The following is a 144,179-nucleotide window of genomic DNA, read 5'->3' on the forward strand; positions in this document are numbered from 1 at the left end:
AACAATAGCAAAGATCAATAAAACTAAAAGCTGTTCATTGACAAGATGAACAACATTGATAAACCATTAGCCAGACTCATCAAGAAAAAGAGGGAGAGGACTCAAATCAATAAAATCAGAAATGAAAAAGGAGAAATTACAACAGACACTGCAGAAATACAAAGGATCATGAGCGATTACTGCAAGCAACTCTATGCCAATAAAATGGACAACCACAAAGAAATGGACAAATTCTTAGAAAGGTATAACCTTCCAAGACTGAACCAGGAAGAAATAGAAAATATGAACAGACCAATCACAAGCACTGAAATTGAAACTGTGATTAAAAATCTTCCCACAAACAAAAGTCCAGAACCAGATGGCTTCACAGGCGAATTCTATCAAACATTTAGAGAAGAGCTAACACCCATCCTTCTCAAACTCTTCCAAAAACTTGCAGAGGAAGGAACACTCCCAAACTCATTCTATGAGACCACCATCACCCTGATACCAGAACCAGACAAAGATACTACAAAAAAATAAAATTACAGACCAATATCACTGATGAATATAGATGTAAAAATCCTCAATGAAATACTGGCAAACAGAATCCAACAGCACAATAAAAGGCTCATACACCATGATCAAGTGGGATTTATCCCAGGGATGCAAGGATTCTTCAGTATATGCAAATCAATCAATGTGATACACCATATTAACAAATTGAAGAACAAAAACAATATGATCATCTCAATAGATGCAGAAAAAGCTTTTGACAAAATTCAACACCCGTTTATGATAAAAACTCTCCAGAAAGTGGGCATAGAGGGAACCTACCTCAACATAATAAAGGCCATATACGACAAACCCAGCAAACATCATCCTCAGTGGTGAAAAACTGAAAGCATTTCCTCTAAGATCAGGAATAAGGCAAAGATGTCCACTCTCACCACTATTATTCAACATAGTTTTGCAAGTCCTAGCCACGGCAATCAGAGAAGAAAAAGAAATAAAAGGAATACAAATTGGAAAAGAAGAAGTAAAACTGTCACTGTTTGCAGATGACATGATACTATACATAGAGAATCCTAAAGATGCCACCAGAAAACTACTAGAGCTAATAGATGAATTTGGTGAAGTTGCAGGATACAAAATTAATGCACAGAAATCCCTTGCATTCCTATACACTAATGATGAAAAATCTGAAAGAGAAATTAAGGAAACACTCCCATGTACCACTGCAACAAAAAGAAGAAAATACCTAGAGATAAACCTACCTACGGAGACAAAAGACCTGTATGCAGAAAACTATAAGACACTGATGAAAGAAATTAAAGATGATAGCAACAGATGGAGAGATATACCATGTTCTTGGATTGGAAGAATCAATATTGTGAAAATGACTATACTACCCAAAGCAATCTACAGATTCAATGCAATCCCTATCAAATTACCAATGGCATTTTTTACAGAACTAGAGCAAAAAATCTTAAAATTTGTATGAAGACACAAAAGACCCCGAATATCAAAAGTGGTCTTGAGGGAAAAAAATGGAGCTAGAGGAATCAGACTCCCTGACTTCAGACTATACTACAAAGCTACAGTAATCAAGACAATATGGTACTGGCACAAAAACAGAAACATAGATCAATGGAACAAGATAGAAAGCCCAGAGATAAACCCAGGCACCTATGGTCAACTAATCTATGACAAAGGAGGCAAGGATATACAATGGAGAAAAGACAATCTCTTCAGTAAGTGGTGCTGGAAAAACTGAACAGCTACATGTAAAAGAATGAAATTAGAACACTCCCTAACACCATACACAAAAATAAACTCAAAATGGATTCGAGACCTAAATGTAAGACTGGATACTATAAAACTCTTACAGGAAAACATTGGAAGAACACTCTTTGACATAAATCACAGCAATATCTTTTTTGATCCACCTCCTAGAGTAATGGAAATAAAAACAAAAATAAACAAATGGGACCTAATGAAACTTAAAAACTTTTGCACAGCAAAGGAAACCATAAACAAGACGAAAAGACAACCCTCAAAATGGAAGAAAATATTTGCAAATGAATCATCGGACAAAGGATTAATCTCCAAAATATGTAATTAGCTCATGCAGCTCAATATTAAAGAAACAAACAACCCAATCCAAAAATGGGCAGAAGACCTAAATAGACATTTCTCCAAAGAAGACATACAGATGGCCAAGAAGAAGCACATGAAAAGCTGCTCAACATCACTAATTATTAGAGAAATGCAAATCAAAACTACAATGAGGTATCACCTCACACCAGTTAGAATGGGCATCATCAAAAAATCTACAAACAGTAAAAGTCTGCCTACTGAATGGGAGAAGATATTTGCAAATGATATATCCAATAAGGGGTTAATATCCAAAATATATAAAGAACTCATACAACTCAATAGCCAAAAACCAAACAATCCAATTTTAAAAGTAGACAGAGGACCTGAATAGACATTTTTTCCAAAGAAGACATAGAGATGGTGGACAGACACATGAAAAGATGTTCAACATCAATAATCACCAGGAAAATGCAAATCAAAACCATCATGAGGTATTACCTCACACTTGTCAGAATGGCTATTATCAAAAAGAACACAAATAACAAATGTTGGTGAGAGTGTGGAAAAAAGGGAACCCTCTTGCACTGTTGGTGGGAATGTAAATTGATGCAGCCACTATGGAGAACAGTATGGAGGTTCCTTAAAAAACTAAAAATAGAATTACCATATGACCCAGCAATCCCACTACTGGGCATATACCCAGAGAAAACCATAATTCAAAAAGACATATGCACCCCAATGTTCATTGCAGCACTATTTACAATAGCCAGGTCATGGAAGCAACCTAAATGCCCATCGACAGACGAATGGATAAAGAAGTTGTGGTACATATATACAATGGAATATTACTCAGCCATAAAAAGAAATGAAATTGAGTTATTTGTAGAGACGTGGATGGATCTAGAGACTGTCATACAGAGTGAAGTAAGTCAGAAAGAGAAAAACAAATATCGTATATTAACACATATGTGGAACCTAGAAAAATGGTACAGATGAACTGGTTTACAGGGCAGAAATTGAGACACAAATGTAGAGAATAAACGTATGGACACCAAGGGGGGAAAGCGTTGGGGGCGGGGTGGTGATGTGATGAATTGGGAGATCGGGATTGACATGTATACACTGTTGTGTATAAAATGGTTGACGAATAAGAACCTGCTGTCCAAAAAAATAAATTAAATTAAAAATGAAAAAAAAATGTCAGTTCAAGGTTTGGATGGAAACATACCTAAAGTATATTTTAGAAGAATTGATATTATAAAAAAGTTATTAAAAATATTGTATTGGAAAAAAAAATGACAAGTGACCTCTCATCTGAAACCATGCAATCTGGAAGGCAATGGAACAACTATATTAAAGTGCTAAAGGAGAAAACCTGTCAAGTCAGAATTCTATACTCACGGAAAATATCCTTATTTTATTTTTTAGAGCAGCTCTAGATTCACAGCAGAATTGAGCAGGAGGTACAGAGATTTCAAAATACTTTTTCAGACAAACAACAGCTGTAAGAATCTGTCACTTGCCAACCTGTCCTCCAAGGAATCTAAAAGTGGTTCTTCAGGCTGAAGCTGTGGTCGTCCCTTGATGCAGGGTGTGATTTCTCCATGTTGCTGCCACCACTTCCCACCTGGCTGGATTTATTCAGTTATGGCAGCGTTTGGGCCTCTGGCAGCATTTGTGTTTACAGCCCAGTCTAGTCTCATGATTTCTCCCTTGGTTTGCTACAACTGTTTCCTAACTAATCTCTCAGCCAGAGTTTTGTCCTCATCTAGACAAAAGTCTGGTGCCTTGATTACCTTTATAAAGTGACAATCAGTATATGTCACTCCCCTGGCACTCCCTCACACCTCCCAGCCTGAAGGGTAAAACCTGAGTATGAGTTTCCTGAGCATGAAAAGCAAGACCTTTTATGAACTGGACCCCACATACCACCCCCCACTGCCGCCCCACACTCTTCTATTGCCAGGTCTCCTTCATAACGTAAGCATCTTGCCCTCTAGACACACCCTGACCTCTGACCCTTTGTCTGCATGTCCTCCTCTCTCTGCAATGCTCTTCCTCCAATCTTTGCCTTGCTAACTCCTGTCCATCCTTCAGCTCTTGACTCAGGAGCCACTGCTTCCAGGAAGGCCTCCTTCACTTCCCCTGAGAGAAGACAGTGCCCTTCACCCCTCCCCCAAGCATCCTTTGTTCACCTGATTCACAACACTTAGCCACACCTGCATTTTAAGTGGAGTTTTATATTTCTGGTTCCTTTATTAATTGTACCAAAGGTAACAGCTAAATCTGCAGGCCAACTTTGTCCCAGGTGATATTCTAAGGATTTCATGTGCTATATCTCATTTAATTCTTACAACAATCCAAACGAAGAGCTAAACTTATCACCCTCATTTTACAGTCTATATGGAAAACTCGTTTCCCCAAACAACACAGAAAGTAAGTGTAGGGTGGCATCCAGAACCGGACCTATGCCTCCTTTATTCTGAATCCCTAGAACCAAAGCCAGCATCTGCACAAACTATACCTACTTATTGAGGTGGTGTGGGGTGGAAAAATGGGTAAGAGACACCCAGGAGATGAGGAATAGGAGTCTGCCTCCTAATGTCACCCATCACCCAAATTTCCTTATGGAATTCATAAAATAATACCTAGGTCTGGATATATGCAAATAAGTAAGGCAAGCCTCTTCTCGTCTCTGGATTAATTTCCTCATCTGTGAAATGAGAGCTGGAATGAGAGTTTATCAAATGATCTCCAAGGTCTCACATGCCTGGTGAACCCTCACTCGGACACTGACTAGGATAATATTTCATTTTTACCCTGTCATCAGGGGAAACAGTAAAGTTTTATTACTAACATTTGCATGTATGGTGCTCCTAAATATAGAAGGTGCGGCTGAAAAACATGCAAATTCAATTTTCCTCCCCAGCATTCCAGGTTTCTGGAGTTTGGCTGTGCTGATCAATAGAATGGGTAAATAATAGACTCTTCTATGGGACTTCCCTGGTGGCACAGTGGTTAAGAATCTGCCTGCCAATGCAGGGGACACAGGTTAGACCCCTGGTCTGGGAAGATCCCACATGCTACAGAGCAACTAAGCCTGTGTGCCACAACTACTGAGCCTATGCTCTAGAGCCCACAAGCCACAACTACTGAGCCCGTGTGCCACAACTACTGAAGCCCACATGCCTAGAGCCCATGCTCTGCGACAAGAGAAACCACTGCAATGAGAAGACACGCACCGCAACGAAGAGTAGCCCCCGCTCACCGCAACTAGAGAAAGCCGGCACACAGCAACAAAGACCCAACGCAGCCAATAATAATAATAATAATAATAATAATAATAATAGACTCTTCTAAAGCCCAGGACTTAATTTAGCTACGTAATAAAGAAGATGGCCAAAGCTGGGAGGAGACATAAACAGATGAGCCAATGCTGATGAGAATTTGGTACAGAGTTTAGGAAGGAGTAAATAGAGATGTCTTGATAGGTTATATTCGGGGGGCATAATTGGATGGACATAAACCTTAGCATTTTTCAATGTATTGTGCGATGGAATTCCTCCTTGTCCTACTTTGAGGGACTTTAACCAAGATTTACATTCCTTCAAAATGTCTCTTTTGTACCCCTTTTGTATCTGAGTGGGAGCTGGCCAGTCTTAAAACTTACCACAAGTCAAGGAAAAATGATATATTATAGTAGGAGTTGGCAAACTATGGCCCATGAGCTTGTTGCCTGTGTTTAAATAAAACTTTATTAAAAACACAGTCATACCCACTCATTCACACATTGTCTATGGCCACTTTCTAGCTATGATTGCAGAGTTGATTACCTGTGGCAGAGACTGTATGGCCCAGGAAACCTAAAATATTTACTCTCTGGCCTTTTAAGAAAAAAAAAAAAAAATCTGCCTATCCCTGTATTTTAGTCCTACAACTCTCTAAAAACAAAATTTAAAAAAGAAGGTGGTAAATATGTGTATTTATAAATGCAATGTTACAGAAATGTGCCTCAGTGCTCTTTTCCCCTTCTGTAATCTGGTCTTGGAAATGGTATATTTAGTATACTGATTGTCAGGAGACAATTCCCCATGAGTCTCTCACGTTCCTGCACATCTTGTGAATGAGACACTAACTGTCCCGATAGCTTAGGACCTAAAATTACAGTTGAATGTTAAGTGCTTCCTTGACATCTGGTGAAATTGAGAGGTCGTGAGTGGCCTAACCATGAATTCTCCTCCCTACTCAGCTCCCACAGATAAGGCCCTTTAGCCAAACAACCTCCTTATCTAGGGCCTGGGCACAGTTCCTGCTTATCCCTAAGGAGTGGATTTCAGTTCCCTGCCAGCCAGCAGAACTATTCAAACAAGCCAATCTCATCCTCCTGCAGGAACCAGGGAGCACCACCCCCTCTTGATACTACACAGCTCCTTCCACAGCCCCTGGTTGTTCACTGTGTTCCTGAGTGCAACCCCCGTGTGGCCCTGCATGGCAGGATATTTGTGTGGCAAACAACCATGGAAGGTAGATAAGCAGGGGGCAGAGGGCAGGCAAGCTTACTGCCCCTTGAAAGATTTAAACCCCTTGAGAGGTCAGTGTTTCTCTCCTGGAAGGCAACCCGCTGTGTGTGCTGACATCCATGTGAGCTCACCTGTGCCACCCCTGAAGGACTTGGGGGCAAAGGGAACCTAGACAAGCATGCTGCTGTTTACACTGCTTGCTATGTGATGAGTAATAAGGTCCTTTATCTCTGAACCAGGAGTCTCCTGTCCTTGGCCAGCAGCCATGAAGCTATTCGCTTGCAAGTGGGGTAAACTCTCAGCCCTTCTGAGTTCTCAACACTGATGAACCAGATAAGATTAAATATAAAAATCCCAACAATGTTTGTCTTTAGAATAGATGTTCCCTACTTTTAGGTTCAATCAACCTCACTGTACCACATATATATGTGAGTACGTATGGCTTTGCCTAATTTAATCTGTTTGCTAACCCCAAAATGTCCGGCTCAGGGCAATGTCAAGAGCTGAGAAGAACAATTAAGAAATACCTTTAAAATAATACTATTTATCTTTCTGTAACTAACTATAATGTGTCTGCTCGGACCTTTAAATGGGTGACTGTTTGATACCTGCCAGTACATTCCTGTGCTGGGATTTGCCAGGTATGTGTCTCTGCTTAGCTGAAGTTTCCTGTCGGGCTCACGAGCACTGAATATTTCCACAAGCTGTCTCTGCCCACACTCACAAATAAACGCAAGAGAGTTTTCTTAAGCTAACAATACCCTTCCCTACAACCCTACGAATAGGATCTGAAGCCACAACTTGGCTTCAAGAGTTGGTTCCTGGTCTGGTCCTTAGTTCAACATGTTCTGAATAGAAGCCTATTGTTGTGTTGGCAATTATCTAGAAACAACAATAATCTCCAAGTACACGGAAGGGCTCACAGATCCAATTAAGGTGCTTGAGCCACAGGGTTTAGTAAATCTATCTCCAACACGTGGTGAAAAGTGAGGGTCAGAAGTGGCAGGTTTGCACTCTGCATGGGGTGCAAGTGGGTGGAAGGACCACACACCTGGATCCTGGGTCATGAGATGCTCATGTGTCCTGTTGCTCTCTCGGCCTTTCCATCAATGCATGGTGACAAGGACCAGAACTGGGGTTTGAGCAGGGGCCAGGACATGGGCAGTGCGAGCACACACTCAGGCTTTATTGGGGAGACTCGGGGAAAGCAGCGCTGGCCCAGCTGCAGCTCACAGTGACCCACAGGACAGCCATGCTGTTAGCCTGGGTCTGGGGTGACATGTGGAGCCTGAATTGGGCCATGACCAGGGTCACCAATGGGGGCCTGATTAAGGATGACGGAGCGGTCAGGCTGGAGATGGGCAGTCTGCTTCCTACGGATCCTCCATCCTGTCTCACCTGAGATAACATTCTGCCTGTTCCATCCTCTTTGTCACTAACACGTCCTACAGGTGACCCACTCACTCCCTGTCTTCCCTTAACATACAGTATGAATGTCCCCTATGTCTCATAGTCTCCGGGTTTGCTCACTGTCTGCATTTGACACATTCTCAGTCTCATGTATTCCTTTTGTTTTCTTACCACCTAGAGCAGAAGTGACTAGTCTCAACAACAAACAGCTGCGACCCCTGCCCTTTGGTAATTTGCACTTATTAGGGTTCCTTGGTTGCAAGTAAGAGACACCAGCTGTTATGGGCTAAAATGTCTCCTCCAAATTCATATATGGAAGTCCTATTCTCCAGGACCTCATAATGTGACCTTATTTGGAGATGAAGTCTCTAAAAGTAATTAAGTTAAAATGAAGCCAGTAGGGTGGGCCTTACTCCAATATGACTGGTGTCCTTCTAAGAAGAGGAGATTAGGACACGGACACAGACACACACAGAGAACACGGAGAAGACGGCCATCTATACACCAAGGAGAGAGGCCTCGGGAGAAATCAGCCCTGCCCACACCTCAATCTTGGACTTCCAGCCTCTAGAACTGAGAGAATAAATGTCTGTTGTTTAAGCCGTCGGTCTGACCAGGATACCAGCACAAGCTGATGAAGAAAGGGGAAGGGGTGTCCCATGGCTTCAGGTGTCACTGGGACACCAGGGTGACAGCACTGCCAGCCTCGGGGTCGGGACTCGCTCCCTCTCCCTTGGGCCCCTCTCTGCACATCCACCTGTCCTTGCCTGGTCCCTCAGGCCGCGTGGGGAGCTGTGCTCACTTGGGCTCCTCTGTTACGCATTTGTTACCCATTCCGTGTCCACTCCAGGGCTGACACAGACGTGACTCCCTTCCACACCAGTTGTCCGTCAGAAGACCCCTGACTTCCCCCCAAAATACGAACCTCTCCCAGGAGAAACTTCCTGAACTTTTGTCTGAAGCTCTTCAAGGACATGGAAAGTTCTAGAAAAATTCCCGTGTTGGTGGTTTCCAGGCTGGAGGGAAAGGGCGGTACGCAGGGTGTCAGACAGCCGTGTTGACTGGCCAGTTAGCCTTGTAGCTCCACATGTGTGAAAACCAAGAAAACTCTAAACTGACACATCCCTCTGTTGTGTCGTTCTGAAGTTGAAGGCCTGTCTCTAAAAACAAAGATAGAAAACATAAAACTTTCCACTAACAAGCTACGTATTCAGATGTAGAAAGTATAAGGGTGGCTTGCCCTCTCCTGGCAGAAATCCACTGGTTTTGAGGTGCAAGAGAGCTCACCCCCAAAGAGACTCCCTCAGCCTGGTTTCCAAGGTTGGGGGGAGGGAGCGGTGTGGGCCCTTTAAGAGCTGTGTGTATGTGTGACTGCGTGTGTGTGTGTGTGCGTGTGTGCATGCGTGTGACATGGTCCCCGAACTGTTAAAGGCTCCTTGTGCCTTATCAGCAGAGCTGTTCTTACTGAGGCACTTTATCACACAGCCTGCCTTTTTCCCACCACCTTCTGGATGCTTCAAGGCCTCTGCATTGGCCATGACAAGGCGCCCTTTGCTCCTAAGCCCTGCCATCTGTTCTACTCCCCTGGCCATGCACTCCTGGCTGTAGTGAAGCGCGGGGCGGGGAGGTGGTCCAGGCTCCTGGGAAGCCCAGATTTCCCTCCCCAGGAGGGGTCACCAACCAATCGCCTTCATGGGGGCACGTGACGGGGAGGGGCAGGTGATGCGGAGGCGGCCATGGGGCAGGTCTGCCCCCGTGGGTGGTGGTGATTTCTTAACAGTCCTGTTCTGTCCCCCACCCGCTCCCATCCTGGCTCTGAACACGGGAAGGACGCGACACCCCAGCTCCCACCTCTCTCCCTCCACAGCCTCACTGAGCGCTGGGACCCACTGGGATGTCCTGGGCGGCTGAGGCCAGACAGCACGGGCGGGCACGGGCTTGACTGCCCTCTGAGGCCACCCGGTTTCCCAGTGCATTTCCACCGGTGTCTGTTCTGACAGGTCCCCCCACACGCTGCCTGGGCGCCTCCCTCTCTGCCCTCAGTCGCCTCCACTGTCGGAATTCCTAGGGATTTTGTGATTCTCAGGAAGCAGAGTGTGGCAGAGAGCAAGTCAAATCCCTTTCCCACCCGTGCGGGGTGCTGGACGGGGCGCCCCTGCAGGAGCCCCCCGTGTTCTCGTAGCCGTGCGGGTGAGCCTGAGAGGCCTGGTGTCCAGACGGTGGAGCCGTGGGATCACGCATCCACGCGGGTAAACACCAGAGGAGGTGGCCGAGCCATCGTGGACCACAGATTTCTTTCCATGTAACGTGGTGGGGGGTGGTTTGAAGCCGTTGGCCCTCCATCCATTCACTCCCTCAGTGGGCAGGAATCCAGAGAAACAGAAGGAAGGCAGGGGACCCACCTGGCCTCCTGTCACCTGGCCTCCGCCCCATGGTCTGATGCCTGTCAGCCACAGGAGTACTTAGGGTCAAGAAACCCCAATCTGTGCATCACAGCTCCATGAAAAGTGGCATAGCCTGCATGGTCTCTGCCCAGGAAAAGGGGGAGAATGCCCAGTTCAGCTCACTGCTGCAGGAACCCCCAGGAGACCAAGTTCACCTCTCAGAGCCAGGGGGTACGTGTGACACAAAGGGGCAGCGTGGGTATGGCCCTCGTGTCCCAGATCCCATTCTTGGCTTTCTCTTGATTGCATCCTTGAAATTATTAGTAAACTTTGATTCTAGAGGCTCTCTGGTTCAGGAGAGTCTGGTCTGATCTGTGTGTCTGCTCAATTGGGCGAGTTACTAAACATTTCTTGGCTTACCAAACGGGGATGAAGATAAGGATAAGATAACATTTGTAATGGAGTTTGTTTCAAAAACCTAAAGAATTGCCTTTTAATTCTCCCCACACGCACCTCTCTTTGCCCCTGATCACTCCTGATTCTGAGCCCAAAATTCCTCCTGAGAGCCTGAATTGGGTGGATGGCTCTGTGAGAAGTTAGTGAAACACTAGGTGTGGTAGAGGGGACAGATTGCCCACTGTCCTTTAACAGATGAAGGGCCCAGCCTGGAGGACTCACCCTGAGGACGTTTACTTTGGGTGAGAGCTTGTCCCTGCCCGTGGTAGCTGGGATGTGGACTCACCCCTCTAAGATACAGGGAAGATACAGGCCTTGGTAAAGTCTTGGAAGATACAGAAAACTCAACCAGCAGAGGTTTAACCCATAAGGATATTTGGGTTTACTTAACATGAAGTCTGGAGGTGGGTGATGCTGGGGAAAATCAGCAGCTGAGGGATATCAAGGCTCTAGTTCTCTGGCTTTTCCTCATTATCACAGAATGGCTGCCTGAAGCACCACATCACACCCTCACACCACACAACATCCAAAGGCAGGCTGCAAGGGCCATCCAGGACAGCTAGAGGGAGCTCTCCTCTTACCAAGCAGTAAAAGCCTTTCCCCAGAGCCTTCAAGTAGATGCCTGCTTCCGCCTCATGGGCCAGAGTGGAGTCCTACCTCTAATTGAAAGAGAGGTTGGGAAAGTGAGTACTTTCTCCATTCTTTATAGAGTGGAAGTCAGGGAAGAAAGAAGGGAAGGAATGAATGTCGGGAACTGGGAAACGGACCTGCTATGTCATGGGGGAAAGCCCTCCTCTCTGGCACTGGGGAACGTGGGGAGAAGGCACAGGGGACGTGACAAGCTGGACTCCAGAAAAAACTCCAGCCGAGACCCCCAGACAGGCCAGTGGCAACCCAAAGGGCATGACGTAGACCCAAGGACTCCCTAGCTCCACAGCCGTGGGGGCTTGGTCCCCTCTGTCCACCTAGCTCTAAGGAGGGGCAGGAAAGTGGGAGAGGGAGGGTTCAGAGACTGGCGACTACTACCTGCAGAAGCTGCACGAAGTACCGTCACACACTGCATTTCCAGAGGGGCCGGAGTAAACACACATAGTTTATTTTTACCTCTCACTAACAGGTGAAGATTGTGAGAAAGATCAGATACGCTTCGGATTAAAAAAAGAGAACCCAAAATTTCTCTGCACGTTCTCCCGTGAAGGTCACGGCACACGCATGACACATATACTATTGCACACACACGTATGCTGCTGTGTGCGTGTGCTGGGGTCCCCATCCTGACGCTTCCGCACGTGCAGTGTATCTCCTGGCCCCCGGGGCCTCTGTACTTACTCGTCCTGGCGGCCAAGGGTTGCGGGTGGGTGATGGATCTGCCGGAAAATTGGGAAAAAACTGGTCGCGCAGAGGGCAGTACCTCCTTCTGGGGACCAGCTGGCTGGGGAGGGCGGGAAGGCGGGGCTCCTGCGACCCCAGAGACAGGCCCTGGGAGGAGGCGTCCAGGAGCACGGCTGGCTGAGCTGAGCTCTCTGGAGCAGGGCTGGCTGCCCCGGGGGCCCTTGAGGCTGCTCAGCCCAGCACTGCCCGCCAGGGTGAGGCATCTGCCCAGGTCCAGGCAGGTCCGACTGGCTCCCTTCCGTCCTGCCTGTGTCAGTGATAAGGGTGCACCGTGGCCTCCGTATCTCCCACCCCACCCCCCATTTTGTTCTATTTTCCAGTTTGGAGCTCAAAAGTGGGGAGCCAGGCGGTTGGGTGTTTCCTCAAGACGTCAACCCGCGCCGTCCTCTGCAATTGTTTTTATTATTAACACTTGCAGACGCTTTGCGATGGATTTGATCTCCTAAGTCAGTTTCCATCCGGGGGAAGTGAAGAAGTTGCCAGGCAATTTTTATTACCACCATGAATACGTAAAGAATGTGAGTAAAGTTTGGTGCCTGTTTTCATGATTTGACAAGGATGTGGCCCCGAATTGCTTCTGACACTTTGCAACCCAGTGGCCTTGTGCACGGACGCTGACGGCTGATATCCATCGAGAGAGCCTAACGCAATTACAAGTCACGCTCTCATCTGGCCCAAGATAGCCTGAGTTAATGTGTAATCCACGATGAGAACCCAGAGGTGCAAATATCGCATTTCTCTCTCAAAGGGAACATCGTTTCTATTTTTTAAAAGAAGTACCAGCACAGAGTAACATTTATCTCTTTTAATTTTCAGGCTAATTTTGAGTACGAGGAATCAGAGCAGTCAATCCAGGCAGTGAGTTCAGACTCAGAGGACCCCGAAACATCCGGCCAGAGATGGAGCTAAGACCCCGGCGCCGGGCTGATGCCATCCCTACCGGAAAAGCATCTAAAACTGACACTCCCCTGCAAAGGTGAAGGGTGGGGAAGATGAGATGCGTTAGCAAGAATAAGTATTTTCTCTCACTTTTAAATAATTACAGATAATTTGCTTAAAAGCATCACTGGGAACATTCTTTAGAAAACAAAGATTGTCTTTATATTTTGTCATTCTTTCCACTCCCCACCCCCAAGCAAGCGATGAAGTGTTACCAAGGACAATTCTTCACAGATCTGTGGTTAGAGATGTGAAGAAAAGCCAGGAAAAAAATAGGGTGCCTCACCCAATGGGTCTTTCGCCCCTGTGTTTCCATCCCCCAGCCCTGGATTCAGACTGATTTAGGCAAAACCACTTCTTTCTAGTCACCCCTTGGCCATTACTCTGGGCAAAAACACAGCTGGCAATTCAGAGCAGGGTCCCGTGGTCCCATGTGGTTTTTTTTTCTCACTAATTCTGCATCTTCAGACCCCATGGTGTTGTCATGGCCTTACCTTCTGAAGGTTCATCAATGGCCACAGGATGGAAGCACCAGGGGACTCCAAAAATGTTGCTATCAAAGCAGCAGCCTTTATCTTTGCACTCCGTAGGTGTGATACCGGGTTCACCACAATTTACCCTTTGATGGGGTCCCATCTGACACGTCTCTGAAAGTATATGGGCCAAGAGGTGAAGGTAAGTCGTGGACTGAATCCCTCCCTGTTATTACCCGCACTCCAGCTCGCTTCCTTTCCCCAATTAAATCAGCAGCCAGCGGAGCAGTTGATGCAGACCCAGGGCTCCCCATACAAGAGGAGACCCTGTCCTCATTTCCTGATGCGAAAACACTGAAACTCTGGGAAAATGCAAGGTGCCTGGGATTTGTAAACTTTGCACCTACCTAGATAACCTACTCATTTGCTCATTAATTTCAACAATTATTAAACTTTATTCACTCAATCAATAAATATCTGTGGAGCACCGCTTGTGGGTGCTAGAAACCGGAGCCAGCACAGCAGAAATAAACAGGGATCTATTTATCCCCTCAGGGATGAAGTTCATGCCAGGCCCTGTGCAGGATGATAGGGACCCAGAAATTAAAAATAGAGACGTTGTTGTTAAGAAGCTAACAGTCTGACAGAGACGGAAGCTGAGTAAAGGTACAAAACGGCACAGTGCAACCAGCCGTGGGCAAGCCCAAGAGGGGAGAGTGACAACAGGCTAAACAAAGCAAGGAGGGCTTCCTGTAGGAGGAGGCTGACCAGGTGAGGACGAGGCAATGGGTGTTCCAAGCAGAGGGAGTAGCGTGTTCAAAGGTGGTGGAGAGAGAGAGAGCAAAGTGTGTTCAAGGTAAGATGGGGAGTCAGGGTGGGGTGGTTTGGAAAAGCCAGGCTGAGGGCTGGAGTGGACGACTTCAGCCCAAGACCAAAGGGAGCCACTCGGAAGCTTTAAGCAGAGGAGTGACGACATTGACCCAAAGTGGAGAACACTCGCGGGCGGCTAACGGCTCCCACGTGTTCTAGATGCAAGATCTGTAGGGTCTGAACTCAGGGCCAGAGTGTAGGGCTCTGAGAAGGCATACTGCTCGGACCGGGTGGTGGGCGGGTTGAGGCAGGTAGCAGAAGAGGAATCCGGAACCCCTACCCTGTCTTGCGGGGGAGGGGGGATGCTTCGAAGGTTAAGGGCTCTGCTCCGCACGTGGGCTCGGCGTGCTCGTGGGTGAACGCCACCAGCTGGGCTCCGGAGAGAGGCCTGGCCACGCAGCCGCTGCATCGACTCCCGGACCAGACTGTGTCCCCGGGGGAAAGGGACGAGCAGCAAGGCCTTGGGAGTGCGGGTGGTAAAGAGACAGGGAGGGAAGGAGCTGGAACAGAACAAGGAGGACCGAGGTTCAGGGCACACGTGGTCACGAGCTGGCCTTGACCTGGAGCATCTCGCTCTCAGAAGAAGGCAGTCCAACCAAAGACAGCTAGATGCCCGGCCTCTCCTAGACTGAGAGGCGGGATGCTCGCATTTGGTCCCTTGTGAAGTCCAGCTGAGCATCCTAAAGCGGAGCCCATCACTCGAGCTGGTCTTTTTTGTATTGGCATCTGAGGATCGCCTCCAGCTTTCTTTGAAGAAAAGGTTCTGTGGCTTTGCAAAAAGATGTGCGTCCATCTCCCACTGGCGGTGCAGCCTCTTGGGGACATCAAATCCCCCCAGGGTCTGGCCTCCCCAACGTAGAGAGAAGGTGGTCATTGCCCACTCCACCGGGCAGGGTGGTGGGAAAGGTCAAGACAGGCTGTGTGTGCAGAGCTTGGACCACAGTTCTTTTGTCCTTTCTCTCCCTGCAGGGTGTGATGCAGCAGCCAGGGGGGCGGGGCAGGGGCCTGTTTTGCTGGGTAACCTGACCCCCTCCCAACTGCCAACCTAAAAGGGAACTGAAGATTTCCAAGGGTTCTGTCCTCAACAGGAGTCCATCTTGCCCACTGTTTTCTGTTACATAACAGGACTAAATGGAAATGATTTCCAGCCAGGGCTACACTTGTAATTGGATGGAGTTTCCTAGTTTTCTGTTGTCACAGGATCGCTGACCCTGTGAGAACCGTAGAGAAAGGTTGAGCCTTGGGCCACAGGGCAGGGGCCAGTGGGTGGCCAGCAGCTGGTGTGGAGAGTGGGGACCAGCGCTAGGCTGCCCAGCCTCCCGGAAGCGGACAGTGCAGTGGGCAGAGCTGGGGACTGGGGTGGCAGGGAAGATGCAGACAGACCGGGGGGCGGCCGGGTGCAGACCACCCTCCTCCATCCCCACAGGAGGTCATACCTCCTTTCAGGTCCAAGCCCCCTCCCTCCTCCTTGCCTTAGGCTGTGGGGCCTTCCTCCCCCCATCCCCTCTTCACATGCCTGGTCCTCTGTTCCTGACATGTGAGGTCCTTGGAACATGTCCAGAGATACATGGGAACCATCCTTTTACCTCCCTTCAAACCTCTATTGGAATCCTCATTTTGAAACCTTTGGAAAATCCTTCTCCAGCCCTCTCCCTTTAAAAGTGTATCTACCAATAATAAACAACGTTTATTTAGCACTTTGTAGCTTTTCCCAAACATTGTCACACGTGATTTTGTTGACAGCCCTCTAAAGCTGAAGATTGACCCTGTTCTGCAGATAAAGGATTTGAGACACAAACACGTTCAAAGGAAGCGATAGTGCCCTCCCCCCTTAATTCTCTCATTTGGTGACACCCACGGACTAGGCACTGATGGAACACATGCACCAATGGGACAGGTGGTCTGGGTTCCATGGAACAGGGGGCCCAGGAGAGCCCACAGAACCTGCCAGCGGGGTTCCCAGGGGACGCCCGTCCTCAGAAGAGGCTCTTAGAGGTCTGTGTGGACCTTGAATGGGTCCAGCCCCAGGGGTTTGGCTTGGGCATTTGGAAGAGCTATTCTTATTCCCAACATCAAAGATAGCTCTTTGAAATGTGATACTTAAGAGCCCCAGAATATTCTAGCATCAATACTGAAGAGAGATGTCAACCGAGGCCACTACTTTCTCACCGCAGTTCCCAAAGCTTTCACGGGCCCCTCCACCCTGCTGCTATCTTCCCCTGTTCTGCCTTCCAGAATCTTTCCAGGGTCTAGAACAGCCCCTGGCACAAAACAGCGCTTGGCTCAAAAGTACGTTGTGAAACCATGACTCCCAGAGGCGGACCCCTGCCCCGCGTGCCCACCACAGAGCAGGAAGGGGGGTGTCTTACCGGCCTCGCCCTGAGCCAGGCTGCTGAGGGCCAGAGCAAAGACCATGACCAGGACGCAGGTCACCTTGGGCTCCATGGTGGCTGTGAACTTCCTCCTCTGTCCAAAGGAGACCACGGTCAAGGATGAGTGCATCCTGGCCCTCGATCTTATACCACAGGCTCTGTTTGCTTTTTAAAGAGGGTCAGATAACGTTTGCCTAAGGAGGGCCCCGACACCCTTCATTCCAAGTGATCCCCACTGATTAAAAGGTGTTTCGTAAACGCAGCCAAGCCAAACTGACAAGTTTGCTGATAGAGAAAAATGCTATATTGCATGGTCGTCTTGGTTGAGGGAGTTGAGATTCAGAAAGTCCCTCTCTTATCCTGTGGCAGTCTCCTCGGTCACGACCTGGTCCAGCGCCTGAGCTTTTCCGAGACCCTCCTGCTAAGTCAACAGTACACTCACTGGAGAGTGAGTCATAGGCGAGATGCCCATGCCAGGCACAGCGTGTCAACAATGGCTCACCGGTCCCCCATGGCGATTCAGGGACGGACAGGCAGACAGGGGCAAGTGGGGCCCAGTGGCCCAGCCTGGTCCTTTCCAACTGGGCATGCAACTATTTCCAATGGTTTTAAGGATCCATGTGCCTGGGCAAAATGACCTGGAAATACCAGGAACTGGACTTCAAACTTCTTCTTTTCTCCACTCGTTTGTCTTGTCAGACTTTTCCATGGCAAATTGGTACACGAGCAAAGCACCCTGAGGTTCTCCAGCACCCTGGCCCTGTCCAGAGAGCCATGCCCTTCCGGTTGGCATGGGCATTGAAAACTCACAAATGTTCAACATCCCACTTAAAGGAATTGTGGGAGCATTTTTACTTATTTACCTAAATTAATTAATTAAAATTTTTTTTTTTGCTTTGCTTTTCCCTTTCCCAGTGGAGTCCTTTTCACAGTGAGGTTGTGTGTATGAGAGCTGACGTGACACTGATGAAGTAGCGGGCTCTCCCTCTAGCAGGGGCCCTGCATCGGGGGGGGTCCCTCTCTCAGGTCCTCGGGGTGCAGCCTCCCTGACCCTGTACCTAAAGGGCCACCTCCAACCGCAGCGTCCCAGGTCCCTCCCCTGCTCTGCAGCTCTCACTACCTTCTAAGGGACACAGTGATTTGCTTACGCTCTGTGCTTGTTATTTATTGACACCCTCGCCCCCCCAGTAGAATGGAAGGTCCAAAATGCAGGGAGCTTTGTCTATTTTGTGCGTTCAGGTGGCCCCAGCACCTACGACAGTGCCTTATTCAACAAATATCTGTTGAAGAATGAATGAATGAATGAATGAATGAATGTAAGAGAAATTCTTTTCTTCAGTGAAAGATTAGGTTCGGAGGAAAATGAGTCTGGCTTTGGAGGGAGAATAACTTCTCTTGGGTGACCTGGTAAGTGTGTCCTGGCAGCCCCTCTGGGAGGGGAGCAGGGTTAGAACTGGGGCCACCACATTCTTAGTCAGGCTCACACCCAGCCCACCACCCTGGCTCCAGCTGCCGATCCTGAGCCAGGGTCTTCAGGAGAGGCCCAACGTGCAGGATTCACGGTTGTTTGTTACATCCTTCCCTGTGTGTGTCGGACTTTGCCCTTCCGAGTGGGTGGGAGGGGTGGGCGGGGGCCCACGTCACTCTCCAGACCGCCTCTCAGACTTGCAGTGGTGATTCCAAGACTCCTGGCGGTCAACACTAACACAAGATCACACGATGGTCCTGTTTTTAAAAAATGACCATTTGGTGAAGAAGACAATGCACTGAGTTGAGTATTGGTCCACTAACGAGCTGGGTCACCTTGTACAAATATTGTAAGTCCTCTTGGGTTTCACTTTTCTTGATGGAAAATAATGTGGCCGGACCCTGAGGCAGCTGAAGCCTGACCTAATTTGCAGTCCTCTCGTGCTAGGGTTCCAAATGTGTGCCCCTGGTTTTGCATGCCCAGCAGACCTTCCTGCTTTGGGGCTAAAGTTTTCCATCTCCAGGCCCCCTCCCCACGCCCACTCCCGCTGCCTGCCCCCCGCCGACCTCCACCTCACAGTCACCCTGGTTCTGCTCAGGGGTGCGTGTCTGAGTGGGGTGAGTGGGGGTCCCCTGTCTGCCCATCCTGATCAGCTCTCTGAGACCCTGGAGGTGGTGCTGCCTCGGCTGTGTCTCCAGCCCTCACATCCCCTGGCTTTTGGCCACTGTGGTGGCACCAGCATGACATGGGTACTCGGGAGAAAGTGAACCCAGTGGGGGTAGGTTGCCTCCTGGTCCCTCCTGGCCGTGTCGCCCTGGACAGGCTGTGCTTCCATGTCCACCCACAGCCCCGTGGGCAGCCCTCTCCACACAGCAGTCTTCTCTGGCTCACCAAATCTCACCCCTCTCTTCACGCCTCAGGCTGAGGGGCTCACTAGCCCCAAAGAAAGGTCAACACTCTCTCCATCTAACTTTCCTTGAATTACCCAGATTTGGAGTGACAGGCCTGCTTCTTGCAGGACCTCTGATTGACACAGAAATTGCTACCAGCAGTGACCCTGTTAACTGACCCCGGAAATGAGACCCAAGGTTGGCTCCCAGGGCATGTCTCCTGGTTGGAGAGGTGGAAAAAGGTCCGAAACCTACCAGAGGTGACGTGGAGTGAAGTGTCAGGTAAGGTACCTGGGAGCATGCGTGTGAGGTAAGGTACCTGGGAGCATGAGTGTGAGGTAAGGTACCTGGGGGCATCTCGTTTCCATGGTAACAGTCACGTGATAAAGATGGGGGTCAGCTGGCTTCTTCTGAGAGCTACACAACATTCAAGAAGGAAAGAAGGAATGGAGGAGTGAGAGTGTCCCTCTGGGAATGGGACAATGGAGAGGCTTTCCCAGCTAAGCGCCCACTGTTGCGAGGCAGTGAGGGCTGGGCTCAGGCTGGGCCGGGCTGCTGGATTTGCAGCACCGATTAGATGTCCATCACGTCCCACTTCCTTACACCAAGGTCTTGGCCTTGGAGAGGAAAGAGTTAAACTCTGAGACATGGGGTTGGGAAGTTTGGGCAGAAAGGTGAGGCCGAGAATTTGGGATCCTGAGCAAATACCCTGACCCTTCTCCCCCAGCAGAGATGACCCCTCCACCCCCATCTGAGGCCAAGCATCTCTCCTCTCCATAAATGCTTCCACTGGCCATTGACCACCCAAGGGCTCACACAGGATGTGGACGCAGGATGGGGCCATCTCCACATCCCGCATCGCTTCCAGGTGCATGAGGGTGAGACGCCTCATGGCCCAGACACAAGCACTGGCCTGCCAGGGTGGACAGCCTGTGCCCAGGAGAGTTGCAGAGCTGCATTGGCAGGATTCTGGGGAGGACTGAGGGTAGATTTGGGGGTGTCAGACCACAGAGGATGAGGTGCCATGCTCAGAGGACTGACATCATCACACTCTCCAGGATTCGGGGCGGATGTGCTGGCCAAGCGCACAGGAGGCTATGACCGTCCTGCGAGTTGGTAACCAAGCCCTGGGCTTGAAGGTGGCCAAGAGTTCATGCAGTGGAAATGCCGGAGACCCACATTCCACCTCCAAAACGTGGCAACCTCACTACTCAAGGTGGCCCTGGGTTAGCAGCAACCCACCCCTGGGATCTCGGCAGACACGCTCCCTCCCAGGCTTCATGAAGTCAAATCTGCATTCTAGAAAGTTCCCAGGTACTTCACAGGCACATTAGCTGTGGGAAGTTCAGTGATGCTGCCGGTGAGGGAGTCCCGGGCTCAGGGAGGCTTCAGTGTTGGATGGACCTATGATGTGCACCTTTCTCGGCTACCCTAGGGTCCAACATCCCTCGACTCCACCCTCAACCATCCTCCCCAGGCTCCTGCCAATGCAGTCCTGCAACTCTTCTGGGTTCTCCCATCACTCAGATGTTCAAAAATGCCCTGGTGAGGGGCCACCAGCATCTTTCACAATCCCCTCTGGGCTTCTCGAGTCTTTGTAGCCCGGAGTTGATGTGGGACCCAGAGTCCTTCACCAAGAATGGAGGCCAGGTCCCCTTGAGGAAGAGCCTTACAGCAAAGCCACAGATACAAGTGATGAGCCTTCCCCCAAGCCTTCCCCAGAGTGATCTGAGCCATTCACTAGTACTCGTTTGCTAGGGTTGAATTGAATTCCCCAAAAGATGTTGCAGTCCTAACCCCCGGTATCCGTAAATGTGACCTTATTTGGAAATAGGATCTTTGCAGATACTCAAGTTGAGATGAGGTCATTAGGGTGGGCCCTACTCCATTATGACTGTATCCTTATAAAAAGAGGATATTTAGATACAGACATACACGGAGGGAATATGATGTAAAGACACACAGAGAGAACACCATCTATAGCCAAGGGAATGCCTGAGGCTGTTAGAAGCTAGGAGAGAGTCACCCTCAGAAAGAACCAACCCTGGTGACACCTTGATCTCAGACTTCTAGTCTCTAGAACTGAGACACAGTAAGTTTCTGTTGTAAATTCAGCTTGTGGTACTTTATGATACAGTCCTAGAAACTAATACAACCAGGGTGACTACTACTGCAGAAAGAAAAATATCTAGGCTTTCTGAAGGTCATTAAATATTAGCTCTGAACTGACACTAATCCTCAGAGCCCAAATCTCTGGTTCACCAAAGATGGAGCCTGTGGATTTCAGGTGCTGGTTGAAGTCTTGGTCCAAGACTTGGTCTCATTTTGGGTCCAGTGAGGTGACACACACATCCCTTGGGGACCTCCTAAGGCCCAGAACAGATACACTCAGTAGCTACATTTCTTCTCTGATTTTTGGAGAGGCATATTATAGCGGAAGTCTCTCTCACCAAGACAGGGAAGAAAAACCACGATCACCGTCCAGGAAGGAATTGCAGAAATCCATGTCACTATCAAGGATGTGAAAGATTCAGGAGTGGTCACTGCGCATGCCCTTTGAGCTCGCATGTTTGGCCAGTGCTCAGGCCAGGTGAGTTACAGAGAATGACTACAGAGCACACGTTCTCTGTAAAGGGCCAGGTAGTAAATATTTTAGGCTTGGTGGAACACATTTGGCCTCTATTACATGTTCTTCTCTGTTTTATTTTTGTAACCCTTAAAACATGTAGAAACCATTCTTAGTTTAAAGGTTGTATTAAAACAGGCCACATGCAAGATTTGGCCCACAGACTGACATTTGTCAAGTCCTTGATATAGAGTATCATAAATTTAACCAAGTGGTGATGACAATTGTTGCTGAGGTTCTGGATGTAATATCATTACTGGAGCAAATTCCCTGGCACCTGATATGCAGCTACTGACCTAGAAAATGTTTGGTTTTCCCCCATTCCTTCAGAAAAAATCATCAGAAGTACTTTGCCTTCGCATGGCAAGGGCAGCAATATACCTCTACTGTGTGAGTTATATTGGGTTACACCAAGTCCCCTGCTCTCTGATATAACACATTCAGAGGGACCTTGAACATTATGCTACACATCCCGCTGGCCCATTACACTGATGACAGGATGCCATGTTGATTGCATTTGGAAAACAGGAAGTAAGATGCCTTAGCAAAACACACATGTGTCAGAGATTGGAACTGCAAAAATTCAGGGACCTGGCCTATGAGTGAGGTGTTAGGAGACCCAGTGCACTGGAAATATCCTCTTGAAAGAGAAAGATAACTTTCTGCAGCTTGTGCCACTCACCCCCAAAATACTCATGGGATTTTGAGATAACATACACGACATTTGGACATACTGTTCTGGCTTATTTACCAAGCCACCAGTAAGTTTGCAATTTTGAGTAGAGTTAAGAATCATAGACTGCTCGGCAGCAGCTTGTCCAGGCTGTAATACAAGATGCCCTGCCACTGAGCCCAGAAGTTTCTATGGCTTGTGAAATATTCATGGCAGACATATAGAGTGTACAGTACCTTTGGGAAGTCCTAATAAGTGAAACAGCACAGATCTGTCTTACTTCTCTGTTGCCATGTGCCAAATGACCCCAAGACTTAGTGGGTTAAAGCAACAAACATTTACCGTCTTCTAGTTTCTGAGCGTTACATGTGCCACCACAGCTTTCCTGGGGCCTCTGGCTCAGGCTCTCTCACTGGCTGCAGTAGGTGTCATCCAGGGATGAATGCATAGCTCATGAATGCAAACACATCAATTTTCTTTTCCCTGCCCGTATACAACTGGCCCATGTAAAAAGTGGCAATGGTGGCATATAGGATCAATCCCATGAGTTTCTGCTCACTGTGGCTGATCTGAGTTATACCACTGAGTTCCCATCAGAGGCTGGCACGTGAACCTGGATATAGCATCATTACCCAGGAGCAGCGGCCGGCAATCTGGCAGCAAGTTAATTTGATAGGATTCCTTCCATTACAGAGGGCCAGGGGCACATAGTTTGGGTCTGGACATGCTTTCCCTCTGAGCCTGCAGCCCCTGGCAGCACCAGCACTTGTGAATTTACAGCAAGTGTAATCCAATGCACAGAATACATCACAACACATTTTAGGTCAAAGAAATAGAACAATGTCCCAGCTATTCGCTGGTCTTTCCATATGCCCACCACCCAGGAGCAGCTAGCTTCATAGAATGATGGACCTATCTGCTTGGCAGCCAGCAGTATATGCCTCAAACAGCAGCAAAATATGGGACCATCTCAAGCCAACTGTGCTTGTCCAGAAACCAAGCAGTAGGAGTGGCTTTTCTGATGACTAAAGGATGTAAGAAATTTTGCTTCCCATCCCCATGACCATGGCCTGAGTGGGTTGGAGTGCTGTTGCCCAAGAGAGGCTGGCTTCCACTTAGAAACACACTCTTGGTTCCACTGAACTGGCAGTGGAGATTGTACCCTTGACCTCTTCAGGCCCCTGAACAAGCTGGCAGAGAATTATCAACTAGAAGGATTGGTCCTAATTCCCGAAGGAAACTGTGTAACTGCTGCCCCGTGGGAACCAGGAGGACAATGCTTGTAGCCCAAGGGGGTCACTGGTAGTGCTTTCTCACTCAGGGGTCCTGGTCGATGGAAAACCAAAGCAACCCAGTAAATATAAGACCACTTAAGAACTCATATCCTACGGATGTCAAGATTTGGGTCAGCCTACCAGGGAGATAACCACATCCAGCTGGAATGACTGCAGATGATAACAAGACATGAAATGGGAAGGAAGCAATGACAACCTACTTTGACCTCTTGACCAACAACCAAAGCAGGTGCTGTTGCAGCTATGTTTAATGTAAATTAAAGAAAATGACAGTAAATACTTAACAAATTTCTGGAAGGTTTAGGGATTTCTAACCCTTGTAAAAATGAGAGAAATCATCTAAATGTACATAAATACGTAGGTAGAGAGCAAATTTGACCGTGTAAAATATCTTGAACTTTGGATATAAAAAAATTTTTAACTGTGCAAAGTTTATAGTATATACAATGGACAAAGGTTTAAAAAACTTTAAGATGTAAAGATCTCACACAAAATGATTTTTAAAACCCTGGAATTCCAATAATTAAAGAAGCAAAGAACATGAACACAAAATTCTTAGAAAACAATATGCAAATGCTTAAAAATTACAGGAAAAGTGAGAAGAATGATTAGCAATCAAAGAAATAATTTAAAACAACGATAACAATATTCAAACCGATCAAATCGTCAGATTTTGATTTTTTTTATCAGAAGATTCAATGCTGTTGAATGAAGCTCGGTGAAATGAACACCTACATCCATAGTAAGTGGAAATCGGCATCACCTCTGTGGAAATCAACATGGTATTTTGTACCAAGAATCTGAGAAAGAGCACACTCTCTGACCCAGTAAATCTACTTTGGAGATGTCCTAACGAAAGAATCCCAAGCACAGAAAAATCACTTTTTTCCCCAAGAAAAATCATTTTGCATGAAGATGTTCATCAAAGGAAATCTTAGTAATAGTGAAAAATTATAAGCAACCCAAATTACCAGTAGTAGAGAAATCACTAACACATCTTGGTTACAGCTACATAGTGAAATATGCAACCATCACTAGTGTATTTCTATGCAATTTGTAATCACGTGGAGAATTTTCATCCTGCAGTGTTAACTCAGAAAGAACAAGACAACAAAGCTTTACAAACAACTCAGTAGAAAAAAGGAGAAAAAAGAAGATACACCAGTGGGTGTCACTGTGAAAGGGTGAGTTCCATCCCTTCCCTTGGATTCTGCTTTCCTGGTCATTGAAATGTTTCTTTTTTTTTTTTTTTAATCTATGTATTTTATTTATTAATTTATTAATTATGTATTAATCTATGTATTTTTGGCTATGTTGGGTCTTCGTTGCTGTGTGCAGGCTTTTCTCTAGTTGTGGCGAGCAGGGGTTACTCTTCATTGCGGTGCACGGGCTTCCCATTGTGGTGTGCGGGCTTCCCATTGTGATGTCTTCTCTTGTTGTGGAGCACGGGCTCTAGGTGCGCGGGGTTCAGTAGTTGTGGCACGTAGGCTCAGTATTGTGGCTCACGGGCTTAGTTGCTCCGCAGCATGTGGGATCCTCCCAGACCAGGGATTGAACCCGTGTCCCCTGCATTGGCAGATGGATTCTTAATCACTGTGCCACCAGGGAAGTCCCTGAAATGTTTCTATAAGGCACATAATAAACTTTTATAATTGAAAAATACTGTATTTTAAAAAATGAAGGGTAATGGCTTTGCTCTCCCCAAAAAGAGAAAAAGAGGGGAGTTTCCCTGCCACCTCCCCTCCATGGGTGAGTCCGTGAGTCAGTCCTGGAGCAGGTATTTGACCTTGGAGGGGTTCCCCACTGGCCACACCCCACTGACCTGCTTCCCCAAGACCTGCTTGCTCACACCTTCCCTAAACCTTCCCTAAAGTTAAACACAGGTCTGGGGTTGGTGTGAGCTGCCCATAATCTCTTAGATTTCAGCAGTCTCACTGAGCAAAGCCACACATTCCTGCCCACTGAGTCCTCGACCCACACAGAGGCCATGCCAGTGAGGTGCAGGCTCACCCAGGTCTCTCCACACATTCCTCCCTGCTGAGCACAGCAATAGCCTTCACCACCCTTCTCTGTTCAGAGAGGCAATGCCAAAGCCCAGCAATCCCTTCCACTGACCAAGGCTCCAAAAACCCACCAAGTCCTAACCATGGCCTCCAAGGAATTTAAAACTAGGAGTGAGAGACAAGGAGCCTAATACCTGATTCCTCACCCCCAAGCCATCCCTGCCAGCCTCCCTGACTCTGCCAAACTGCAGCTAAACATCCTACACTCAGCTCGGCACCAGCCAGGGGTGTTCTGCCCAGCAAGTGAGCCTGGAATTCATCTGCTGATTCCTTGCCTAGGTTCCAGGAACCTGGGGTAAGTGCGGACACTGTACATTCTCCCATTGATCTGCACCTCAGTCCCCATGGTGAGGACTGGACCAGCCCCCTCCCAGTGACACTAACTGTGTCACTTCCTCCCACCTGCTGTCCCTGGCTGGAGTCTTACCTCCTTGGGCCTTGGTGCTGCACCTCTCCTGACCATGAGACCAAATTTCAATCCATGTCTACCCCAGACAGAGGTGTGTGGGTACATTTGTTATTTCAGGCATGAGGACTTTCCATCTGGCCGGGACTGGTGGTGAACTGTCTCCACTCCAGCAGAGGAAAGAATAAGAAGAATTACACGTAAACTACCCTTAAGTGGGGCTGCCCAAGGATGGCAGTTACTAGCCCCTGCTTTGCTCTGAGACTGTTTCTGTGATACTGTTTCATAAGCCCCAGATTATCCTGTGGTTTAGTGATCAGTCATGATTGACCAGTAGGGAGAGTTTCATTTACTGGACAAAGGGCCTGGATTTGATCATCTCTGAAGAGCCTCACTAAACTTTATTTCAATTTTATACCTTTTGTTCATGTCTTCCCTCTACTTTTTCTAAATAGAGTTCCCGAGGTCTGGGCCCTAGAATTCAGGCAAATCTGATTGCACTTCCACTGGATGGAGTATGGTGTATAAAGGATTATGATTCTTGGGCCAAGTCTTATCTCACTGGTTGTGTCCTAAACTGGTTCTCTTGTCCCTGCTGTGCAACACCTTCTGCAGGGCAGAGGCTCTGACAGCAGGTGTGGCACTGGTCAGAGGGCTGTGGAATAGGCCACCTCCCAGAGTTAGTTATTAGCATTCCAGCTTCGATGCAAACTTCACCCTGATGGAGACGAAACCACTTTTACCATTTGAGTTGCTACAAAAGTTTATGCAAAAACAAATGACAGAAAGACTTCCCTGTACCAAGGATCCTGCTTTCTCTTCCTAACAGCCCTAACATTTAGCCAAGGCCGGTTATAAAGGACGACTCGGGGACCTGGGGGTGAGGTTAAGAGAATGTCCTGAGCCCTGTGGTTCTTCAGTGGTGGGTAAGACCTAGACCAGGTGCCCTGACCCCACCTCTCACCCACCGCCCTCCAGGATGGCACTGCCTAGCTTCTTGGTGAAAACCAGAGGCATCTCACCAAAGCAGCCTAACGGATCAGGTGCTGCTCACGTGCCCAAGACGTTACCACATAAAATACGAGCTGGCTTGTGCCGTTCAGCATCTTCTTTATGGTGTCACCAGCAATGTTAAAATGAGTGACTTTGGTTCTGAGCCCCATGTCAGGCTTCCAAACCTGGAGGTCCGGCAACAGGAGGAAGAATTCCTAGAGAATCAGACTTTGAAGCCTAGTGGGATTTAATAGCAGGATTTCGACAGGACTGGGGGAAACAGAGACTCCACTCTTGGAGGGCACACACAAAGTAGTGTGCACATCGGGACCCAGGGGAAGGAGCAGTGACCCTGGGGGAGACTGAACCAGACCTACATGCTAGTGTTGGAGGGTCTCCTACAGAGGTTGGGGTGGCTGTGGCTCACCACGGGGACAAGGACACTGGCAGCAGAAGTTCTGGGAAGTACTCCTTGGCGTGAGCCTTCCCAGAGTCTATCATTAGCCCCACCAAAGAGCCCAGGTGGGCTCCAGTGTTGGGTTGCCTCGGGACAAACAACCAACGGGGGAGGGAACCCAGCCCCACTCATCAACAGTCAAGTGGATTAAAGTTTTACTGAGTTCTGCTCACCAGAGCAACAGTCAGCTCTACCCACCACCAGTCCCTCCCATCAGGAAACTTACACAAGCCTCTTAGATAGCCTCATCCACCAGAGGGCAGACAGCAGAAGCAAGAAGAACTACAATCCTGCAGCCTGTGGAACTAAAAACTCATTCACAGGAAGAGAGACGAGATGAAAAGGCAGAGAGCTACGTACCAGATGAAGGAACAAGATAAAACCCCAGAAAAACAACTAAATGAAGTGGAGATAGGCAACCTTCCAGAAAAAGAATTCAGAATAATGATAGTGAAGATGATCCAGGACCTCGGAAAAAGAATGGAGGCAAAGATCGAGAAGATGCAAGAAATGTTTAACAAAGACCTAGAAGAATTAAAGAACAAACAAACAGAGATGAACGATACAATAACTGAAATGAAAACTACATTAGAAGGAATCAATAGCAGAATAACTGAGGCAGAAGAACGGATAAGTGACCTGGAAGACAGAATGGTGGAATTCACTGCTGCAGAACAGAATAAAGAAAAAAGAATGAAAAGAAATGAAGACAGCCTAAGAGACCTCTGGGACAACATTAAACGCAACAACATTCACATTATAGGGGTCCCAGAAGGAGAAAAAGAGAGAAAATATTTGAAGACATTATAGTCGAAAACTTCCCTAACATGGGAAAGGAAATAGCCACTCAAGTCCAGGAAGCGCAGTGAGTCCCATAGAGGGTAAACCCAAGGAGAAACATGCCGAGACACATAGTAATCAAATAGGCAAAAATTAAAGACAAAGAAAAATTATTTAAAGCAGAAAGGGAAAAATGAAAAATAACATACAGGGAACTCCCATAAGGTTAACAGCTGATTTCTCAGCAGAAACTCTACAAGCCAGAAGGGAGTGGCATGATATACTTAAAGTGATGAAAGGGAAGAACCTACAACCAAGATTACTCTACCCGACAAGGATCTCATTCAGATTCAATGGAGAAATCAAAAGCTTTACAGACAAGCAAAAGCTAAGAGAATTCAGCACCACCAGATCAGCTCTACAGCAAATGTGAAAGGAACTTCTCTAAGTGGGAAACACAAGAGAAGAAAAGGACCTACAAAAACAAGCCCAAAACAATTAAGAAAATGGTCATAGGAACATACATATCGATAATTAACTTAAACGTGAATGGATTAAATGCTCCAACCAAAAGACACAGGCTTGCTGAATGGATACAAAAACAAGACCCATATATATGCTGTCTACAAGAGACCCACTTCAGACCTAGGGACACATACAGACTGAAAGTGAGGGGATGGAGAAAGATACTCCATGCAAATGGAAATCAAAAGAAAGCTGGAGTACCAATTCTCATATCAGACAGAATAAACTTTAAAATAAAGAATGTTACAAGAGACAAGAAAGGACACTACATAATGATCAAAGGATGAATCCAAGAAGAAGATATAACAATTATAAATATATATGCACCCAACATAGGGGCACCTCAATACAAAAGGCAACTGCTAACAGCTATAAAAGAGGAAATCGACAGTAACACAATAATAATGGGGAACTTTAAAACCTCATTTACACCAATGGCCAGATCAGCCAAAATGAAAATAAATAAGGAAACAGAAGCTTTACATGGCACAATAGACCAGATGGATTTAATTGATATTTATAGGACATTCCATCCAAAGACAGCAGATTACACTTTCTTCTCAAGTGTGCATGGAACATTCTCCAGGATAGATCACATCTTCCATCACAAATCAAGCCTCAGTAAATTTAAGAAATATGAAATCATATCAAGAATCTTTTCTGACCACAACGCTATGAGGTTAGAAATGAATTACAGGGAAAAAAACGTAAAAAACACAAACACATGGACGCTAAACAATATGTTACTAAATAACCAAGAGCTCACTGAAGAAATCAAAGAGGAAATCAAAAAATACCTAGAGACAAATGACAATGAAATCAAGACGACCCAAAGCCTATGGGATGCAGCAAAAGCAGTTCTAAGGGGGAAGTTTATAGCTATACAAGCCTACCTCAAGAAACAAGAAAAATCTCAAATAAACAATCTAACCTTACACCTAAAGGAACTAGAGAAAGAAGAACAAACAAAACCCAAAGTTAGCAGAAGGAAAGAAATCATAAAGATCTGAGCAGAAATAAATGAAATAGAAACAAAGAAAACAATAGCAAAGATCAATAAAACTAAAAGCTGGTTCTTTGAGAAGATAAACAAAATTGACAAACCATTAGCCAGACTCATCAAGAAAAAGAGGGAGAGGACTCAAATCAATAAAAGTAGAAATGAAAAAGAAGAAGTTACAACAGACACGGCAGAAATACAAAGCATCCTAAGAGATTACTAAAAGCAACTCTATAACAATAAAATGGACAACCTGGAAGAAATGGACAAATTCCTAGAAAGGTATAACCTTCCAAGACTGAACCAGGAAGAAGTAGGAAATATGAACAGACCAATCACAAGCACTGAAATTGAAACTGTGATTGAAAATCTTCCAACAAGCAAAAGTCCAGGAGCAAGTGGCTTCACAGGTGAACTCTCTCAAACGTTTAGAGAAGAACTTAAACCCATCCTTCTCAAACTCTTCCAAAAAATTACAGAGGAAGGAACACTCCCAAACTCATTCTATGAGGCCACCGTCACCGTGATATCAAAACCAGACAAAGATACTACAAAAAAAGAAAATAAAGCAGAATAAAGAAAAAAGAAGGAAAAGAATTGAGGACAATCTCAGAGACCTCTGGGACAACATTAAATGCACCAACATTTGAATTATAGGGGTCCCAGAAGACGAAGAGAAAAAGAAAGGGACTGAGAAGATATTTGAAGAGATTATATTTGAAAACTTCCCTAATATGGGAAAGGAAATAGTCAATCAAGTCCAGGAAGTGCAGAGAGTTCCATACAGGATAAATCCAAGGAGAAACATGCCAAGACACATATTAATCAAACTATCAAAAATTAAATGTGAGAGGAAGGAGATACGGGGATATATGTATATGTATAGCTGATTCACTTTGTTATACAGCAGAAACTAACACACCATGGTAAAGCAATTATACTCCAATAAAGATGTTAAAAAATGCAAAGAAAAAAATTAAATACAAAGAAAAAATATTAAAAGCAGCAAGGGAAAAACAACAAATAACATACAAGGGAATCCCCGTAAGGTTAACAGCTGATCTTTCAGCAGAAACTCTGCAAGCCAGAAGGGAGTGGCAGGACATATTTAAAGTGATGAAAGGGAACAACCTACAACCAAGATTACTCTATCCAGCAAGGATCTCATTCAGATTTGACAAAGACATTAAAGCCTTTACAAACAAGCAAAAGCTGAGAGAATTCAGCACCACAAAACCAGCTTTACAACAAATGCTAAAGGAACTTCTCTAGGCAGGAAACACAAGAGAAGGAAAAGACCTACAATAACAAACCCAAAACAATTAAGAAAATGGTAATAGGAACATACACATCGATAATTACCTTAAATGTAAACAGATCGAATGCTCCCACCAAAAGACATAGACTGGCTGAATGAATACAAAAACAAGACCTGTATATATGCTGTCTACAAGAGACCCACTTCAGACCTAGGTACACATACAGACTGAAAGTGAGGGGATGGAAAAAGATATTCCATGCAGATAGAAATCAAAAGAAAGCTGTAGTAACAATACTCAGACAAAATAGACTTTAGAATAAAGACTATTATAAGAGACAAGGAAGGACACTATATAATGATCCAGTGATCAATCCAAGAAGAATATATAACAACTGTGAATATCTACGCACTCAACATAGGAGCACCTCAATACATATGGAAAATGCTAACAGCCATAAAAGGGGAAATCGACAGTAACACAATCATAGTAGGGGACTTTAACACCCCACTTTCACCAATGGGCAGATCATCCAAAATGAAAATAAATAAGGAAACACAAGCTTTAAATGATACATTAAACAAGATGGACTTAATTGATATTCGTAGGACATTCCAACCAAAAACAACAGAATACACTTTCTTCTCAAGTGCTCATGGAACATTCTCCAGGATAGATCATATCTTGGGTCACAAATCAAGTTTTGGTAAATTTAAGAAAATTGAAATCATATCAAGTATCTTTTCTGACCACAATGCTATGAGACTACATATCAATTACAGGAAAAAATAGGTAAAGAATGCAAACACATGGAGGCTAAACAATACACTACTAAATAACCAAGATATCACTGAAGAAATCAAAGAGGAAATCAAAAAATACCTAGAGACAAATGACAATGAAAACAAGACGACCCAAAGCCTATGGGATGCAGCAAAAGCAGTTCTAAGGGGGAAGTTTATAGCTATACAAGCCTACCTCAAGAAACAAGAAAAATCTCAAATAAACAATCTAACCTTACACCTAAAGGAACTAGAGAAAGAAGAACAAACAAAACCCAAAGTTAGCAGAAGGAAAGAAATCATAAAGATCTGAGCAGAAATAAATGAAATAGAAACAAAGAAAACAATAGCAAAGATCAATAAAACTAAAAGCTGGTTCTTTGAGAAGATAAACAAAATTGACAAACCATTAGCCAGACTCATCAAGAAAAAAAAGGGAAAAGACTCAAATCAATAATATTAGAAATGAAAAAGAAGAAGTAACAATTGACCCTGCAGAAAGACAAAGGATCATGAGAGATTACTACAAACAATGATATGCCAATAAAATGGACAACCTGGAAGAAATGGACAAATTCTTGGAAAACCACAACCTTCCGAGACTGAACCAGGAAGAAATAGAAAATATAAACAGACCAATCACAAGCACTGAAATTGAGACTGTGATTAAAAATCTTCCAATAAACAAAAGCCCAGGACCAGATGGCTTCACAGGTGAATTCTATCAAACATTTAGAGAAGAGCTAACACCCGTCCTTCTCAAACTCTTCCAAAATATAGCAGAGGGAGGAACACTCCCAAACTCATTCTACGAGGCCACCAGCACCCTGATACCAAAACCAGACAAAGATGTCACAAAGAAAGAAAGCTACAGGCCAATATCACTGATGAACATAGATGCAAAAATCCTCAACAAAATACTAGCAAACAGAATCCAACAGCACAGTAAAAGGATCATACACCATGATCAAGTGGGGCTTATCCCAGGAATGCAAGGATTTTTCAATACATGTAAATCAATCAATGTGAAGATAAACCATATTAACAAATTGAAGGAGAAAAACCATATAATCATCTCAATAGATGCAGAAAAAGCTTTTAACAAAATTCAACACGCATTTATTATAAAAACCCTCCAGAAAATAGGCATAGAGGGAACTTACCTCAACATAATAAAGGCCATATATGACAAACCCACAGCCAACATCGTTCTCAGTGATGAAAAGCTGCAACCATTTCCTCTAAGATCAGGAAAAAGACAAGGTTGTCCACTCTCACCACTGTTATTCAACATAGTTTTGGAAGTTTTAGCCACAGCAATCAGAGAAGTAAAGGAAATAAAAGGAATCCAAATTGGAAAAGAAGAAGTAAAGCTGTCACTGTTTGCAGATGACAATATACTCTACATAGAGAATCGTAAAGATACTACCAGAAACTCCTAGAGCTAATCAATGAATTTAGTAAAGTTGCAGGATACAAAATTAATGCACAGAAATCTCTTGCATTCCTATACACTAAGGATGAAAAATCTGAAGAGAAATTAAGGAAACACTCCCATTTACCATTGCAACAAAAAGAATAAAATACCTAGGAATAAACCTGCCTAGGGAGACAAAAGACCTGTATGCAGAAAACTATAAGACACTGATGAAAGAAATTAAAGATGATACCAACAGATGGAGAGATATACCATGTTCTTGGATTGGAAGAATCAACATTGCAAAAATGACTATACTACCCAAAGCAATCTACAGACTCAATGCAATCCCTATCAAACTACTAGTGGCATTTTTCACAGAACTAGAACAAAAAAATTTCACAACTGGTATGGAAACACAAAAGACCCTGAATAGCCAAAACAATCTTGAGAAAGAAAAATGGAGCTGGAGGAATCAGACTCCCTGACTTCAGACTATACTACAAAGCTACAGTAATCAAGACAGTATGGTACTGGCACAAAAACAGAAATATAGACCAACGGAGCAGGATAGAAAACCCAGAGATAAACCCACGCACATATGGTCACCTTAGGTTTGATAAAGCAGGCAAGAATGTACAATGGAGAAAAGACAGCCTCTTCAATAAGTGGTGCTGGGAAAACTGGACAGCTACATGTAAAAGAATGATATTAGAACACTCCCTAACACCATACACAAAAATAAACTCAAAATGGATTAAAGACCTAAATGTAAGGCCAGACACTATCAAACTCTTAGAGGAAAACATAGGCAGAACACTCTATGACATAAATCACAGCAAGATCCTTTTTGACCCACCTCCTAGAGAAATGGAAATAAAAACAAAAATAAACAAGTGGGACCTAATGAAACTTAAAAGCTTTTGCACAGCAAAGGAAACCATAAACAAGATGAAAAGACAACCCTCACAATGGGAGAAAATATTTGCAAAAGAAGCAACTGACAAAGGATTAATCTCCAAAATTTACAAGCAGCTCATACAGCTCAATATCAAAAAAACAAACAACTCAATCCAAAAATGGGAAGAAGACCTACATAGACATTTCTCCAAAGAAGATATACAGGTTGCCAACAAACACATGAAAGGATGCTCAACATCACTAATCATTAGAGAAATGCAAATCAAAACTACAATGAGGTATCACCTCACACCAGTCAGAATGGCCATCATCAAAAAATCTACAAACAGTAAATGCTGGAGAGTGTGTGGAGAAAAAGGAACCCTCTTGCACTGTTGGTGGGAATGTAAATTGATACAGCCGCTATGGTGAACAGTATGGAGGTTCCTTAAAAATCTAAAAATAGAAATACCATATGACCCAGCAATCCCACTAATGGACATATACCCCAAGAAAACCATAATTCAAAAAGAATCATGTACCAAAATGTTCACTGCAGCTCTATATACAATAGCCAGGACATGGAAGCAACCTAAGTGTCCATTGACAGAGGAATGGATAAAGAAGATGTGGCACATGTATACAATGGAATATTACTCAGCCATAAAAAAGAAATGAAATTGAGTTATTTGTAGTGAGGTGGATGGACCTAGAGTCTGTCATACAGAGTGAAGTAAGTCAGAAAGAGAAAAACAAATACCGTATGCTAACAGATATATATGGAATCTAAAAAAAAAAAAATGGTTCTGAAGAACCTAGGGACAGGACAGGAATAAAGACACAGATGTAGACAATGGACTTGAGGACACGGGGAAGGGGAAGGGTAAGCTGGGATGAAGTGAGAGAGTGGCATGGACATATACACACTACCAAATGTAAAATAGATAGCTAGTGGGAAGCAGCCGCATAGCACAGGGAGATCAGCTTGGTGCTTTGTGACCACCTAGAGGGATGGGATAGGAAGGGTGGGAGGGAGACGCAAGAGGGAGGAGATATGGGGATATATGTATATGTATAGCTGATTCACTTTGTTATACAGCAGAAACTAACACACTGTTGTAAAGCAGTTATACTCCAATAAAGATGTTAAAAAACATATATATTAGCCCGATAAGAATGTTCCTGAAATCATAGTTCTTTGGGCTCCATAAACCAAACATAACTTTAAAAAATCATTTTCATGGTTCCTTTTCTCAGCAGCCCTCTGTGTGGTTGGTGATGGGAAAGCGGTTAAACGGAAACCCCAGCCCCCCGCCCCTCCCGGACGTGACTGCACCCAGAAGATAACAGCACCCCCCCTACAAAGGCCCATGGAGGCACTCTGGCCTCAGCCTCAGGGAAGCTGGGGACTGCAGGGGTGTCCTCACAATTTCACAGCTGAAGGCCTGACTCCTGCTCTGGTTGAAATGGGTACAGACTCTGGAATCTCGCCCTGGGCCCTGCCGCCCATCTGGCATCCGTCCTGCCCTGTGGCCATCACTGAGTCACAGTGGGCACCCCGGGGCTGGGGACAGGAGCAAGCTCTGGCTCTGGCCTGGCAGCAGGCAGCCCTCTCACAAGCCAGGAGGAAGGTGAGCTGTGGCCCCAACGTCACAGGCCCAGCAGACAGCTGTCCGTCCGGGACCTGGGAGAGAATCTGGAATTTTCCAGTGACCAGGCGGAAGGGGTGGGAGTGGATGCCCTCCCCAGAGCCCCCCCTGGTGGCCAGGCCTGCGAAGCTCCTAGGTTTCCCCTGAAGTTCTCTGAGGGCGGGTGTGATAAACAAGCAGCTGTCTGGACCCAGGGACGGTCCCCCGCTCCATCCCTTCCCTTTCATTGCCTTGTCCTCCGGGGTCTGCAGGAAATGAGCACTGAGTTTTAATACTGTGCTGGGAACCAGTGATATTATACACATTTTAATGTACCAACCTGGGAGCCTCCTGCCTGGGGCCGGGCCTCCCCCCCACCCCCGAGGCCTGAGGAGAGAATACAGGGAATCGTGCAGATGTGGCAGCTGCATCCCCACACCAGCCGCTCCTGGAGAGGAGGGATGTCGGCAAGAGGCCAAGGCACGTGTGGGGCAGACAGTAGACCCCAGCTCTTCCTGCAAACCTCCCTCGCCGCTCTGACCCCAGCAAAGAAGCTTCCACTAGAAGTGGAAGCTTCTAGTTTGTACCTAAGATGAAAAGGAAAGAAAGGGGAAAACAGTAAAAGAAAAAAGCAAAAAAAAACCTTGATATAAAAATTATGTCTTAAGAGTCCATTTCCCCAACTCTGAAAATATGATATCAGTGCTTAGTGGATGGATTTTAAAGGCCATCTCTATTGTTCTCTTTTCATTCTTAAAATAAATTCTCTCTTTTGCCATTTCTCACCCCTTAGTGATATCACTTTGACCATTTTTCTGTGAACTAGACTCTGAGTCATAATTTTTTACAGAATTTTGATCACTCTACGGCAGACCAGAATACAGTGTAGACATGTAGCAGGATTTGGTTTTCACACATCAGGCAGTTATTTTGTACTTTTAAGGGGAGAAATATGGATGTTTTTTTAAAATACGTCATAATTTTAAATTATAAATGTTATCGTTAGGTTGATTTCCACCTACTTCCATACATAATATGTGCTGGTTTATGAAACAATGGCATTCAGGTATAGTCCATGGAGGTGGTGCATTTATTTCATAGTCATCATTCGGTCACTCCACTCGTGTCCATGAGCAGCTTCTGGGTCCTGGGCTGGATGTTGGGATGTGCAGGTGAATAAAACACAGCCCATCCTCGGGAGCCTCAGCCTACATGAGACACAGGTTCAGAAACAAGTGAGTTTGTTGCCATATAAGTGTGCTACCATCTCTGTGTACACACACACACACACACACACACACACACACACAGATACCCCAAGTGCTACAGGAGCCCAACAAATGACCTTTCTCTACAGGTCCATACAGACCATTTAGGAACCCAGAAGAGGCACATGAACCAGAAGGCAGCCAGTCTCCAGAAGTTGCTCCCAAGCAGGTGGGACAGGCCACAGTTCTTGGTGCGGAGCTGGGCCAGACACAGAGGACGTTGTGTCGCAAGTCACTGAGACTCAACAAGCCAGCCAGGCTTTTTCACACTGTGGGGAAAACGTGGCCCAGTGAGTAAATAGTCTAAATTAATTGATTGGAAGCCAGTGTTGTTTACGATTCTGCAGCAGAAACTGGATTCTTCTTGGTCACCACTGGCACGTCCCTTTGCCACCCCGGTGCTGGTGGCCAGGCCATCGGAAAATGCACCTGCTCGTTAGATCAGGGCTTGGCTCCTCCACAAGTATCCCAGCCCCACTGTTGCTGTTGGGAAATTCTCACAGAGAAGCCTTTGGACATTGAGACCAGTACAGCTGCACCCACACCTGGAACGTCTTCCACGAGCAGTGGCTCCCAGGCTGGGCTGTGGGACAGGGTGACAGGGCAGGGGATCCGCAGCCAGACCTCCCTGGCATCTTCCTGCACAGCCCAGGTGGTCTCTCCAGGTGAGAAGTGGAGGAGACAGACTTCAGCAGATTCCTCAGCTCCCGGCCAGAAGCCCTCCTATTAGAAGAGGGAGGCAACTGACAGATTTTGTGGCCAATTACAGTATTCAAGTTGTTGACCAATTTTTATTTTTTTAATAAATTTATTTATTTTATTTATTTATTTTTGGCTGTGTTGGGTCTTCGCTGCTGCACGTGGGCTTCCTCTAGTTGCGGCGAGCGTGGGCTACTCTTTGTTGCAGTGCGCGGGCTTCTCATTGCGGTGGCTTCTCTTGTTGTGGAGCACGGGCTCTAGGCGCATGGGCTTCAGTACTTGTGGTGCACGGGCTTAGTTGCTCCGCGGTATGTGGGATTTTCCTAGACCAGGGATCGAACCTGTGTCCCCTGCATTGGCAGGTGGATTCTTAACCACTGCGCCACCAGGGAAGCCCCGGACCAATTTTTAATACTCTGTTTCCAAGCTTTCTATAATATTGTTAGGTCTTCTGCAATTCTTATAAACATATTTAAATACAGCCATATCAAATACTAAAGTACCAGAAGGAGAGGGAGAGAGAAAGAGACAGAGAAAGAGAGAGAGAGGGAGAGGAGCTACTTCCCAGACACTGTCCTGGACGTCTGGGCGCAGGTGGGGCTCCCTCATTTACTACCTCGGCACACGGATGCCCCACAGCTGCTTCTTCAGGTCTGAGCCGTCAGGGGAGGCAGCCCACGTCATCTATGGTGTGTTCCTCCGGCTGTGGCTGGGCTGCAGGTTAGGGGTGCTCCAGCCATGGCCTTCTCTCCCGGCTCCTGCTCTGGCTTGGCTGCCAGGTGTGAGGTAGGTGTCAAGTTGTTGTACCCACAGGAGAAAAGGAACAAGATGGCAAACCGCTTTACTCGAGAACCTTAAGCCAGCAAACGTCTCCATGGGAACCAAACATTTCTAGAGGACAAAGTCGATCACGACTTTGAATCACTACTACATCTCAAATGGGTTCAAACTGGTGGCACAAAGTCCCTTTGGACTCAAATGTGAAAGAATGTAGCTTTGCAATTAGTTAATTGCTTTAATTCCTGCTGGTATGCTGTGCCCCACTGGCCCGATGTGTGGTCTTGGGAAAATCTCGTCATTTTCACAAGTCGGTTTCCTCATCTGCCACTGGGACTAGTGGTAAACCCTGTGTCATAGGGGTGCTGTAACGATGAAGCAAGTAAGCGTAGGGAACAGGTTTAGAACAGGGTCAGGACCCGGCACACACCGAGTAACTCCCCACCATTAGCATTACCCAGGACCTTTTGAAAGATGTAAGACAGCAAGTCTTTCCCAACAAAATAGCAGAAGGAAACCACAACAGGCTAAAGCGCATTTCCGGTGACCCCAAAGTCAAGTTTTCAAAACTGAGATTATCACATATGAAATCTTTCAACTTTTCACAACTTGGATCTTCAGTACCTGAGTTACAACTACTTTCTTTTTTTTTTTAAGTTGGAGTATTATTTTATGTATAACAGGGTAAATTTAGTGAAGTTATACAGGTTTATTTAAACTAACAAATGATTATGTGCCATGATACCATTATAGACTGAAATCTGAAGAACTGGATGATTTCTCATTCTTTTTTCCTACAGAACATTTTTTTTTTTTATTGAAGTATAGCAGAGGTACAATATTATGTTAGTTTCAGGTGTACAACAGAGTGATTCGACATTTAAATATATTATGAAACAATCACTGGGATAGGTCTAGTTACCATCTGTTCCCATACAAACTTATTACTGTATTATTGACTATATTTGTGCTGTATGTTACATCCCCATGCCTTATTTATTTTACAACTGGAAGTTTGTACACGTTAATCTCCTTCACCCATTTCACCCAACCCTCACCCCCCTCCCCTCTGGCAACCACCCATGTGTTCTCTGTATTTATGAGTCTTTTTCTGTTTTGTTATATTTGCTCATTTGTTTTGTTTTTTAGATTCCACATATAAGTGAAATATTTCTTTCATTTTTTGTGTTTGTCTTTCTCTGTCTGACTTATTTTACTTAGCATAATATCCTCAAGGTCCATCCATGTTGTCACAAATGGCAAGATTCCATTCTTTTTTATGGCTGAATAATATTCCATTGTATATATACACATCTTCTTTACCCATTCATCTGTTGATGGACACATAAGTTGCTTCCATATCTTGGCTATTGTAAACAATGCTGCAATGAACACAGGAGTGCATATAATTTTTCCAATTAGTGTTTTTGTTTTCTTTGGGTAAATACCCAGAAGCAGAATTGCTGGATCAAATGGTAGTTCTATTTTTAATTTTTTGAGGAACCTCCACACTGTTTTCCATAGTGGCTGCACCAATTTACATTCCCACCAACAGTGCACAAGGGTTCCCTTTTCTCCACACCTTCACCAACATTTGTTATTTGTGTTCTTTTTGATAATAGCCATTCTGACAGGTGTGAGGTAATACCTCATGATGGTTTTGATTTGCATTTTCCTGGTGATTATTGATGTTGAACATCTTTTCATGTGTCGTCCACCATCTCTATGTCTTCTTTGGAAAAAATGTCTATTCAGGTCCTCTGCCCACTTTTAAAATTGGATTGTTTGGTTTTTGGCTATTGAGTTGTATGAGTTCTTTATATATTTTGGATATTAACCCCTTATTGGATATATCATTTGCAAATATCTTCTCCCATTCAGTAGGCAGACTTTTCATTTTGTTGATGGTTTCGTTCACTGTGCAAAATGTTTTTTAGTATGATATAGTCCTATTTGTTTATTTTTGCTTTTCTTGCCCTTGCCTGAGGAGACAGATGCGAAAAATAATACTAATACCAATGTCAAAGAGTTTACTGCCTATGTTTTCTTCTACAAATTTTGTGGTTTCAGGTCTTAATTTAAGTCTTTAATCCATGTTGAGTTTATTTTTGTGTATGGTGTAGCAAAGTAGGCCAGTTTCATTCTTTTGCATGTAGCTGAAGAGGTTGTCTTTTCCTCCATTGTATATTCTTGCCTCCTTTGGTGTAGATTAATTGCCTATATAAGTGTGGGTTTATTTCTGGGCTCCCTATCCTGTTCCATTAATCTGTGTGTCTGTTTTTGTGCCAGTACCATACTGTTTTGATGACTGAAATTTTGTAGGATAGTTTGATATCAGGAAAGTGATACCTCCAAGCTTTGTTCCTCTTTCTCAAGATGCTTTGGTGAGCTACCACTGCTTTCAAAGAGAGCTGGGCAGAAACACTTAAAATAAAAATGGTCTTGTCCCTTTCTGACATGTACAGAGATCTGTGCAGTGACTATGATACAGTGAGGTGCATCCAAATAAAGTTTGCCCTTAGCTCTCCCTCCCTATCTTCCCCATCCCCTTCTCACACATGGAGGCTCCCTGGAGCTGGCCCTTCCCCAGGTACCTGGACCCATCTCTGATCCCTTTGAAACTCACCCATCTTTCCCACTGTTACCTCAAGGCAAAGCAACGGATTCATATTCTGATGAAGTCGTTTGTGATAAAGCACCACTGGACAGTGATTACTTACCAAGTAACCTTCCTCTGTTATGAGTGTGTTATGCGGACTGCAGAAGGTGTGTGGGTACCAGGAGGGGTCTCTAATCCTGCAGCTACGTGGGAGATTAATGGGCCCATACGGAGAGGTAGGGAAGCCTCTGGCCTCTTGATGACTTGAGACTGTCTAGTCTGCCTCAGTACCATTGTGTGAGGTTTAGGTGGTCTTGACTTAGTACTTTCTTTTCTTACTCTGCTTCTGAGTGCTGTGATGTAATAGCAGATAATTCTGATCTGCCAAGAAACCTGTTCCAACAGAAAATACAAAACCCACGATGGATATAGAAGAGATCAAATTAATTGAGCCTCTTGAATTAAGCTTATACGAGCAGTCAGGATTCATTCAGACAAGCTCGGAGTGATGAATGCGCTAAGAAAGGGTACGTCCTCTGGAAGCAAGGGACAATGATACATCAAGCACCAAAGCCTACAAAAAATACTAGAAATAAACCTCAAACTATAATCTTAAGTTCCCACATGTCAAAGGAGATCCTGGTAGAAAATTGGTTAGGTTCTGGTGCCCGGATAGAAAGGTGCAGACAGATGCATCTACACTGACCGCACTCCTGCAGGTCCAGGCTGCCGTGTCTTTGTTGAGGGGCTAAGGTGTAGATTGCTTTGCAGGGGAGGAAACCAGATGGACAAGGAAAATGTAGCACTTCGGAGGCATTCCTGCTTCTGTTCTTAGTGAAGATCAGAAAGGAGGTTTGGGGTCCTTTTAGTCCAATGCCCCTCTGGCTTGTTAGAGGTGATAGAAGAAAATTGCTCTAGATGTAGAGGAACGAAAAGATGCTCCTTCTTTTGGCTCTGCTGTTAGAATCCATGGAAGGACAGGGATGTCTCCATCCTGGCAGGAACTCAAGGTGGTAACCTGCCTCTTTCTCTTCAAGTTTTCAGGTCCCTCTAGAAATGGAAACATAGGCATTATCTTTTTCAGCGCTTCAAGCCATCTCTCCAATATTAAGATGGAGTGAGCACCTGATTTTACCCTGAGTGGAGCTTCAGCAGTTCACGATTGATGGGGACAAAGTTGGCCTCTGCTCCATGTGGATCCCAGGTAAGTGTGAAATAACTCCCCTTCCCTGTGCCACACCTCCAACCTGCCACACCCACCCCCATCTCCGTCATCAACCTGAGACCTTTCCATCGTTTCCAGCTCTTAGTATCAGTGTTCCTGTGTCTCTCTTTGAGTTGCAACAATTTTGTTTTAAGCTCCCAGCAGAGAGAGAAAACTACTGGATGAAAATGAAGGTGATGCAGCAAACTTTAGCATCAGCTAAAAAATGGGGTGATTCCCCTCGAGATGTGAGAGCTATTGGAAGGCCCTCACATCAATGTTCAAAAGAAACAACTAAAAATGCAGGCCCGCTGGAAAACTCTCATGGGAAGGAAGCCTCTTCTGGGTCGTCCTGGAGACATTTGAAGAGAGGCATGACTCACACAGGCCTTCAGATGCCAGAGGCTGCCGTGGCTGAGATGCTCTCCCGGGCCTCAGGTGAGCCGTCCACCTATCCAGAAGAGCCTGCTTCTCGAGCTCTGGGAGGAGGAGGAGCCCTTTCTAAAATCCTCCCACGTCCTCAGAGTGTGCCCTGGAGACTCCTGCATCGGAATTGCCAGGGCGTCCGATCAGACCCTCTGGACCCTCAACGGTAGCGAGCAGCCAGGGGGAGTGTCTGCACCCCGGCTTGGAGATCCATCACTGGGCTTTGCAGGGTGCGGGGCTGGGCTCACGGAGCTGGTTGGACTCACGCTCTGCTTTCATTAGCCTCGGCAGGGGGCTTATGTGTGTCCCCTCACCTCTGATATGGGGATGGTCCTAGGACCCAACAGCCAGGGCGGTGCTGGGGGGAAATGGGCTGAGATGTCAGAACTCCTCTGTCAGAACCTCCCAGACTGATTTGGGAACCTGGTCCTGCCCAACAGCTCAGGACTGGGCCGGGCTTCTTCAACCTACCCCTGCAGCAAGCCTGGTCACATGGACCCTCTGACCCTGCGAGCAGCGTCGTGGAGCTGCACCTCCGAGGCTCCCTGGGCGAGTGCGGAGGGTCCTGCACTCCCTGTGCCCACGTGATACCCCCCACCCCGGCCCACATGACCCTCACCCCTCTCAGTCCTGCTCACGGGCTGTCTGCAGCCACTGCGGCATGGAGGCTGCTCTTTCAAGCGTCTGTTTTCTGAGGGGGTGAGGGATTTGGGCTGAATTTTGTGCTGAAGAGCATTGCACAGCCCTCAGCGCTGGGCCAGGCGGTCAGCTAACAGCAAAATGGGCCCCAGCAGAAGTCCCCGGCAGGCCTATCTCCTAGCCTTGCCCTGCAATGGGCTGGCACTCTGTACCTGCAGAGGACACACAGCTATACGACAGCAGGGCTGGAATTCCAGCCAGGCCCAGTGCCAGTCTTGGGGCCTCAGCCCTGCTCGTAGCTCCTGATTTAAGGCAAATATTCAAGGAGGAAAAAGTGGAAATTAACACCAAGGCACTTGAGGAGTTTGGTCCTTCTTAGCCAATTGCTTTAAATTAAAAGGAGCATTTTAAAGGTCTTGATCTACCAGGACAGAAAGCAGATTACTGGTCCCTGGAGGCCGGGGGACAGGGAACAGGGAGTGACTGCTTAATGAAGTCTTATTTCCAGGAAATGAAAATATTCTGAAACTAGGTAGAGACGGCAGCAGCCCAACATCGTGAATGAGCTAAATGCCCCCAGATTTTCACTTTAGAATGGTCAGTTTCACTCTGTGTAAATTTTGCCTCAAAAAAACCCAACAAAAACAACAGCAACAAAATACACCAAAAAAAAAAAAAAGTTCTTTGAAATTGGTCCAAGGCCTGACATGGGACTCAGAGCCCGTGATCAGGTCCGCAAACATTTGCTGCGCGCCCATGGGGTGGAAGGCCGGGCTGTCCAGGCTCCTGCTCCCTAGGTGGGTGTCTCCCCCTGTCCTCCAAGCCATTGCGCTGGGGCCTGGAGTAGGCTGGGGCATTCCTTGTCCCTGGGGGTCCCATTCTTCCTCCCGCCATCACCAGGGCTCCCCCTGCCCACCCTGGTCCTGCCAAGCCAGCCTCACTGACCCTTCTCCCTCCTCCAGCACCACCCCCGACCGCCCACAGGGAGGCCCCCGCAAGGCACAGAACCGCCCAGACCCCTCCTGATTGGAGACTCTCCATCCCACCCTGGCTCCTGGCAAGGTCCAAACTCCCCAGTGGGCATTGGGGGCCTCCAGTCCAGACCATCCCCCACCTGTCTCCACACCCACACGTGCCCACCTGACTGGTTCCCATCCCCCAGGGCTCTTCCTCGGCTGCCCCTCCTCCTTTCCCCAGTTGGTGGAAGCACGTTTCCTTCACGTCCAGGCAACACTCGCCCTGTGTGTGCCCACCCGCCATGCCCACCCCGCCAGGGCCTTGTCTGTGGGATTAGCCATGCTCAGCCTGACACCCAGGAGCACAGAGTCACTGCTTGACAAATCGATAACTAATCGGTCACTTCCTGGCTCCGGACAGCAGGACTGGGGTCCCACGGAAGGGAGGCTAGAGGTGGAGTGACTGACGGGCACCAGCACGAGCCTCCAGGGCAGGGGGAGCGCTGCACCCACCTCCATCTGCTCGTGAATCCAGTCCAGGAAGGAGGTGATGCGGGTGTAGACTCCGGGCTTGTTCACCTCGGCGCAGCCAATGCCAAAGCTCGTGGCTCCCACCAACTTCCACACCCTCCTCTCTTGACACACCAGGGGCCCCCCGCTGTCTCCCTAGATGACAAGGAAAGAGCAAAGAGCACACAACAGGCACTGCCATGGTGTGTCCCTTGTCCTGGTGGCAGGATCACCCCCTTCACTGTAGCACAAAATACAGCACGAAGATGGCTCTGCATTCACCCCCCAGCCCTTCTGGAACTGACGTGCACTCCTAATAGTGGGGTCCTTATCCTTTGGGGACGGTCCCCCTCCAGCCGTCTCCCTGCCACATCTCGGGACCCTGAACCCACGAAGGTCAAGGCAGCTGGGGGAGCAGAGGGAGGGTCTGCCCGGCCAGGGGCTTTGGCTGGACCAGGCGGTGCTGGAGTCTCGCCCACTGTAGCTTTGCAGACTGGATGCACTGGTTCCCACCTGCCCTCTGCCCCTCTGTTCCCTTTGCAAACTCCGAGACCCCTCCCACTGCCCAGCACCCAGGCAGAGGGGAGCGCTGGGTAAACGCTGATATCCTGAGCAAACTTCTTCCCACGCCCTGTAAATTTGCTTTCCAGTCAGTCACAGGGACGTGCTGGTGGTGGCCTCTCCCGCAGGCTGGGTCGCCACAGCAGAACCTCGCCTTGTCCGCAGCGTGGCCCCCAGAGGTCACCGGGGGCCCCTACCTGGCAGCTGTCCACACCGCCTTTCAGGTAGCCTGCACAGAGCATGGAGGGGGAGATGATGCCACCGTACACGTCCCTGTGGTTGCAGATCTTGTTGGAGATCAGAGGCACAGCCGCATGGTTGAGGACCGGGGAGGCATCGCCTGGGTCAGAGCAGGGGGTGGACCGTGTGGTGCGGGGGGTCCCCACCGGGAACTCAGGGGGCCTGCGTGGGGGCGGGGAAGCCTGGAGGTGGACGGCCTTAGAGCTCTGCCCCCTGGGGATTGGGCTGGGGGACCCCGCTGCTTCATGTTAGGGCCACTCACTTCCCTAAGGTCACCAATGTGGGAGGAGGGGGGCAACTGTAGCCAACAGGGACCCCCCCCGCCCCGCCAGAGCCTGTCCTGGGCCAAGCACTTGACCCACACCAGTCTGTTTAGTTCCCAAAATAACCCAGGTGACAGCAGGGAAACTGAGGCACGCGAAGGTCCCACTCACAGCTTTGGGGTGGAACCTGGGGGTGGTCAGCAGAAACTTGTACTCCCAAAGGCATCTACATCCCAACCCCTGGAACCAGGGACCGTGTCACCTCCCAAAAGGGACTTTGCAGATGTGATAAGACCTTGAGATGGGGACACGATGTCGGGCTCTCTGGGTGGACCTTAAGTGTAATCACAAGGGTCCTTCAAAGGGTCAGAAAAGGAGATGTGATGATAGAAGAAGCAGAGGTCAGAGGGGAGAGAGATTGGAAGATGCTGTGCTGCTGGCGTGAAGGCGGAGGTGAGGGCAGAAGCACGAGATGCAGGGGCCCTGGAGGCTGGAACACATGGGAACGGATCCTCCCCCAGAGCCTCCGGGAGGATGGCAGCCCCGCTGACACACTGATTTATGACTTCCGACCCCCGTAACTGTAGGGTAATACACGTGCGTTGCTTTAAGCCACTAAATTTGGGGTCATTTGTTACAGCAGCGACAAGAAACTAACACATCTGCGGCGGGTCAGCCTCGCCCCCCACCCGAACGGATCGACACCCTCTAACTTCACCTGCTTGTAAACTGTGACCTTCATGTCTTACAGGCTCACCACAGGGCACACCCGCCTCCCATTCCTCTCATGTCTCAGTGGCCGGCTGGGGGTCTGCGCTACACCCCGACCGGGACACGTGGGCGGGGACATTGCACTGGGACCCTGGGGAGCAGGCCCACAGCCCTTTCGGTTCTAGGCACCCTGGACTCAGAATCTTGATTTCAGAACACTGACCTCCATCCTCTGTGGCCCCCCAGCCTGACGTCCAGCATATTTTCCCATCAGGAAAGTGCTCTTCGGAGTTGGGCAGACAGACTGGCTGGATCATGTCTGGAGAGGAAACAAGAGCTTTCAAGCCCGTGGCAGCTGTGGTCTGAGAAAACCGTCTTCTCAATGCCTACCGCTCCGGCAGCTCAAGCCGGCTCCCAGAGAAAGGCCAGGTCCCTGGTCGTTTGGAAGCTATTTGCTCAGAGCAGGGACCCCTCGCCCACCAGAGCCCTGAAACTTTAAAACAACCCTAGACCGTGGCAACATGAGGGAGTCTAGACCAGGGGTCAGCATATTTTCTATAAAAGGCCAAACAGTTTATATTTTAGGCTTGGCAGGCCACGTGGTCTCTGTTTCAACCCTCACCTCTGCCACAGTGGCATGAAAGCAGCCACGGGCAGTGGTGAACAAATGGGCCAGGCCGTGGGCCAATAAAACTTTATTTACAAAAGTAGGCAAAGGGTCCGAGTCAGCCTATGGGCCATAGTCTGCCTGCTCTTGTTCTAGACCATGGGCACGCTGCTTTATGGATCAACACCGCGTGAATGTTCCCACCCCTCCTGACACATCTGGAGGCGACGAGCCTGCCTGCCCATGTGGGCTGTGTCACGTAAGCCCTCCACCAAAGACTGTCACGGGGCCTTCACGTGACTGCATTCTGAGACATGCTAAGCTTTTGGGGTAGGACAATAATGGAAAGGTAGAGAAGGGATAAAGGCACTCATTTTAATTTTTGTCCAAGTGCAAGTGTTAGCACCTCCTTTTTTATAACCAAGGGTCATTAATCATAATTAACAAACAAACACCACCTTTACAATTTCTCTTTGTTTCTCTAGAAATATTTGTTTCCAGGTGTGATGTGTAGAGAATTCTGTGTGCTGTGTGATAAACACCCTCTTGATTCTGCCAGGTCCAACCTGCTGCTGGTCCTGAGCCAGGATTCTGCTCCAACAAGGGGCCTTGTTTATTATACTCTGCTGCTCTCTGAGCTGCTCTAATCCTTGGGAAGCAGAAGGGGGCTTTTACTTATTTAGCAGTAGGCTCATATGCTTTGTTGCATCTGCAACATCTTGGAAAGTTCTGTCCTGTGTGGCTTTTCTGGTGTTTTTGAAACCTCCGGGAGTCAGGACTTGACATTTCTGTGGAGAAACAGAGCCTCTGAACTCAGCAGCTGGCTGGGAGAGAACGTTTCTGAGTATTTCCAGGAGCTGGAGATTCCCAGTGTCTTCTAACTTGTAAAGAAAGGCCTGCAGGGAAGATTCCACCACAACCAGCTGGCTGGCCTGGGAGGCCCTCTCTTTCTCAGCCAAGGTAGAGACACCAGGCAGGTAGGTGGGGACCTCACCACAATAAGCACGAAACAAGAAAAAGCTCTTTGTTCCCATGGGCCTGAGACCCCCTTCTACCACCCACAGGCACCAGGTGGTCTGGCCTGGGGAAGTCCCTTTAATCTCCAGGTGGCACCAGCAGAAAGAAAGTAGCACAAGTGAGGGCCCCAGTGGCCCCAGCCAAACCAAGTTGACCAAAGTAGAACCACAAAGGCTCTGAAATCAAATAATCATCAGAACCACAGCCCACAAAAGCAGGCCAGGACCTGCATAGTGAACCTGAACAGGGTGACCGTCTGCTAAAATTGAAGATGTATGTCTCCTAACACGATGGCCCAAATGTCCAGAATGTGATTGAAAATTTCTTATCATACCAAGAACCAGGAAAATCACAACTTTAATGCAAAGAGACGGTCAACTGAGGCCAACACGGAAATTAATCACATATTGGAATTATCTGGCAGAGATTGTAAGGCAGCCTTCATCAACATGCTTCAACAAGCAATTCAAATTCTCTTGAAACAAAGGATAGCAACAAAATGACAGAGACCCAGACGTACCGTTGAAAGTGACAGGCCTGGCCAGCTTCATGAGGGCGATGTCATTGCCCAACCTCTTTGGCTTGTATTTGCTGTGGTAGATGATTTTTTCCACCAGATGGGAAGGGGCTGGACTGTCCAGCAGGGAAACGAGGCCCACCTGGATGGTCCATGACTTGGGGAGGTAGAGACTAAAATGAGAAAGCCCCAAGCACGTTAACCCACAGACCCCTCAGATGTCCCGAGAGCCAGTGCCAAGGAGATGCCAGCAGACGTCCCCCCCCACCAAGCCCTGCAGAAGCACAGACCACCCTATGCATTTCCTAGACAGGCCTTGCTCTTTGCACCTCTGGGCATTTGAGAAGTGAGCTGAACTTTGCTCCCTGTGAGGGTCCATCAGGGTCTGTTCTCCACCAGAAACCGAAATAGAAGGAGGTGGAAATAACGGGGACAATTGCCACTGTGTTTGGAAGTATTTTCTGTGGTTTTCTTCCACGCCACACCCCTTGAGAGAGACTCAAGGGGGGGTGGCTCTGGGGAGACCCCTGCCTACCCTGCACCATCCCTCTCCCTCTCGGCCACAGCATGGTCCACTGTGATGAGCTATGGGGAGGCCTAGGGCCTTTACATTGCTGGGTTCCCTCCTGCGAGAGCTTCCTTCCTCTTCTTTCTCTCTCTTTTTTTTTTTTTTTTTTAATTAATTAATTTATTTTTGGCTGTGTTGGTTCTTCGCTTCTGTGCGAGGGCTTACTCCAGTTGCTGCGAGCCGGGGCCCCTCTTCATCGCGGTGCACGGGCCTCTCATTATCGTGGCCTCTCTTGTTGCGGAGCACAGGCTCCAGACGCGCAGGCTCAGCAATTGTGGCTCACGGGCCCAGTTGCTCCGCGGCACGTGGGATCCTCCCAGACCAGGGCTCGAACCCATGTTCCCTGCATTAGCAGGCAGGATGTAAACCACTGTGCCACCAGGGAAGCCCCTCTTCTTTCTCTCTTTTCTGTAAGAGCTGCAGGCCAGAGGTCCTTAAAATGAGCCCGGGATCACCAGTGTCACCCAGCTGATGGAGCTGGATCCACAGCGAAGAAGGAAGGTGTCCCGCCACGTGGACATTACTTTGTGACCATCCGGTCTGTTTTCCTGCTTTCTGGACCTGCCCTGCTGTAGACCACCCAAATTAGCCCTGTCCCAACATGGCCCGGACTGGGATGGGGGTCTGCAGAAGATGAGGACCCCCCGCAAGGAGGTCAGGAGAACTCACTCATAAACACAGTGGGCAGCAGTGACGACCCACACGGGGGTGATGACGGACCCTCCGCACAGGTGGTAGCCCTGGAACTGCAGGCTGGCCTGCCAGGGCCACTGCGCCAGCAAGGACACGTTGCCACCCACGATGCGCGGGCTGGAGCCCGTCCTCAGACCGCAGACTGCAGAGGGAGAGGGAAGGTCAGGGGCGGGAGCTTTGGTGGGAGCACAGGGTGAGGGATGGGGGGGCAGGTCACCTGCGGCGTGGGACAAGCAGGGTGCGGTAGGGGTGCAGTGGGAAAAGCCCGTCAGGACACAGAGCCAGGTATGGCAACCCCTTGCCTGGGTGTCTGCCCAGGCTGGGGGCAGGCCCTAAGCAGCCCAGGCACACTTTTCTGGCAGGAGGGGCGGGGAAGAGAAGGTGACAGAGAGTCAGGCTATTGGAGCCACCACGGAAGGACAGGACACCGTGCGCCGTGGTCCTGTCTGCTGCTGAGAAGTCGCCCAGGGCTCTCTTCACCCACCTGGCAGATGGGGGTCACAGAGTTCCCACCTGGCCCCTGGGAGGAAGGGGCTGCCAGCAGAGCGGTCCGAGGAGCGGGGAGGGGGGACAGGAGGCTGTGAGCCAGGGCTTCCTTCCAATTCTCTCTGCGCTTCTGTAACTCTCACCTGAGCACTTCAAGGTAACCACGTGACCCGAGGCGCATCCCTCCCTAAAGTGGAAAAAGAGTGCGCTTAATGATAAATACCCGAGGCCTGTGAACTGAACACTTTTTTTTTTTAACTTAAATCTTGGGGTAAAAGAAAAATAAACTTTACTCCCCTGCTCTTGAATACAGATTACAATTTTAGTTTATAAAGAAAAAACACCACGAGAGTGAGGTCACACAAGTCATTATAAAACACGTGACTACAGTGAGGTATGGTGTGTGTGAGCAGGTGTTGAGTATTTCTAGGCTTTGTACAGCTAATGATAAGAGATGCATAATGAGCTATATTATATAAATATACACTTGTGTCATTTGCATGCCAGTTTTACCCCGATGTTCTTCACCGGCCCCTGCTGGACACAGTGTCCATCGGATGGCGTGGCAGGCTCTCCTGCCACAAAGTCCTTTCAGCCTGGGACACACACATGTCCAAGAAGACTTCTCCCCCACCTCCAGAGCTGAGATGTGATTGCCTGGGAAATGACACACACCCTCCCCTGCGTGGGTGGGTGCTCATGTACAATCCACCCTGGGATCCCTTTGTAACTTTCCTGCCTTTAGAGCCCCAGTCCTGTCACATGATCATGCAAGAAAAAGCTAGTGTCACCAGACTGAGGTTTTAGGGCCCAAGAGAGGGGCCGTCCCTGCAGATTGCATGTGGGTTAGGAGCGATTGTCAGTTACACAATAAGCAGACAGGCAGTTGTTTCCTGGAGCAGAGAGAGCACTCCTGTTGGGGTTTGGTCCAAGGAGTCAGGAAGAGCATATCGAACATGGGTTCAGAAAGCCTGACGTACCTCCGTGCACCAGACAGGTGACCCCTGTAAGCTTCAGGTACCTGACTGTCACTTAAGGGTACCTCGTTTTACCTTCCTTATGACTTCTTTGGGGAAACATGTAATACAAATGGTGAACATTAAAGTACTTTGTAAGTAAAGAAGGATACGTTTCTTTCTTAATTTCTTTCCTTCTAATATTTTTTCTCCTCCCTCCCTCCCTTCCTTTCTCCAAACACATCAGCAGCGCCCACTGTGTGCAGTGTGCAATGTTGCATTTACGACACACGCATCACGGGACCCCTTTACCGTCCTTCCTCCCTCTCTCTGTTGGGCTGTATTTGCCTGGTTCGGGATTAAGTCCTTGTACCCCAGCCTGGTGCGTCCACCCATCTAACCAAAGTGGCCAAACCCGCACCTTGCCCTTGGAGAACACAACCTCATGCACAAGTCCGGCGGATGACTGGACATAAGTGGACACAGCACCACCTGGCCGCTTACCTCACGTACACCGAGTGGTGTAAAGCGGTCACTTTGTCATCTGGCAAGAGGTGATTGATGGAAACGAAGTCCTCTCGGAACTGCTCCTCGAGTGAATCCACTCTGAGCGTGTCCGAACTCACATAGCTGCAAACACAATGGAAACGCAGACCCGATGTGTGGAATTCACTCTGCAGCAAATCTACCTGGGCTCAAGTCACAATGATACAGGTATCATACTGGGAGGGGAGTCATTTTAAGCCCCCAAACCATCAATGGCTTCCTTCTGCCAACTTAGCAAGGTATTCCAGACCTGGAATAGTCTGGGGCGGCCCTCTCCCCACAGCCCATCCACCCACCGTGGGCTCCAGCCACATGAGAGGGAGAACCACTTCCTGACGTAGATGGGTGGACACTCCTTGATGCATTCAGCTGAACTGAACTTTGCTTGGCCTGAAGCAAGCCTCAGAGGGAACAGAACACAGAATTGGGTGGAGTGTTTTCAGGTGAGCACCAAAGTGGGGGTGCTGAGTGCCCCAGGTACGATAGGCTGGGGGTGGGGGGGATGAAGGACTTTCCCAGGCTGCCCAGAGCTGGCAGGGCTCCTTTTACAGAGACATGAGCACCTAGATGGAGAGATTCAGGGGCACCAGGACAAGCCAGTGTTTAAAGGGTCAGGAGACAGGTCTGGAGAATGATGGAAAAGAGGGCAAAATATTTTTCAAATCAGGCATTCAAAGAGTTATGAGATGGGAGGTCGTGGAATGAACAAAAGACAGTCGCTGGCTTGCTTCACTGGCGAACTCACCAGCTTATCAAGCGTGATTTCATCAGGTGATTGTAAACGCTGGGGGGCGGCGCGGGCAGTCTACGTGGTATACAAAGTCCAGCCAGGTTTGACTTTTGAGAAAAATGTAATCCAGGCAGCAGCAATGACCCTCCCAGCCTCCCCAGGTATTGCTCAACCTACTGATACGTCAGGCACCAGATGAAAGAGCCAGCTGATACCGAGACGGAGATCCTGATACAGGTGGGTTGGGCTACCAGTGGGGCGGTGGGGGTGATGCAAAGGGACCCCGAAGGCTGCACCTGGAGCCCCATAAGTTGTCAAAGCCTCAGTGGTAACAGCAACCAGGACCACAGACTCTTCTAGGGCGTCCCTGTGGTCCAGGCTGGCTTCGAAGCCCCAAGATCACTTGAACCTCACAGCGACCCTTTAAAGCTGGTGCTATTATTCGCCTTATTTTTGAGGCCTCGGTCATGTGACGGGGCTGTACGTGTGCTGGGATTTGGACCCAGGCAATCTGAGTTGCCAGTCTATCTTTTTTTCTTTATCACAGACCTCTGACACAGGATGCTGCAGAGCAGAGGGGATCAAAGGAGGGCTTTCAAGAGACAAATAGGAAGAATAAACGAGAAAGGATACAGAAGTAAACCTTAGAACTGAAGAAACAGGGAAGAACAGAGCAAGTTTAGAGGGAAGAAAATGGACAATGTTGAGGGGACAGACTGGAAAATTGCATCCTCCAGACTTGCCCTGAAACGGAGCAAGGAAGGACCATCTCAGCAGACGGCTGGGGTGCAGCGATGCCTGAGTACTGCCGGGAAGGGTTGGGGGAGGAGAGAGGGGCTGCTGGGTCCTTCTGCAGGACAGAGGGGAGGCCAAGGATTCAGGGCGGGGAGGTGGTCCAGGAGGGAGAAGCAGGGGAGGCAGACGGGAAGAAGAAGGGACGCCCCCTAGTGAGTCCAAGGAACTACCTCCTATGGAGGAGAAATGCCCAAGGGAAGCTTTCAGCTGTGAGCCGTGGTGGTGGGGTTTGCGTGTGGGTCTGTGTAATTGGTGTGTGTGTGATGTGATGTGTGTGCATGGTGTGTGGTGTGTCTGTGGTGTGTGTGTGCTTGTGGTGTGTGATGTGGTCTGTGTGTGTGTGGTGTGTAAACTTCCTCCTTGCCTATGAGGAGTCAAGTCTACATAGTTCCTGAAGGCAATTGTGTGGGTGCTTTTGCTGTTGTCATTGGGCTTGAAGTGCAGCTGATTTCTGAATCCAGGTTGTCACGGGTGAGAAGGAGGCAGATCTCAGGGATACAGGCTGGAGGGTGGGTTTCACTGGCTTTGGAGAAAAGAGTTGAGAATATGATGCATCAGATTTGCGAGTCAGGGCTCCCTGGGCTCAGAGCGTGGAGGTTTTAACGCCCGTTTCCTTGGGCGCAAACAGGGATGCCCACTTCCTGAGGAGAGTGTGGGTACTCAGAGCTTGCTGGTTTTGAATTCCAAGAATCCGGAACAAAGAGGAGCAGGAGTGCAGTCCTGGGCACCCAAGGAAGATGGCAGCTGCCAGGGGCCCGAAGGAAGGGGCCGCTTCAGGGCCAAAATGTGTCGCCCCAGTGCAAAAAGTCACATAGGCAACACAGAACGCTGAAACGTGGAGATTCCACTGCAATAGTTCTTTCTTCCACCTGTTTCTTTCTTCCACCTGTTGCTAATCAACTGTTTTGAATAACTGAACATTCACTAAATTGCTGACTTTTCGAACTTGGCTCTCTGGGGCTCCTTGGGAAGTGGGACCAAGCTGGGTGGTGTCGGAAAGCCGCCCAAAAGCTGTGGCCTGAGGAACTGGGGGCTCAGTCCTCAGCTCTGAAGCTCTTTATTGAATATTTGCATCTAGGGTCCTGGCCTGAGACACCCCCAAACACTCTAGGTCCCATGTGACCTTGAGCAAGTCACTTAGCGTGTTGGGACCTTGGTTTGCGCACCTGGGATGTCAGGCATCGTGGGGTTGCCATGGGGATGTCGAGGTGCCTTGTGCGTGCCCAGCTAAACGGCAGCTGTCTGCCCTTGTCGTGATCACTGCTCATGTCCTGCCCACTGCTGGGCACTCTTTGAATTACCTTGGAAACCCCAGCTGGGCACAGGCAACGGTAGCGTGGTGACTCTTCCAGTCCTCAGAGCACACGGTCCTCCAGGTGGCAGCCGTGAACACCTGGAGCGCGGCGTTCTGACCGCTCACGCGGACTGGCCAATGCACAGGAAGACAGGTCGTTAGTGGCCTGAGGGACCCTGAGACCCGGCAGAGTTTCTCTGCAGCCAGCCTAGACCCTCCTGTGCTGAGTCTGACCTGCCCCTGGTCAGTGCCCCACCCACGCAGGGCAGCCACAGTTCTTATCGTCTGGACCCCTGAGCTCTCTTGGAGTTCTCTTCTGCTTGCTTACGGAGTCTCCCCAACCCAATTTTAGCTCCATGTAAGGGCCCCCCCTTAATACCCAGCCCAGGGTCTCCTGGGGTGAATGCCAGTTGGATCCCATGACTTAACAAAGGCATAGCCTTGGACCCATTTCTCAGATGGGGAAGGTCAGGGTCGGGTTGTACTGACGTCCTCCTGCTTCTGCAGTGAAAAGGCATGACCTTACCACATCGGTACTCATCTTCCCCGTCTTTGCAGTCTGACACTCCGTCGCATCGAGCCGTCAGCTCAATACACTTAAAAGACGAACGACACCTGTACTTCCCGGAGCAGTCAAAGTGGACTGAGGAAAGGAGGGAGGGGATCGAGGAAGGGCTGCTTCAGTGCGCAGCACTGACAACCGTACACCTGCCACGCAGCCTTGAGCTTGCCCAAGCGTCATGAAAGCTGCGTTGAAACGGCACCACTGCCAGCAGCCTGTTTCCCTCAGCCCAGTTTCTGTTCCAGATTCCAGTGGGTGGGGCAGCTGCACCCCACCGTGTTTCCCTAAGTGACCTCAAGCCACAACTCAAGATGAATTTAGACTCCGGTGGCTCAAGGTCCAGAGAGAAAGTGCATGGCTGTGGCCGACTGGCTAAGCCGGCTGAGCAAGGAGCCCTGAGTGAGGACCCCTGGCCCCCAATCTACCTCCTGTCTTCTCTGACCCTGGGCGAGAAGTGAGGGAACTGTGGACCCCAAAGCCGAGCACGTGGAGAGTTAAACTGATCTGAGATCCACCTATTTGAAGAGTAAATGCGAAATTGTTCCCTATCAGAGACCATTCAAATGACTCTCTTTCTCAAAAGCCACTTGCACCTTATTTGAAACCCAGCTTGGCGTGGCATGAATGGCCTCCTTGTCTCCTCCACCAGCTCCCACCCCCTCCTGCCTGTGGGTTCAGTTTCATCAGCTGCCTTTGGCCACTTTTAACTGGGCAGGCTCCTTGGTGACAAAACTTCCAGCACAGCCAAAGGCCCCCGCTGGGGCCCAGGTCGGCTTCACAATCCTGCAGGCAAATAAAGCTCAAATCAGCAAACCCAGAGGTTGTTTGCCTTAGTAATTAGGGCTGTGTGGCGGGCCCAGGTTGGTGTGAGGGGGGAGCCCGTGAAAGTCTAAACGCCTGAACAGGTATTTGAGAACCTACTAAATAATGGATCGTACTCACTGCCCAGACCAATGGCCAGCGCTAATATCAATGCAATTATCCCGATGACAATGATGGGAAAGAACTTCAGTGGCAGCAGAGACAGGATCTGGGCAGCTACCGCGTCGGCATCTAGAAACCAAAAAGCGGGGAGAGCAAAAGGCCACGGAACAGCGAATCTGAATGAAATAAGACAAAACTTAGCTATTCATCCCCCCTGCCCTCAGTGCAGAGAATGTTCCAGCCCAAAGAGAGTTGACTTAGAGAAATGGCCGCCTACCTGGGGGCACATTCTCTAAAAGTTGAGCCCCAAGCTCCCCAACACCAGCCCAGCTCCATCCGTCCTCGGTTAGGGGATGGTGTGATGGGTTGAATTGTGTCCCCCAAGAGACATGTTTATGTTCAAACCCTCAGAACTCAAAATATCATCTTATTTGGAAATAGAGTCTTTACAGAGGTGATCAAGTTAAATCAAGGTCATTAATGTGGGCCTTAATCTAAAATGACTGGTGTCCTTATAAAAAGGGGAAATTCAGACACAGAGACGGACACACACAGAGGGAAGATGATGTGAAGAGACATGGGCAGAAGACCATGTGAAGATGAAGGCAGAGATTGGGGTGATTCATCTATAAGCCAAGGAACCCATGATTATCAGCAAACCCCAACATCTAAGATGAGGCAAGGAAGGATTCCGCTGCAGGTGTCAGAGGGAGCAAGTCCTTGCCATCAACTTAGTCTCAGACTTCCAGTCTCCAGAGACAATAGATTTCTGCTGTTTTAGTCCACCGAGTTTGTGATGTTTTGGTGGCCCTAGGAAACTAATACGGAGGGGAGGTAGAACCCCAACTCCCAAGGATGTTTTCCTACAGAGGAAGGCAACATGTAAAACCCAAATAGGGTGCTTTCAGGAGAGAGAGAGCTGGGATCTCTGAGAGGGTCACCAGATGATGTTCAGGTCATTCTCCACCAGTCCTGGGCATAGACACCGAAGGCCTTTATTACAGACCATCTCTTGGAGGATGCTGGCAGAGCAAACAGCCTTAGAAGACAGAGATAGTGTCTTTCTCCAGAGCAAGGGACAGGTTATTATTTACTGTCTGGCTTAATAAATACCACCTCTTCCTTTAGGACAAAGCTTGTGCGGGTCTGTTTGAAGCCCATTATAAAAGATGTGGATTCCCTCAGCTCAGGGTTCCTCAGCTGTGATGCAGACCCACTGTGTGTACAGCGTGCACCTGGGCTGCTCCACATTGCTGCCGAGGGACTTGGCGGGCGAGCGTGACCTACTCCAATAGGATGCTCGTGTCACCTGTGCTGTGTGTACACGTGTCTGACGGGAGGGCTGTGTCTTCTGCCAGCATCCGTGGGACTGGGGCAGGCTGACTTGTTAGCTTGCAAGTAGGGTAAAGCCCCAGACCCTTCCCAGTTCTTGCCTATAGAACGAGGCTGATTTGGTAGAAAAGAAGATCTGAAGAGCTTAAGATACCCAAAAGTGCAAGCCTCTCTGGACAACAGGAGGATTTCCACTGACAACGTTAACTCTCAGGAGAACAGGCCATTTCATGCAAATTATCTCATCAGTCCTGAAAATACATCTATGCTGAAATTGTTTTCCATTATAATTAGGAAGGTTAGAATGTAGGAAGGGGAGGAAGCTTTCCAGGCCTCACATGACGACACAGGACGGAGACTGCCTTGGCCTCTCTTCTCCTGCTCTTGGAGATGTTGGGCCGAGAGTCTCCCATGGAAGAGCCAAAAAGAGGCTCCCTGTCTGTCGTTGGAAACCCACAACTTCATCCTCTGGCTATAAAGACTGCGATTATAAAATGGTCAGTACCCTTCCCGGTTGCCCAAAACAGAAGTGAATTGGAAAACAAAAATGGAAAAAAAGAAAGTGATGAAATGGGAGGAAAAGGAGAAAAGAGTAAAGAAGGAAAAAGCAGGAGCAGAAAGGGAAGAATGGGGGGATAGGAGATTCACATCAGACTCTGTGCCGTGAGTGTGGAGCGGGGCGGAGGGACCATCCGCACGGTCCTTGTTTAGCCTTGGATGGAGGAGCCGGCGGCTTGTTCCAGGCTGCGCTCTCAACACCTAGAACAGCACTGGCCATTCCACAGTCCTCAGTAAATTTTATTAGATTGAAGGAATGGATGGATGGATGGATGGATGGATGGTTTCGGGATAATGAACGTGGTTTTATCTCAAGGCCAGAGACCAGTTCCTTTCAGGATGACCAATTTAGAGTCAGCAAAGTGGACCCCTCCCCTCCACCTCCCCCGCCTCCGGAAGCCTGCCCCAATCAGTCACTCTCCCTACTGAGATGCCGGCTCTCCAGTCACACTTTAAAACTCAGCAGGAAAGCCAGAATGACTTCTCATCATTCTAGCTGTTCTGTATCCTAAGAGTGAGATTTAGGAAGTGAGCCCCAGTTGTAGATCCAAAGATTGTCCTTCAGTTAGCACCTTTGTATCAGCTCACATTTGCCACTTTACGGCTCCTCGGCCGCGTGCCCTGTGGTCCCACCGTGGACCCCCTCCTCCTTGCCCTGTCTTTGAGGGCTTGCTTGGAATAAAAAGCAAAAGGTATAGCATCTCTTCAAAGAAGGAATGCAAATGATAAACAAGCACACACACAAAAAACCTTCAACCCCTCCAGAAACGAAAAAAACACCACAAATTAGACATAATTACATATCACCTTTGCAATGTGTTATTATTACAACTACTACTACTATTCCCACTGCAGTCCAAAGTGAAAGGAAATGGATCTCCACTTAACAGTCAATAAGAGTATAAATTGTGTAAACTTTTTGACAGTCAAATTGGAAATATGTACCAAAAAGCTAAAAAATGGATAGAATTTTTGACCTATTAATTCCACTTCTAGGAATTTATCCTAAAAAGTCATCATAGATGTACACAAATCTCTATGTAAAGGACACTTAAAGGAGTGACCTTGATGATATTGATGCACGGACATATGGAAACAGCCTAAGGGACCAACAAAAGGGAGATGGTGAAATAACAAATGGTATAGAAATATCTAAAATGGTAGAGGAGAGGGGTCGGCAACGTTTTTCTGTGAAGGACCCGATAGTAAATGTTTTAAACTTTATGGGCCGTAAGTGGTCCCTGTCACAACTTCTCAACTCTGCAGCTATGGCCTGAAAGCAGCCAGACAAAATGTGAATAAATGGGTATGTCTGTGTTCCAATAAAACTTTATTTATAAAAAGAGACAGTGGGCCAGATTTGGCCCAGGGGCCATAGTTTGCCAACCCTTAAAGGCTATTTAATTATTTAATGTCATGGAAAGATGAACATGATATTTTTAAGTTAAAAAAAAAAAGCTTCAAAATCATACAAATAGTACAGGCAGACCTCATTTTATCACGCTTTGCTGATATTGCAGTTTTCGTAAATTGAAGGTTTGTAGCAACACTGTGTAGTCAGATAAAGGCTAGCATTTTTTAGCAATGAAGTTAATTGTTTAACTAAGTTAAAACTTAATTTTTTAATTAGGGTATGTACATTGTTTTGGGGCATAAGGCTATTGCACACTGAATAGACTATGCTGTTGAATAAATGACTTTTATATGTATGGGGAAACTAAAAAAATTAGTGTGAATCATTTTATTGCAATATTTGCTTATTGCAGTGGTCTGGAACCAAACCCAAAATATCTCTGGGGTCTACCTTCATATTTCACTTCCAAAGAGAAATACAGATATGTTGATAGGAAAAAGGCAAGAAATAAATAATAAAGTGCTAATAGGTTTATCTCTGAGTAAGAGTAAAATTGTGGGTCATCTTAAATAAACTTTGATTAACTGTATTTTCTAAATTTCTATCATAAACAATGCATTGGTTTATTTAAAAAGAAAAGTTTAAAGAAGTTTTTATTCCTTCCCATGACTAGGAATTAATGATGATGAAATGATCAAAAATTAGCAGAAAAGACTATGTATAGTGCTATTCGTGTTATGATTTATATTATAAAATATTAGAAATAATTATACGTCAAATGATGACAAAAATGGCTATGTAAATTACACACCTACCTGACCCTATAAAAAAGGGCATTTAAAAAACGAAAAAGCACATGGAAAAACACCTGTCTGCATCTGCACTGCCTGTGAGTGTATACTTATGGGCAAGGACACGGAGAGAATAAAGAAGATGTAAAAACTAGCTAAGTTTGGGTGGTTAGGTAACTGCAGGGTGTTTTTTCTTTCATTTCCACTGATGCTAACTTTTGAAAAGCATTTGTAAATTGTGTATCTTTTCCCTTACTTGAAACCTCTTCTCCCACCTCCCATCGGTCCACATCAGTTGTCAAGGTGGTTTAAAAGGAATCGTTAGTGCGGCCCCCATGCCGTGCTTTCTGGAACCCTAGCCAGGGGCCCCAAATGTCCCTCTGCCCAGCCCCTGGGCTCAGTCTTCCTGACTGCAGCCGGGACCAGGGAGCCACAGCTTCCTGTGACAAGTCCTGATAGGGTCTTTGCCAAAAAGATCCTATCCAGGCATGAAGGAGTCCGCCATTTCTCCAAGCATTTATGACCCATTTCCAAAACCAGCTTTCCTTCCTTTAGTTGCTAGGAGCAACTCAGTCACCTGCTGTTGAATTTTAATCTAGGCATCTGATACCGTTAGGGCAACCAGCTTATTTTAAGTTTTCTGGAGGGGCTGGGGACCACTGATTGTCAGGAATTCCTGGAGGGCTCAGAGATTTCCTGGCCAGGATCTGACCCCTAACTCCCAGGGGCAGCTGGAGCCTCGATTTCTGAAAACCTCCATCCAGCACCTATCTCCAGGGAGTTGGCAAGAGGCTGAACAAAGTGATGGCCCCCCTAACGCCCCTTCTCTCCAGGATTCTGCAAACACGAGGAAGCGGCCTGTGGGTGTGAGGGCTCCTGGGGAGACATTTCTCCAGGGGAACACTCAGCCACATCGATCATCTCTATGGGGGAGGGGAGGTGGGGCAGAAATGATACCTGGTGCCACCTACCTGGTGCAACAGGACTTATTTTCAAATCGTCAAGGCCGAAAAGCGACCTGAAGGAGAAGGGGGCTTCGGCAGCAGGTGGGTCATTTTCCCCCATGGTGACTATTTCAGGACCTCGGAGACCAGGCTCCACCTCCACGTCCTTCGCAGGAAAGAATAGAGAGCGTTTGCTTCCCTATGTATAGTTTTAGCATCCAACGAATCTTTGTCGTGTGAAATCTTTGAAATCTGACAATCCACATAAAGAGCATTCAGTGCCAATAAATCAAAACTATTTGTCCAGGGAGAATGCATTTTTTTTTTTCTGAGCCACAGCAGATAACAGAGAAACGTCTAGAGTGAGCGAAACTACGAATGTAATTCTGCCAAACGTATGACTTTCCCATTATTTGTTCAACCAATTTTCAAATCAATTGAATAGCATGTCTCTAGAGATATGCCCTTTTACCATTTAGAAGTTAGTTACCATTATTTTTCAGAAGATAAATTACTTTCAAACACTTTCCTTCTCTCTTTTGTCCCACTTAAACTTGACCCTTTGCCTGTGCAGGTGATACACCTCCCATACTATAAGAAGTCTGGATACTCACATAATGTCCGTGCCCCCAAAATGCAGATAGCACCAAGGAAGGGACGCTCACCCACAGTATTTGGAGCTTCCCGTAAACACAACCTTTTCCTGGCTCGCACAAGCTTGACCTAATTAAGGATGAAAGTATCTTCGCCCTCTGGGTGCCCAGTGCCCCCCTTACCTCGCAAAGGGAGGAGTGGCTGGGGACTGCAGGCTCACCCAAAAGCTACACGGGGGATCTGTTTCCTCCAAGAGAATTCCACCTATCGCGATGCCGGACAGGTCAGAAGCCTTTGGAAGTCATTTCCAATAACTCAGAAGAGTGGCAGAGGGAGCAAGGAAACAGTCCAAATGTTCCCAACTAAATTCCAGCTCACTCTCCGAGGAATCAGGCATGAGCACCCCAGGAAGCTGCTTCTGCAAAGCGCTAAAACCTAGACATTCCAGCAGTCATATAAACATGGATACTTAGATCACCCATTGTTATTTTCTCTCCATTTACTTGTAATGTTTGAAATTCAAAAGGGAACTATTAAGCCACTTAAAACAATCTCTGTCTTCATGCTGTTTCACGTGGTCATGGGAAAATCTAAGCAAGAGTTATGCGCTAAAAACGTTTATTTCATTTCCATTGCAAGAGTAGCTTTGAAGAATAGCTTAGGAAACTAATAATTCACATTCAGCATTTTTTACCTTGATTCTTGCTCGTAACTGCTGCTCACTATCAGCCTGTGGCAAATTCCACAGCCTAGCTTTAGAACAAGAATAAGAATCAACAGCAAAATGCTTTCTGAAACAGGGAACCTAGGTAAGGGAATCCCTTCCCAGCAGGTCGTGGTTGGGAGGTTTCACATCCAGAAATGTTGAGAAGTCATCTTTTAGAAGCGGCTTCTCTCCCCTCCACCACCCCGTCCCCCCCCCACCCCGCCCACTTCACTCACCATTTCTGGAGCCGCCATCATTAAAAGCAGAAACAATTTCCTTTCTCATTATAAAAGCAAGCGTGATGGTAAGCAGGCTGCCAACAGGATAGTCCAACCGGGAAATATTTCCACCGAGGCACTCAGCCTTGTCGACTCAATCATCGCGCAAATGGCTTGATCACGGGCCTCTGGGTAACCCTACCTGGCAGTGACTATCAAGTAGCCACTGGTGGTTGACTGCAGAGACCAGAGAGGGGAAAATGTGGCTCGCCTTTAATTAGTTAAGTAAGGTAAGCAAACCTTTTCAGAAACTTCTCATAAGAGAGGCTTTGGGACACAGGCACTCTTTTTATTTAAAAGAACAGACAGGTCCTGCCCGGTGCTGAGCAAGCTCACCCAGCAGGGCAGGGAAACGCTTTGGTGGGGCTTTCTAGCCCCCCGTGTGCCTGAGCTCAGGTTTAGACTTGCAGCGCTCTGCAGACAAAAGACAGGGGACCCGCAGCCAGCACTCTACAGAGACACCTTGCCCGTGCCACTCTGCAGAGTCCTCTGCGTCCCAAGAGGCTTCTGCATACAATACGGCTTAAAGATGTGTTATCAGGGAAAGCACAGAGCCCTGCTGCTGTGGGCAGGGGACTAGGGGCCCCTTTGGAAGGCCAGGGTGAATGTGAGCTAGGTGAGAATCGTGCATTCATTGATTCAGCAAATATTGATGGGCCATCTGCCATGAGCCAGCCATCTAGACTCAGAGCAGGTGGCAGAGGGGACAAAGCGCTCACCTGTGGCCTCAGGTGATGACAAACACTAGGAAGAGATGAGGCTGGGAGAGGTTTAGATAATGATGGGACAATGTGGTGGAGGAAGGCCTCCAGGAAGGAAGTGATGTTTTAGTAGAGCCCTTGATGATGTGATAAAGTGGGTCTTGTGAGCTTGATACTAACCAGGATTCTTGGCCTCCTTAACCAATAGAAATTGATAAGAGGCCAGACAAGAAATTCAGGCAAGGCTGTACTGGGGCTCCTGCAGCCGAGGAAGGAGCAAAAGCAAGTAACAGGTCCCCCTGATCGCTCCCCAAGGGGGGTTGAGCTGGTTCCTGATATGGGGTGAGGGTAGGGGTGTGTCCAGGGGTCAGGCCAGAGGGGTGACTTAGGTGGTCTGCCCACCCCTTTGGTGGTGTCGAGTGCAGGGGGCATGCACAGTGCCCTGCTTTTGCTCCCGGCTCTTCAGAAGTGGCAGTTGGGGTTTTTTTTTTTTTTTGGTCTTTTTGTATTTTTTGAATCTTGTTGTCCAGAATTTGCCCTAACTGTGCATGCACGAAGTTATTTTTAGTCCTTTATAGTTTCTTTGCATTTTGTTTCTCTAGGAGACGTTTGTCCAGGTGCAAGCACTGCAGCAAAGGGTCCCAGGTCCCAGCCTGTCTCCAGCTAAGAGGGGAGCTTGCTCCAAGCATGGGACCATCAATGCCAAAGGCCCAGTGGAGAGGATGAGTTAGGAGTGTTGGAGAAACTCAGGAAAGCCTATGTGCCTGGAGAGGCCAATGGGAAGAGCTTGGAGAGCCCGGGCTCCTGGAAGGACTCTGGTTTGGCATCCACGTGAGGGAAAGGGCGGAGGAGCTGATGTGGTAGATCCCCGGGTGTGGTGGGGATCTACCTGTGTGCACCAAGTATAGGGGCAGGTTTGTGTGTACAGAGAACCAGGAGGAGGCTACTGAAACCCTGGGCCACCACGACGGCGACCAGGGTGCTGGTGGTGCAGGTGGAGATCAAGGGCAGGGTTTGGGATTGATTTTGAAGGTCGTATTGGTGGGATTTGCCAATGGCAACAGTAGGCAAAGAGCTATATGCAGCCAATCGTGATTTACTTCAGTCTTGTTTTCCCACCTCCGAGCACCTGCCCACATATCTCTCAGTGTCTTTTGCATTTAACACCAGGTGTCCCTCAAGCCCATGCATCCCTTCTTTACATCTGTCCTAACTACCCTCCCCAGTCCCTGAAGGAGTATTTGCTCTCAAAGACAGCGACAGGAAACTTAGAAGTTAGTTCTTTCTTTGCTTTTACCTGAGTGTCATAGCTGGCGCTCCCAAGTGTGGTACAGCTCTCGAAGGACAGAGTCTAGAATGTACTCTTTGGGTGTCCAGCACAATGGTGAGTGTATGATGGGCCTCCGTGTATACGAGCTGATTGTAAACCTAGGTGGACGGACAATACCGAGTAGACGTGCAGAAAACCAAAAGCAACCACGAGGTCATATTACCATGTGTCCACATGTTGGCATGTGTGTCAGATGAAGTCAAAGATTGAGCCAATTCACCAGGGGGTATTAGGGAAAGAACCCATGTGGGTAGCTGGACTTCTACCACCATCAAGTAGATTTTCAGAAAGGTTACCTACAATTCAATTCCACCAAACTCAAAATAAAATGTTAAGGAGACAGAAATCAGCATACGTAGGGCTGGCATCGGATATTCACCAAGCTAATGACTTCAGAGGTCTCGGTTTGAAGGCATGAGAAGGGACATCCTCCCCTGAGGGCTCCTCTAGAAGCTGTGAAGCCTTAGTGACCATCTTCACACAGCTTGAGTTACAGGTGTGGTCTGTTTCCACCTTGATTCCTTTAGCGAGTGAAGGGAGGCTTTGGGGGTCAGCCACAGTAGAAATCGTTGATCAGGAAGCTTTAGTCTTTTCACTGTTGGCCTTTGAAGATAACTTTTCAGTCTAAGAGAAAGGAATTAAGCTAGATAGGGCACTTCCTGGTTTACACAGATAAGATATTTAAAAAAAAAAAAAAAGAAATTTACATTTTAATGTGTTATAAGCACCATTGTTCAAAAAGTGGTTAACTATTAGAAGAGAAAAGTATGTTTGAGGAGAGGCTCTATTGCAGACCCCAGATCTACTTTTTTCCCTTTGGGTAACAAGCTTTGCCTATTTTCAGACATTCAAATTTAAGATCTATAATTCATTTGATTTTGAAATTATTTCATCTTTTGAAATTCTCAAAGGAAAAAGATATTACTTTAAAATATAATTTTTACTTTTCACATTTAAAGGTGAAATATTGAAACTTTTTCCTCTGAGGTGGACAAAAATATAAGGAGATGCACTATATAGGTATATGTCATATGTATTCAATATTTGGTGTCCAAACCAGTGCAATAAAACTGAAAAAAGAAGGAGGAGGAGGAGGAGGAAAAAGAAAGGAAAAAAAAAAGGAAAAAAAGAAAAAAGACGAAAGAAAAAGAAAGGAATAAAGGAAGGAAGGGAAGAAGGAGGGAAGGAAGGAAGGGAGAATTTTTAAAAGAAAAGAATATGTACTGGTTAAAAAAAAAAAGAAATAAAGCTAGTATTATTCATGGACAAAATTATTTCTGCACAAAGAATATCTTTAAAATTCTAAAGATAAACTTTTAGAATTAATAAGTAAGTCAAGTAAGACTTGTGGATATAAGTTGAGTGTAAAATAATGTGAAATCAACAGTATTTTGATTTACCAGCAACAGAGAGTAGGAACATGAAATTTTTAAAAGATATACTTTACAGTGCATCAATAATAATCAAATATCTAAGAATAATAAAACCAATATTGTAAAACCTTGTGAAAATTAAGAGGGAAACCTCACTAAAATGGACTTGGAAGGCCAGAAGTGGGAGTTCTCACAGACACACAGGTAGACATCAATTACATGAAGAATTGTCAATTACAGGAAGAATTGTCAATTACAGACCCCAGCAGAAGGATCACCAAAAGGAAAGAATCACCAACTATGCAGCCCCAACAGGAAAAGATGCACATTACATCTCCTACAAGAAATTGACCACCCCGGTAACTCAGCCAGTGAAAAACCATCATCACCCTGAACTCTCACTTTTATCCAATGGACTTAGTTCAAAATAAGCCCTCCCAGCTTCCTCCTTTTTACTATAAAATAATGTTCCTCTCCTTTGTTTATTAGACTTGCCTGTTGGTTTTACTGTGACTTGCTTGTCCTGAATTGCAATTCTCTGTTATTCTCGAATAAACCCATTTTTGCTGGTAAAATAACTGACTTTTATTTTTTAAGATAACAATCTGGATACAGAAACTATGTAACAGAATTGGAAGTGCCTCGGAATTTGGCAACTTACATAAGATGGTCAAATTCCTTGAAAAACAATTTAATCAAACACATACAAGAAAAATAGTCCTATATTTCTTAAATAAAGTAAATCCATAGTTTAAAACTTCCCCAAAAAGAAAATTCTAGGCTCAGATGACTTCACTGATAAATCTTTTCAAATTTTTAAGAAAAAAATTATACCAAACTTACAAAAACTCAGAGAATTTAGAAAGAGTTAATACTTCCCAACACATCTATGAGGCCAGAATAAGGCTGTTGCTAGGGTGACCAACTGTCCTTGTTTTCCTGGGACTGAGAGGATTTTCCTAGGACTGAGAGGGTTTTCCTAGGATGGGAACTTTCAGTGCTAAGACCAAGAAAGTCACAGGTAAGTCAGAATGAGTTGATCGCTGCTGATACCAAAACCTGACAAGGAAATTACAAGAAGGGAAAACAAAAGTCCAAGCTAACTTACAAATATTGATGCAAAGATTTTAAACAAAACATTAACAAATTGATTCCAGCGGTATATAAAAAGGATAACATATTATAGACAAGGAGGTTTTATCTTTGGAAAACAAGATCGATTTAACATTCAAAAGTCAATTGGTGTAAGTTACCTCATTCATTGAATAAAGAAGGAAAACAACATGATCGCCTCAATAGACGCAGAAGAAGCATAAGATAAAATTTAATATCCATTAATGAAATTTTAAAACACTTCAGTAAACTAGGAGTGAAAAGGAATTTCTTTTATTTGATAAAGAGTATCTACCAAAAAGCCACTTTTATTCAACATGGCATTGGAGATCTTTGCCAGACAATATGGCAAGAAGAGGAAATAAGGTTGATAAATATTAGAAAGTGAGGGGAAAAGTGTCATTATTTGAAGATTACATAATTGTGTACATAGAAAATCCAAAAGCATCTACCAAATATTAGAACTAATAAGTGATCTCAGCCAGATTATTGGATGTGATGTCAATACGTAAAAATCAATTGTATTTCTATACACTGGCAGCAAACAAATGGAAACTGAAATTATTTTTAAACCATGGCATCAAAAACATACAACATGTAGGAATAAACTTAATGACAGAAGTACAAGACCCTGAAAACTACAAAGCATTACTACAAGAAATTAAATAAATAGAGAGATATACCATACTCATGAAATGAAAGACTCAACATTGTTGAAATTGATCTATGGAGTCAATGAAATCTCCAACAAAATCCCAGCAGGCCTTTTTATTGGTGGAAACTGGCATAATGCTTTTATTTTCCTCTGGATTCCTTCCCTTTCCTTTTTTAAAATCAATTTTATTGAGGTTTAGTTTACACACTATAAAATGCACCTATCCTAAGTGGTTAGTTCAGTCAGTCTTGACCATCTATGCACCCATATAGTCACCACCAAATCAGGAAATAGGACATTTCCATTATCCCCCCAAACCCCTGCATACACTAGTCTTGGTCAACCACGTTATCTGCTTTCTGTTTCTATAGATTAGTTTTACCGTTTTTAGGATTTCATTTAAATAAAATCATATAGTATGCATGATCTTGTGTCTGGCTTCTTTGAGCCAACAAAATGTTCTTTTAAATTCATCCATGCTGTTGCGTGAATCAGCGGTGTGTTCCTTATTATTGATAAATGTTATCCCATTGATTGAATATACCATAATTTGTGTATCCATTCTCCAGCTGATGGACATTTGGACTCTTTATAGTTTGGGTCTCTTGTGAATAAAGCCATCATGGACATTCATATACAAGTCTTACTGTGGACATACATCTTCATTTCTCTGTGGCAGATTGCTAAGAATGGATTGGTCATATAGCAAATGTATGTTTAACTATAAGGAACTGTCAAAATGTTTTCCAAACTAGTTGGACAATTTTGTATTCCCACCAACAACGTTATGAGAGTTCCAGTTATTCCACAGTCTTGTCAAAACTTGGTATTGTCTGTCTGTTCAATTTTAGCTCTTCTAGTAAGTGTGTTGTGGTATCATGTTGTGGTTTTAATTTACATTTCCCCGATGACTAATGATATTGAATATCTTTTCACAGCCTCATTAGCCATTCATGTATCTTCTATTGTTAAGTGTCCATTTAGATCTTATGATTATCTTTAAACTGGATTGTTTGTTTTCTTATTATTGATTATAATAATATAAATACACACAATAGATACATATGCAATTACAGTAAGTCCCCTACATATGAACCTTCAAGTTGCGAACTGTCAAAGATGCAAACGTGCGTTCGCATGTCCAATCACGTAAGTTAGTTCACGTGTCTAGCGTACATTGTCACGTGCGTGCATCCTCTACAAGTGGTTGTGCTTTGTGTACTTTACTGTACAGTACTATATAGAGTACAGCAGTACAGTGTCTTTATTTCAAGCCCAGGATGTCTGGAAGCAAGTGTAAAAGCAGCGGTATACAGCCGATTGTGTTAGTTGAGTATCTAGGCTAACTTTGCTGGGCTTACTAACAAATTGTACTTACGAACGTGCTCTTGGAACGGAACTCGCTCGTATGTAGGGGACTTGTGGTATATTATATTATATTCTCTATATATTCTGGATATAAGTCCTTTGTCAGGTGTATATATGATGATATTCTCTCCCGGTCTGTGCCTGGCCTTTTTATTTTCTTTATGATGTCTTTTCAAGAGCAGATGTTTTCAATTTTGATGAAGTCCAATTTATCAATTTTCTTCTTGTATGATTCATGCTTTTTATGTACTAAGAAAGCTTTGAAAACTCCAACATAGCAAAGGCTTTTCCTTTTAGAAGTTTCACAGTCTTAGCTTTTATATTTAGGTTTATCATACATTTTGGGTTAATTTGGGGGCATGGTGTGGAGAAAGGGTTGAGGTTCATACTTTTCCCATATCAATATGCAGTTTTCCAGCACTATTTGTTGAAAATATTACCCCTTCCCCCATGAATTACATTGATCCCTTTGTTGAAAGTCAGTTTGGCTACATATGAGGGTCTTTCTACACTCTCCAATGGCTCACTATGGCAACCTGATTTTTAAATTTATATGAAAAATCAAGGGGCCCAGAGGAGCTAGACAATCTTGAAGTAGAAGACACAAATCAGAGGCCTTAGCATTATAGTAATTAAAATAGTGTAGTGTGGACACAAAAATGAACAAATCAAACAGGAAAACATAATAGAGTCAGAAACAGACTAATACATATTCAGTCAACTGACTTATAATAAGCATTCTACTGCAATTCACTGGGCAGAGGATGGTCTTTTCAATGAATAAAGGTATAGGGAAATAAATGAACTTTTACGCCTACCTCCCACCATATAGAGAATTAATTCAAGGGGATCATAGAGCTAAATATGAACCACAAACATGGTAAAGCTCCAAGAAGAAAACATAGGAGACTATCTTCATCAATGTTGGATTAACAACGATTTCTTAAATAAGATGTAGGAAGTTCTAACCTTAAAAGAAAAGATTGCCAAATTAATTTTTATTCAAATTAAGAACTTTTGTTTCGCCCAGAGACATTACTAAGAGATTAAAAAAGCAAACCAAAGCCTGGAAGAATTTACCTGTAAAGGCATCCAACAAAAGACTCATCTCTAGAGTTTCCACAAATTGATAAGCAAGCACAAACAATCCAATTTAAAAATGGCAGACAACTAGAAGAGGCCCATCCCCAAAGAGGAAGTTCAGATGGTCAATAGCCTGTCTCATGGTGCTCAGTGTCACTGACATTTGGGGAAATGCAAGTTAGAACCACAGTGAGATACAACGACACACCCCCAGACTGGCTGAAAGACTGATAACATCAAGTGTGGGCAAGTATGTAGAGCAGCAGGAACTTTCATCCACTGCTGGCGAGGGGCAAGTTGGTACAACTGCTTTATAAAATTGCTTGGCAGTTTCTAATGAAGGATGCACATGTCCTATGACCTCCCTATCCCACACCTAGACGGGTACCTAACAGAAATGCATACATGGGACACTCAAACACATATACAAGAATGTGTGCAGCAGCAAAACTGAAAACCCCCCAAATGTACATCAACTGAGAACTAGAGAAATAAATTATGGTGCATTTATCTGATAGTTCACAGCAATACAGCGAACCATGGCTACACTCAATAACGTGGATAAATTTCACACTCATAACTTTGGGCAAAAGGAATCAGATGTGAAAGAGTACATGCTATACGGTTCTGTTTATGTCAGATTCAAAGATGAGCAAAATTACTATACAAGTGAGCACAGCAGCTACATCTTGGGGTAGGGAGGAGAAAACTAGGAGGCTGGGGGAATGACGCTGGGGGACAAGGGGTTTCTGAGGTTCTGGTGATGTTCTAGAACAGGGTTTCTCAACCTTGGCACTGTTGACATCTTGGTCTGGACCCTTCTTTGCTGTCATGTACGCTGCAGCATTCCTGGCCTCAACCCACTGGGTGCAGGTAGCAAACACCCCCTCCTCCACCTGTGACAACCAAAAATTGTCACAAACATTGCCAGTGGTCCCTGGGGATGGGGGCCAAAATTCCCCTGGTTGAGGACCTTTGTTTTATTGCTGGTCTTGGAGGATTAGGTTAGTGAGCTCACTTTATGAAAATGCATTGAGCTGTAAATGTAGGATTCATCAGCTTTTCTGCATGCATATTAAACTTTAAAAGTTTTTTAAATTAAAAAAAAAAAAGTCAGTGAATAACTAAAAGAGCCAAAACTTTTAGAGCTAGCAGGGACACTAGATGCAGTGTCTTGCAGGTAAGGAAGCTAAGATCCAGTGGCTCGGGGTTAACCCCACACCAGCTTCCCCTCCCACACCCTGCCCCCTCCCTCCCAGGCCGACTCGCTCCCAAATACAGCCCAAGTCAGAGCCAAGGCCGATCCCATGCAGGTACTCGGTTGGACCTGTGGACCCCAAACCCCACTGTGGAAGGGGCTTGGTGGACCTTACAACCACACTCTGCAAAGAGAATTCTGAAAACCAATAGCTCATGCAAACAGGATATTAGCTTTTGTCAGAAAGATCAAAAAGGGCTTGAGGTTTCTCTTCTCAGCCCCAGCCTCCCCTGCCTCTCCCTCCCTGCTTTATCTGCTTGCTTCAGTCGGCATCAGGAAGCGATGGCAGCGGGTGAGACTCAGATCTATGCCAAGGTTTCCAGCAAGCTCAAGGGCCGCAGCACCACCTCACTCCTGGACCCCCTCCTGAGCATGGGCTTCCCGGCACACACCGCGTGAGTACCGCCCTGCCTGGCCGTGTGCCCTGGACCCTGAGCTGGCCCCTCTGTGGCCACAAAGCTGCAGGTGGCTCAGAGCGCTTACTTCCTGTCAAAGGGTGCACCATGCAGGGCCAGAGACCGGCTCAAAATGAGGCCTTTTCTGCTTTTATAAATGACACGATCTTTGCCTTTTAAAGACAAACTCTGCTGGCAGGTGATGGAGGGACATTGAAATTTGTGAAAATTGGAAGCAGGGTTTGGAGGGGCCTGGCTGTACCCCCTCTGTGGGCAGCTCAGGGAATCTGAGACAGCTTTTTAGACTCGAATTTGAAAGCCTCAAAGCCGGGTGGGTCTCTGATGCTGGGACCTCTTAAAATACACAAGAACGTAGTTCTAAATATGCAGGGAAACCCCTTGTCCTTAGGGGGGACTCTCTTGAATGTCTGATAATGGAGCGAAATGGTTAAGGAACTCCCCGAGCAGGGTGGACATAATCCTACTTATCCAAGGAGAAGGGCCACACAGAGACGACTCCACCTTGAAGGTTACCCTCCGGGAGAGGACGGGGTCCCTCAAAACAATGAGCTTGAGACCGACATCAGGTTGCAGCTTCCACAGTGTTCTTAGATCTGGTGCTTTTCACGTGTTTATTCATGTGGGAAATACATCATAAGTCCCCTTAGGTAACCTCGGATTTGGGAGGGGGCAAACTCCCCTTAAACAGATGACAAACCCTTGCCCAACTGCGTGGAATGACTGAGGCTGGACCCCTTTCCTCCCCAGTCCAAATCAGGACTTTGTTGTCATGTTATGCTCATAGTGAACCGGGGTTCTGTGAGACGGGAACAGAACCAGGCGTGTGCAGGGTGCTTGCCGTGGGCCGGGCACCGTCCATCAGGGGCAGACGGGGACACCGAGGCCGGAGAGGGCAGATTCTGGAGGGGCAGGGCTGGAACCCCACTCCCGGTGCTTGTAACACTCACGCTTTATTACGTGACTGAAGCCACCATTGGGGACATGCTCAAAATTCCTTCCAGTTTAAACAGCTCAGTGTTGGAGGTGGAGAAACGTGTTTTAAACGTCTCCCTTAGGCGAGAGCACCCAGGTAAGGCTCCTGTTAACCTCTCCAGGCAGCCTCATCCCCGCCAGTATCCTCTGAAACAGCAGTGCTGGGCACTGGCCATCTTGGGTGCCTGGTCAACTCCGGCTATTTCCAGGCTGAATTCCTGGATGAATTACCTTCACCAAACTCCATTCTGTCCAGTTCAGTCCCCTGCAGTTAAACTCCATTCAGGGTACATTCATTCAAGGATGAGTAAGACTTGGTTAGGCCCAGGGACCTCGCGGTCCAGTCGATCAGGGAGAGGGACTCAAGTCCATTGAGATGAGGGGCAAGGTGGCCATGTGTACGGTGGGGAAGTGCAGGGGAGCTGCACGGGCATCTGCTTGGGTGGTTTGCAGAGGGCTTCCTGGAAGAGGAACATCTGAGCCGAGCCTGGAAGACCCAGTGCCATTTCCCCCAGGGCATGTTGGCACCAGGCCTAATCTTGGCAGGGAGGCACGTGTGCAAGCCTGGGACATGGCCCTGCACAGCCGACTCGAGGGTCCAAGAGCGGGTCCACCTGTCTTGGGAGCAGGTGCGTTGGGGAGGGATGGGGACGCGGGATTCGGGTGTGGGTGGATCTCAGGACAGGAGCCCTTGGACTCCGTGCCAGGGACTGGGGGTGGGAGCCAGGGAAGGAAAATGATGGGCTGAGATGCAGGGCGTCTGCGTTTCCAAAACCGCAGTGGTGCCACGCGGAGGGCGGAGACCTGGGCGCTGCATCCCACTGTGAGGTCTGGCCGTCCAGCCCCTGGGGGGGACCCCCTAAGGGCCCATGTGTTGCAGGGACACTCCTGTCTCTCTGACCTTTCCCAAAGAACAGAAGGCAGGTTCTGAGAGCTCCTCGCGTTCTCCCTCCCCACAGGCTCAAGGCGTTGGCGGCCACTGGAAGGAAGACAGCGGCGGAGGCGTCAGACTGGTGGGTGCGGTGAGGTCTCTGCAGGGTGGGCGCTGGGAAGTGCCCAGGACACTCCGGGGGGCGGGGAAGCTCCATGCCGCCCACCCAGCCCCCAGGGAAAGGAATAAAGAAGCCCCGGTTAAAATGGAAAACAAAAGAGAGAGAACTTTGAACAATGTTTTCTTCACTTAAAAGTCTGATTTAATCCAAATGTGCCTGTCAGTGAAGAACAATATCCATGTGATTTGTTTAGTAAATAGGGGAGAGCCATTTTTGCTGATAGGAAGGCGAGTTTGCCACTCTCTCCGCCTCTGATGGGGCGAGAACTTGCAGGTGGTGCTGAATGCCCCCCAAGGCCTTGCACGTTGCCCCTCAGGGTGCCAGGTGCCTGGGGGCTGTGGGGAGCTCTGGGTTCCAGGAGGCTCAGCCAGCCCTCAGCTCTGCGGCTCTGCCAGCCTCCTGCTGCTACGGGCCTCGGTTTCCTGCCCTGGGAATCAAAGAGGACACCCTGTTCTCTAAAACTCAGTCCCGACCGCATGTGGCATGATGCCATCATTCTGCCCCTGGTGGGAAGTCCCCTCATGCTCCGCCCCGGAATAGCTGCAGTGAAAATCAAACAAAAATCCCAGGTCCCGCCAGGCTGGGGTGCCCTCCCCAGAGCAGGATGGCAGACGCTGGCACCAGGTCTCTGAGGGCTCAGCGTGTCCTCAGCGGGAACCCCTTCCACCTCCAAAAACTCTAGGCCAAGGGCAAAAATGCCAGCCCCGTACAGGACAAAGGGAAGCACCCGGGACCCTCTGGGCTAGGCTAACCCTAAAGTCAATTGCAGAATTGGAATTAAAAACCAGACCCACTGTCCTGAGGGTCGTGCTAGTGGTGACTCAGCCAGAAAGCCCAGCAGACCCACCGAAGAACAGGGAGGTGGTGGGTCCCCTAGATTCTGTGAGAGTGGGCCCAACCTCACTCCTAATCGGGGGCGGGGGGCTGCAAATTAGGATGCCGTTAACAACAAAAGGTGGCTTCAAGTGTTGGTGAGGATGAGGGGAAGACGGTCTCTCACTTTCTCAGCTGCAATAGCGGTGAATATCCACACTGAAAATGTGTAGCTGCCACCCAGAAGTTCATGTCCAAGTACATTCCCTGGAGAAACACAGAGGACCTAAAAAGACATGTACAAAGATCTTGATCACAGTGCTATGAAATTTTAAGAAAAGAAAACAATTTAAATGTCCATCAGTGGCATGGGTGGATGAGATATTACCTACGTAGATGATGCACTGTTATATAGCCCTTAGAAGGTTCATTCTGACAAACTTCCCCAGATGTATGTGCATTAATGTGGAGAGATTACAAAAACACAGGTTTGAGTAAAAAATGCAAGTTGCAGAATAATTTGAACAATAGCTTATGATTTATATAAAACACACACAAGTGCTATCTGTGGATTTGTTACCTAAATGTCTAGAAGAAAACAGAGCAGATTAAGACTTGAGGTTTCCTCTAGAAAAGGGGAAGTGAGCTACAATGGAAGGGGTATAGCTTCCTCTATTGGTATTTTTTTTATTAAGGAGAAGGTATTTGTGTATATCTTATGTTTTCTCCAGTGGTTGTACCCTGATTCCTGAATTCAATATTATGTCACAAGCACTTCTCTGAGTCATCAAAAATTATTCAAATCCATAATTTCCAATGACTGCATGATAAAGTTATTATCTTTTTTCTCATTTTTTCCTTCTTTCCTATTATAAATAACCGTACAATGAATATGTTATATGCAGTCTTATCTATACTTTTTGCTTTCTGCTTTGGATAAATTGCTGGAAGTGGAATTATTAGTTCAAATGGAATGGGTATTTTAAGGCTATTGACACATCTTAGCAAATTGCTATGTGTCAAGTTTGCAGAAATTCATCCTTAAGTCTCATGCACCTTTGACACAATTAAGCATAACTTTTACCCTCTCAAAGACATTCTGTTAATTTGACAAGTGAGAAAATAAGCGTCTCGTGGTTGTCTCAATTTTTTTTTATTATTGGTGAGAATGAACTTGAATTGGGAGCTCTATGTCATTTTTCCTAGTATTTCTTTTTTTAGTATTTAAAATAACTTTCTGAATTGAAAGAAAATATAGTAGCCACCTAAGTTCTGTCTAGTTCCTTGCGGCTTTGATTTTTACACTTAATTTGAAGTTGGAGATGAAATTAAAGTGTGAGTTTTTTTCCACAAAATTTTCAACCCTAAGGAGATGCCTGGCCCACAAAGGCCATTAGAAGACCAGGTTTTGAGTGTTTCTGGCACCTTTCTCTCCTTTTCTGGCTCTTTGGCCTGGGAATCAGACTAGCCAGGATCTGAGACCTGGCTGGACGCTGACCTGCTCTGCGGCCACACTCAGCCCCGTGGTCGGCAAGTCCCGCCCGGGCACGGACACCTCTGCTCTGCACGGCCTGCTGTTCTGAGTTGCTGTCACCACTGTCCTGTGTCCTCCATGGGGAAAGACTCTTTTGGCCACGACGCCAGGTAAAAGTGTCCCGTTCTCTGTTGCAGGCTGCACTGCCATTGCAATGACCCTTCTCTCGACGACCCCATCCCCCAGGAGTACGCCCTTTTCCTCTGTCCCACGGGACCCCTGCTGGACAAACTTCAAGAGTTCTGGAGAGAGAGCAGGCGTCAGTGCGCAAAGAACAGAGCCCATGAGGTCTTCCCTCACATAACGCTCTGTGACTTCTTCACGGTGAGTCAGTCCAAGGAGTTTTTAATGCTCATTAACACAGCAGCTGAGTCATTTTCTGCCATAACTAGGTGGTGATGGGGCAAAATCGAGGGGTTTACTTTCACAGGGTGGTCCACAATGGTGGTGTTACCTGGATTCTTTGTGTGAGATATCCTTTACTTTCCTCCTCATCTTTGTCTGGTCAACTTCTATTCATCCTTCAGAACCCAACTCATTTATCCCCTCCCTTTTTGAGTCTTCCCCAGCTCCCCAGGCAGAAGAGGTTGCTGCCCTTTGTGCTCCCACCATCCTCTTGTTTCTAAGTCTAGTGGCACTATTTCCCTGTTGCATGGCCATGTGTCTGGTGCAGTTCTGCATCCCTCACTGGACTGAACCGCTCAAGTGAAGGAGGATAATTCACTTACCATTGCCCCCAGAGACCAGCACCATGCCTCAAACAGAGTGGGTGCTTCACAGATGTGTGATGGATCAATTGAAGAACGGGTTGGCCAGCCACAGATGTAGGACTTCTCCCTGCCTGGGGGACCAGCCCCCTGATTCGAAAGATGTTCAGAGAGCCAGCTTCAGCTCCCAGGATGGGGTCCTGGGAGGTGAGAAGGACCGGGGATGCTCAAAAGACAAGAGGGAGGCATGAGAATGAGGGAAGGAGGGGCAGACACCACTGTGGCTCCCGACCAGAGAAAAGTACGGAGGGCACACCCTGGCCCCGCCCCGGCTCTACTGCCAGCAAACTCTAAGGGTCCCACCAGGGCCCAAGGAGCCCTCTGTCCCAGGCTCCTTTGCGCTGCACGGAAAGGGGGACGCAAACCTGTGCAGGAAGGCTTCCAGAAGATGCCCAGAAGAAGCAGCATCTTCCAAAGCCCTTGACAATCATCCTCATTTGCCAGGGCCAGTGGGGAGGGATTCCCAGGTGCTGAAAGCAAGAAAGTCCCAGGCAAACCAGGGTGAGTTGGTCACCCTACTTGCACATTGATGGCATTTGTGACAGGCTCCTTCCTGGCTTGTCCTAGGAGCTCATCAGGGAAAGGAGAGGCAGTGAAGCCAGCAACGAACATGACCTTAGAAATGGACACGCCTGGTCCTGACAGCCAGAGAGCTGACCGGGGCCTCCAACTCCTCCTCCCAGCCTGTCGAGGCATGTCCATTTGCGCACACATACACACATACACAGAGACACACACAGCATCACACACAGACACACCACACACAGACACCATGTCACACACACCGCAGATACACAGAGACACACACAGCATGACACACAGACACACCATACACGTAGATACACACACACACATTTCCCTTCTCTCGAGGTAGCTGCCCCCTCACGCCCACCCCACGTCCCACCCTGCCCTGGTGGCTGCGTGCCCCTTTCCAGCAGAAGAGTGTAATAGGGATTCACTCTTTGCCTTTGATTCTGTAAAATAGGAACGCTCAGCCACCAACTAGTGCCGTCATCTACAGGTCGGTGTATAACGTGCCTCCATGCTCCCAGGTTACGTGAGGGGGGTGCCCTCCAGGCAACACGTGCTTTCCAGGCCCTACGACGACTGCAAAGATACCACAGGCGGGGTGAATTTAGGGCGCTCCTGGTTAGCAGGGGAGCTGAGGGTGCGCATTAGCAACGATGATAAGGTTCACAACTCAGAGAATAAAGAGGGCTGTGGGAAGCCCAGAGGGAGCCAGCTGCTGGGGAGAGGAGGATTTGGCCGGCTCCCCGAAGGGGGTGGCTCTGTCAGGCCTCCACTGGGGTCCCACACGGGTGCATGGAGTCTTTCTCACTGAGCAAGGAGCCAAGAGCTGTGTGGCCAGAGGGCAGGTGAGTGGGTGACAGCAGGGTTGAGGGGGAGCTTGTGAGCCAAGACCACGTCAGAGGAGACCCTGCTGGGGGCAAGGACGGCTCGATCACCGGCCGAGCGTGTGGCCTGCTGCCGGGTCTGAAGGTCAGCAGCCGAGGGGTAGGCTACAACCCTCCTCAGTAGGGTAGGTTCTGAGCAGTGCACCCCGGGGCCGCCTTGGCATCTACGGGAAACCTCCAGAAGCCAATAATGCAGCCCTGAGCCCAGCTGTGGGCCACAGGACTGGAGGAGGGGGTTCAGGATGGGATGCGGGGTTGGGTCAACTCAGCGTGGGGCGAGGCACACATTTAGAGGGACAAGGGATTTTTGACCTGGGCATTCAAAGGCTATTCTATTCCAAAAAGAACTTGACCTGAATTCTATAAGAAACTGGGGGCCAGCTACAGAACGGATCCATCACCCCAAACACCAGGACCAGGTAAATTATGTTACAGCATCGTGACCAGAAAAGAGGCTCCCGAGGCTGCCTGATTGTTATTAGTTAAGGTAACAGGTGACTGTCCTGTCTCTGTCCCTCAGTGCGAGGACCAGAAGGTGGAGTGTCTGTATGAAGCACTGAAGAGAGCCGGGGATAGGACCCTGGGCGCCTTCCCCTCGGCTGTGCCTCTGGTTCTCCATTCTTCCGTCAGCTACCTGGGCTTCTTCGTGAATGACAGCCCCGCAGATATCATCCAGGAATTTGCTGTGATGTTCGCCACGGAAGCTTCCATCTTAGCAGGTAGGCAGCCCCAGGCAGAAGCACACGCAGGGCCCGGTTAATAGAAAGTGGTCCCTTTGTGCCTGGGGCTGAGCTCGCCACACTCGGATGCGACGGGCAGACCCCAGGGCAGCAAGAGTGAGGCTGTTTCCCCGATGCAGCGACGGTCGTCCTGCGGGGTGGTCGCGCTGGCCTGGCTGGCCAGGCACAGGGTTGTCTGCACCCCCACTAGGTCACTTCCACACCCACCTGGCCCTTACAGCCAGCAACTATGACATGGCCTTAACCTGAGGCTGAACAATTAGCTAGAACGTCCGTAACGGGCCAGGATGTCCTTCAAAAATGTGAGCTAAGTCAGACAGAGAAAGACAAATACCATATGATATCGCTTATACGTGGAATTAAAAAAATGGTACAGATGAACCTATTTCCAAAACAGAAGTAGAGTCACGGATGTAGAAAACAAACTTACGGTTACCAAGGAGGAAAGGGGTGCGAGGGATAAATTGGGAGATTGGGACTGACATAGACACACTACTATACACAAAATAGATAACTAATAAGAACCTGCTGTATAGCACAGGGAAATCTACTCAGTACTCTGTAATAACCTGTATGGGAATAGAATCTAAAAAAGAGTGGGTGTATGTATACGTATAACTGATTCACTTTGCTGTACAGCAGAAACTAACACAACATTGTACATCAATTGTACTCCAATAAAAAATAATTAAAAACAAAAAAGAGTGAGCGAATAGAAAGACTCAGAACTAGCAGAGGGCTCTTCTCTAAGTGGGAATAGCCTTGTCTGCACCAATGTGGTTTTTCAAAACACTCAGCCGTGTTCCAGCTGCTGGGAAACTGTCCCAGGAGGGACGGTGTGTGGCCACATGATGACAGGGGGTTGTAGGCGGGGGTACCTCCCCCAGCCCCACACCCACCAGCGGCATCCCTCCTCACCAGGCCAGTGCTGTATGTAAAACACAAGTCCTAGCTGATTCATTTTAATGTTTTCGGTATGAGCGTAGTCTTGTCTCCTTGGCCTCTTGGGGGGACAATTATCTAGACTCACTTTGAGAATCAGCCAAATTCACTTTCCTCAGACACCAGCCCCGGTCTGGAGACTGAGGCTCCGGCTGGGGTTTAGTGAGAAGAATTCCAGACTTGACCTCAGGTGTGAATTTTCCCTCATCTCTGGTTGGTGGTGTGACCTGAATCATGTCCTCTGACCCCTGAGTCGTCTTCTTTCTCTGCAAATGGCTGGGGGTCTCGCCCTTTAAACAGTTTGGGCTGTTTGGGGAACTTCCCCGTGGTCCTGGTACTCAGAGGTGCTCCGCACTGCTGTGTTTTGCTGAGTCTGAAACTCGAAGAGGCCACAGCACCCTGGTAGCGGGACCCCTCCCTGCCCCCTGCAGACATATATGAATGCAGATGCCAGTCACATGAATAATTTCCTTAGTCCCAGATTTCCATTTGGAGGCTCGCTTGTCGAGTCTGGGATCGTATTTGCTAGATAATGATAACCTTACCCCATGTCCTTGCGGACTGCCTCCTTTATGTAAACGTGAGTTCAGGGCATGGCTCTTGAATCTCCTTGTCTCTAAAAGGATGACGGACGTGGCTCTTGTCCTGATGCAGTGTATCAGCCGCTTGCCTCCGAGCAGGCCTAGCACCTCACTTACTCCCACGCCCCCAAAAAGTGGCTCTTAATGACCACTCATTTTCAAAATAGAGTGACCGAGGGCTGTGCAGGGTAAAAAGTGCCTGCCCAAGGTCACTGTCATGGGTTGAAAAGTGTCCCCTAAAATTCACGTCCACCAAAACCTCAGAAAAGGACCTTATTTGGAAATAGGGTCTCTGTAGATGTAAGTAGTTGAGGTCACACTGGAGTAGGATAGGCCCTAAGTCCAGTGACTGGTGTCCTTGTATGACGAGAAGACACAGAGACACAGAGGAGAGGCCATGTGACCACGGAGGCAGGCATTGAAGGGATGCGGCCACAAGCAAAGGAATGCTGGGGCCACAGGAGCTGGAGGAGGCAGGGAGGGACCCTCCCCGGGAGCCTTCAGCGGGGGGCGCTGCCCTGCGACACCTTGGCTTTGGACTTCCAGCCTCCAGACACATGAGAACAAATTTCTGTTGTTCTAGGCCACTCAGGTTGTGGCCATTTGTGACAACAGCCCAGGAAACCAACAGAGTCCCCAAGCCAGTGGGTGGTGGAGCTGGCACTGGAGTCCAGCCATGTCCTGCTCCGTGCCTCCTGGGCTTCGTGCTGACCCGCTCCGCACCCTGGGAAACCGGCTTTGACCTCACGTCCATCGCCCACCCCTCAGCAGGCTCCGCCCTGCCCTCCACGGCCGGCACCCTGGGCCTGACCCTGATGGGTCGGGAGCGACCAGTCACAGCTCAGCCAGCAAGCGTGTTCCTGGCCAGCTCACAGTCCCCAGGGGCATGGGCCACACAGAGAAAAAGACAAGCGCCCGTTCAGATCAGGTGACTCGGTGATCTCTCTGATGACGACCTCAGCGGGCCTTTCCCAGGCCACGCTGACTCATCCACGGCAAGGCCGTCCCCCCACCTCGTCTGGAACACCCGAGAAAAGGAATTTCCCCGCCACCCACATGTTCTCTTGCTTCGAGCTCCTCACCCCCGCAGCTCAGGGCCTGGAGACCTCGCCGGTTTCTCTTTTGCTACCAAAGGCTCAGATAGAGGACGGGAGACATCGACGGGGTTGCCAAGTCTGGGCTCCAGGAAGTGGGTGCATCACCCTTGACGTTTTTCAGGGGGAAGGCAGATCCTGTGTGTTGCTAAGTGTTGCCCGTGAGAAAGGTAGCAGGTAACTAAGATTTACTGAAAGTTTCCCGGGGACCTTACAGTTGGGAGGCCGGTTTCCCAGGACAAGGCTGTCCAATCCTCAAGTTGTTGGTGTCGAAACTGAAGCTGAGTCAGACCAAGACGGTCCCCAAAGTCAGCTGCCAAACGGGGCAGCTGGGTCTAAAGTCAGGTCTATCAGATTCCAGAGTCTGTGCAGTTCCATTAATCGCCGCCTCCCCGGAACAAAGCTGCTTTGTGACCCGGCTGAAATCGGATCCTGGCTGCTTCGGGGACGCTGCTGCCCACTGACCTGAGGGCCCTGGGATGAGGTCCAGGAGGGCTGGGGCCATGAAGGCAGAGATCACTCAAAAAGACCAGGGCCTTGGCCGCTCCAAGGGCTTCCTGCTTCACCAAAGTCAGCAGAATATTAGAGGCACTGTGACGTCTGATGGAATCGCATTGCTTAGGGCATTTTCTTCCAGAGACTCTGCAACTGAACAAAAAGCCATTGACTGCAGCATGAGCCCACCCGTGCAGGCCACTGTATGACATGCACACCCCGGGGGATGAAGGAGATTGGAATCAATTGTTGGGGCAATTAACTTGCAAATTGATGGGCCACAAACACCCCTCCCCCAAAACCTGTGTCTCTATACCCTCTGCTTTCCTGCTTCTTTGTAGAATCTTCAAGTACCCAGCTACCTCCTTAAACAGGTGACCTCTGTGTGGTGGCCCGTCTGGGCCAACTCCTTGCCTTGTCGGGGGAGTGCTGGTGTGGGGAGGGGAATGGGTAGAGGCAGGAGGTGAGTGTGTAAAGGCGTTTGCACCTCCAACCCGGGCTCATGGCCACCCCGGATGCGGAGACCCGGGCGTGCAGTGCGGACGTCTGGGTCAAGGTGCCCCGTTTGCCTGATTTCACAGACTGCACCGTGAAGCCCTGCACCAAGCAGCTGCATCTCACCCTGGCCCACAAGTTCTATCCCCACCACCAGAGGACGCTGGAGCAGCTGGCCAGAGCCGTCCACCCCGGCCACGCCTGCCAGTGGACGGCCGCACTGTACTCCCGGGACATGCGCTTTGTACACTACCAGGTGAGCGAACGCAGGCGGACGGCTAGACTGGACCCGCCATGGGAACAGGTGAACGGCTGCCCTCCTGACGGAGCCCTGACCCCAGGAGCCCTCGGATGGAGGTTTTTCAGCAGAAGGGCAAACTTCTCTCCCTTCCCTAAAATCATGCTGTGGCCTGCATTTTGGAATTAACATTCTTTTGTATGTGAGTCACAGACACAGAAATTTGGGGGAAAAGTGGAAACATTTCAGGTATCAAAAATGGACGGTTGCAAAGATTTATGAACACATGTGCTGCTTGCTAATTTGTTTAGATAATGATTTGAGCGAAGCCTCAGTTCAGGACTCCCTCCCCATGGGATTGATTGCTTTAGATAGAAAGCTTGTTATGCTCCTTTCAGACCCATGGAACAAGTATGAATGAATCTACCGTGTTCTGTGGTGTGGGAGAAGCTGTAAATAACCTCACTCCAAGGGGGGGCAGATGTGAACATCCGGTTATGCTTTGAGATTTTCATATAAGAAATAAGTAAACAGAGATAAATAGGTAGGTAGATAGGTAGATTGATAAAATAGGTAGATAGATGATAGAGATAGATAGACAGATGATAGATAGGTAGATAGATAAATTGATAGGTAGATAAGAGTTAGATAGATAATAGATTAGATAGGTGATTGATAGATACAGATAGGTAGATAGATGATAGATAGATGATTGATATGTATAGCTAGATGATAGAGAGATAATAGATAGATGATAGATAGATAAATAGATAGATAATAACTAGAGAGAAAGATGATAGATAAATAGATAGATAAATAGATAATAACTAGAGAGACAGATGATAGATAGATACCAAAATTCATTTCTGAATGTATCTGAACAAGTGTATACATCCTTTTGTCATATTCTACTGTCATCAGACAGAGGCTTGGATGTGTCATGGAGACACAGAACCCATCCTTGCTTGAGACATGAAGACACTTTCCTCCATTCTAGACCCTGAAGGTCCGGTTCCAGTACAAACCCCAGAACATGGATGAGCTCACACTCAGTCCCGGAGACTACATCTTCGTGGACCCCACTCAGCAGGAGGAAGCCAGCGAGGGCTGGGTGATTGGGATCTCGCAGCAGACCGGCTGCCGGGGCTTCCTGCCCGAGAACTACACGGAGCGAGCTAGCGAGTGTGACACGTGGGTGAAGCACAGGTGAGTGCCGCTCTGCCCCTGCAGCCCAGAGGCCTCTCTCAGACTTAGTGTCTGAGAGCGTCTTTTTGGAAACAGTGACCATGGTGCTTGTATGCTTCTAGACAGTTCCATGGTTGGTAAAAATTGCCTTCTCCATACTGCCAACATTATCCCTGCAGGTATATGGTAAATATCTTGGTTGATTTGTGGTTTTCCACTGAAAACATTCAGAAAACATCAATTACTCTACAAAACTTTTCTGAGATCATAATCCCAAAAGGACTACAAAATACCACTTCCTTATTATGAACATAACAAATTATAGAAGCATACAAGCACCGTAGAAGAGATAATTCAATTAAAGATAAGCCAGTGAAATAAATTATGATACATCCATACAATAGAATACTTGAGGTTTTTAAAAATGATCACGAGGAAGTATTTTATGTACTGATATAAAAAAATCCAAGAGAAGTTGCAGAACAACGTGTATAGGATAGTACTAACTGTGGGGAACAGATGCATTAAAACATTATCATCTGTACTTATATATGCACAATATGTATTTATATGCACGTTCATGCGTAAAAGTTCCCTGGAAGGGAAGATGTCTATAAACTTCTAACAGTGGCTACCTGCAGGGTTGAAGGTGGGAGTTGGGAGAATGGAATAGGAATGGGAGGGAGACTTTTCACCCTCTACCACTGCATAATTTTTAAATTTGTGAACCATAGAAATGCATTACTTATTCAAAATCTAAATTAATCAATTTTAAGTTTAAAGAAAACAATATAAGGAAATTGGGTCAAAGAGAGAATAAAGGGAGAGAAGTCAGACAAACCCAGGGCCAAGCTCTGTGCACACCATGCACGCTGTGGGCCCCAGGCTCCGAGCTCTCCCACACCCAACGTGGAAAGGGATATGGCTTCCACGAAAAGATCACAGCCATCCCAGGTGTGGGTAGACCAGTCATCCCAGAGAAGCACAGTTTTATGGGTGTGGGCATGGCCATGTGTCCAGTGGCCACAACAAAGTCACAGGACATTGGTGCCACGAGGGACTGCAGAGATAATCAGGTAGATCATCATCCCTGAGAGCTGAGAACACTTGGGCCCAGGGAGGTGGAGGGGCCAGATGACATCACGCAATCAAGGAAGCACTTGGTTCCTTTTAGAACCAGCTCAGTCCATCACCCAGTCCAATGAACCATGAACCATTTAAGGAGTAACAAGGGAGCAGATTCTGGTTCCACCCCAACTGACCATCTGAGGTCCAGGTGGCGTGGGCTCCCATCTGGTCCCTGTCCTTTAGCAAGTCCTCCAATCCTTGCTCAGGATGAGAGAGCATCACCGTCGCCAGGCAGTCGGCAAACTGGATGTTTCTAGAACTATGCAGCTAAGATTCTGGAGAAAATCAGTTTATGGCTATTACATCTTTCACCTCACAGTTAATCTGTTAGTCACCTGTCACCAAAATAACGGTTCCAGGTTTTAAGCTGAACATTTCTGGGACTATTCCTTCTAGAAACAAGTTTCCCCTAGGAATTCATAAGTATTAACAAGAATTATAGCAAAAGAAGAGAAAACTAAGTACTGGGCTGGGCTGTGGGGTGTCTGATTGGCCGTGTTTTGGAAGCAACCCAGCTGTGCTGGGGAAGAAGTAAGACAAACTGTGACATGTGATTATGGGTCAGAAGGACAGAGAACCAGCACTGTTGTCGGACTCAGCTGTCCTGGCTAAGTCTTTTAAAATGGCCAAAAGTGTACTTTATTAAACGTTCAAACTTTTAAATTCAGAAAATGGCCCTAGAATGTCTGGACACGTTACTAATCGGCTGAGCAGAAATGCCGTCCGATGATACTGTCCCAAGGCTACTTTAGCTGTGGGCAGACAAACCGTTGTTTATAGACAGTGGATAAATATCTCTGACAGTGTCAGCACAGAATTCACACTTGGGACGTGCAACCCAAGCAGGAAAAATTATTGGCCTTACATCAGTGACCCATCACCCATGCGACAATTCAGCCTTTGTGCCAATAGTTCAGGGTCTCTGGATTTACTCAGCAACAAAATGACCCCACAATATTTGCCTGTTACTTTGAAGAAAAAGATCAGAGGTGACCACTGTGATATTGATGGAGCGTATTCATGAATCACAGCAGTTTTCAACCCTCCACAGACAAGAATGTATGTAGCATAATCTCGAACAAAGAGCCGTGAATGTTAGAGCTTAGAGAACACTTTGTCCTCTTTGAGCCAAGATGAGAGTACCAACCCTGGAGCAATACATGCTCAGTAACTTTCCAAAACCACAGAGCAAGTTCCTGGCAAGTAGCTCAGACATAATAGAGATATTGTCATGGGCTGCATTGTGTCCCCCAAATTCATACGTTGATGTCTGAAGCCCCAGCACTTCACAATGTGATTGTATTTAGAGATGGGTCTTTAAAGAGGTGACCAAGGTAAAATGAGATCACAGGGTGGGCCCTAATCCTATTTGTCTGGTGTCCTTATAAGAAGAGGAGATCCGGGCAGACACACACAGAAGGACGATCATGTGAGGACACAGGGAGAAGACGGCCGTGTACACACCAAGGAGAGAGGCCTCTGGAGGAACTAACCCCGCCCATACCTCGATCTTGGACTCAGCCCCCAGACTGTATGAGAACAAGTATCTGTTACTTAAGCTGCCCCGTCTGTGGTACCTCGCTATGGCATCCCTAGCAGACACAGTCCACACAACCCCACAGACGGCAGCAGTGCCCCTTTTAAAAGCCAGGGAGAATTTAAATACATCTATTTCTATGGTGTAAGTTAAGCAGTAAGTGGGTCTCCGAAGTTTAAGAGAAAAACAGAAATATTAAAATGCTACGTTCTTTCCTTTCTCTTCTCATCACCAACATCCCCATGGTAATCAAGGTTGTATTTCATTTGAAAGAGTAGCAAAAAAAAAAAAAAAAAATTCAATTTTTCTCTCCAACTGTAAACTTCACAGATGTTATTTATAGATAACGAGGCTTCACTATCTGCCCCATGGGCCGGGAGCAGGGTGCGGGAGGGCCACACCTCGCCCTCAGGAAGGGGAAACCCACCAGCATTTCCTGTGTCATGGTGAGACTGCAAATACTGAGAGCGTGCTCATTTGCAGGGGGAAATGTCAATGGTCTGAATGTGGGGATCATGTTCTTGTCTATTTATGACCAGTTAGAGACGTCGAATGTGCTGACATCTGACGCTGTGAGACTATGAGCTGTGTATATCTATTTGACCTGGATCCCGCTGTTACTGACCAGGGTCCTTGGCTTCCTTAATCAATAGATATTGATCAGAGGCCAGACAAGAAATTCAGGCAGGGCTTTGTTGGGACCACTGCTGCAACAGGGGGGAGTGGGAACCAACAACAGGTCCCCTTGCCTGCCCGCTCCCCGAGGGGGCTTGAGCTGGCTCCTTACATGGGGTGAGGGCAGGGGTGTGTCCAGGCGTCAGGCCAGACGGGTGACTTAGGTGGTCTGCCCACCCCCTAGGTGGTGGTGTGTGCAGGGGGCACACGCAGTGCCCTGCTTTTGCTCCAGGCTCTTCAAAAGTGGCAGTTGGGTTTTTTGGTCTCTTTGTATCTTTTGGGTCCAGAATTTGACCCAACTGGGCAGGCACGCAGTTATTTTTAGTCCTGTACAGTTTCTTTGTATTCTGTTGCTGGAGGAGAGGTGTGTCCAGGTGCCAGCCCTGCAGCAAAGGGTCCAGGTCCCAGCAAAAGGTCCCAGGTCCCAGCCTGTCTCGCCGCCAGTAGGATTTACCACTCAAGACAGGACAGGCAACAAGATGGGAAGAGAAGGTACGACTTGCAGACAGTTTCAGAAGTGAGTTAACTACATCGAAACACCGCGTGGGCACTGAGGGTCACGGGCGTGCGGTTGTGATGGTGAAAGGCAGGTGGCCTGAGCCTGTGGGCCCCTGAGATGCAGGAGAAATGACGCCACTCCCAGCTCAGGACCCGGTTAGGGTCTCAGGATGGAGGCCTGGAAGCCATCAGCTTTACGAGAATTGGGGGACTTGGGGCCACTGTGGGAGAGAAAGGCAAACATTTACAAATGGGCCGAATAAGTAGAAACACACCACGTTCATGATGGAGCAAAATGAATCCTCCCAGAGCCATTTCCAGGTTTAATGGAATTCCAGGGAAAATCCCAATGGGATCGTTTGTTGTAACTTCACTGAGTGATTGAAAAGTTTATCTGGGAGAATAAATAGAAGAGCTGAGAACACTTTGAAAAATAAAAGTGATGAGAGGAGATATTTACCCCACCAGGTATTAAAAGCATGTTATAAATCTATAATATGGTACTGGCTTGAGGGAAAGAGAAAAAATAGATCCGTGGAACAGACTAGCTAACAGAGCAGGAGACCTGGTATATTAGGAGGTTCCTATCTGATGAATGCATCAGAAATGGGAAAATAAATGGGTGTAAAATAAAAGGTATTCTGTATGACCTCACAGCGCACACTGATATCAATTTAATTCTGAGTCAAGAATTAAACAGAAAATCATTTTAAAATAGAAGGCAGTTTAAATGACTGTATTTCTGATTTCTGGACCGGGGAGAGCTTTGAAAGCAGAGAAGCAGTGGAATGGCTCTTAGGGTGAGACTTAACAGATGTGTCTTTAATACTGATTATTAAGTGCTTAAAATGTAAGCCTTCTGTATGTTAAAAATCATAAAGAATACTACAATCTAAAGAGCAAGACGAGAACATGCTTTTCAGGAAATAGTAATAACGATGATGTTCCCTTACCAGTCACTCACGCGAGCGGACCGTCTGCCTCCTTCTCTTCCCCCGTAAACTGGAGGCCCAGGCACCCCTGGACACTCTGCCCACCAGCTGATTTGTGTCTGATTTTTTCATCTAACCCAGAGGCCGCCCACTGCATTCCTCACTCTTATCCGCCGGGACAGGTGAACGTCGGAAGAGTGTCCACCAGCTCTAGTCGCCTGCGGCCTCTAGGCCCACGTGCCCTTCTCCCCCCAGCACACTGTGATGCTCGGTCCAAACTCCTAGCCAAGGCCACCTGTTCATGGCGCGTTGCAGCCCATCCCTCCTGGGCATCCCATGACCTCCAAGGGCATCACGCCAGCATCATCTGTCATCCCAAGGCCCTCCCCAACGGCTCCCACCAGCAAGCAAACATGCTGTTATCTTAAAAACAAAATCAAGCACAAGCTCTCTTTTTTTTTCCCATTTCCCTCTCTAGCTGCTGTCCACTTCTCTCCTCTGATTGTATGTATCTTTTTCACTCAGCCTTGTTTGAAACTAGCCCGCATGCTATAAAGCAGATTACAGGCCTCGTGAGGACAGCTTCAGTATAACTAGTCCTCCTCTTACGACCACCAGGACAGGTGCTCAGATCCCACGGGAACGGGAACCAGAGGTGCTTGTAAATTGTTTTTAACTAGAGTTTACAAAGATGACCTTTCGCTTTCTAAAAAGAATTTCCCCTGGGAACCTGGCCCTTTCTTGCTCTTGGAGGATTTCCATGACCGTCGGCTCTTGGTTCCGCATTCTCACTCCTCCTCGGGCCCCTCCCCTGTTCCTCACCTCGGCACCGGCACTCGCTCACCTTCTGGAGTTCTCACAGCTCTGGTGTGCCATGACCTTCGCCCTCAGTGGTCCTCAGAGCTCCCAAACGGCTGCCCACCCGGGGCACCTTTCTTGATCCCCTAGACGAGCAGCAGTTTCCTCTCCGCCTGCACCTGCTCGGGCACTGTGGTCACCCACCCGCCCACTAATGCATCTGTGCCTTTCCTGTGTGTTGCCATGGCGTTTAATGTGTCTGTTCTGCTCCCTTATCCCTGTTCCCAACCACGAGCATCTTCACACCTTTGGTTATTTCAGAAGGCGATTCTTAGAGGGTGATGCACTGGTTTGCTCGGGCCTCGTAACGAGATAGCACAGACATGGTGACTTAAACAGCAGGTGTCCCTTCTCTTGCAGCCCTGGAGGCTGGAAGTCCAAGCTCAAGCTGGTCCCTCCTGAGGCCTCTCTCCTGGGTGTGTAGGTGGCCGTGTCCTCCCAGTGTCCCCACATTGTCGTCCCTGTGTCCTGATCTCCTCTTCTCAAAAGAACCCAGTCAGATTGAATTAACACCCACCCTAGTGACCTCATTTTACCTTTATCATCTCTTTAAAGGTCCTACCTCCAAATAGGGTCCCATTCGGAGGTGCTGGGGGTCAGGACTATACATTTGAGGGCACACAGTTCAGTCTGTAACAGGTGGTGATGGAGAACATGAACCACCACCACCGGCTCAGGAGCTGCTATGTGCTGGGCACTGAGTCCTTCTGAACCATTGTTTCGTTTCATCCTCACGATGACCCAACCCACCCGCCGTGTCGCATGCATGCTCTCCATCACGTGACGACCGGATGCTTCCCAGGCTCGTCATGACACTGGCCTCTTTCCTCTCGCACAGGACGTACACCTTCAGTGTAGCCCCCGACCTGAGCTCCGGGAAGGACGGTGAAGCCAGCAGCAGACGGAACGGGGACCCTCAGCCTCCGCCCATGTCCCGGAGCATCAGTAGCCTGCAGTCCCTACAGGTGACGGGGCCCTGATGTCAAATGAGCCGCTCACAGCCCCACTCTGTGCCGACTCCGGGTAGACTCGACTCCTCCAGGGCAGCTTTCACTCAGACGCTGCTGCCCTGAGCTCAGACCTGGGTGGGCCAGCAAGGGGCCCATCTCTCTGCTCCCAGGTCCCCCAGCTCCGTCCACCCCGGGCAGAGGGTGACCCCTGCACACACGCACACACTGTGAGCCTGGCCCATGTCATCATGGCACTAGGTCACGGGGCAGGAAAGGGACAGGGACCCAGCCCTCCTGGGAGGCCACACTCTCACCCTAACTCTGCCATCGGCCGGCTGGCTCCTTCCCCAAGAGCCCACCGGCCCCCAGAGCTTGCCTCCGGTTCAGACAAGAGCTGAGCCCAGGGCAGGGGACACCGGGAGCCTGGGAGGACAAGGGGTGACCTCTTTAGCTGGGCCTTCGGGGGTGAACGGCCCGGGTGGAGGAGGTTCGGACTGGGAGCCAGAGGCCTGCCAGCCCCAGACCGATGAAAATGGGGCCCGCGCCCCAGACTCTCTGGGAATGAGGGGAGCCGGCCTGGACTGGGGCCATGGGCTCCCTGAGGCTGAGCCCCGCTTTCCAGATTGAACGAGGGGAGGAGCTGACTTGCAAGGCTCAGCCCAGCTCGGCCTCTGTCTGAACGCTGGTGCTTGAAATGGACGAGAACCTGACACCCGTCCCCCGATAACAGAACCCTCCCCTGGCCTGAGGTCACTCCATCCAGGTAGTGAGAAAGGAGAACTGGCCGTAGTTTTGCTATGGTCACGTAGTGGGCTGAAGAACGGCTCCAAAGAGGTAAGGTCCCAATTCCTGCCACCTCTTGTGAGGAAAATGGTCTTTGCATGTGTGACTGAGATAAGGGTCTTGATGGGGAGATTATCCTGGATTATCCTGCAGGCCCTAAACCTAATCACAGGAAACAGGGGATGTGATGCTCACAGACGAGGAGACAAGGCACACAGAGAGAAGCCATGTGACCTCGGGGCAGAGACTGGAGCCACACGGCCACACGTCAAGGATGCTGGGGCCACCGGGAGCTGGAAGAGGCAGGAGGAACCCTCCCCTAGAGCCTCTGAGGGGGCCTGGCCCTGCGACACCTTGATTTTGGACTTCCAGCCTTCAGAACTGGAAGAGAATAAGCTTCGTTTGTTTTCAGCCCCCGCAGTCAGTGCTTTGTTTCAGCAGTCCCAGGAAAGGTATCCAGCACCTTCTGTCAAAAGATCTGAGGGCTTCCCTGGTGGTGCGGTGGTTGAGAATCCGCCTGCCAATGCAGGGGACACGGGTTCGAGCCCTGGTCTGGGAAGATCCCACGTGCCGCGGAGCAACTGGGCCCGTGAGCCACAACTACTGAGCCTGCGCGTCTGGAGCCTGTGCTCCGCAACAAGAGAGGCCGCGATAGTGAGAGGCCCGCGCACCGCGATGAAGAGTGGCCCCCGCTTGCCGCAACTGGAGAAAGCCCTCGCACAGAAACGAAGACCCAACACAGCCAAAAATAAATAAATAAATAAAATTTAAAAAAAAAAAAAAAAGATCTGATGCAGCCCTGCCGTTGTGTGGACCCAGGGGTTGGTCCATTCCATTCCCCGTGGACCTTTCACTTTATCATAATATTCCTGATGCAAATATTCCTGATTTCAAAGTTCAACCCCTCCGTGCTCTTCCAGGGAAGAAAATGCCCCCGATCCAAAACCTCAGCCCAAGGCAGTGATGGTGTTTTGAGACCATCAGTGAGCAGATCCAGGTTGGGAACACGTGTGTGTCCTGTGACCTACTGGGAAGATCCGTCCTCGGCAGGGGGAATGGAATAGAAAAGGGGTCCTGGTGTCAGTGCAGGCAATCCCACAGCCATACTTCAAAATGTAAGGCAGCAACAGGACTTCCCTGGTGGCGCAGTGGCTGGGACTCCGCACTGCAAATGCAGGGGGCACGAGTTCGATCCTCAGTCAGGGAACTAGATCCCACATGCATGCCACAACTAAGGAGCCCACGTGCCGCAACTAAGAAGCCCACCTGCTGCAACTAAGACCCAGTGCAACCAAATACACAATTAAAAAAAAAAATGTAAGACAGCAAGACGACCTTCCCCTTGGAGCTGCCAGAGGTCGGTGTTTGCATCCTGAACCAAATATCAGCGCCCTCCACCACAGTATTCACTTCACCTTGACCATGTGCCCATTTTGAAGACTCGGCCCCAAGGCCCTGAGAAGCTACATATGGAGACCTTGACCGTCCCATCGGCTCACAAACACATTTCATGCGCCAATCAGAACGTAGTCAGGTCCAATGAGAAGAGCCCTGTGCGTCAAGCGGCTGGAGATTCTGCATCCCCCGGGGGTGGGTGGGCCCCACGAGGGGTTGGGAGGGTCTGGCTGGGGCTGCGCATGGTGCCGGACCCAAGAGCGCTTGTGAGGCAGGTGCAGTTTGCCCGAGACCCTACTTTCTGGTGTTTGCCCTTCTCAGCAATTCCCAACCACTTTCCAACATGCGGGGATTCCACTGGGGCCCCTTCGTCCTTCTTGATGAACTTGAAGAAGTGCTGGGGGAGCAGCCAGAGGTGCAGACCCTCGAGGCCCCACCCCTGTCGGCAGAATCAATCCCAAGGGTGTGGTCAACAGCACTGGCTACGTTTCAAATGAATGCTGTGTCTCTCAGGGTGTTTACCTGTGAAAAATACCTACATTCTCCTCTCCAGGATTTGGGGGAAACCAGAGTGTGATTCTGGGTCTGGTGATGGCAGTTCACACTGAGGAGGGCCACATCTTGTCACCTCTTCCTCACCCTACTCAATAGCAAAGATACAGGGACTTCCCTGGCGGTCCAGTGGTTAAGACTCCACACTTCCAATGCAGGGGGACAAGAGTTCGATCTCTGGTCGGGGAACTAAGATCCCACAAGCTGCGCAGAGCAGCCAAAAGAAAAAAATAGCAGATACAAAAATATCAGCTCTCTCATTTTCACCCAGAAGCCCACCTTCAGAGGGATGTGAGGCCAAAGATGGGGAGGGAGAGAAAGGGTCCACCTCAGGAAAAGGAGTGGTCAGGGCAAAGCAGACCTCTGGCTGGAGCTGTCTCCTGTCCAGATGCCCTCCCCCTTCTGACCGTCCCTGATGACCTTGGCCTGACCATCCCCAGTGATCTTAGCCCGTCCATCCCTGGTGACCTTGGCTCCAGGCATGACCAAGTCCCATGTCTTCCCTGGAGTCCCCCCAGCCCACCTCCTGCGGCAGGCACTGTCAGCTCTGCCCCTCGTCCTCTGCCATCTGTGACTCATCTTTCCATGTTGGTCCAGAGGCCCCAGTGAGATCCGAGGTCCCCTAAGTGGGGCATCTTTGGACGACACCTTGTGTCCCAGCATCTGGCACGCGTGCCCCCAGACCTTGACGGCACGAGTCCCCAGAGGCAGCAGGCCTGTGTTGATGTGGAATTTCCCATCCTGCTCCAGAGTCGAGTCCTGGCGCTGGGCAACACCGCCCCTGCCCCTGGGGCTGGGACGCGAGCTCCTTCAGGGTCCCAGCCCAGCCTCAGCGCCTCCCTCGAGAGGTTCTCTGTCATCTCTGGGGCTCCCGGGGGAGGCCTGTGCCCCACACAGCTGTCCTGGTGACTCCACTTCGGCTCCGCTCTCAGCCTCTGCAGGTCACTCTCACCTCTCTGGCCATCTCGGCTCTCCCTCATTCTCTCCATCCTTTTATGCAGAAAATGTGCTCAGGCTTCCTCTCGAGGTCAGCCTCTCCCTCCGACACAGCACAGCGAGAAGGGCCAGCCCCAGCTCCCCTGAGGAAACCCCCAGCCACCCCGCACATAGGAGCCCCCTCCTCAAAGACACCCCACACCACGGCCTGGAATGCAGCCCTTGGGTTAATTCCCCGAAGCACTGACCTCCCCAAGAGCAAAGGTGGACGTCAGTCCTGCAGTTGTGAGGCCCAAAGGCCGTCTGAGCCCCTGCCCAAAGCAAAGGGGGAGAGCTCTAGAGAGCTCTGCTGTTTCCACGGCTGGACCCTGATAACCTCCTGTCGATGCCTTTCTCTCCCCAAAATAAAGTAAACTAAAGTGCTGTTTTCCCCTAGCACTCAGCCAAACAGAAAAACACCAGCTATGGGAAAGAAGGGCCAGCAAGAAAGGAGAAAGAAGGGATAGATGCAGGGCTTCTCCCCTGGGTGCCCAGAGCTGAACACACGCCCTGGCAGCCTGGAGAACAGGGTGATTCACATTTAAGCAGAGAACCACATTTAACACGCCAACACTGGGGTGGTCCCGGAGGCCCCCTCGGAGGAAAACGAGTGCCAGCAACAGAGGAAACTAGGATGGATGGACGGATGGTTAAATGATAGATTAGATAGATAGATAGATAGATAGATAGATAGATAGATAGATAGATGATAGATAGATAATAGATAGATAGATGATTCATAGACAGTAGATAATAGATAGATTTTATAGATATAGATATATAGATATAGGTATAGATATAGATACACACACACAGATGGTCCCCAACTTACAATGGTTCGACTTACAGTTTGACTTTACCATGGTGCAAAAGCAATATGCATTCAGTAGAATTTTGAATACTTGAATTTTGAATTTTCCCAGACAAGTGACATGTGGTCCAATCCTCTCTCTGATATTGGGCAGATATCAAATGATATTAAATGCATTTTTTACTTAAGATATTTTCAATTTATGATGGGTTTATTGGGATGTAACCCCATCCTACATTGAGGAAGATTTGTACATATCTATATAGTATATACATACATCTATTATATATATCTATTATATATAATAGATATTATATAATCTATAATATTATAATAGTATATTATAATATAGTACATTATGATAGATATTATATTATAATATAGTATATTATAAAGATTATAATTATATTATATAATTGAATTACAATTACATATCATATTATAAAGTAATAAATGTATATATTATTATATTTAGATAGATACAGATCATTTCCTAAGAAGTCACTATGAAGGGGTGAATATTTGTGTTCCCCCAACAAATTCCTATGTTGAAATCTTGTTGATCAATGTGATGGTGTTTGGAGGTGGGGCTTAGGTCATGTGGGTGTAGCTCTCATGAAAGGGGTTAGTGACCTTATGGAAAAGACCCCAGAGAGCTCCCTTACCCTACACCGTGTGAGGACACAGTGAGATGTTAGCCCAAAAAGGGCCCTCACCTAACTGTGCTGGTGCCTGATCTCTGGCACCCTGAGACTTCCAGCCCCTGGAAGCGTGAGACACAAATTTCTGTTGTTTATAAGCCACCCAGGGTATTTTATTACAGCAGCCTGAAGGGACCAAGACAAGGGATAAGGACTTGGAAGAGACAGAAAGTAGACAGTTGATGTGCCATGATGTGGGTCATTCGTTCCACTTTCTTTTCATTTCCTATGTGTGCTATAGTGCCCAGAAAATTAAAAGTTGCAAGAAGTTACAGAGATCACCTGCAATTCCTAGCCCCTTCTCATCATAATGGTCCTGGTAAAACGGGCTGTAACTACTGAGCAAGGAAGGAAGAGACGTGGTGTCCAGGCCACCACTGGATGAGGGGGAGAAGCTGCTGGAACAAGTCTCATAAGGTGGGTGTTAACTCTCACGTGCCTTTCTTTCCACCATTCCAGGCCACCATAATGAGGAAAAGCGTCCTGGTGGTGCGCCATGGGGAGAGAGTGGACCAAATCTTCGGGAAGTCCTGGCTGCAGCAATGTTCCACTTCCGACGGTAGGTACAGTCCTGGCAGAATCCAGATGCAGGAATTAGACGGAGCTAACAGATGAGATCATGTCTCAGTTTTCTTAGCCAGAGCCCCTGGGGCACCATTCTTCAGAATGACCATGCATAGACTGTTTATGTGGGATGGACACACGCTCCATCTCTCTCCACAGGCATTACATGTGTGCATGTGAGCGTGTATGCATCTGTAAGTATCTTACCTCAAACGCTTTGGGGAAGATGGAGGAATGGTTTTCAATAGTAAGCAAGTCTGCTGGAGTGACACATGGACAGCCCTGTGTGTCCTGGCAGCACACACATGGCACTTGGTTAGTGGGTGCGGCACTGCCTTGAGAGCAAGTCACTCTGGCCACAGTCACTGACCCTCACACATACCCCAACTTGCAATCTCACAGCTGCATCTTTCTGAGGTCATCTCCCCTGCGGTGGTCGCTTCCCTACAACGTTTGGCCGTGCTATACTCAACTGAAGGGCATATTTTTTAACGTGTTGGGTGCTTACCCCAACTTCTCCCCTCTGGATGCCAAGAACTGAGAACAGGGCTTGTAGATACAAAATACCCACAGTCTCTGTACTGATCCACAATTGTATCACACACATGCCCTAATGGAAAGCCCAGAGTGCCACTATTTCTAAGCCATGGATAATTATATAAATGAAAGTATTGAATGAACCTAGTGATAAAATCCATTCACAGTGGCTGGACTTGCTGAGCCCTTGGGGATCCCTCCAGGAGCCCAACAGGCCAAGAAAGGGGGAAGTGAATAGGGGACACATTGGCAGATGACCTGAATGCACAAGAAAATTCCTGCGCAAATGACATCATGACTACACCTATCTCCAAGAACCCATAGAACTAATGCTACACTTGTCTCTACAAAACAAGACCAAGTAGAGGCACAAAGGCTCAAGGAAGAAATAGGTGGCTCTGAAGATGCATTGACATTCAAAGAATTATAAGACACTTCTTGCAGTAAAACAATTACTGAAACTACAGACTGAAATGGCACACATGTCAGTATGCATATGATGGTGGTGGTGGTGTGAGAACCAGACCAAACAACCAACATCAAAAAGAGTGACTGGACTTCATAAAAAGAGGGAAAATATGTGGTCATCTACACAAAAGATCAAGTCACCTATAAGGGAAAATATTTTAAAGGCACTGGAAATTCCCAGCTTAGAGGAAACTGCTGATGGATCTTTTTACCAGGTAAGGAAGCCCTGGTAAAGTGCATTGTGATAGTCTACTTGGTCTGAATTCTGCAAGTTGCAGTGTTTGATCAATTACAATGACAGGTATTTGGGGACACTGCCGGCCCCCCCTTGCATTCCGGCGTCCCTCCTGGTTTCTGCTCACTTCTGCACGAAGGACCCACACCCTCTATGGCCCCTCACTTCCCAGCGGCGCTGGCCCAGGGCACCCCTATTTGCTCAGACTGTCCTCCCGTCAGAGCCCAACCACCCCCCAGGTCCTCGGCTTCTTCTGAGCTCTGCCCTCTGCCTCACAAAGTGATCACAGATAAAACATCAATGAGGGCAAAAGACCTCAGTGGAGTAGTTTCACATTTGGGGATGACAGATGTCCTTGAGAATATGACACAAGTGACGGACCTTCGCTTTGAATGAAAAACAAATACCAGCTTTCCCTGCGGACACACCTAACACTTTGGCATTTAATAAAGGTCTGTAAAGCTTACGGTTCAAACAAAGTCTCTGCCAGTGGAAATTCCAGGGAGGTAGCTTCCAGAAATATCTTGCATGGAACCTAAAAACACAAGGCATGCAAATAGCCGCTGCCTGCCTCCCCTTGGTGAACTGCTGGGAGGCTGGGGTGGCATGTTCAGGTGCAAGTGACAGGCCATCCATGTGACGTATGGCAGGTCTCAAGAGAGGCAGTTTGGCTGCTAGAATCTGTTGTAGCCAGGAGGTTTGGAGACCGCTTGGGAGGATGAGAGGGCTTGGTGTGGCGTGGCGTGATTATCCATTTATCTGCAGGGATAAATGGATAATCTGAGGATGAGATCAAACCTGCCCCTATTGGCCACTACCTCTGAGCCAGGCTCTGGGCTCCAAGCATTATCTTGCTGATTCGTTCAGACAACTCTGTTGTTTCCCGATTTTTATTGATAAGGGAGATTAGTCAGTTGCCTCTACACACACAACTAGTAACTGGTGGTGCCAGGATTTGCACCAGATCGTCCAATCTTCGAGCCCAAGGTCAAACTCAAAGTGAACCAAGGTGCTCTGAGCCTCTGAATGGGTGGTGGTGGTGGGGAGTCCCAGTGGAGCCCCCTGATGTCCAGTCATGCCTCAAGCAGCTGACTAATAATACACAATGCAGGACCCTCTCCCGCCATCTGTATTCTGTCCCGTAGGCAATGGGACATCTTCAAGCTATGGGGATGGGTTGAGTTTCATCTAATTAATTAATACCAATTTGAGACTCTTATCAAGTTAAGCTAAATCAGTCTTGGTTCTTAATCAGGAAAATTGTATGAATGACTCTTCGGGGGGGTTTTGAGAGGACAAAGAAGGTCTCATGGTTCCTATGGCTGAAACATACGTTTTCTGTGTTTGAGGGAATGGGTGGTGAGAGTAGGACTTCCTCCTGGAATTGAATCCACATCACAGAGCATGCTCAAGAAAAAACACAGTTGACCACAATGTAAATAATTACCATGCTTCAAATGTGGGTCTTGATCTTAAGAGTTTAGTGGGACAAATATGCACTAACTCAGTGGAACTGAGCATCTGGTGCTTATTTATGCTTTAGGGAAATACTACCGGCCAGACCTGAACTTCCCTCGCAGTCTGCCCAGACGGAGCCGCGGTATCAAAGACTTTGAAAACGATCCACCTTTATCGTCCTGTGGAATTTTCCAGTCCAGAATGGCAGGTATGTTTGAGGATCATTCTAGTAGGAATAGTAACAATAGTTGTAGCAGTGATTATCACTCACGTGTATTGAGCCCTTGCTACGTGCCCTTTGAGGCCAGATCTCCCCTTTATATAAGGGCACCAGTCCTCATAAATTGCTCATCTTAACTTGATCACCTCTATAAAGACCCTACATTCAAAGAAGGTCACACTGTGAGGCATGGGGTTAGGACTCCAACATATGAATTTAGGGAACAGAAATCAGCCCATCACAATATCCACGGAAACCTCACTGGTGTTGGTACCGTGCAGATTTTGTACTGAAGAGAGCTCCTTCTTTCCCAAAGACCAGGTCCTCTAATTTTGCAAGAAGAAATGTGATTTACAGGCTTGTCCTTCCATGAGCCTCAGGGGGCTTGAGTTTCCATTACTGCAGGTGACCATGAACTTGAAACAGCACCCACTTGATAGCTCACAGTTCTGTGGGTCAGAAACACAAACACAGCATGGCTGGGTTCTCTGTTCAGGGTCTCAACTCTGATTTCAAGCTGCTGGCTGGGCTGACTTCCCACCTGGAGCCTCTTGGAAGCAGTTCCACATTCATTGGGCTGGTGGGAGAATTCATTTCCTTGTGGTTGTAGGACTGAAGTCCTCACTTCCTTGCCTGGTGCCAGCACAGGGGCTGCTGGATTCCTAGAGCCCACCCACATTCCTTGCAACATGGCCCCCTCCATCTTGGAAGCCAACAGTAGAGAATTTATTGCATGTCAAATCCCTCTACCTTTGGTTTTTAAAAAATTTTTTATTAAAGTATAGTTGATTTACAGTATCAAATAAGTTTCAGGTATACAGCAAAGTGGTTCAGTTTTAGATAGATAGATAGATAGATGTTCTTTATCAGATTATTTTCCCTTATAGGTTATTACAAAATATTGAGTCTAGTTCCCTGTGCTCTGCAGAAGGACCTTGTTGGTTGTCTATTTTATACATAGTAGTGTGTATATGTTATCTGACTTCTTTTCCGTGACTGGCTGGAGAAATCTCTGCTTTTAATGGGCTCACCTGAATGGGTCTGGCCCACCTGCGATAATCTCCCTTCTGCCTTATAACATAACCTGGTCACAGGGGAGCTAGCTCACCGTATTCACAGCTTCCACCCACACACCAGGGGATTATACAGGGTGTGTATACGGGGTGGTGGTGGGGATTCTTGGGGCCACTTAAGACCCTGCCTGCCACGGGTAGTAAGCCACCTGTTGGAGTTGCCACCATGGGCAGCTACAGTTATGAAGAGGGCACTTCTCCACCTGCTGTCTTCCAGGGGAAGCTCTGCTGGGCAGTGGCATCAGGATCATCTCCGTCTTCACCTCCCCAGCCCTCCGCTGTGTGCAGACAGCCAAACACATCCTGGAAGGTCAGTGAGAACTGCAGCTAGCTTCTCATGTGGCCTTGACCTCATGACTCTTCTCCGGGGGGAGAAGATAGTGAGCAGAGGTGAGACTGGGGTGGGTGGCCATGAATGGCCACACAAAGTCACAAGACAGTTGTGAACCAGCCCTCAAGAACTGTTAGGAGGCACTGAGCCAGTTAGCATTTCTGGAAGGTCAGGATTGTAATTCGCCTTTGGCCTGCTTCTGCCATGTGTTTTTTAAAAAGCTGGGGGTGAGGATGTTCCCAGAGAGCTGAGAACTGCTGTGGTCCCTTCTTAAGTCCAAAATGCAGGACTCCCTGGGCAAGGGAATCGGCTCCTGGGAGCTGTTCAGCACCATCAAAAGCTGCTGTGTGATGGGAAGCCAGTGGCAGACCCTTCTGAGCGAGCGTCCACCTACAGGAAGAAGCAAGTTCCTGCCAGAGATGGGCAGCCTGCCCTGGAGGTCCTGGTTCCGCCTCTCCCAGTGTGGGGAAGGGGGCACAAGACCTAGGTCACCATGCACGCACGGCCGGTCCTCCATAGTGATGGGACTGAGGGCAGAGTGTGTGGGCACAGGTGCAGCAGGTGGGCACGTGTGGAGGAGGGGGCTTGCCTCTGCTTTCTCAGAGACACAGGAAGTCAGGTGACCAGGTGAGCATGAGAAAGGGCAGCACTGAATGTGTGACATGCTTATTGGGGAGAGGGGCCAGGACAGGGACGGGGAAGTACAAGGTGACCATTGGGCAGCACAAAGGCCACTTGAGGTCATGGGCACGGCTTTACACGGAGACCCATCAACGGTGCTGGGCTGCCCCCAGGTGTGGCCCAGGAGGAGCAGGCGGAACTGCGGCTAACCCCGGGCGGGTTTGAGAAGTAAGTATGATGAAGCAAGAAAGGGTGCAAGGAGCTGAAGGTGCACGGGGGAGGGCCATGGAGATTGAGTGGAGATTTTAAGCTGTGTAAGGTAGGGAGTTAGGGGCTGGGGGAGGCGAACGATACCAAGCAAAGAGTCAGCTCCGTGGAGTGAAATCCCGGGAGGTGGCTGGAGGGTTGGAATCAGATACGAGGGACAGGAGCCTACAGAGAAAGGAAGGCTGGCTGGAGATAGAGAAGAGGATGGCACTGAGCTTAGCGAGGGTTGCAGCTGCTGGGAATGACCTACCAGATCAAGGTCAGGGAGGAAGGACATCAGTGGAGGAGGGGGACAAAGAGCAAAGAGGCTGCTGCTGGACAAGCCGTCTTGCAGATAACGGCATCGTGCCTGGCGCGGTGTCAGAAAGAGGACGGCGAGCAGACCTTCACGGGAGCAGCTGTTGAAATGATGGCGGGTCCGCCAGCCCGAGCACCACCCCAGTATCTCCTCCACGTAGATCAGAGAAGCTCTGACAAAGTGCCTTCCCGATTCTGCCATGCAGCTGGGAATCCCTCCCAGGGATGGACCTGATCCTTGCACAGGACCCGTGTGGGCTCGTGGCCAATCCAGTCCTTTCCTACCTTCTCATTAACGTGCTGTTTCTTGATCCACTCGCTAAGTTGTGAGGGTAGAAACCCATTTCATCACTGTCCGCTTTCCACACACTTAAAACTCGGAGGCCGTCTCTGTGCATCGTCAGCCCTGCAGACGTCCTCCGTTTGTCATTTCTCATCCGAGCGTAACAGGGGACCCTGGACTCCCCTGCACGGTTTCTGGGGTCCCTGAGACCGAGAAATGCCCGTGGTTTCCCCCGCTGTTGAGATTTGCATGTTCATTGCTTTGCTTCCCTGCAGCTCTGGGCTCTGGACCCATGGAGCCAAGGGCAGGTTAAAGCACGATGTCAGCTGCTAAGCAAACCCGGGAGGGGCCCAGGACCCCACCGTGTTTGCTCTAAGTATTTCCATTTGATAACTCTTAACAAATAGGACAGAAGAAGGCAAAATAGATATGAAGTCATTTTATGCCCGGATAGCTTAGGATCAATATATGTGTAATTAATCCAACAACTATAGCGATCAGATGTGAAGAAAGCAAGAAACACGCACAAATACAGGATAAAAGGTGACAGGCTCACCCCGGATTCTCCTGTGCCCCCCACCCGCCTTTAAACCCGCCATTTAATTGAGCTTATTTTGTTTTAACCCATCCGGGAGGCTGATACTTTTCCACTAACCTAAGAAAACACTTGAATCTCCATCTGAGGCTGGCAGCCCACAGGTGAGCGGGGGTGACACCTGCAGATTGCCTGTGTCCAGCCAGGCCAGCACGTGGATACCTCTGACGGTGACTTCCTCCAAGTCGCCAGGCCCTTTCCTAGTGATGCTCTCAGGCTCCCTTTCCCCACCCAGCCTCCCAGCCATGGTCACAACATATGAAAAAAAAAAAGATAAGGAATATTCTTTTGGCCTTAAACGAATATAACTGAGAGCTTCAAAAACATTTTTCGTAACTTTATCCCCTTTTTGTTATCATTCATGTTTCCTCATTATGAACATATCTGTTCCAATTTCTCTGACTTCTGTTAGGTGGGTCTCTTGCATTTAAAATAAAAGCTCCCCAAAATGTTTTCTGACAACGATCATGTCAATGTCTTTAACATGATCTCTCATTGACTTTTACTCTATATGCAGAGGAGGAGGAGGACGAAGTCAGTTTAAAGAACATAAATTCATAAATCCTGTGTTAATCAAGAAAAGCAGGATGCTCAGCCTTCTTCATATGTCCTCAAACATGACCATCCTGTTTTCCAGAATGCTAAGCTTTATCTCACCACCATGTCAGTGAATGTCCAGATGGACCATTTCCCAAAGTGTGACCCACAGAACAGGAAGAGGGCCCAACGCCATTTGGGACACTCTCCAGACTCTTTTTTTTTTTTTTTTTTTTAATTTTGTAGAGTATTATTTTTCTTTTATCAATTTATTTTTTATATTGAAGTATAGTTGAACTACAATGTTGTGTTAATTTCTGCTGTACAGCAAAGTGACTCAGTTACATGCATATATATACTCTTTTTCATATTTTTTTCCATTATGGTTTATCACAGGATATTGAATGTAGTTCCCTGCGCTCTACAGTAGGACCTTTTTGTTTATCCAGCCTATATATAATAGTTTGCATCTGCTAATCTCAAACTCCCAATCCATCCCTCTCCAAACTCTTTCTTCGTGTCACCTATTCCCGGTGGACACGAGTTCCTCACAGGCTGCGGGAGAGCCCAGGAGCCCCATCAACCAGGCTTAACTCTCTTTTCTAAATGTGCTTTGCAAAGGAACCCATTTCATGGGCCTGAAATACATTTTGGGAATGGATTTGATTGCCAGCATTTCCGTTTAACGTCATTTTCTCCATTTCGAATAAAAACATTAAGGTCTTGTTTTTCCCCCACTCAAAAAGAGGTGGCCTTAGTTTACAGGTCTCTTACTGAAGGTATAAAAAAAAATGTCAGTTTATGGAATGTGCTTTTCTGTAGCAAACGTATGTACTATTTTTGGCAAAACAGATGATGTATACTTAGATGCAAATATGATTATATGAAGTTTTGTCCAAAACAACTTCACCAGTTAGATTTTACTGAATTCATGACTTCCATTTCCAGTTTTTTTAATTTACAATAGAAAGTGGAGGTTTTTTTCTCATTAAAAAAAAAAATCCTAGGGAAGGGCAAGTTGTGAGAGATAGAATGTTCCAGAAGGTGACTCCCATCCACCCTCCGCTTCAGCTCAGTCTGGGGTAAGTGTTTACCAGGATGGCGCTTCCGTGTGGCTAACAAGCTCCATGATTGCCCTCGTCTTTTCCTCAGATCATTGGACCAGCCAAGTCCTCATAGGTGCAGGCTCCTTCTTGACCCAGGGAGGAGTCCGGGTGCCGCGTGCTATGGGGCTGCATCGGGTCATCAGGATGAGCACCAGGGAGGTCGCTGCCAGTGGCACCTCCCAGATCCCAAGAGACTCTGGCCCTTCCTGATGAGCAGAGGGTCATCACTCCTCTCATACCCTCCAACTGCCCGGTGGCTTTTGTCTGAGAAATAGTGTGTCTGTGCCTAATCACAGGACAAGATTCAGCAAGCAAAAAAAAAAAAAAAGTCAGATTTTTTTCCAAAGGTTTGATTTAGACCTAGGAAGAGACTCATTTACAGAAATCCAAAATAGACACCGAAGATGATAAACACTTGTATTCTGTTGAATCCAGAGCTCAAACTGGAGAAGAAAATTAAGATAAGAGTGGAGCCCGGAATCTTTGAATGGACCAAATGGGAGACTGGCAAAACCACCCTGACCCTCATGACCCTGGAAGAGCTGAGAGAGGCGGATTTCAACGTCAGCATGGATTATAGGTGAGCCGCCTCACGTTGTCTGCTGCTGGGGTTTTCTCGTTAAAGAAAAATTACTCACGACACTGGTTAAAGGTAATAAGGAAGGCTTTATTCAAGAGGGACCACTGCAGTGGGGGGTTTGCAGAAGGGAAGGAAGATCAGATTCCCCTCCGAATATAAGGCCAAGTGGGGATTCTTCCTCCCAGGAGCAGGGTGGGGTGATGGGAGATTCTTAAGAGAACAGGGTGATTCTTGCTAAACGGAACCTAAAAGGATCCTTGCTGCAGGCAGGCCAGGGGATCAGACGCCTCCTGGGGTTGGAGGGGAAGCCGAGTTTGCTCAGATATCCAGAGTGGTCAGATATGGGGTTGGGCGATTCTGGCTAAACTGAGTGCACAAGGTTGGATGTGAAGCCCACAGGTCGGGCCCGTTGAGAAGAGGGTCAGTCAGTCTGGCTAGAGTTCGTCAGCCAGAGAACCTTCATCTCCCGCTGCCCGTGGCTGGCGGCGCCATCACAAGCCTGTGTGCGGGTACTCAGGGAGAAGGCTCGCTGGAGGCCCAACGCCAGCTCTTTGCTGGTTTTGAGCACAGAACTGGAGGCTCGGGGCTGACCGTGAGCCCTGGCTAGAGGCGAGCCGTCTCCCTCCTTCTGCTCCCCTCCCCCTCCTCCAGGCCCGCCTTCCCCCTCCCCTCCCTCCTGCCCGCCGAGCCCTACGAGGATTACTTGCACAGGTGTGCAGTGAGCATGGAACAGATCGTCAGCACCCGCCCGCAGGACGGTAAGTGGCCCCATCGTCCTCGGGTACCAGCCGCCCTGGGGGTTGGGTTCTCACCTCTGGGATGGAAATGATTGATTTTTGAACCGAGGGATGCCCCAACCTCCCCTGCCCCATTTCCCTGCCACTGGAGTGCTACATCGCTGCCTCTGCATAGACACACGCCCCCCGACCCAGGCCCTGGGGCCCCTGATTCCGGAACCAAGAGCTGATGGGATCCAAGACAGAAGGGTCGACACAGACCACCCACGCCCACTTCCTAGGAAACAAAAGAATCTAAGAATCAAGCAGCCAAATGTTGGGTCATGTTTAAATGACAATTCGGACAAAGAATCTGTTTAAGTTGATGGTCGAGACCATTAAAGAAATTTGAACATGGAATTTAAATCTGGAATCTGAATATGGAAGTATTTAAGAAATAATAGGGCTTCCCTGGTGGCGCAGTGGTTGAGAATCTGCCTGCTAATGCAGGAGACACGGGTTCGAGCTCTGGTCTGGGAAGATCCCACATGCCGCGGAGCAACTAGGTCTGTGAGCCACAACTACTGAGCCTGTGCGTCTGGAGCCTGTGCTCCGCAACAAGAGAGGCCGCGATAGTGAGAGGCCTGCGCACCGCGATGAAGAGTGGCCCCCGCTTGCCACAACTGGAGAAAGCCCTCGCACAGAAATGAAGACCCAACATAGCAATCAACCAATCAATCAATCTTTAAAAAAAAAAAGAAATATTAATGCTAATTTTGTGAGGTGTGATAATAGCATGGTTGTGTGTAAGAATGAAAAGTCCTCCTTTGGAGATGCAAACCGAGGTACATCCTGTGAAATTGCGTGATGTTTGGGATATGCTTTAAAATACTTCGCTAAGTGTCCATCAACCGATGAATGGATTAAGAAGATGTGGTGCATATATACAATGGAATATTACTCAGCCATAAAAAAAGAATGAAATTTTGACATTTGCAGCAACATGGATGGACTTGAAGGGCGTTATGCCAAGTGAAATTAGTCAGACGGAGAAAGACAAACACTTTACTTATATGTGGAATCTAAAAAATACAACAAACTAGTGAACATAACAAAAAAGAGGCAGACTCACAGATATTGAAAACAAATGAGGAGTACCAGTGGGGAGAGGAAACGGGGAGGGGCAAGATAGGGGTCGGGGATTAAGAGGTACAAGCTGTTAGGTATAAAATAAGCTACAAGGATATATTGTACAACATAGGGAACATAGCCAATATTTTATAGCAACTAAATGGCGTATAACCTTTAAAAATTGTGAATCACTGTATTGTACACCTTATATAATATTGTAACTTATACAGTATAATATGGTACATAAACTATACTTCAGTAAAAATAAAATAAAAATACTTCACAGAAAAGGGGGTGGGGTAGCAGACAGATGATATATGGTGGGCAAAATGTCAACAACCATTGGAGCTCCCTGATGGGAACACGGGGATTCATCAGACCCGCTTTTGGGGTATATATCAAAATGTCCATAGTGAAACTCGAAAAACAAATCCTATAAGATTTAAGTTAGCAAGTGCGTATTGAACATCAGCAATGTGTCAGGTACCAAATAAAGCATTATGGGAAAAATCTAAGCAAAGAAGACACACGTTCTACCCTCAAAGGGTATGAATATTGTTGGAGGAAAAGGCGCAAACATCTGGAATATTAGGAATATTAAATAACATGAAAAAGAGCTCAGAAGGAGTTGATAAGGGACCACCCGGCCCACTTGCCCCACCATCGTTCTTTCCATCCCTCGTCCAAAGGAGCTCAGGGGACCAAAGACTCTGATGACCAGGACCTCGGCGACAGCTGAGCCCCTGCCCTCCCCCCAGAGTCCCCAGTGCACCGTGGGGCATGTGCTCTGAGACCTCAACCTTGCTGTGTCCAGCACCCCATGCACACCCGGCCATGAGACCGGTCTATGTGACCTGTTTTGACTGATGGGCACCCTGGGGAAGGTGCTTTTGGAAACCACACCTTAGTGGCCTTTGATTCATTATCAGTCTCACGTTGCTCACAATTATTGCCACAGGCCATCAGAGGACAGAATGAAATGAGGGCCTTTCCTGCACCCAGGCCCCGCCCTGGCCCACCTGTCTCCACCTGACCCAGGCTGAAATTCAGTGTCCACGGATGACCTTCCTTCCAAGCATCTCCCTACGGTCCTGAGGGCTTCTGGAAGCAGATGCAGAACCATTGCTTCATCACCTCTGGGGTCTACTGACCCCTGCCTGTGACACAGGTGGCCGCTGCCTGCTGCAGGGATGCAGACCCATCCACCCATGGCTGTGGCAATTGGCTGAGGCACCCAGGATGCAGCACCTGAGCAGTGGAATGAGTAGGGTTTGGAAGGCAAAGGCTGGGCCAGGAGGAGGCAGAGGGAGTGAGCAGGCCAGGAAGACGAGGGGCGTGTGGATCAGTGGACAGAGCAATGGAAAGTCCAGCGGGGCTGGAGGGAAAAAGCTCACACCTGCCAATCCCCCGGGAATCGTGGCCCTTCACAGCCTTTACCTGTTAGGTCCTCACCCTCCCGTGTGGTCTGAAGTATCACCTCCACTGACACCATGTGACTTGGAAGCTCAGAGGGTCTAGGAGACTGCCGTGCCCAGGCAGCTCGGCTGGAGAGCACAAGCCAGGGGTCAAACCTGCATGTCCGGCAACCTCACCATGACCTTGGAGGCCAAAGAAATGAGTGTGAAATTACTCAGAAATAACACAGGAGAAGCAGGTGGGGGCTTGGCTCTGGGTGTCACACCGGAGAATCTATAGCCACATTAGGGGCAAATGAATAGATCGCTCTGTGACTCGCAGCTTTCCAGGGAAGCTCGGGTTCTGATTTTGTCCTCAGGTGGTGGGCTGGGTCCGGCCACGGGGCCTCCCTGGCTCACCCGCGGGTCTGACTCCCAGCCTTGCCCGCGCCTGTCACCTTCAGGAGACTCACTCGGCGCTGGACTCTGGGGGTCTTTCTGTAAAGCGAGGGTCACCCACGGCCCCTTTGGGATTGAGCAGCTGATCTTTCTCAGGCTCACAGGCGAGGCCTGGACGAGGCCGCTCAGCGCACGGCGCCGTCGCATTCCTGGAGCTTGCGGGCAGGTGCAGCCACCTGAGCCCTGCACAGGATGCGACGGGCTCAGAAGAACTTCTACACAAACCAGAGGCCGACTGCCAGTGTTGTTCAGCTCTTACCAACCACGCCTCCCTCCTACCTGGGGTCCCTCGAGGCCTCGGGACGCCACAAGCTTGTTCCGCCCGGCAACTTTGGGCCCCCCTCCCCGTCTAATAAGAGGCGTTCTCTGTGCCTGCTCTGACCTCGGGGTGTCCTTCCTCCCACAGTGGGCGTCATCCTGGTCGTGGGCCATGGCTCGGCGCTGGACTCCTGCACCCGCCCACTCCTTGGGCTGCCGCCCCGGGACTGCACAGACTTCACTCAGCTAGTGAGGAAGGTATGTGCCCCCTCGTTTCTCTTTCTGCCGCAGAAACAGGCAGCGCGACAATGCAGCGTCACCACACGCCCCTCTCAGAACGAAGACAAGAGCAGCAGGGACCCACCTGTCACCTGAGAACGTGCCCGCCTGCTCTGACGCAAAGGGCAGCCTTGGGCAGGGAGCTGACGGGGGAGGTTTGTCATCTTTCTCATGATGGCAACTGTGGCCGTTTGCTACCAACATAATATAAAAAACAAGACAGAGAACTTTTATTATCAGGTCACATGATAATCCCTTGTCACTCCGTAGTTGAGCACTTGGTCCAGTGGGGGGTGAGATATTTGGATAAGAAGAGAAAGGGCGGTTGCTGGGCTGACTTGCTCTGGGGACTGGGGGGCTGACGGACAGAAGGGAGCCCCTCCCTCTTGCCTTTGGAATCATCCAGCCTCGGAACACACGAGCTGGTCAAAGCTGCTGGGGTGCCTGGTGCCGGGCCGGGGCCGTATAAACACATACTGAAAAAGCAAGCAGGTGACGGATGTGTAGAGAAGGATAACGGGTACTTTGGACCAACCTGTGGAGCACCACCTGGCAAAGCAGAGGTGGCTTTTATCCAGATGGCAAGGTGAATGGAGGCGGGAAACTCAGGGCTCAGACCCCGCCCCCATCCCTGCCCCCTAAATCTACGCAGGGCCTTGCTCCTGCTGACATCACCATGTCTCCCGTCCCCGCGTACTCCTACGTGGCCGCTCCTATTCTTGCATCCCTTCCCACCCCGGGGCCCCCTGGGGGTCCTCGTCATCCTCGCAGACAGCTGTGCTGCACACGCCAGACGCTGACTGAGATTGCATGTCAATTGCACGTTGACACGGTTCCAAAATCCCACTAGTCTTTGTGGCCAAATTCCCACCCATTCCCCTGACCCTTGGCCTCCCCTCTCAAGATGCCAGCCTTGAACTTCCAAACTCCCGCCACTTTCTTACACTGAGGATTTGGTGTCCACCCCCAACCCCATCCCCAAGTTAGCTAGACTTGCCAGTTAATATCAGAAATTCATCAAGGGCTTTACCAACCAAGGATGGGCCTTAAAGTCAGGAGCAGCTGAAAACGGACATTCAGGAGCCCACCCCCATCACACTCATCCCCAAACCCTCCCCCCAGTCTCTACAAACAGAAGGAGAGAGTATCCCTGAGTCAACGCCAGCCCCCACTTGGATCCTGCCCCCCAGGTTGGAATTTTTGCACGTTTCTTCTAACCAAGGAATTTCCGGACATTGAAAAGAGAGGGGAAAAAAAGGAAAGCAGAACACGTAAACAAACAAAGCCTTAAAAACAAAGGTCTACTCCAAACCATTTATTTTACAGGGAATTGAGGTCTAAAGCTTCGCTTTGTCCTTTAATCTTGGGTTTAAAAACACAATACCTGTATCTTTTTGTGATGCTGAATTCGAGAATGGAAGCCCCTCTTGAAGCAGTAGGGTAGACAGAAGGGGTTCTCAGCCTCAACATTGTTGACGTTTGGGCAGGACGGCGCTGTGCTGTGGGGACTGTCCTGTGCATTGTGGGATGTTTAGCAGCATCTCTGGCCTCTACCCCTGAGATGCCGTAGCACCCCCAGCTGTGACAAAGAGTGAGGTCTGCAGACATTTCCCACTGCCCGTGGGAGGGGCGGGGAGCCCCCACTGAGGGCTGCTGTGTTGGATGCTGGTGCTGCGTCCAAGGCATTGTGGGTACGTCACGCCAGCCTCCAAGGCTGTTGGCTTTGGAACAAGTCTGAAATCCATGGACCTGGTATAAAATAATAATAAGTGATTTAACTCTGTTCCAGATCCCTTCTCTGGGTATGTGCTTCTGCGAAGAAAACAAAGAGGAAGGAAAGTGGGAGTTGGTGAACCCTCCCGTGAAGACGCTGACTCATGGCTCAAACTCAGCGTTTAACTGGAGTAACTGGATCCCGGGCAACTAAGAGCCACCTCTATGTTTGCATAATTCACAATGATGAAGAGGGGAAACGCTTCGCAGTGGCTGTAAGATACTGTTATTTGAAAAGATCATAGTCTCCCCTAATATGACTTGTAGAAGCACAAAAGGCACTTTTAGATACCAGAGTGTTTGCCCTCTGCGGACCGTCATCCTGTGAGCTTAGCTGTGGGGATGCCACCTGTACCATGTGCATTGGCCATGTGGCTTGGAGGGGAATGAGGAACCATGACACTGACCCCACAGAAAATTCTACTTTACTTTATATGTCTTTATTCATCAAGTCCCCAATTGTTTTTTTCTTTTTCTGTTTCAATCACTCTTTGGCTATGTCCACATAGGCCAAAAGAGGTGGAATATTGAATAAAATGGTGCAAGAGGGCTTCCCTGGTGGCGCAGTGGTTGAGAATCTGCCTGCCAATGCAGGGGACACGGGTTCGAGCCCTGGTCTGGGAGGATCCCACATGCCATGGAGCAACTAAGCCCGTGAGCCACAACTACTGAGCCTGCGCGTCTGGAGCCTGTGCTCCACAGCAAGAGAGGCCGCGATAGTGAGAGGCCCGTGCACCATGATGGAGTGGCCCCCACTTGCCACAACTAGAGAAAGCTCTCACACAGAAACAAAGACCCAACACAGCCAAAAATAAATAAATAAATTAATTAATTAAAAAAAAATGGTGCAGGAAAACTACCTACCAGATCAAAACCGGGAAACAGGCTTGGTGACCACAGACCAGGTATTAGTTTCCTGTTGCTGCTGTAACAAGTAACCACACAGCGCTGATTAGAGACACAACTTTTTTAAACACACACGTGTTTACTCTGTTACAGTCCTGCAGGTCAGCAGTTCTGAAATAGGCCAGCGGGTTCCTTTCCTTCCGCGGCCCTGGGGAGAATCTGCTTCCCTGCTTCTCCAGGCTTTAGAGGCGCCTGCATTCCTTGGCTCACGGCACCTTCCTCTGTCTTCAAAGGCAGCAGTGGTGCCTCTTCAGATCTCCCTGTTCCTCTACTTACAGTCACATTGCCTTCTGCTTCTGACCTTCCTGTCTCCCTTTTGTAAATTCCCCTGGGATTACATTGAACCCACCCAATAATCCCAATAATCTGGGAATATCTCCCCATCTCAAGACCCATAACTTAATCTCACCTGCAAAGTCCCCTTTGCCATGTGATGTAACGTAGTCACAGGTCCAGGGATTACGATATGCACATCTCTGGGGCCGCTCAGTCTTCAGCCCACCCCACCCCCAATCCTTCTAAGCACTTCCAGCTGCTTATACAGAGGCCAGTGTGTAAGGATTTGTGACATCCCCCCTTGCTGCAGGTCTTATTCAGCTTCTCTTTTTCTCCCTTTGATCAAGTGGAGGGGGGAGAAGAGCTTTGCAAATGGAGGCAGTGGGTCCTGCCCTGACTATCAGGAAGGAAAAACCAGAGAACCCCCAAGCCCACCAGGCACAGTGAAGTATCCAGAGATGGTGTATCCAACGGTGCTCTGACTTTGAAGAAGCTGGTCCAGGCAGTCGATGGGGGGTCCCCAGCGGTGTCCTCTCACCCCATCCTTGCTGAAGAAAAAGAAAAAGTCCTCCAAGTGCTCAGAGGGAGGGGACAGTCGTGGTTGGATGTGCTACACCACCACCTCGCAATCCCTCTGGGTTCGCTCCTGGATATCCCAGTGCCACACGGATCTTCTTAATCACGATGATGATAAAAACTTCACCAATCAAGCAAATGGGGTTTACATAGTGGTCACTGCTTTGGGGTGGTCCACAAGATGTCCGGGTTCACCCTCTCGGGGGGGAGGCTTCTGGGTCTCACGCCCCTGGGTGATGAAGGGGGCAGACAACCACCTCCTCTCCACTGGGCTGCTGATGGGGGTTTACACGGGATGACAAGATGGGTTTGAATCTCGGAGCTTGAAGTCAAGTGTGCAAGAAACACTGTTTTCTTTATATTCTCTAATTCTTCTGACTAGCCCCCCACTTCTGCTGCAAAGATAGAAAAGCCCACTTCTGTCATTCTCGGCTTCCAGAATGACCCTCACTGTGCGGGGCTTCCTTGGGCACAGAGCTGTCCTGTGGAGGGGCAAGGATGGAGGTGCCTTTGGAAGCTTTTCATTATTTGGTGTAAGTTTTCAACTCTATGAACTAATAAGGAACCAAAAAAGAAGGAAAGAAAGGTTTCTGAGCACTCCTCTCTTTCCTCTTTCCTTTGGCCCTGCTGGTCCTCAGGTGTTTACAAGCCTAGTATGAGCCCTGCTGACCTCATCTGGAAATAGATGTCCTGTGCCCACCAGCGCCCACCTCTGACCCCGCCCACATTATCTCTTTGATTTCCTCACCTGTGAGCTTGAAAAAACAAACCTGGAAAGGAGCCCTCCACCGTGTTTTGCCTGCTGCCCCCCACACGGTGGAGGTTAACGTTGTTTAAGAACTTTGTGGCACAATGACTGGGGTTGCTCCTGGCCAGTACTTGGCTCTTTCGGAAGATGAGAGGAGGCTGAAAGGGGGAGGAGGAGCTGGCCTTGGGCTGCGAAGGAATTGAGGAGCCTGAGCTCATGCCTGTGACGGAGAAGCCCTCAGCCACAGGTCTGGGGCCACCCATCCCTGCAAACACTGCTAAGTTTCTCTGAGAAGAAAGAGCCATCATGATTTTCCACTGAAGCAAGTCTTATTTTAGCACCAAATTTGAGATGCTTTAGGTATGAGTCACGTTGCTGAATTTTATGGGTTGAATCATGTCCCCCCAAATTTTATAAGTTGAAGTCCTAACCCACAGCACTTCAGAATGTGACTTCTGTTGGAGATGGGTCTTTAAAGAGGTGATAAAACTAAAATGAGGTCATTGGGGTAGGCCCTAATCCAAGATGACTGGAGTCCTTATAAGAAGAGGAGATTAGAACACAGACATACAGAGGGACAATCATGTGAGGACACAGGGAGAAGAAGGCCATCTACATGCCCAGGAGAGAGGCCTCAGAGGGACCAGCCCTGCCCACACCTCAGTCTTGGACTTCGAACCTCCAGAGTATAAGACTAAAATAAACAACTATTTTTTGAGCCGCCCAGCCTGTGGCACTTTGTCAAGGCAGCCCCAAGACACTACTACAGAGCATAAAAAACATTGACACAAACACCAAAAATGGATACTTCTGAAGGGCTGGTTACGGGCCAGGGCATGCAGCTCAGCACAGGGCCCATAATAAATGTTACCATTGGGGCTTCCCTGGTGGCGCAGTGGTTGAGAATCTGCCTGCCAATGCAGGGGATACGGGTTCGAGCCCTGGTCTGGGAAGATCCCACATGCCGCGGAGCAACCGGGCCTGTGCGCCCCAACTACTGAGCCTGCGCATCTGGAGCCTGTGCTCTGCAACAAGAGAGGCCACGATAGTGAGAGGCCCGCGCACCGCGATGAAGAGTGGCCCCCGCTTGCCGCAACTAGAGAAAGCCCTCGCACAGAAACGAAGACCCAAAACAGCCAAAAATAAAATAACTAAATAAATTTAAAAAAAAAAAGACCACTGCAAACACAGGAATTTTAAAAAATAAAATAAAATAAAAATAAATGTCACCATCAACTGAGCCTGTTTAAAGCATCCAGATCCATACACGACCCCTCCCGACTTTTTCTGTACTTATTTTCAAACAGTTAACATAAAAATCTAACTCCCTGTGGGCAGGTCTTGTGAGGAGTAAAGGCTAGAACCTGGGTCACCTAAAGGTCCTCCCTCCCTGGCCTTGGGGAAGAATGAGGTCTGGGGACATTTGTGCTGACCCCCTTTTCCCACCCCAGTTATTTCTGGGAGCCCTCTGGGAAGCACGGGTGCTCGGGAAGCGATCTGTGAGACACTGCCTTTCTCAGCCCCCAAGATCAAGAGCCCCTAGTGGCTTTGCCATCCTACCGTCTGGAGGAAGGCACCCACCTAGGGTCACAGCCCTCACTCCCAGAACCTCCTACACAGAGCCAGGCTGGGGGTCTCATCCTCTCCAAGTCCCTTTGTCACCTGGTCTCGGGGGCTCACAAAGGCCTACAAACAGCCCTAACTGCCCCTCCCACTCCATCGGACCCCCATATCAGTCCAAGGAGCCGTGGCAGAGGAAGTGGGGAACGGAGGCATCCCTCCCACCCACGTGCAGAGACCCTGCACCCTCTGGCCATGCATCGAAAGCCAGTTGTCAGTACTTGCAGATGCTGGGACCATAAGCCTGGAACCCCAAGAAATGGACTGAAATCCTCGTACCCCAGGAAGAGAATTCAGCAACATGGCTGAGCTCATGGGTAAGTTCAAGCATCAATAGCTTTTGTTTAGGGCCACATCCTTAGGAGATACGACACAGAGAATGTCCCATTTGCATGGCCATGACAGCACAACATGAAACGCCTAAGAATGCATTTACAGGACTCATGAGAACTTAACATATCACCGAGGGGCACAGAAGAAGGCTGGAATGGTTGGAAAGGCATGCCATGTTCCCCCATAGAAAGCAAGACTCAACATCACAAGGATGCCGTCTCCTAAATTCATCCACAGGGTGACCACAATCAAATTCAAATCATGAAAATGCCTTTTGAGGGAGAAATGAGTGGATTCTGAAGTTCATGAGGAAAAACAAACTTCCAGGAGGAATAACTAACAAAATCCAAAAGGGAGTGTTGGGATAAAGAGTGGATGTAACCCCAACAGATATTAAGCCCATTATAAAGCTACTGTAGTTAAAACAGTGTGGCAGAAGTGCTGGATTTTAGGCAGAGTGATCAGAGGTATAAATAGAAAGACAGGAATCAGCCCTGAAACATAGGCGTTTATGTATGTTAAGCTGGGTAATGGAATGACCAGGGTTGGGGTGGGGGGCAGATGATTAAGTCAGTGATGTTGGGACAATAGGGTCACCATCTGGGGAAGAGAAGGTTGGAGTTGTTCCTCACTCATTGCAAAAAAAAGAAAAGAAAAGAAAAGAAAAAATCAAAGGTTTAAATGTAAAAACTGAAATTGTAAAAGTACTAGAAGACACCATGTGAGAACTTTTTAAAAGTATCTCAGAGTGGGAGGTGGGGGAAGGCCTTTGTAACCATGACACAGAAATCTGGAACTATAAAAGGAAAAATAGATAAATTCAACTAAAATATTTTTCAAATCTGCTTTAAAAAGCACCTTCAACAAAGTTTAAAAGTACAAGCTGGGAAAGTACAAAATTTAAAAGTACTACAAGCGTAACCCGACCCCCAGCCCACCCAGCCTCTTCCCTCTGCACCCCAGGGACCCCGATGCCCTCAGCCATGCTCTGCCTCGCTCTGCTGTTTGCTGTCACTTGTTTGTGTAAACATTGCTTATTTCAAAGGGTGCAACGGTGACCACGTGCCAAGTTCACTGCAAGCCCAGAACCTGGGCAGGGAGTGGCACCCGGTCACCTCTGTGACCGTGATTCACCTGCAAACCTGCTCCGTTTACGTGGTCCAGGGTTTCCCAACCTCTGCACTGTTGACACTGGGGAGGGATAATTGTTTCTTGTGGGGGCTGTCCTGTTCATTGTGGGCATCCAGCAGCATCCTTGGTCTGGACCCAGTAAGATGCCAGAAGCACCCCTCCTCCCCATTATGATAATCAGAAACGTCTCTGGACATTGCCAAATGTGTCTGGGGGAGCAAAATCACCCCAGCTGAGAACCACTGATGTATGCCCTTCCCAGAGATGCCGAGAGCCTTGTCCCCAGGTGATGACACGTGAAGTCACCCGGGCTCCCCAGGACCCACACAGGTGTGCCGGTGGAATCCCTGCTGGGTACACGTGCTATTATGGAGACAAATGCCTTAACCAATAGGTCCCTATCTTGAGCTGAGCAACTTGTGTTGCTCTGAAGGGCAGGGCTTTGTGCATTACAAGACAGAGGAAGCCCGGGGGTACCTGTGAACAGCTGTGTGAGCCTGGAGGGCTGCACTGAGGGGTGGCCAAGACCAACAGGGGAGAGCTCTGTCAAATGGGTCTTTCTGTCCTCGTGGCCAAGACCTGGTGACAACCTAGCCTTGTTTCTAGTCTTTTAGTCCATTTGACCGAGTCCCCCAACCAAATTCTAGAACTTGAAAGTCTGTTTTTGTTTTTGTTTTTTTTAATTTTTACTTTATATTGGAGTATAGTTGATTCACAATGTTGTGTTAGTTTCAGGTGTACAGTAAAGTGATTCAGTTATACATATACATATATCTATTCTTTTTCAGATTCTTCTCCCATATAGGTTGTTACAGAGTATTGAGTCCCCTGTGCTATACAGTAGATCCTCATTGATTTATTTATTTTATATATAGTAGTTGTGTATGTTAATCCCAACCTCCTAATTTATTCCACCCCCCACCTTTCCCCTTTGGTAACCATCAGTTTGTTTCCTAAGTCTGTTTGTTTTGTAAATAAGCTCCTTTGTATCATTTTTTTAGATTCCACGTATAAATGATACTATATGAAAGTCTGCCATGAACACCCAATGGCTGTAGAGTCTTTGGACACAGTGCATGGTCCCAAATCAGAGTAATCTTCTCCTCAATCCCTATCCCGTACTTCCTCCCTCCCCCAGACCCCAAGGGCCAGCAGACAATGGATACACAAAAAGTAAATAGAATTGCAAGAAATAGTTTCCAATAATGAAGGAGACATTAATTATTCAACGTCACCACCAGCATTGTCCAAAGGAATTAAATTGGGTTTGGGAGACCTGGGTTTGAGCTCCAATTCTGTCCTTTACTCATGTGACCTCGGGTAGCATTTCTGTGTGTTTTGGGTGCGCCACTGTGACCTGGTGTTGGGTAACAGCATCCTACCCTCTATTCTGGAGGAAATGTCACCCTCTTAGCAGTGAGCACTGGGGGGCTGAGCTGGGGTGTCTGTGGCATTTGCCAATTTCCATGATGCAAATGCTCCTCCCACCGTGGCTGATTCTGAGCCATCAACGTTTTAACAGTTGATTCACAAAATGCCTGAGCATTTCAAAAGCCGCTCTCCTGAGCTGGTGTTAGCTGGCTCCAGCCCACCACTGCTCTGTGGGGAGAGGTCAGGTTTAGTGAGAGGGGCTTCGACTGGCCTGCGGGCACCATCGCAGCCATGTGCTTCGGGCTGGTGCCCACTTCCTGCTAAAGAAAACAAGCCTCTTTCACAAAGAGGGGGAAGGGCAGGAGGAGGGGCCAGATCAGGAGAGTGAGGAGACCATGGCCCTGGGCTGGGAGGAAAGACTTGGCAGAAGAGCCGGTCCAGGGGGTATGAAGTGAGATGCTGTGTGCTGGGCTCTGGAAAGACGTTTGGCTCCTAGGAGCCCTCCAAGGTTGTGTCTCTTCCGGGTTCCAGGTCCAACCAGCGACTCTGGCGCCTGGACCCTGCCTGGAGGGAGCCCCACCGCTTGCCTGTACCCAGTCTCCCTGTTCAACTGGGCACCACCTGCTTCCACCCCCTCCTGACCTGCTGCCCACCCCCAACACACACACGAGAAAACCACACACTTCCTCCAAGGCAAGACAAAGCCTGCACACTCCACGCACTGAGTAAAGTCTCGGGGGTGGAGGTGGCAAACTACCAAGCTGAACTTGACTTTTACAGACTTCACAGATTTTACAGGATGCTCCATCACAAAGGGTAGTAGGAACTCAGCTGTGTCGAAAGGTCTTTGCAAGTTCCCGCAGAAAATTTCCAGAATCCTTAGCTTCTCATCCCTGTTTGGTTCCAAGTGAATGCCACTTCCAGCTGTTGAATACCATTTGCTTCTAAAGCTGAAGCCCCCCAAAAAAGCTAAGAATTAGACACACACACACATACACACACATGATCTTCTCAGTGAAGCAAAGACGTTCTTGAAGAAATCATTCCAAAAATGAATGATCTGGAAATGCCAGATTTCTCCTTCTCCCTCCAAAAGTGTTTCTTTCAACTAGTAACTCATTAACTTTCATTCTGTTCCACTCACAATAAATGAGAATCTGCTAGTGCCATAAGCCAAACTGTTTTCCAAAGAAGCTACAGCACATAAATCCCAAAGGAGAAATGCTCTGAGTGAGCTGCAGGTAGGCTCTCCCCCAAAACCCTTCCCAGAAAGGCAGCCCATCTGATTTTAGTGGTTGATTCTGGAAAGTACACGTTTTTACTGCCTTCAGTGATTCTTGGACCATTTTGCTCTCCTTGCTCGGGGTGCTGACGGAAGGGTGGACCCTGTACCCTGGCTCACGTTGACATTATTAAAAATGGGGGTCCCAGAGCTTATTATCTGGGAAAACACAACCAGCCTTTGAGGAAAAGCAAGGAACCCTGAATAAGCCATCTATCAGCTTGCTTCTCAAACATGCAGTGGGATGGGCATCACCGGGGAGTGTGTTAGAAATGCAGAGTCTCAGACCCCTCACTCACCTGCTGGGTCAGAAGCTGCATTTTGACTCAGTCACCAGCGGGTCTGCATGAAGTGAACGTGAAGAGGTGCTGTCTGCCTTGAAGAAAATATATTATGTCACGTGCCATGAGAAGATGAAGAGGGACACAGCAGAGATGGTGACACAGCGTTTGTGATAGAAATGTGCCACCATCCCCACGTCCTGACCCTCTGAGGTCCCAGTTGACTACTCTAACATCTTCCTAACTAGTTCTCTTCCTTTGTTTATTCCTTAAGATAAGTGAACCCAAAGAAGATGTGGTGCATGTACACAATGGAATAATACTCAGCCACAAAAAAGAATGAAATAATGCCATTTGCAGCAGCATGGATGGACCTGGAGATGATCATACTAAGTGAAGTAAGTCAGACAGAGAAAGACAAATATCATGTGATACCACTTATATGTGGAATCTAAAAAAACGGTACACATGAACTTATTTACAGAACAGAAAGAGACTCACAGACATAGAAAACAAACGTATGGTTACCAAAGGGGAAAGGGGTGGAGGGATAAATTAGGAGTTTAGGATTAGCAGATACACACTACTATATATAAAGTAGATAAACAACAAGGACCCACTGTGTAGTACGGGGAACTATATTCAATATCTTGTAATAACCCATAATGGAAAAGAATCTGAAAAGAATATATGTATAACTGAATCACTTTGCTGTACACCTGAAACTAACACAACATTGTAAATCAACTATACTTCAATAAAAAAAAAAGATAAGTGAACCCATATTTTACCACTAGAGGGAAAGCTTTCTTCCGCCCTTAAGACCTCCTCAGAAGCCTCAGAGTTTATGTGAGATGAACATGGGCATCATCTACATGGGCAGCTGGAGGCCCTGGAGACAGAAGCTTAGACTCAGTCCCCACCCTGCAGAAGCTCCTGCCGTGCGCAGGACATGCGTGGGTGAGCGAGCGATGGGACATAGTCGGGGCGTGAGGGGGTCTGGGGAGCCCCAAGGAGACCGCCTCACCTGATCAAGTCTGCCTTCATCTCCAGTGCCCATTCACTGTCACATAAACGTCATCCTGGTCGTGTCCTCTGGCTCTGCAGCCCAGCCCCACCGAGGAGGCCTGAGAAGCAGCGGGAAGATGGCCAACCACGAGGCTGAGAGAAAACACTGGTCACTTCATATGAGCTAGAGATGAAATGAAGCTCAAAAAGAGAGTCGGGCCCCAAATTGAACCCCGGTGAACTGAGTAAAGCTGTCCCCCCCAGGGGTTATAAAGAAAGAAAAATGGACAAAGCAGTCCTTGTTCAGAGCAGACTGGTTCTCGACTCAGGATGTAAACCCAGCCTGGTCCTGGGCCCTGCTGGGTGGATGGACTCATCTTTCAGGAGCAGTGCAGAGGGCGGGGGCTTGGTTATAACACCTGACAGTCGCCTGTAGAGGCTCAGGAAGAAGGACACACTGGAATCTGTGGGCTGGGTGGGTGGATGAGCTGGGCCAGGCCTGCTCCGGGGCTGGAGCGCTCACCCTGGGCTCTCACCCCGCAACAATCCAGGCCACCAGCCACCCTGCCGGCAGGCCCAGGGGACAAGGGAGGGAAGCAGAGCCACGGCCTGGCCAGGACCTCGTCTGGGGAGGACATAAATCATCTTGCCATGTCTATGCTTCTTGATTTTCCTGTTCCATCTGGCTTGTATAGAGCATGGAGCAGGGCACTGGAGCTGGGGAACCTCTGTGGACTGTTTGCAGCCGTGATTGGTGTGGGTGACGTCAGAGCATGTGAAGTGGCCCAATCTGGTCATTAGGTCGCTGTGGTGCAGAGGAGCTAAAAAGAGCACACGTTTCAAGTCAGAACACTCTGAGTTAAGCCCACACTTGACACTCACCTACTTTGTGAACTGGAGTCATTTAATTCTCTAAACTTCTATTTTCTCACCTAAAAAATGGACATATGTTAGTACCTCCTTCATAGGATTGTTGTGAGGTGAAGCTAATCAATGTTCTTTACATAAAATATTTAGCTTAATGCCTAGAACACAGTGATCTCAATTTGTGTTGGGAGCCCTGTTATTTTTTATATTGTAGCTTTGATTACCAATAAAACCATTCAGGTTTTTTCTAGATTCCCTCCTCTACTTGGGCCCTGTGAGCATAGATGTGGAGTGTTTAAGGGATATTTACACGGGGTATTGTGAACGGAGAGGGAAGCAGGACCTAGAACTTGAGAAAATTGATTTGAATCAATTTTTCTATGCACTTGGATTTAAAAGAATTATATACAAAAAGGTAAAGTAGTAATTTGTTGTAATCAGAAAGTTAGAGCAATTTAGAAGAGAAAAGCAGTTCAAAAAATGGCTCCTGAAAAGAGCCAGATGCCAAATAACAGTAGCTTCTACAGAATGCTTTTTATTTTCTTGAATCATTTTCTGTTCTCTCAGTTTATGCTTTTAACACTTTATAAGAGGAGTGAGTAATACCATCTCAGTATTAGCGAAAAGGTGTGGCTTCTCAAGTCAAATACATTGTAAGTGATGGAGCCCAGGTGAGAAGAGATGGGTACAGGTTTAGAAACATTTAGATCCAGTATCAAAAGTGAAATTGATCAAACTCTTAGAGGAAAACATAGGCAGAACACTCTATGACATACATCACAGCAAGATTCTTTTTGACCCAGCTCCCAGAGAAATGGAAATAAGAACACAAATAAACAAATGGGACCTAATGAAACTTAAAAGCTTTTGCACAGCAAAGGAAACCATAAACAAGACCAAAAGACAACCATCAGAATGGGAGAAAATATTTGCAAATGAAGCAACTGACAAAGGATTAATCTCCAAGATTTACAAGCAGCTCATGCAGCTCAATAACAAAAAAACGAACAACCCAATCCAAAAATGGGCAGAAGACCTAAATAGACATTTCTCCAAAGAAGATATACAGATGGCCTACAGACACATGAAAGAATGCTCAACATCATTAATCATTAGAGAAATGCAAATCAAAACTACAATGAGATATCATCTCACACCGGTCAGAATGGCCATCATCAAAAAATCTAGAAACAATAAATGCTGGAGAGGGTGTGGAGGAAAGGGAACTCTCTTGCACTGTTGGTGGGAATGTAAATTGATACAGCCACTATGGAGAACAGTATGGAGGTTCCTTAAAAAACTACAAATAGAACTACCATACAATCCAGCAATCCCACTACTGGGCATATACCCTGAGAAAACCATAGTTCAAAAAGAGTCATGTACCAAAATGTTCATTGCAGCTCTATTTACAATAGCCAGGACCTGGAAGCAACCTAAATGTCCATCGACAGATGAATGGATAAAGAAGATGTGGCACATATATACAATGGAATATTACTCAGCCATAAAAAGAAATGAAATGGAGGTATTTGTAATGAGGTGGATGGAGTTAGAGTCTGTCATACAGAGTGAAGTAAGTCAGAAAGAGAAAAACAAATACAGTATGCTAACACATATATATGGAATCTAAGGAAAAAAAAAAAAAAAAGGCCATGAAGAACCTAGTGGCAAGACGGGAATAAAGACACAGACCTACTAGAGAATGGACTTGAGGATATGGGGAGGGGGTGGGGTGAGATGTGACAGGGTGAGAGAGTGTCATGGACATATATACACTACCAAATGTAAAATAGATAGCTAGTGGGAAGCAGCCGCATAGCACAGGGAGATCAGCTCGGTGCTTTGTGACCACCTAGAGGGGTGGGATGGGGAGGGTGGGAGGGAGGGAGATGCAAGAGGGAAGATATATGGGAACATATTGTATATGTATAACTGATTAACTTTGTTATAAAGCAGAAGCTAACACACCATTGTAAGGCAATTATACTTCAGTAAAGATGTTTAAAAAAAAATAAAAAAATTAAAAAAAATTAAAAAAAAATTAAAAAAAAATAATACTATTTTTTCAATAAAAGAAACCAAAAACAAAAAAAAAAAAGTGAAATTGGGTCCTGGAAGTAATTGCTATGGCACTTGCCTTCTCACCATGAACAATTAGAAAGCTCATCAAAAATATATGAAACAGGTTTTTTTCAGATGTTGGACAATGGGCAGTGCAACAATTGTCCATCTTACTGCCTGAAGAGAGGGTTTCCAGGTCAGAGTACAGAGAGGGAGAACCTAGGTAAGCCCAGTAGGCTGCCTGAGTAGATGAGGAGGGGTGAGAGTTTGTAGAGACAAGGCAGCAGGGATTCACCAGTACCAGGCAAGAGAGTGGCACAGAGAGAACTCCAGGGACATGTGGATGGTAAACTTCAATTATTCAGCAGAGCACTTACTTCAATCAAATTTCTTGAGATGAAAACTATAATAACTGAGACTTAAAAACACACTGGATAGAACTGCAGAAGAAAAGATTGGTGAATATGAGCACATAACAATAAAAACTAACCAAACTGAAACAGAGAGAAAAATGACGGACAATGAAATAAACAAAACATCAGTGACTTGTAGGAAAATATTGAGCAGGCTAGTACATGAAGAACTGGAGTCCCTGAAAGGCACGGGGGAAGAAAAAATATTTTTGGAAAGCAATAGCCAGAACGTTTTTAAATCTGATGAAAATTACAAACCCACAGCCAAGAATCTCAACAAACTCCAAGCACAAGAAATAGAATGAAAATTACATGAGAAAAAATATAATCAGATAGTTCAAAACCAGGAATTAGGAGAAATCTTAAAAGCAGAGAGAGAAAAAATATACAGAACATACAGAGACACAAATTTAAGAATAACAGCAGACTTTTTGTCAGAAACAATACAAGTAATGTGGAGCAACATCTTTAAGTACTGAAGGAAAAAACTGCCAACATAAAGTTCTATACCCAGGGAAAATGTGCATCAAAAATAAAAGTGAAACAGAAACTTTTTCAAATATAAAAAGCTAAAGAAATTTATCACCAGCAAACTCACATTACAAGAAATATTAAGAAAATTCTTCATCAGAAGGAAAATGATGACAGATGGAAATCCAAATGTACACAAAGGAATAAAGAGCATCTACAATGTTAACTGCATGGATAAGTATATAATATTTATTCTTATTGTTATTTTTAAGAGACCATGGGATATATAAACAAAAATAATAACAATGTAGGATGGGGTTTGTAATATCTGTAAATTAAAAGATAGGACAACAATAGCCTGGGAACAGAGAAATAGAAATAGGGTTCTTATACTACACAAGAACTGGTATACTATCACTTGAAAGCAGAGTGTGAAGAACTAAATATGTGTACTATACACCCTAAAACAATTACTAAAAAGTAAGACAAAGATTTATATCTAATAATCCAAGAACAGAGATAAAGGGAACCATAAAAACAATCTAAAAGAAGACAAAAAGGAGGGAGAGGGTAATAAAATAACAGTTGGCATTTAAACCTAGTCATATCGATGATACCATTAAATATCAGTAGTCTAAACATACCTATTAAACAGCATAGATCAACAGATAAGATAAATAATCAAGACCTAACTGTATGCTACCTACTTGAAACCTCTTTTGCCTATTTTTTTTTAATTTATTTTATTCATTTATTTATTTATTTTTGGCTATGTTGGGTCTTCGTTTCTGTGCTAGGGCTTTCTCCAGTTGCAGCAAGCGGGGGCCACTCTTCATTGCAGTGCGTGGGCCTCTCACTATCGCGGCCTCTCTTGTTGCGGAGCACAGGCTCCAGATGCGCAGGCTCAGTAGTTGTGGCTCACGGGCCTAGTTGCTCCATGGCATGTGGGATCTTCCCAGACCAGGGCTCGAACCCGTGTCCCCTGCATTGGCAGGCAGACTCTCAACCACTGCGCCACCAGGGAAGCCCTTGCCTATTTTTTAAAATTATTAGAAGTAAAAGAATGGAGAAAGAGATACCCTGCTAACTCTATTCAGAATAAAGCTGGAATGGCTATATTGATGTTAAACATTTCAGAGCAAAGATTATTGCCAGAGATAAAGAAGTTATTTCATCATAATAATTAACGAGTCAACTTATCCAAAGAATATAGCAACCCCAAACATTTGTGTTCCAAATAACAGAGCTTCAAAAACATGAAGCAAAAACTGATAGAACTGCAACTGTGGAAAAATCCGCAATTCTAGTCATGGATTTCAATCTCTCTCACAATAATTGATAAAAACTAGTAGACAGAAAATAAGTAAGTACATAGAAGTTTGACAACACTATCAACCAACTTGGCCTAATCAATATTTATAGAACACTCCACCAAGCAACAGCAGAATTCACACTTTTTTCAAGTGTGCATGGGTCATTTACTAAGATAGACTATACTCTAGGCTAAAAAACAAGTCTTGGTAAATTTAAAAGTACTCAAGTCATTAAATGTATGTTTTCTTACCAAAAAGGAATTAAATGGAAATTGATAACAGTAAAATATCTAGAATATTTGGAAACTAAATAACACATCTCTAAATACTGCATGGATTAAAGATGAAATCAAAAGGGTAATTGGAAAGTTTTGAACTGAGTTAAAATGAGAATACAAAGTATCAGAACTTGTTAGATGCCATTAAGGCACAATTTGGAAAGAAATTTATAGCACACTAAATGCCATTATTAGAAGAGAAGTAAAGTCTAAAAGCTATGAGCTTAGCTTCCACTCTAAAAACTAGAAATATAAGAGCAAATTAAACCCAACATAAGCAAAAGAAAGGAAATGATAAAGATCCAAGGATTTATCAATGAAATAGAAAACAGAAAAACTAATAGAATCAATGAAACCAAAAGCTGGCTCTTTGAACACATTCAAGAAAATGTATAAGCCTCCCACAGACTAACCAGAGGGAAAAAAAGAGCAAGAAAAAACAAATTACCAGTATCAGGAGAGGTGACATCACTACTGAGTTGGCAGATATTAAAAGACAACATTATGAACAATTTTGTGCCAACAATTTCAAAAACTTAAATAGAAAATTTCTTAAAGATGCAAACTATCAAAGCTCAATCAAGAAAAAATAATCTGAACAGTCTTATATCTAATAACAAAATTGAATTTGTAGTTAAAAACTTTTCCACAAAGAAAAGTACAGGTCCAGAAGACTTCACTGGTGAATTCTACCAAACAATGAAGGAAGAAATAATACCAATTCTAAACAAACCCTTCCAGAAAATTGAAGAGAAGGGAATGCTTACCAACATATTCTATGAGGCCACATTACCTTGATAACAAAACTAGAGAATGACATTTCAAAAACAGAAAACTACAAATAAATATCCCTCATAAACATAGTTGCAAAACATATTAACAAAATTTTAGCAAATCAAATATAACAATATATAAAAAGGTGATATATCCTGACCAAGTGAGGTTTATCCCAGAAACTGCAAATATTCAAAAATAAAAATCTATAACTCACCATGTGAACAACTTAAAAAGAAAAACTGTATGATCATCTCAATAGAGAAGGAAACAAATTTTCAACAAAAATCCAACATCCTTATATGCCAAGAGCTCTAAGCAAACTGAGAAGGGAATTTATCAACTTGATAAAGGACATCTACAAAAAACCCTAGACCTGTCACAATACTTGATGATGAAATACTAAATGCTCTTCCCATAAGATCAGGAACAATATGCAACATGGGACAGGAGAGTCTAGCCAGTTCAATATGGCAAGAAAAATAATAGTAAAAGGATTCAGATTAGAAAGGAAGTAGTAAGATTTACTCTATTCATAGATGAAATAATCATCTGTGTAGAAAATCCAATGGAATCCACCAAAAAATCTCAGAATTAATAAGTGAGTTTAGCAAGGTTGAAGAATATAAGATCAATAATCAAAAATCAGTTATATTTCTATATACTAGCAATGAATAATAAGTAGTTAAAATTAAAAATAATATCACTTAGCATTAAGGAAAAATGGAATACTTAGAGACTGTTGACTAAAAAAAAATGCACAACCTCAAAGTTGAGAGTTATGTTTTATTCAGCAGACTTACTGAGGACTTAAGCCCAGGGGACAGGGTCTCAGATAGCTCTGAGGGACTGTTCTGAAGAGGTCAGGGAGGATCAAGGGTATATAGGAATTTCTGCAACAAAAACCAGGCAGTCAGAACATCAAAAGATTACTGTTAATTAAAGAAAGCCAGACATCGCAAGTTACCGAATTTAGCACTTTTCCATGTATGGGAAGATGCAAGAGTCGGGGCTCATGGAAATCATTCCTTTGATATGCACCTTAACTATCTAGGGCCAGTATCCTGCTTTTCTCTGTCCTGAATCCCCTCAGGATGCACAGTCTCCGGTGGCTGATGGCTTGATGGCCACAACATCCTTTGTTTACTAGTATGGCAGGGGACATTCTTCATTCACAAGACAAATCTGACAAAATACATGCAAGACCTGTCTGTATACTGCAACTGCAAAACAGTGCTCAGGGAAATTTTAGAAGACCTAACTAAATGGATAAATATGCCATATTCATTGGCAAAATGTCAATTCTTCCCAACTTGTCCTGTAGATTTAAAGCAATCCCAATCAAATTGCCAGCAGGGCTCTTGCATGTGTGTGCAGAAATTGACAAGATGATCCTAAGACTCATGAAAATGTGAAGGACCTAGAACATCCAAAACAACTTTGAAAGAGAAAAACAAAGTTGAGGGACTTAATGCTACCTGATTTCAAGATGTATTATAAAGCTGTGGTAATTGAGATAGTTTGTTGGCACCCAATTAGATAAACAGAATAATGGAACAAAATAGCTAGTCCAGAAATTACCCACACACACACATTTGGAAAACTGATTTTTCACAAAGGTATAAAGCAATCCATTGGAGAAAAGATAGTCTTTTCAACAAATGGTGCTGAAAAAAATTGAATATCCATATGGGAAAAGGTAAGACTTCAATCCATACTTTATTCAAAATTGCCCCAAACAGGAAACAGCCCAAATGTCCATCAACATGTGAACAGAGAAGCAAAAAGTTGTAAAAGTGTTATATACAATGAAATACTACTGGCCAAGCAGCAGAGAGGAAAGAACCACTGACATGCACAATGATGTGAATGAAAACATTACGCTGAGCTAAAGCCAAATCGGTATATACCTCCTGATTGCATTTATATAAAACTTTAGAAAACATAAATCTAATCTACGGTGACAGAAAGCAGAACAGTGTCTGTGTGGGGCTCCGGGTGAGGGGGAAACTGACTGCTAATGGTCGTGAAACCTTTTTGGGGTAACGGAAATATTCTGCATGTTCACTGCAGTGGGGGTCACGTGGTTGTGTACATTTCTCAAAGCTCATTGAACTGTTCACTTAAAATGGGTGTATTTTATTTTCTATAAAATATACCTCAAGGAAGCTGATACCAAATATTTTAATTTTTTAAAATGAAATTGGGTTACATGTTAGGGTAAGGACTTGTAGTAACAGCCCCAAGGGCTAACCCTGGGCCAAGCAGGGTGCAGCTCTTGTCACACAGCTCCGAGCTGCCCTCTGGGGAAGGTGCAGAGAGGTTAGCGCTCTCTGATGGAGCAGTGTGCCTTGGGTCTTTAGGGCGATTACAGTATTCGAATGATTTTCTCTCTTTCTGAGGTGTCTATTTGGGCAGCAGTTGGGAGCGACACTGTCTCCAGGTGCCCACGATGTAGGAACCAGATTCTGGAGTGGCACCAGGAGTCCAGGTTGTAATCACCTGAGCTTCAGGTGGGTTACTCCATCCTCAGCCCACCCCTCAACAGCCCCTCGGCCGCCACCCACCCCTTCCTCTCCAGCCCCACTTGCACACACCCTGCTTCACTCTGCACCTTAGGGTTATTCTGACACGTGTACACATCGCTGTCATGTGGTAGGGGTGGACACGAGCTACCCACCCTTGCTGCGTCCACCACCCGCCCCCACTCCTGCCCAAGCCCTACTCCGAGCAATGTTTTGAACCCAGACCCTGTTCCATAAATCGTGGTCACACAAAAAATGAATAAAAGAATCCCTGGAGTAAAACGGCTCATAATTTTATTTCAGGAGTTGTTTTTATTGTGGTGATAAACCTAATACAGCCCAGTTATAATTCAGTTTATGACTTTAACATATCCTGTGACTTGTCAAAGTTCATAACTTTGTGGGATTTATGAAAAATATATTTATATTGCACTTGCAAAAGGCAATACAATCCAGTAATTTAGTGTAATCTGTTTTACATACTCTTAACAATCCAAATTCTAGATATTGTTTTCATATAAATCTATTTTATTCATCAGATGTGTTCTGAATCACTGGTGTAAAAAAGGAATTTGAGTGGACTTAATCACACAGCAGCAGTAAGCACCGTCCATCACTATACATAACTACATTACCTACGTTATCTCATTCAATCCTCAAGGCAACGCTCTGAGATCTACAATGAAGAAATGACATAACACACAGCAATCACGAAATTAGCTGGCTGCGAAGCTAGCGCCTGAATCCTGGCACGTGGGACTCATCCACCTTCGGTCCTGACCACGGTGACTCGGAGCCGTGGTATAAGTGCTCCAAGCCAGTGATTCTCAAAGTGCGGTTCCTGCACCAGCAGCACCTGCAATCCCTGGGAACTTATGACAAATGCACGCACTGGGGTCCCACCCTAGACTCACTGGATCAGAAACTCTACGGTGGAGCCCAGCAATCTGTTTCCACAGGCCCTCCAGGTGATCCTCCAGGACATGCTCAAGTTTGAGAACCACGGCTGTAAAGGAACTGAGCTTTGTAAAGGAATCGCACTGCAAGTCCATTAGGAAGGATGGCCCTTTGAAGTTGGTGATCATCAGCTGTTCTTTTCAGGATTGCTCAAAGGCAGGACACCCATAGGAGAGGAAGATGATTCCATGACTTTATGCATTCATTCCTGTATGTATAAATATGTATGTATCTTCTCCATCTTACAATTTTGCTGAAGAAATAGCAAGTCCTTCACTACACAGAAATTGAGAAACCCACACACCACCTCGCAGTCTGAGGCCCTGCATAGCAATGACCCTCTCCCCACAGCAGCTCCTGGGACCCCATCCTTTACGGGGGCTCCTGACTGTTTTGGGGCTCTGCCCGGGAGCTCACTAAGGCCTCTGAGCGGTAAGTTCTTGCTGCCGAAATTCAGCTGTGGGAAAATAAACCACAGAATTCCCCAGAGGCAACATGGGAATTGCACAAGCAGTGTTTGGTGAACACCTCTGCCCGCAGGTGGCCTGCTCGGCCAGGTGGTCACGGTCTTGGCGGCAGGCCCCTCGGGGACTCCCCGCATGTGGACGTGCGGGGTGCAGAGCTTTCTGCTCCCGGAAGGGACTCCCAGGGGCGCAATGGAAAGTGGGGCTGCTTCGGTGGGGTCCTGAGCAAACCACTTATTCCTTTTTTTTTTTTTTTTTAAGCTCTCGGCAAAGTCAGACCCTGAATTTAGGGAAGCTAGAGGCATAGATAGCATTTCAACTAATGGTCATTTTCTTATCGTCCTCCAGATGGCGGGAGAAGAAGACAGCAGGACAGACACCCGTCCAGGGCGTGGCTCAAGCAGCAGCAAGGAGCCCAAAGAGCGCATGCGCAGCGCAGCTTTTGGGGGCCGGGCCTGGGTGGTGCGGTGCGTGCGCGATGGGGCTCCTAAAACTGGCAATACTTGCCCAAACCTCACCTTCCGGAAGTGGTCTTTTAAGGCTCATTGTTGCGTGCCCACATGGTGCCAGGCTCTGTGCTGAGGGCTGGGTGCGCAGGGATCGAGCTGGGTGTCTTTGATTGCCCCCTGTCCCTAGGCTGACCTGTGTGGACCCCACAGGAGGGTCCCCTCCGCTTCTTCTCCCCTCCTCTCCTTTCTCCCCCTTCTACCCCTCCCTTCCTTTCTCCTCCACTCCTCCCCCTGCCTCCTGCAAGGAAACCAACCTCTGTTATAAAAGTCTTTCAACACCTGCTCCCGAGGAAGTGGCCTCGTGATCTGATGCCCGTTCTGCCTAGGGCCCACCCACCTCTCACCGCCCCAGCCCCAGAAGAGAGCTGAGACCAGCGGAGTCCAGGGAATGAGGCAGAAGACCCCTCCCCCCAGGAGATGGCGCCCCCAGGGAGAGGATTACAGGTCCACCCGGTGCCACCAGCAGAGCCTGGGGGCAACGTGGGAGGGGATTCCAGGACTACTAGACCGAATGGAAGGGAAAAAATCTAGATTCGGCTGAAATTTCTGACATAGGTGCTCTCACCTGCGGTTTACATTTGGCTCAAGCCCTGAGAGGGTGGTTAATAATCTACCAGGTTGACTCATGGATGCCTGAACAACGATGGTTTAGAATTAATGAGGTGAAACTGCTTGAAATTCCTGGCCTGCTGTATGGGACAGAGGTCAAAGGCTCAGGGAAATAGAACCGTAGAAATGGGTCTACTGTTTGCAGCTGACACGGCCACCCCCTAATCACAGCCCTCTCCCCGGAGGGGGGCCAGACGACAGTAAAATTGCATCAGTGGGTCCTTAAGGAGCTCTGGGGGACTGTCCTCTCAGGGCTGAAGGTGAAGTTGGGGGCTCAGCACTGGTACTGAATTCCCCATCTCGGTGGGAATGATGGGACCCCAGAGAGGGAGTAGAGCCCAACCACCAGGGGCGAGGCCCAGGTGTCCCTGGACAGGGAAAGAGCCGTTTGCTGGCTCCTTGCTCATGGGGTGCCTGGACAGGGAAGAGATGCCTACTAAGCGCTGCTCGGCAGATTAAGCTGTGGAAATCCCACGTCTGCTACAAAGGAACCCGGCTCGTGGCCACTGCGGGGTTCCCAGCCCTAAGCCACTTCCCTGCACCCCTCAAGATAGTTCATTAAGTTTGCCCTTGAACTCCCCTGTTTTGAAAGAGCCTCTGTTTCTCACTGGCATCCTGATCTCAGAGGGCAGTGCACACGTGGGCCTTTCATCTCTGTGGGGCCGATGGTCATTACACGGGCAATTATCTAAAAGTTCATCAGGAAGCTCTCCTGACCACAAAGACAATCCAGCTAAAATGGAAACCAAAATTCAAGTAAAGAGTGAAAAAGATAGGGTTTGATTTAGACTCTGGCTTGATAAATTAAACTAAAAATTATGAACATGGGTTAGTTTCATCTGGCTTTTACCAGAAGGTAAATTATGCAAAATTGCATTTCTGCTCAAATTCTTGGAATAAAGAATAAACCAATGTTAATGATGGCCGTGGAGTTCTCATAATGTTTCTGGCAAAGTTTTATTAGAGCATCATGGGACATCATAGATCTCATGGTTGACCTACACAGTACGTGCACCAAGGTGATCGTTTTCGCAGGAATATTCATGGCCTGTAATTTTCCCAAGAGCTCTTCATAGTCCTTCGAATTAAGCTGCTGTGTTTTGAAGGCCTTGTTAGGTCTCCTTTGTTGACGTTTTTATACCCTATTGTTATTCAGTCTAACTTTGCCAGAACCTCTCCCAGTAGCTTTCTATTTGATTTGAGCAGTCATTCAACATAAATTTAATCAATTCCATGAAATCCTACATCTTTTGCAAGATTCAAATTTTCACTTTGCCATCTGTTGGTAATAGACTTGTATTGTATTGTGGAAAATTTGACAATCAGAAAAACTGATTGCCAGAAGTGTGGCCATGATGGTCAAGGACAGAAAGATGCACTGACCAGGGCTGGGTGTTGAGTGAGGATGCGTTTTGGAAGTGGCCAGTGCAGTGGCAAGTACAGTTAAGGAAGCCAGACCCCTTTTGCTTCACTGTGTACCAGGGGGTCCTAGGAACAAGCATCCCACTCTAAGCCCCACCTCCAACACACTACCTGGCAAGCAGCTGGCTTTCAGGAAGTATTTGTTGAATGAATGAATTGAAAATTATGAGAAATGGCATAAAGAAAAACAAAAGAGTGCTAGGAGATAGGACATTAGGAGGGGCCTAAAAGAGACTGGGTCAGAGAAGGCCTTTGTGAAGAGGTGAAAGGTAAGGGTGGTGTGAAATAATAGAAAATATATAAATTGGTCTCTGCTCCTGGCACAGAGCTTCTGAAACCCTAGTCATTTTCTGGGTGATAAGACAAGTTGAATTTGTTGACAGTTTGTAAGACAATTAGAATTTGTTCTTATATTTGGTCTTTGACCCCAGAGCTCCTAAATCCCTTGGAATATCCTGGGTGATAGCAGTGTCTTTTGTTCTAATGAGGTGACTCTGGGCTCCTGAATGGGGGCTGGTCTCACCAGAAAGACCAAGCCATGATTAGAACCTCGGAATTTTCAGCCCCTTCTCCTCAACATGCTCCAGAGATGGGACAGGGGATGGAAATGGAGTTAATAATTGATCATGCCTTTGTGAGGAAGCCTCCATAAAATCCCAACAGTGTGAGGTTTGAGGAGCTTCCAGTTGGTGCATTTGGAGGGTGAGGCACCCCAATTCCATGGGGACGGAAGCTTCTGCACTCAGGAACCTCCCAGACCTCGCCTTTGTACCTCTTCATCTGGGTGTTTATCCATATCCCCTATCTCATCCTTTAATAAACTGGTAAATGTAAGTAAGTGTTCCCCTGAATTCTATGAGTTGTTCTTGCAAATTACTGCATCCAAAAGGGAGGCAGTCATGGGAACCTCCTATTTGTAGCCAAGTCAGACAGAAGTTGTGGGTCACCTGGGAACCCACTCCTTGCCATTGGCATCTGAAGTGTGTGGGGGGCAGTCTCATGGGACTGAGCCCTTAGCCTGTGGGATCTGATGCCACCTCCAGGTAGGTAGTGTCAGAACTGAGTTCAGTCATAGGACACCCAGCTGGGGTCACAGAAGTGCCGGGTGTGGAGAAACCCACAAATCTGTGTCAGAAGTGCTGTGAGTGTGGCAGTCATGGAGAGTAAAGGAGAAATGCAGGAGGTAGATGGAGCTTTTCCTAACACGTGTGGCTTCAGAGGGGGCGTGGCAGGGGCTGAAGGGTCAAGATTCAGCGGGTACGAAGGGGAGACGTGAGGCTCAGACTCCGCTGGCGAGGTACCCCGGTGGCGTTTGTCTCTGTAACTCGCATGATGGCAGAGGAGACAGGGAACAAACACGTTGCACCCTCTGAACCAGCCCCGCACCCCTGGGTTCACATGCTGCCCGAAGAGAGTGGCTGAAAGATCATGCAGCATCCAGGGTCTGCAACCTTGCTGGAGGGTTTCCAGAATTCCGGTGCTGCATGCTCTTTTTAGGTACAGAAATAGATGCTTTTTGCTGGTGAGATTCCATTATTTGAGACATCCAGCAGCAGCTCCATTCACCCTCCATGCGTCTCTTTCTCCAGTCCTTTCCACCCTCTTTCCCTTCTCTGCTTCCTGCTCATTCACAACAGCCTTGCTGGAGGCCCTCCTCTTCCCCTGTCCCCCTGCCTGCCCACCCCAAACCGGGACCAAACCAAATCAACAACCAAGAACCAGTGTGCAGGCACCTGGCAGGAGAGCCCGGGAGGCTGGACCCCCGGCTAGAGAGGAGAGGTGAGCTAGCATCCAGACCACTGCTCTGGGTTGGCGGAGAGAAGAATGGGTAGAGTGGAGGGCCTCCTCTGAGGCGGGCTCCCAGACACCTCACTCAGGAAGGCAATTATGCAGGGAAGGGCCAGAGCGCCGGGATGGGCTCCAGCAGAGGGGGCAGCTCTGAGGAGGTGCTCTGGGCTGAGGCCCAGGACACCAGAACCCATGGAGCTGGCCGAGGCCGGGAACAGCCCTGGGTGTCAGAAATCCCGAAATACGAATCACTCACATCTTGAGATCAAGATGAATGTCTTACTCATTTCATTTATGGTAAAGATATTTGGTGAACAAAACTCTCCTCTACCCAGCATTACGCACTGAAGGTTCCAAATTCGGTAAGCTCCTTCCAGACCTAGCTCTCCTGCAGATAACAGGAGATAAACTCTGGAGAAGTTACAAAACAACTATCTGATGCCAGCGGAGTGAACAAAAACTGGCCAGGACCTGACAGAGAGCTGACACCTGGAGAAGAGATATAAGGGTGAGTTTCCATGATTATGACTTTAGCCTGGGGCAGCGGTAGCCACACAGAGTGACCAGATGCCGATAGAAAATGGCACGTCTCTGATCTGAAGAGCCAGGGGACCGGATTCAGGGCCACCACAGCTGCTAGAAAGTGAGCAGAAAATCCAGGAGCAGAAAAAGCCAGAAAGGAGGAGCCTCAAATTCTGTGGATAAATCTGCCCAAATTACATCATCAGAATTTCAAACTTCTTCTCGTCAAGGACACTGTCAAGAAAAGAGGCAAGCCACAGACGGAAAGCAAACATGTGTCTGATGAAGGAATTATATCCAGAAGAGATCGAGAACTTCTACAAATCAAAAAATAAGACAAGCCAGTTAAAAACTAGAAAAAATATAGAACAAACATTTCACAAAGAATGTTATGTAAATATCCAATAAGCACATGAATAAATGCCCAGAGTTGTTAATATTAGCTAAAAAGGACATTAAGGGGAAAATTGATGAAATGTACATAAGGAGTGGGGATTGGGGGAATCATATCAAATTACATCAAGGTGAAGTTTCCTGATTTGGATAATTATACTGTGGTTATGTAAGAGAATGTCCTTGTTTCTAAAAACTACACTGAAAAACTTAGACATATCTTACATTCAAATGGTTCTGAAGAAATAGTGTATATATATATACTATATATGTATATATACTGTATACACAGTATGTATATATACATGTATATATATACACATGTATATAGTATATATACATATATAATATATATACAAATAATAGTATATAATATACTATACTATTATATTATTAATATACTATTATAGTATATAATATATACTATATATAATATATATAATAGTATGTATATATATAAAATAGTATGTGTATAGATATATATAGTATATCTATAGTATATATACACTATAGTATATAGTATATATACTATATAGATACTATACATACTATTCTCTCTCTTCTTCTGTCTCTAAAGCAAATGGGGCAAAGATGTAAGTAACTAAGTAATTGCTGAGCCTGGTTAAGGAGTATACGGGAGTTCCTTTTACTATTCTTGCAATGTTTTTGTAAATTTGAAATTATATAAAAATAAATTATAAAACCACTGAGGAAAATGTAATGAAATTTTCAAGGACTAACAGAATTGTGCCCAAAGGACCAGAAGCTAGCATGAAGAGCTACCACTGGCCAAAGTTGTGTCTGTTTCAGCGTGATAAAGAATAAGAATTGTAGTGGATTAAAACACATGGAGTCAATGGAAATCCATAAGTCCATGATGACTGCTCAAAAAAGAGAGGTCCAGAACAAACTAATCTGTTACCATTTGAAGCATTTATTGAACTAATGTCTTGCTTTTAAAATTGGTAATTCAAAGGAAGGAATTAAGTATTTACCCTGGCTTCCCAGGAGGACTGTATTTCATGGGAACCAAATAAACGCATATTTTACAGCCTGATAAATGCAGAAGGAACAGTAGTTAGAAAAACCATTTTTTTAAACCGTAATTGTAGTGGGCTGAATGGTGGCCCCAAAGATAGCAGGTCCTAATCCCTGGAACCTATGAATGTTACCTCATTCGGAAAAAGGATCTCTGCCGATGTGATTAAAGATTTTGAGATTATCCTGGATCATCCAGGAGAGCCCTAAACCTAATCACACATGTCCTTGTAAGAGAGACAGAGGGAGGTTTGATACAGATGTAAAAGGAGGCATCGACGCGGTGACGTGGCCACGAGTCAAGGGACATGGGAGCCACCAGAAGCTGAAACGGCAGGAAGGATCCTCCTCCGGGGCCTCTGAGGGAGCACGGCCCTGCCGAGACCTCAGTTTTGAATGTCTGGCCTCCAGAACTGTGGGAGAATAAGTTTTAGTTGTTTAAAGCCACCCAGTTTGTGGTAATTTGTACAGCAGCCCTAGGAAACCAAGACAATAATGAAATTAACTCAGACAAAGGTTATCAACTAGTGTTGGAACTGTCAGGTAAGTGACTGATGGGGAATTGGACGTGCACACAGAGCCAGAGTCCCACCAGGCACACAACTTTGAGCAGCAAGGGGACCAGAGAGGTATCGGCCACTGTGCTAGACCAGGGTCAGCCATGACAGTGGTCAACCAGGTTCACCACACCTTCTGATGAATGAAGTGGGGAGTACACACGACCACAAACGCTGAATCATCACGCCTTTAGCTGTAACTTCTAGAACATAAGAAATACGGGGACAGAAGAACAAGCTAAGAGAATCCAAACACATGGAGAAGGTCAGATATTCTGCCAGGGAGTGGCTCAGTTTCTTCAAAACCAGTGATGCTAAAAAAAAATTATAAAAAACAAAACCAAAATACCCCAGTGACTTGAGAGGGACTGTACAAAATAGAGTGTGAAGGGCAGAGGGGATTTATCATGAAGCTCACCAACCTGGGCCCTTCCGAGACCCTGACTGTGCAATCAAGTGGTGACTTTTTTTGTGTAGTTGCGGAAGCAAAGTATTTTAACCATAATCTCCTGCATCCTCCGTCTCTTTTTCTCCTGGCTCATTCAGACACGTCCTCACGATGGGGTCACTTGAACAATCAGGGGCATTTTTAGAATCCATTTAAGGGAGCATTGAGTGAGCTGAATTAAGGATAGACTTAGGAGTTTGGGTTTGGTAGAATATATGTATCTGTAACAGGTTTGCAGTAACTTCCACGTGTAGTTCTGTCATTGCTAGCTGTTCTGGAAAAGCTTCCAGAAACACTCCTGCCAGCCATTTTGATAACTTACCCAGGCTTCTGACACCCCAGGGCGTGGGGTCAAAGGTCAAGTCTCAGTCTGAACTTGTCTGGTGAGTCCAGCACCATAGATGTGGGAGTGGAGAAGGAGTACAGGCTCCAGGCTATGGGAAATTATTTCAATCATCAGATGTGCAAAGCTGTAAGGGAGGTTATTACTGATGCCAGATCAAAACAGAGTATCTACTGTGGGGAATATGATGATACAATGTATACAATTTATTTTTTTTATTGAAGTATTGGTAATTTACAATGTTGTGCTAGTTTCAAGTATACAGCAAACTGATTCAGTGATATATATATATATATATATATATATATATATATATATATATATGTTCTTTTTCAGATTCTTTTCCTTTGTAGGTTATTACAAAATACTGACTATGGTTCCCTGTGCTATACAGTAGGTCCTTGTTGTTTACCTATTTTATGTATAGTAGTGTATGTATGTTAATCGCAACGTATACAATTTTTGAGGGACCCACATGCAATGGGGTTTATCAGAGTGCTTGTTTGAAATGCAAGCTGGAGCAATTTCGTGAGCAGGGGAAGATAAGTGTTTTGTGCCCCTCAACCACTGGTATTTCATAAACCACACTCAAGGAACAACTAATTTTCTTGCTAATGTCCCTATAGAAAACCTTACAAAATTACTGTCGTAAGAAGAGGCAATCAAACAACATGCTGGCGAAAAAAATGTAGGAAAAGAAATACTAGAGAATTGTATTAGGCAATGAATTAGTAACAGTAGTCTGACAGTTTCCTAGTTGTGCTGTATGTGGATTTGTCACCTTTTGGCTTATAATCATTTTGAAATTCCTCATTCTGAATAAATATTTGCTTCATGTAACTTTATACCCATAGTGCTGTGTGCTTTTTCTTACAGAGGCCCCACGTTCAGGGGCATAACCACCAACCACCAGATGCAGTGCATGACCTGGGGTTGGGCAGACCGGTTCCCAAGGACATTTTGAGGTGAGCTGGAGACCCTTGCCCTCTGAGTGACTCTGGGAACAGGGGAGGATGGGTGAAGCCGAGCTGGAGAAATGGGAGGCGGCGGCTCCTCCGGAGTTCATGATTTCAGAGCAGTGGGGCCTGAACTGGTGCTGGGAGAGAAAGGCGGGGCCAGGAGGGACCAACGCAGGCAGACCTCAGAGAGACTGCAGGTTTGGTTCCAGATGACAGCAATAAAGCGAACATCGAGGTAAAGCTGGTCACGTGAATTTTTTGGTTTCCCAGTGCATATAAAAGTTACGTTTACACTATACTGCAGTCTATTAAGTGTGCAATAGCCCTAGAAAAACAATTTATGTTGGTGGGAATGTAAATTGGTACAAACATTATGGAGAACAGTACAGAGTTTCCTTAAAAAACTAAAATTAGCAATCCCACACCTGGGCGTATATCCAGAGAAAACTATAATTTGAAAAGATACATGCACCCCAGTGTTCATTGCAGCACTATTTACGATAGCCTGGACATGGAAGCAACCTAAATGTCCATCAAAGGAGGAATGGATAAAGTAGATGTGGTACATATATACAATGGAATATTACTCAGCCATTAAAAAAAGAATGAATAATGCCATTTGCAGCAACATGGATGGACCTAGAGATTGTCATACTGAGTGAAGTAAGCCAGACAGAGAAAGACAAATATGATATGCTTATAACTGGAATCGAAAAAAACTGGTACAAATGAACTTGTTTACAGAACAGAAATAGAGTCACAGATGTGAGAAACAAACTTATGGTTACTGGGAGGGAAGGTGGGGGAGAGGGGCAGGGAGGGATAAACTGGGAGATTGGGATGACATATACACACCACTACATATAAAACAGGTAAGTAATAAGGACGCTGATTATAGCACAGGGAACCAGGGTCAACCATGTAGAGCACAGGGAACTCTACTCCATACTCTGTAATGAGCTATATGGGAAAAGAAACTAAAAAAGAGTGGATACATGTATGTGTATAACTGACTCACTTTGCTGTACAGCAGAAATGAACACAACGTTGTAAATCAACTCTACTCCAATAAAAAAATTTTAAAAATAAAAATCAGTGTACGTACCCTAATTTTAAAATATTTTATTGCTAACCGTCATCTGAGCCTTCCACGAGTCAAAATCTTGTTGCTGGTGGAGGGTCTTGCTTGGATGTTGATGGCTGCTGGCTGATCGGGGTGGTGGCAGCTGAAATTTGGAGCAGCTGTGGCAGTTTTTAAAGTAAGACGCCAATGACGTCTGCCACGTCAGTTGACTCTTCCTTTCACGAGTGATTTCTCTGTAGCAGCAGTGCTGTGTGATAGCATTTTGCCCGCAGTAGAACTTCTTTCAAAGTTGGAGTCAGTCCTCTCAAATCCTGCAGCTGCCTTATCAGCCAAGTTTATGTCACATTCTAAATCCTTTGTTGTCGTTTCAACGGTCTCCACAGTATCTTCACCAGGAGTAAGATTCCATCTCAAGGAACCACTTTCTTTGCTCATCCATAAGAAGCAACTCCTCGACTGATTAAGTTCTATCATGAAATTGCAGCAATTCAGTCCCATCTTCAGGCTCCACTTCTAATTCTACTTCTCTTGCTGTTTCCACCACATCTGCAGTTACTTCGTCCACTGAGGTCTTGAACTCCTCAAAGTCATCCATGAGGGCTGGAATCAACTTCTTCCAAACTCTTGTTAATACTGATGCTCTGACCTCTTCCCATGAATCACGAATGTTATTAATGGCATCTAAGATGGTGAACCCTTTCCAGAAGGTTTGCGATTTCCTTTGCCCAGATCTATCAGAGGAACTAGCATCTATGGCAACTACAGCCTTCCGAAATGTATTTCTTAAATAATAAGACTTGAAAGCTGAAATTACTCCTTAATCCATGGACTGAAGAATGGCTGTTGTGTTAGTAGTCATGAAAACAACACTCATCTCATTGTCCATCTCCATCAGAGCTCTCGGGTGACCAGGTGCCTTGTCAATGAGCAGTAATATTTTGAAAGGAATCTTTTTCTCTGAGCAGCAGGTCTCAACAGTGGGCTTAAAATCTTCGGTAACCCATGTTGTAAACAGGTGTGCTGTCATCCAGGTTTTGTCGTTGCATTTACAGAGCACAGACAGAGTAGATTTAGCATAATTCTTAAGGGTCCTAGGATTTTCAGAATGTCAAACGAGCAATGGCTTCAACTGCAAGTCACTAACTGCATTAGCCCCTAACGAGAGAGTCAGCCTGTCCTCTGAAGCTTTGAAGCCAGTCACTGACTTCTCCTCTCTAGTATGAAACTCCTAGATGGCATCTTCTTCCAATGCAGGCTGTTCTGTCTACGCTGGATAACAGATGTAGCCGCCTTCATTGATTACTTAGCTAGACCTTCTGGATAACCTGCTGCAGCTTCCACATCAGCACTTGCTGCTTTATCTCCTACTTCTATGTTAGGAGACGGCTTCTTCCTTAAACCTCATGAACCAACCTCTGCTGGCTTCAGACTTTTCTTCTGCAGCTTGCTCACCTCTTTTAGCCTTCACAGAATGGAAGAGAGTTAGGGCCTGGCTCTAGATTAGGCTCTGGCTTAAGAGAATATTGTGGCTGGTTTGATCTTCTATCCAGACGAGTAAAACTTTCTCCATACCGGCAATAAAGCTGTTTCGCTTTCTCATCATTCGTGTGTTCACTGGGGCAGCACTTTTCATCTCCTCCAAGAACTTTTCCTTTGCATCCACCACTTGGCTGTTTGGTGCAAGAGATCTAGCTTTTGGCCTGTCTCAGCTTTCAACATGCCTTCCTCACTAAGCGTCATCATTTCTAGCTTTTGATTTAAAGTGAGAGACATGTGACTCTTATTTCTCTTGAACACTTAAAGGCCATTGTAGGGTTATTAAATGGCCTAATTTCAATATTGTTGTGCCTCAGGGAACAGGGAGGCCCAAAGAGAGGGAGGGATGGGACGAAAGCTGGTCAGTGGAGCAGTCAGAACACACACAACATTGATCCATTTAGTTGGCCGTCTTACATGGGTGCAGCTCATGGTGTCCCAAAACAGTGGCAATAGTCACGTCAGAGATCACTGATCACCGGAACTATCACTCAGCCATAAGAAAAGAATGAAATCATGCCATTTGTAGCAACGGATGGACCTAGAGCTTATCATGCTAAGTGAAGTAAGTCAGACAGAGAAAGACAAATATCATATGATATCGCTTATATGTGGAATCCAAAAAAAAAAGATACAAATGAACTTATTTACAAAACAGAAATAGACTCCTCACGGACATACAGAACAAACGTATGGTTACCAAAGGGGAAAGGTGGGGGGAGGGACAAATTAGGAGTTTGGGCTTAGCAGATACACACTGCTATATATAAAATAGGTAACCAACAAGGACCTACTGTAGAGCACAGGGAACTCTACTCAATATTTTGTAATAAGCTATATGGGAAAAGAATTTGAAAAAGCATATATATATATATATATATATATATATATATATATATATATATATATCTGAATCACTTTGCTGTACTCATTTAAAAAAAAAAAGATCACAGATCACCACAACAAATATAAAAATAATGAAAAATTTGAAATATTGTGAGAATTACCAAAATGTGACCCAGAGACGTGAAGTGAGCAAATGCTCTTGGAAAGATGGTGCCAGTAGACTTGCTTGACACAGGGTTGCCCCAAACCTTCAATCTGTAAAAAAACACAGTATCTGCAAAATGCAATAAAGCAAAACACAATAAAACAAGCTGGGCCCATACTCAAGGAACTTGGATGTGACCTAGGTGTCAGCCCACAGCCCACCGGGAGGCCTGAAGAGTGTACACACAGGCCAAAGCCACCCCTATGGTCAGCCCTGCCCCTCAGCCTTTTGTGGGGACCTCCCGGCAGGGAGCCCCAAAGCCCACCCCAGGATGCCGAAGGCGCAGAACGGACGGGAGTGCCCCCTCCAGAGGCACCTGAGGGTTTCTTACCCAAGCCTGACATGCATTTATTACGTTGTGTTTTATGAGCATTGCACACAGGAATTCTTATTTTCTAGGTGTTTTCCTGGCTCGCTTGAGGGTAATTTGAGAGAGGGACTTCACTATCTAGTCACTCAGCTAACTTAGCCAGAATCCATTTCCATTAACCATCTTCAGCAGA

General features: G+C 47.1%; 3 protein-coding genes and 1 non-coding gene across 8 annotated transcripts in view; 1 reads left to right on the forward strand and 3 right to left on the reverse strand.

Annotated features, from left to right (window-relative positions):
• Nucleotides 1-42,335: 42,335 nt before the first annotated feature.
• Nucleotides 42,336-63,427, reverse strand: TMPRSS3 (transmembrane serine protease 3). 3 transcript variants are annotated; one of them, XM_059921628.1, is made up of 13 exons: nt 63,121-63,423; nt 61,612-61,750; nt 56,624-56,734; nt 55,646-55,762; nt 55,127-55,250; nt 52,259-52,384; nt 50,942-50,985; nt 50,289-50,454; nt 49,055-49,224; nt 47,134-47,229; nt 45,894-46,036; nt 45,139-45,291; nt 42,336-42,450 (listed from the first exon to the last, which is right to left on the reverse strand). In XM_059921628.1, the coding sequence occupies exons 1-13, from the start codon at nt 63,139-63,141 to the stop codon at nt 42,433-42,435; spliced, it is 1,428 nt and encodes a 475-aa protein (XP_059777611.1). In that variant the 5' UTR covers nt 63,142-63,423; the 3' UTR covers nt 42,336-42,432. The 3 variants fall into 3 exon arrangements, with proteins under 3 accessions (XP_059777611.1, XP_059777613.1, XP_059777612.1); XM_059921630.1 differs by lacking the exon at nt 63,121-63,423 and adding an exon at nt 62,199-62,354; XM_059921629.1 differs by lacking the exons at nt 42,336-42,450; nt 45,139-45,291; nt 45,894-46,036; nt 47,134-47,229 and adding an exon at nt 48,003-48,305 and having other exon boundaries at nt 63,121-63,427.
• Nucleotides 63,140-112,328, forward strand: UBASH3A (ubiquitin associated and SH3 domain containing A). The gene is made up of 15 exons (XM_059921627.1): nt 63,140-63,392; nt 72,310-72,438; nt 74,391-74,444; nt 76,968-77,154; nt 79,533-79,731; nt 83,446-83,615; nt 84,595-84,803; nt 91,249-91,375; nt 97,037-97,136; nt 99,925-100,047; nt 101,350-101,442; nt 105,605-105,749; nt 106,401-106,507; nt 109,856-109,965; nt 111,776-112,328. The coding sequence occupies exons 2-15, from the start codon at nt 72,326-72,328 to the stop codon at nt 111,911-111,913; spliced, it is 1,875 nt and encodes a 624-aa protein (XP_059777610.1). The 5' UTR covers nt 63,140-63,392; nt 72,310-72,325; the 3' UTR covers nt 111,914-112,328.
• Nucleotides 90,078-90,210, reverse strand: LOC132365620 (small nucleolar RNA SNORA61). The gene has a single exon (XR_009503148.1). It is a non-coding gene; the product is annotated as a small nucleolar RNA SNORA61 (small nucleolar RNA).
• A 25,300-nt stretch (nt 112,329-137,628) lies between the features above and the next one.
• The window catches only part of RSPH1 (radial spoke head component 1), a 19,889-nt gene continuing 13,338 nt past the window's right edge, over nt 137,629-144,179 (reverse strand). The window contains exons 10-13 of one of the 3 annotated variants that reach the window (XR_009503024.1): nt 143,633-143,726; nt 141,111-143,181; nt 139,026-139,137; nt 137,629-138,111 (exon numbers count right to left, since the gene is read on the reverse strand). The gene's annotated coding sequence lies outside the window, so the exon portion shown is untranslated. The remainder of the gene's footprint in view (nt 138,112-139,025; nt 139,138-141,110; nt 143,182-143,632; nt 143,727-144,179) is intronic. The other 2 variants (XR_009503023.1, XR_009503025.1) reach the window with 2 other exon arrangements.

The sequence above is a fragment of the Balaenoptera ricei genome, chromosome 4 (assembly GCF_028023285.1).
Source record: "Balaenoptera ricei isolate mBalRic1 chromosome 4, mBalRic1.hap2, whole genome shotgun sequence".
NCBI lineage: Eukaryota > Metazoa > Chordata > Mammalia > Artiodactyla > Balaenopteridae > Balaenoptera > Balaenoptera ricei.

Bases quoted from the DNA above. Each gene is read 5' to 3' on its own strand.
- TMPRSS3 (XM_059921628.1), bottom strand. From the start codon at position 63,141: ATGATGGCGGCTCCAGAAATG. The intron at 55,763-56,623 runs GTGAGTACGATC...TCCTTTCCTCAG, and splicing joins GCTGGCCATTGGTCTGGGCA to TCCACTTTGACTGCTCCGGG. The intron at 45,292-45,893 runs GTAGGGGCCCCC...CTTGTCATCTAG, and splicing joins GCGGTGTGGACAGCTGCCAG to GGAGACAGCGGGGGGCCCCT.
- UBASH3A (XM_059921627.1), top strand. From the start codon at position 72,326: ATGGCAGCGGGTGAGACTCAGATCTATGCCAAGGTTTCCAGCAAGCTC. The intron at 74,445-76,967 runs GTGGGTGCGGTG...TCTCTGTTGCAG, and splicing joins GCGGCGGAGGCGTCAGACTG to GCTGCACTGCCATTGCAATG. The intron at 83,616-84,594 runs GTGAGCGAACGC...CCTCCATTCTAG, and splicing joins TGCGCTTTGTACACTACCAG to ACCCTGAAGGTCCGGTTCCA.